Consider the following 144,179-nt stretch of genomic DNA (forward strand, 5'->3'; position numbering starts at 1 on the left):
TGCTGCAGATATCACACCGTAATATAGAAACAAATATATGCACACATTGACACAGTTATTTTGGACTAATGTCCCCAGAAAAACCCAAAGTGGGAAAAACGGTGTAGAAAAGGGAGGATTTTATTATTTAGCAATTTTCTTGTACAACAAGGTGCCAAACTGCCTTACCCACAGATAGACAAACTTCTAGCACTTTTCTAAACCCAGCGTAGGCCCTACTGACCTCTGCTATAGCCTGAAACCCTCTGCGTCAGCCTGAAACCCTCTGCGTTAGCCTGAAGCCCTCTGCGCCTACCTACTAAGGCTTTGCGCAGCCAATCTGGGCTTCTGCGTCACTCCTACAGCCTCTGCATGGATGACGCATGCCCTTCTGTCTCTGTGCAGTCTCTACTGCCTCTGCATGGATTCCTCTGGCTCTGCGTCTGCTTCTTCTGCGCTGATCTACCGCCTCCCTGTTCCGTACTTGCTGCCTCCTGACTACTCTCCAGACCACTGGTTCAATTTCTCAGCAAACCCCGCTCCAGAAACTGAACTGACTAGTCTCCCTCAGTATGTTCTCCAAGTGCCCCTCAAGCCTCCTCTTATACTTTTTCTGTTGACATCTCAACGGCCGAGATTAAGTCCCTAATCAACAACTAAGATTAGATCTGGCTTGATCCATGTCTTTTGGACCATTCTAACACAGATTCATATTAATACACATTAATATTTTATTTTCCCTAATTTTAGACTTAGGGACTCCATTAAAAATACTAATTATTTTGATATCTCCTGATCTGTTTAGAATTTGCCCAAACCCTTTCTGGGTATTGGAGATCTTATGTGCCCCAACCTCTCACCAAATTTCGTGGCTAGAGCACATCCGATGCTACCCCAAATCAACACTCCCTCTTAGCGAGGACTGTGCTCTAGCAATACTCCTCACTAAGTATTACTCAGATCATCTGACATCGGTACTTATGCTGATGTTAGGCCTTCCTACCCAACATACACTGCACTGCTACCCCCTGTACTGCTGCCCATGACTCTGCTACTGCCACTGCTGCATCTATACGACAATTCACTCTGCATCTGTGTTGTTGTTGGTCCTTTCTCCCAACACTGCATTTGCACTGCAACTCCCTCTGCATTTGTGTTGTTGTTGGTCCTTTCTCCCAACACTGCATCTGCACTGCAACTCCCTCTTCATTCGTGTTGCTAACACACTACTTTTGAAAGGGGTTCTTTACCATCCCCATCTTTTCCCTAAAGTAGTCAAATTTTGACTTTCCAAGGGCCTTGGTGAGGATATCTGCCACTTGTTCCCCTATAGGAGTGTAGCTCAACTGTACAGCTCCTCATTGGACACAATCTCTGACAAAGTGACACTGGATATCAATATGCTTTGACCTATCATGAAATACTGGATTCTCAGAGAGTTTGATGCAACTCTGATTATCACACATGATCCTGGTCGCCTCCATATTTCTTCTAAATAGGTTTACCAACAATTTTCTGAGCCATATGGCCTCACACAAAGTTGTGCTTCCTGCCATATATTCTGCCACAGACGAGCTCAGAGCCACAGACTTCTATTCCTACTGCACTAGGAGGTTCTTCTTGATCCAATGTTGAAACAATACCCAGAGGTACTTCTCCGATCCACTGAAATTCTTGCCCAATCTGCATCAGTAAATCCACTCAACCTGATTTCCTTCCCCTTGTTGTATAAGAGCCCATAATCAATTGTTCCTGATTTTCTTCGGGTATGCGACAATATGCAAAACTCCCAAATACCCTGAAATGACTGACTTCAGGTGTCTTCCCAGTGAAGACTTTCTCTGGAGTAATATTTCCCAATGCTCGATGAGGAGTCATGTTCTGAATGTAGACAACTGTGTTGCATGCTTCTTCCCACAGGAATTTTGCCATATCCTGATCATACAACATGGCCCTAGCTGCTTCTACAATACTCCTGTTTTTCCTTTCTGCCACCCCATTCTGCTCTGAATTGTAGGGAGCTGTTCACTCTCTTCTGATGCCCTCCTTAGCGCAATAATCAGTGAAGTCCTTATCGATATATTATCCACCATTATCTGAGTGCAAGACTTTTATTTTCTTACCTGTCAAAATCTCCACTAGAGCCTTGAACTCCTTGAATCGACAGAAAACCTCATCCTTGGTTTTCAGAAAATAGATCCAAGTTTTCCTTGAGTGGTCATCAATGAAGGTAAGGAAATACCTGGCACCGCTGAGAGCTTTGATGGACATAGGTCCGCAGATGTCTGAGCGTATCAATCCTAGTATTCTCTTGGCCCTGTGGTTGCTCCTAGGAAATGTCGCCTTGGCATATTTTCCTAGAGCGCATCCCCTGCATACATCATCTCGTTCCGTAATTAGATCTGGAACTCCTGTTACAGTGCTCCTGAGAATTCTCAGAACTCCATGGTGCAAGTGACCCATCCTTCTGTGCCATAGTTCATTCAAGTCTTTGTCCCCATGACTACCTATTAGTGCCATTGGAGATTCTAGTTGCAATCTATAGAACCGATTGCTTTTGATCCCGATCTGCACTTTCTTTTTCCATCTCGGGTGTTTGACGTATACCTTTTCCTTGATGAAGTAGACGTCGTAGCCCTTTCCTTGTAGTTGTGACGCGGAAAGTAAGTTCATCCCCAATCCCGACACATGCAGCACATTTGTGGCACGGAACCGCTCTCCCGATTCTGTCTGAAAAACTATGGTACCCTTTCCTACTGGAGTACACTTTGCCTTGTTCCCCATGGTGATCTGAAAGTTCATCTTCTCTTCTCGATATTCTGAGAAACACTCTTGATTCCCGTCATATGCCACGAGGTTCCACTGTCTATATACCATACTTCTGATGATGCATCACTAGTCATGCATGCCACTTCTTCTTCCAACCTGGAAGCCAACATAGAGAAATCGAAATCTCTCTCTCTTGTGCAATCTTCTGAAAATCTGCGTGAGTCCCTGAGGTGGATGCCTTTGCATCGTGGTCTCGACCCATAATTGATTTTCCCTTTTTGTCTCTGATTACTTGCTTTGATACCATGTGAAATTTCTATCACTACAACAACTGATTTACTTTTCCTACTTATATCATAAGTTATTCATGAAATTACTTCAACAAACATTAAAATAAATACTGCTGTAGATATCACACCGTAATACAGAAACAAATATATGCACACATTGACACAGTCATTTTGGACTAATGTCCCCGAAAAAACCCAATGTGGGAAAAATGGTGCAACAAGGGAGGATTTTATTATTTAGCAATTTTCTTGTACAACAGGGTGCCAAATTGGCTTACCCACAGATAGACAAATTTCCAGCACTTTTCTAAACCCAGCATAGGCCCTACTCATGTCTGCTATAGCCTGAAACCCTCTGCGTCTGCCTACTAAGGCTCTGCGCAGCCTCTCTAGGCTTCTGCGTCACTCCTGCAGCCTCTCCGTGGATGACGCAAACGCATCTGGCTCTGCGCAGTCTCTGCTGCCTATACGTGGCTTCCTCTGGCTCTGCGTATGCTTCTTCTGCATTGATCTATCGTCTCTCTGTTCCGTACTTGCTGCCTCTTGACTGCTCTCCAGACCACTGGTTCAATTTCTCAGCAAACCCTGCTCCAGAAATTGAACTGATTGGTCTCCCTCAGTATGTTCTCCAAGTGCCCCTCAAGCCTCCTCTTATACTTTTTTTTGTTGACATCTCAATGGCTGAGATTAAGTCCCTAATCAATGGCTAAGATTAGATCTAGCTTGATCCATGCCTTTTGGACCATTCTAACACAGATTCATATTAATACACATTAATATTTTATTTTCCCTAAGTTTAGACTTAGGGACTCCATTAAAAATATTAATTATTTTAATATCTCTTGATCTGTTTTAGAATAAAATGTCACTTCCTAGTAGCACAACGTTGTGACTTAAAGGGGAGCCAAGGGGGCCAAAGGGGGATGTAGAAATGGAGCCCACGCAGACACATGGAGAGACTGCGCAAGAGGGAAGGAACACGTGGCAAGAGGGGAACCACGCAGGAAGAGGTGAGCCTTGGGATTGAGAGAGGTGAAGGTTATAAAAGAGAGAGGAGTCCCCTCATTGTGATCATTCAGTTATGTTCATTTTGAGCTAGTCATTTCGACTTCTAAGCACGCTAGCTGTTTAGCTAGTCTGCAGCACTGTTTAGTGCATTGAGTGTCTCCGTTCAGAGATCTCACCCTTAGCCCCGGGGGACTTTGAGTGCCTGCTTGGGCAAGGTATTTCCTTTGGCATTTCAGCAGTCGTTTTATCAGCATTCCAGCAGCAGTTTCAGCAGTGTTTTGGAGGACTGTGCAGCACTGGGAGAGGGACGCAGTTCTTTCTAGCAGTAGTGTGGATTGGGGTTTTTGCAGGAGGATTTATGCTGGGTGATTGAGCGGGGGACTAGCCCTTGCATCTTGGAGGATTTTTGGCAGAGTTTCAGGCAGATTTCTGGAGGGGTTTCTTCAGTGGCAGCGCAGAGCATTGAGGGATTGCGCAGATCCCAAAGGGGGTGATTTTCAGGGGTCGGTTATTCCAGGAAAGCTTTCTGGGTTTTTCTGGGTTTCTTGAGTAGAGCCCGATTCCAGAGTTTCAGCATTTTCTGAGGAGGGGAGCAGCTCCAAATCATTATTTGTTTTCTAGCAGCGGCAGCAGCACAACAGTTCTCCAGCAGCATCCACGCAGAGAGGCCATTCCTTGTTATTCTGAGAGCTTTTCTTCACTTGCCTTGTGCAAGTCGAGGTGCCATATGTCTGATCACCTCTTGTACTCATTTTATTGCTCAGTATAATAAAATGGCTGAGCATTTCTCGCTGCATTTCTTGAGTATCTGCTTATATTTCCTGTTTACACTATTATATGTTGTACCACTGTTATTTTGTCATTTTTGGGTTATTATATCATTTGCATGTATTTGGTTGGAGTTTTTGCTGGAGTTTTTGCTGGAGTTTGAGGAATATTGCGGGTTAGGGATATTACAGAGATCTTATGTGCCCCAACCTCTCCACCAAATTCTGTGGCTAGAGCACATCCGATGTGACCCCAAATCAACACTAGAAGCACTATTAGGTTACCTTGGCCCATTGGACAGAGAGAGATAGAACTACCTAGTCAGATTTTATGTATTGACTAGGATTGCGAGATGAGACGACCGAATTTGCATAGGGTGCAACAATTGCATGCTGGGGTTGTTCTATGTTTGGGTCCCGGGAGTTCGTGCTTTCGATCCTTCTCTTGGGATTGGGTGGCAAGAGATTATGATTTCGTACCTGATGGAGTGGGCTAAGGAGATGGTAGTGGACCCAGGTGGAGTTCAGTAGGAGCTTCTAGGCACTGGGGATGCTGGAAGCCCCGAATGGCATTGGGATCTAGGAGGGACCACCTATCATTTCCCAGGTATACTGGTTGACTACAACCTAGAGGGCATAGTTGACCTAGCAGTTGAGTGTGCACATCCGCTAGGAGAGTTTCAGTCAACACCAATGGCCAACCAGTTTATGGACAGGCTTCTTAGGTTGACTTGGTACGATGTTTTTACACAGGATCACGGGGTGATCAACACACTCTAGCAGGAGTTTATCAGAGGTGGTGGCATTGGCAGGCCACCAAATGGGGCCTTGTCTGGAGTTGTGGATTCTTCACTTTTGTGTGGGTCATAGAGGACGCAGTGGAGTAACGCAGGGGTAGCATCACTACTGACACATAGGGAGATTCACTTCTCAAATCCCTTAGGGAGGATTTGGAGTGAAGATCCATTCACCGGAGGGTATGATGATGCGGCGATGGAGGTGATGATACCGATCAGGTGAGGGACAACGCATAGGGACACAACTTTAGGCCATTTCATTTAGGGATGGGTAGGAGCATCTAGCGTGGAGCATTGGTCTGCAGATGGGCATGGAGACGCATGGCGGAGTGCCTCACATCACATTGAGTACATGCGGGAAATGATCGGTGCAGTGACACAGGCGGGACACAGGACAATACAGCCATAGCTGGGGGTATCTAGTGGTGTACAAGTACAGGTCGCGGCATATAGTGGCATGTCGAGGAATGCTAGTCATTTTTAGTTAATCACTTAAGATTTCTTATTTTTGGTAGTATTTCACTTGGAAAAACTACGGCGAGTAACTTTTTCAATCACCTAGTCACTAATTTCATCATGTTCTACTAGTGAAAGGACTGTGAAGAATGACCTTGGGAATGGAGAGAAGGAAGCTGAACTTGTGATTGACCGGGCTTCATGAAATTAGTTTGATGTTGATGGTTTAGTGGTTGAACTTGTTGATGTTGAAGGGGCGGTGCACATGGAGGTAGAGGTAGCAACATTTGCATAGAAGGTTGTATAGATTGTGTGATAGGAGACAGAGAAGTAAGTCTCTGTGATTGTTGCCTTTGTGAGAAATAAATGTTGCTCGATGATGGTGTCACAGGCGACAACAATTCGAAGCTCGGGGATCAAAGGTAAGGGAAGATCCATACTTTTCCCGAAATTTTGGTACCATTCCAATGAAATTTATGTACCTACTGACCTAGATTAAATTACTGAAGCTGCAAGGTGACTGGCAGAATGAGTTAAATTGAATGAATATGCCGAGACAGAACTCGAATTGTTGTGGCCCGGAACAAAAACTTTAAGTGTTCTCAGCCTTGATTGTGAAGTTGGGCTATGATTTTGATGTGTCAGGTGAGGAGGCCAACCCATTTCATGTCGATGTCCTAATGCACCTTGATTACCTTGCAGCGAAGACGATGTCTCAATGGAAATATCTCTAATATTCCAAGGCACAATACCTTATTTCTTTGTTGTCTTAGTGGATGTATATCTGATATTTCAAGACACAATACTTGATTGCAAAAGAGAAGATGGCTAGCGCTATTCAGACTCCTACATTAATAAAAGTATCATTCTATCAGACATCCTTCATCTTTACATGCTAAGGAAATCACCAAAAAGGGAAAAAAGGAAATGGGGAATAATTTTTCATCGAACTAATTAGATCAAAAAAGACAGCAGGGAGAAAATAAGGCTATCCTTCTAGAAGGTTGTCTCTCTGTCTCACTCATAAGTCTATCCATATGAGACAAGGGTCCATGCATCTTCCAATCACTGTCGGGAAGAACAGGTTCTAAACAAAATGGCTCTTCCTAACAGGCAGATGCAACGTAAACCACCACACTCTTGGTTGTTGCACTAAGTGATTATGTATCATCATGATGTCGATTGGGCGCTACCAAAACCTCCACAAGGGTCACATAGAATGATCACATTGTAGACTCAAGCTTATTCATAATCTCAAAGTCTAGGAGATCATGTGACTTCCTTTTAATTTACTAGGTTTGAGATGTTTCACCTGCACTTACAGAACCTCCAATGTCAACCTCTGATGCATCTGCATGTCGCCCAAGCTGACCAAAACACATTCTTGAAATCCCTTTGATACCGTCCCTTGTTCTATGGCGATGAAGTCCTGTTTGTATAACAGAAAGATATTCAGCTTCAATGGACCAAGGAGAAGCAAGACCATTCCTCATAGACATTTGGTTAACATACCAAACAACTGAAACTGTGTTATTGTCACTCCCAGCTTCTATACCTCCTGCATTTGGTGCCAAATTTCTAGTTGCAGGTCCTTGTTCAGTCTCTTTCTTCACATCTACTTTTGAATCACTAACAAGAGATATTTGGTAGACCATTTCTTTGTACACCTTCCCTAAATCCTTCAGTGTATCTGCATCCCTAAAACCAATTTTAGGCATCATTGTTGTTGTGCTTTTCAGCAGATGCTTTGAAAAGGATAAAACACCATCTAGACTTGAAAGGCATCTCAAAATTCTCATGTGTTGTGCTACCTCAATATCTTCTAGCTTTTTTCCAACCAACAAATCCATGAATTCAATTACAATTTTCGTGTGTTCTCTCCATGTAGTACAAACAACCCTTGTGAGAGGAGATGAATGTTGCAGTGAAAAATCCTTAATTATAACAACAATATTCTGATCACTTGCAAATGAAAATGGTAAGAGGGATAAATCAAACCACTGCAACACAATCTCTATACCCCTTTTATAAAAAACACCCCACATGTATCTGTATTATGCATAATATTCTCTAAGAGATGTGTATCATTTCTTATCAAATATGGGAGAATGGATTCCATGTTTGAAGACAATTTTTCAGCAAAAGCATCAACCCCCAGCTCATATGTTTCCCTCAATGTTTCATCTCCATCCACTAAACTAATTTTTTTTGTTCTAAATTAATCTCAATGGGAAGAGGCATAGAAGAGATGGCAGATTCTTGCAACATGAAAGACACTTCAATGCCAGATCCAGGTTTTGCAATAGTGTTTAAGATTTCAATCAATACATCCACCCCAGGCCCCCTCAAAGAAGTAGCATGTCACATCATCTCATCCAAGGCAGATGATAAAGAGCCAAGAGTGTCACTTGCCAAAACCCATAAGTATGTTTTTGACATAAAAGAGAAAATCACAAAACATCTTAGAGCACCCCGATCATTAATAGCTTGAAGACAAAAGTTATTAAGCACATAGCATCCAAGCATTGTGGTATACATGCTACTGCATATGTAGAAGGGAGGACACCAACCATGATGGCATCCAAAAAAGCATTAGACAGGCCAGCAACATTTAGAACATAATAACAAGTTGGATATTTGTGAATAAGATCACTCATGACTATAGCTGCAAGTGAAAAGACACCACCCCCAAAGTCCTTTGATCTTCTGAATATAGTGCAAAAGAAAAATGGTAAAGAAATCTCTTCAGATCCATATTGCCATTCAATATTTCTAGGACCATATGTGCCAAGAGATATAGCCCAAAGCAAACCCTTCATAAGAAGTATTCTATGATAAAGAACCAAAGTGTCAGGTTGATCTATTTGCATTTCCTCTGACCCAACAACATTTTTCTGAGGAGACTTTCCCTTGGAACTTGATTGTGATTCTCCACTCGGCTTCCTTAGTCTCTCATCAAAATGGTAGACTTCAAGGTTCAAGCGTGCTATGGTGTTATCCAAGCCTCCTAAATCCATAAAAAAGGTAGAGCAGGATTACTATAGTCCATAAAAGCCTCAAGAACATGCATAAGAGTTGTTACCAAGTGTATGTATTGTGGATTCAAATATTTGAGAAGAGGGATCAAAGTTGGCATTAAACCCACACCCCCCTTAAAGCAATGCAGCTAGAAGAAGAAGAAACTAGAACTGTTACAAGAGAAAGCAGTGCTTCTAGAAATGATATCAAACAATAGGATGATTCACTGGAAAGGGAAGTTATTTCTTTTTGTATTACACTAGGTAAGATGCCACGACGTCCTCCTGATGTGACGACATTTAAAACCATTGACTGATGAGACCTATCCTAATAGAGGTCCCCCAATGCCAATATTGCCAAAATTCTTCTGGAACCACATCATCAAATCTTACTAATGTTACAAGTTCATTCACACACTCAGGTTCATTGGTGAAAAAATAAGATAAATCATTGGTGTCATTACTTGCTTGCAATAGCACTGTAAAAGCCAGAAGACAAATACAGATGTATTGTTGTCTGGTGTCTAGACATGAAAAAGATCTTGCAATACGTAATTGTGTTAAAGAAAATCTAAGGCCGAAAGACACCTTGTATTCATCTACTGGATGCTTCAAAAGTTGGAGATCACTTTCAGAATTCATACTCAAATCAGGTATAGGAATAACTTGTAGCCCTGGGTCTCATGACAGTTCCACTTCAGAATCTCCCTTCTAAACAAATTCGTTAGCATAAAACTTAAAATGAAGGGCAGAACCTAGCTGATATGAAATAATGCCAGTCCCATGCTTGAGACAAGGAAAAGAGCTTTGCATTAAGCGAAGTATCTCTAATTGAGCATTTTCCCACTGGTTTCTTTACAAATGCATCCAATGTTTGTAGACTAGCAATTACTACATCTGCATCTGAAGAAGAAAGCAAAGTCGAAAGACGCTGCCACATAAAAACAATATATACGAAATCAACAACAAAACATAAATAGCCATGCATCATTTGAAATGCCACAAGTTGGAAAATACACAAAATGAAGGAAACAATTTCACCATGATTACAGAACAAATCATCAAAATAAAATGTGTGCATTACCATGAAAAGTATACAAAACAATACAGAAAAACTAAAAAGTACAAAATTCATAACTAGAATGCTTTTATGGGTAAAGTGAGAGAATTTATATACTTCTTGGGATGAGAATCAAAACAATAGCAAAATTTAGCTATATTGAAATAACAGAAGGTAGAGAGAGAACAAATGTCACCCATAACCTATCATCATCTTATAAGACTTATAGTGGAATTTTAATATATTTGTTAATTTCATAAACCTTCAAAGATTTGTATTGACCAACTACTTGGGAAGCCAGAGAACTTTGGGTAGTAAAAACTTGAAAGTAATGGAAAAAACCATAATGCATATAAAACCTCAGAATAGGAACGTTGATCAATCATAGATGTTAAAAAGAGAAGGGCATCAAAGAGAGAGAAAAAAGGGCTTGCACAGTAGAGACATTTTATGAGGATCTTGAAGTACACTATCATGCAGAATCATAGTCCAATTTTCTAAGGACTGACTAATAGCCTGAAATTTTATGGACCATTAACCTACTAATAAAAAATAATAACTGATAAAAATAACAAGCATTCCCCTCAATAACTTACAGGGTTTGAATTGACCAACAATGTGGAATCAGAGACAAAATGAGGCATATACTTTAGATATTTTGGAGGGTTTGGAAAAATGTAGTCATTTATTCAGATGTGAGGGTATATGCAATTAATCAGTGAAGGATCCAAAGTTTAATTTAATGATTGTGTGAATTAAAGGAAATGTCAAACCTACTTTCTCTAAATTAAGATTGCTGAAGTGTTTTGTCTATGGAGACATTAAGCCATTACAATTAACCCCTTGCATATTCATTGCTCCAACAGCCTACAAGGATCCTACCATACACAATACTTCAGGTTCCTATGGCTGGTTTCTTCTAGTCCTTTTCTTTTACTGTTTGCAGTCCAAGGATAGACAAACAGGGAGAACCTCAAGTCGAGACAAGAGGAACATACCTGCTTGTCATTACATACAATATTTTCTACTTTCTATATGACTGGGCTAATAAACAATGAAGGACATGCCAAACCACAACAATGATGAATGTCATTCCTTCCCTTTACAAGAGAATATGCCAGCCTGTCCACCATTCTTGATGTGGAAACCACACACAAATAAGAAATTAAAATGGAAGATAAATGGATGTTAAATAAGACATCACGAATGTATGTGATATTTGATATTTACAACAAATTTACGCTTTCAAAAGAACCTAGCAAAGCACAAACAAAACAAAGAATTGCAGAGACAACAAAATATCTTGGAAATCATTGCTGAAGAAAGTTGCAAATTATTGGAGTTGTTGAAATGTCCAAATTAGCATTAAAAGCAAAATATTTGCGGAAGAAAGTTGCAAATTATTGGAGTAGTTGAAATGTGCAAATTATCATTAAAAACATGCAACATAGAAAATTACCAATTATCTGAAATCAGTAAACCAGCTTAGATCCATGTTAACTATGGATCTATTACGCAAAAATATGGAACAAAAAAAGAAGTGAGATGCAAATATCTTGATTCTTGAAAGATCCAAATTTAAAATTGATCACATTGGTGTGCTTCTCACCTTTGATATTGTGGGTTGATTAAAAAAAACACATCTAAAATGATGACACAAAATTGTCTCAGATTCCTCTCCTTCCAATATCTGATATGATTTTGTTATTAGTGTTAATTTTATATTATAGCCGACGCTAAATTTCTTCTACTATATATTTTATTTTGTATAATATATTCTATTCGCAAAACATATGTTAACATCAATGTTACAAACAGAAAGATGGGAAGGGCATTAGACTCTCTTCAATACTGGGCTATAGAATACACCTTGCTTATCTCAGTGTGATAATGTGGAGGGCAATAACACTATGTACAACATCCAATTCCTAAACCAATAGGGCACAAAGTGAGATACTTGCAATACTTGCAAATCTTTTAAAAGTTTGGTTTATATATAAGGATGCACACTTTTTCTATCCGCATTCAGTTGCAATAAATAGTGAAATGTAGTTCATCCTTTACCAACTTTAGTTACCTATTTGATATTAAAGTACATCTCTTCAAACATTCTAGACAAAAACAATCAGGAAGATCAATCAAACTACTTACAATCATGATGGGAAAATGTGGAATTTTCTAGTAAAGACTCTCACTGTGTCCTATGTAAATTGTAGTGTTATGAAATCACAAAGAAAAATAAAATACTACACAATTGCACATGCAAGTCTTGCAGCTGAAAATAGTTATTAAAAAAACATCAAATGCTCAAACAACTGCAAGTCATTGCATCTTCTAGAATAGAAGCGGTGTATATGCTTTTATAGGTAAGAAGTGTAGGAAGTACTTTTATAGGTAGGCACTCTGCACAACCTAGAGGGAACCAGGTTTGTACGTAACCAACTAAACTAGCCAGTTCGGACCAAAGCCATCCCAAATTGGTCATTTCAGACAAGTTCAGTACAAGAATGGTCCCTAAAAGGGTTTGAAGGCCAATTTGATGGCTGGTGAGGTCTGGCCAATGAAACTAACCTGTTTAGTTCTATTTAATCAGTTTTAAAACACTGGAATTAGCTAGTCTAGCCTCTATTTTCTCCTAGAATATTTGTTGCCATAGATTTAGAAATTTGAGTTCAGTGTAGAATTAAAGTGTACTTTTTTATTTTATTTTAGAATAAGATTTATTTTCAATCTCTGAGCTCCTTTTCCAGTTTAGACAAAGTGTTTTTCACCTCTAAATTAGGCACCCCTTGGATGAGGAATTCTATACTATGACGAGGGTGAAGATTTGAAGAGATGAACTTGGCTTTATTAGTTGTCCTACTCTAGTTGAGGCATATTTCTCCTAGGTAGTTATTTCATGCAGGACTGGGTGAGAGTCCCTAAGACGTTTTATGGTTTTTCTTTTCTAATCTAAGTGTGCACTGTGAGGGGATATTTTTTGTATCTTACCTAACTTCTCAGTCTATAAGAAAACAAGCACAGTGGTGAGTGATTCATTCATTCAGTTATCATGCTCTAAGTAAGCAGTTTTCTGGGTTTCCTGTAGCAAATTTCTTTTCTAGAACTAATGAAAAAGAAATGGCAAGCTTGGTAGTCCATTTATCTTTTTCTCTACATACTTTTTAATGTGATGTGTTTCATTTTTTGAGTATAGATTGGATTAGGCAGTTGTGAGAGTAGGTTAAAGCTTTTCATTTGTAGTTGTTAGGGTTTTAGCCTATGTGCATTACTGAATAAACAGAAAATGTAAATCCCTTTTTAAGAATCTACTATTTAACCCAGTGATTATGTTAGAGAAAATCAAGATCTATTATTAGCTATTATTCCAAAACTGAGACCTAAAAAAATTCCCTGACCTTAATTCCAACTTAAAAAAGAGGCAGTACATTTTGCACCTTTGAAACATATCTCTCTATGTAATACCAGGTAAAAAATTGTCGCTAAAGTCATTGCTACAATATTGAAACCCCTGTTAAGAGCTCTGAGACCACTTTGTAAGAGCATATTTGATCACTGGAGGAAGGCTGGAAAGACTGACACTAACACACTCATGGCACATTAATCGTCTGGCTGGAAAGACTGATCATCTGGCGTACCCCTCCAAGCGACCCTCAGGATACCTTTACTGTTGACGATTCAACGGCCGAGATTAAGTCCGTAATTAATGGCTAAGATTAGATCTGGCTAGATCAATGTCTTTTGGACAACTCTAACACAGATTCATATTAATACACATTAATATTTTATTTTCCCTAAGTTTAGACTTAGGGACTCCATTAAAAATATTAATTATTTTAATATCTCCTGATCTGTTTAGAATTTGTCCAAACCCTTTCTTGGAATTGCAGATCTCATGTGCCCCAACCTCTCCACCAAATTTTGTGGCTAGAGCACATCCGATGCTACCCCAAATCAACCTAGATGTCATTCATAAGACACCTATAGTTTAAGGCTATGTGCCACACTAGTGTTAAAGGGTACCCACTAACAATAATGTGGTCCATAGCCTTAAACTAACGGTGTCTAATGAATGACATCCAAAGGTCATTGCATCCCTACATTTAGTTTAGCCAACATTTCTCCTTGGACACAAACTAGCATGCATGACTTCCCCGAAACACCTAGAATGCATGTTAGTCCCCAACTAGACCCTGGATTATTCAAGTGGGTCCTTGGATCACTATGCTCTAAGAGCTTTTATAATGTAAAATAAGAAAATCTCCTAGAGGACTTCGATGATATAAGTGAGAAATTAATGTTGGACTTGCCGGTATTCATGCTAGTTTGGTGTGCACCCTTTGAAGTGGCTACAAGTGGCTTACTGTGATGCCTCACTAGACCAAATTTTCTAGTTATGGTTTGTTGTTGATGGTGGATATCCTAGCTAGGGTTTGGAAGCATTCCAAGTGTCCACAGTGTTCTTATTCTTTCAACAATCTGTCATCTTCGAGTTGGAGCTTCGACACCATTGGGTAATAGCTTGGCGAAATCCACGTACACATCTGGTACCATTAACATACTAAGGTGCCAAACCGTAGGAACCTCCAACCTATAGGCTCACGCCCCCAATCAACCTGCACCCAAGAATGCACACCCTTCTCTGCACTTGCGATCCCTCAACCTATGCCACTACCTCGAGGGCATCTTACTCAACCGGAAAGAGACGTTCTAAGAATCCTGCGGCTCAAAGACTTGTTGCTGCTCTTTGAGCTTGCCAAGTATTCTCCAAGTCCTTATATCAAACACCTGAATCCTCCAACCTCCTGGTTCACATCCCCCATCAACCTGCACATAGGCCATGTACACCCTTTTCCGCATCTAAGGTTCGTCAGGCTATGTATGTGGGGAATCAAGGGTGGACTTGTAGGTATTCATGCGAGTTCGTTGTTCACTCTTTGAAGTGGCTACAAGTATCTTAGTGTGATGCCTTGCTAGGCCATCTTCACTAGTTATGGTTTCTTGTTGATGGTCGATGACCTAGCTAATGTTTGGAAACATTTGAAGTGTCCTATCCTATGACAAGCATGAACGACATGTACCAACTTTTCTTAGGATAATTGGCATGTACTTCTAACTTTATTGTTTGCAGAAATGAAGTACATTGCTATAAACAATTTCTGTAGTTGAGGATCTAATTTTTACCATATATTCACATAGAGATTAGAGTAGTTTAGGGTGTTGCTCATATATGCTAATTTAGCATCTTGTGCCCATCATTATAAATTGAATATAGCAGTCAACAAATAATTGTGTTTCCTTAATGAGACTATATTAGAGTCGTTATAATTGTATTGATGTGAGGGTTGAAGGAGCTAGGGTTTGTGACAACCAAAGTCTAGAGAAGACATGATCTACTAGAGTCTGATAGATTTGGGTGAAAAGGAACTAGGATATGTGGCAAAGAGATAAGTGAGAAATTAATGGTGGGCTTGGTGGTATTCATGCTAGTTTGTTGGGCACCCTTTGAAGTGGCTACAAGTCGCTTAGTGAGATGCCTTCCTCTACCATGTTTGGTAGTTATTGTTTGTTGTTGATGTTGGATACGCTATCTAGGATTTAGAAGCATTCCAAGTGTCCTAGTATTTTTCAAGTTTAATGGACATGTTGTGGCAACTTTTGATAGGCTAGTTTGTATGTAGTTGGTATGTACAAGGATCCTTTCTATGAGAAGTGCTTGACATTTGGAACCCATGCTTGGAGAGTCCAACACTTGAGGATTGATCTCTTGACATGTGTACACCTTGGAGAGTGAGAGTCTGACCCTTTCTCTTGTATATTGCAATGGCCCTTGGATATCATTCATTAGACACCCTTAGTTTAAGGCTATGGACCAGACTATTGTTAGTGGGTGCCCACTAACAATAATCTGGTCCATATCCTTAAACTAAGGGTGTCTAATGAATGACATCCACGGGTCGTTGCATCCCTACGTCAAGCTTTGCCAATATTTCTCCAAAAGGTAATAAGGTGGCAACAATTAGCATATCTCCATTAGGATCATATGTTAGGCAGAGCTACCAACTCAACAACATCCACCTTAAGAATTCCCTGGCAACAAAAATAAGAAATCACCAACACATCCACAACATTCCCCTTTAACATTTTCGTGGGGAATCAAATATGGAATTTTGGCCTAAAGGATATTTGACCTCGCCCACTAACAATAATGTGGTCCATAGCCTTAAACTAAGGGTGTCTAATGAATGACATCCAAGGGTCGTTGCATCCCTACGTCAAGCTTTGTCAATATTTCTCCAAAAGGTAATAAGGTGGCAACAATTAGCATATCTCCATTAGGATCATATGTTAGGCAGAGCTGCCAACTCAACAACATCCACCTTAAGAATTCCCTGGCAACAAAAATAAGAAATCACCAACACATCCACAACATTCCCCTTTAACATTTTCGTGGGGAATCAAATATGGAATTTTGGCCTAAAGGATATTTAACCAAGTAAATATTATATCGCATTGGAGCATATGCATTGAGTAAGAGTATCTTTCCACTATATGTTCAGCTTGGACAACAAGAATCCTCATCATGTGAATTGTCTAACACTTCAAGCCCATCAATGTAGAGAGCATCACTGGAGGATTTATCTCTTTACATATGTACAAGTTGGAAGTTAACACTTGAATTCGATAGCTTATATTGTAGATTAGGCACATGATTCAAGAAATTAAAGAAAATTCAGAAAATTTGGCAAACATTTCGATTGTTTTACTCCTCTAATCAAATCTTCTTCTAAAGAAGTTTTGTAACTGTATTTAGACATACGGGCCTCCCCTTTGTCGCTCTGTTTCACTAAAAGATAACTTCTTTTACTATTTGACGTTCCTTATTTCACATTGGACACAAACTAACTTGCATGACTTGCCCAAAACACCTAGAACGCATGTTAGTCCCAAATTAGGCCTGGATTATTCACGTGGATCCTCAGATCACTATGCTGGAAGAACTTTTATAATGTAAACTTACAAAATCTCCTAGAGGACTTGGATGATATAAGTGAGAAATTAATGATGGACTTGGTGGTATTCATGCTAGTTTGGTGTGCACCCCTTAACGTGGCTACAAGTGGCTTACTGTGATGCCTCGCTAGACCACGTTTTCTAGTTATGTTTTATTGTTGATGGTGGATACCCTAGCTAGGGTTTGGAAGCATTCTAGGTGTCCACATTGTTCTTTTTCTTTCAACAATAGGTCATCCTCGAGTTGGGGATTCGACACCATTGGGTAATAACTCAGCCAAATCCGTGTAAACATCTGGTACCATTAACATACTAAGGTGCCAAACCGTAGAAACCTCCAACCTATAGGCTCACACCCCCAATCAACCTGCACCCAAGAATGCACACCCTTCTCTGCACTTGCGATCCCTCAACCTATGCCACTACCTCCAGGGCATCTTACTCAACCGGAAAGAGACGTTCTCAAAATTCTGCGGCTCGAAGAGTTGTTGCTGCTCTTTGACCTTGCCAAGTATGCTCCATGTCCTTGATCAAACCCTTGAATCCTCCAACCTCCTGGTTCACATCCCCCATCAACCTGCATATAAGCAATGTACGCCCTTTTCTGCACCTAAGGTTCGTCGGGCTATTCATGTGGGGAATCAAGGGTGGACTTGTAGGTATCCATGCGAGTTTGTTGTTCACTCTTTGAAATGGCTACAGGTATCTTAGTGTGATGCCTTGCTAGGCCATTTTCACTAGTTATGGTTTCTTGTTGCTGTTGGATGCACTAGCTAGTGTATGGAAACATTTGAAGTGTCCTATCCTATGACAAGCATGAACGACATGTACCAACTTGTCATAGGCTAATTGGCATGTACTTCTAGCTTTATTGTTTGTAGAAATGAAGTACATTGCTATCCACAATTTCTGTAGCTGAGGATCTAATTTTTACCATATATTCACATAGAGATTAGAGTAGTTTATGGTGTTGCGTTTAGAGGAGTCAACAAATAATTGTGTTTCGTTAATGAGACTATATTAGAGTCATTATAATTATATTTATGTGAGGGTTGAAGGAGCTAGGGTTTGTGACAACCAAAATATAGAGAAGACGTGATCTACTAGTGTTTGATGTATTTGGGTGACAAGGAACTAGGATATGTGGCGAAGAGGTAAGTGAGAAATTAATGGTCGGCTTGGTGGTATTCATGCTAGTTTGTTGGGCACCCTTTGAAGTGGCTACAAGTGGCTTAGTGAGATGCCTTCCTATACCATGTTTGCTAGTTATTGTTTGTTGTTGATGGTGGACACCCTATCTAGGATTTAGAAGCATTCCAAGTGTCCTAGTATTTTTCAAGCTTAATGGACATGTTGTGCCAAATTTTGATAAGCTAGTTGGTATTTACTTGTAACTTCATTTGTTTTATAACGAAAGTACCCTGATGTCCACACATTTTATACATGTAGATCTCACTTTTAAAGTATATTCCCATGGAAATTAAGAAGTTTCTAATGTTGGGTACAAATGCTAATTTAATATAATAGTGAGTAGAATTTGCTGAGTAAGATGATTGGACGATTGGATGCTTGAATCAGACAACAAGGATCCTTTCTATGAGAAGTGCTTGACATTTGGAACCCATGCTTGGAGAGTCCAACACTTGAGGATTGATCTCTTGACATGTGTACACCTTGGAGAGTGAGAGCCTGACTCTTTCTCTTGTATATTGCAATGGCCCTTGGATGTCATTCATTACACACCCTTAGTTTAAGGCTATGGGCCACATTAGTGTTAGTGGGCGCCCACTAACAATAATGTGGTCCATAGCCTTAAACTAAGGGTGTTTAATGAATGACATCCGAGGGTCGTTGCATCCCTACGTCAAGATTTGCCAATATTTCTCCAAAAGGTAATAAGGTGGGAACAATTAGCATATCTCCATTAGGATCATATGTTAGGCAGAGCAGCGAACTCAACAGCATCCACCTTAAGAATTCCTTGGCAACAAAAATAAGAAATCGCCAACACATCCACAACATCCCGCTTTAACATTCTTGTGGGGAATCAAATATGGAATTTTGGCCTAAAGGATATTTCACCAAGTAAATATTATATCGCATTGGAGCATATGCGTTGAGGAAGAGCATCCGTGGACTATATGTTCAGCCTGGACAACAAGAATCCTCATCATGTGAATTGTCTAACACTTCAATCCCATTAATGTAGAGAGCATCACTGGAGGATTTATCTCTTTACATGTGTACAAGTTGGAAAGTGTACACTTGAATTCGATATCTTATCTTGTACATTAGGGACATGATTCAAGAAATTAAAGAAAATTCAAAAAATTTGGCAAACATTTCGATTGTTTTACTCGTTTAATCAAATCTACTTGTAACGAAGTTTTGTAACTGTATTTAGACATATGAGACTCCCCTTTGTAGCTCTGCTTCACTAAAAGATAGCTTCTTGTACTAATTGAGGTTCCTTATTTCACATTGGACACAAACTAGCTTGCATGACTTGCCCTAAACACCTAGAATGCATCTTAGCCCCCAATTAGGCCCTGGATTATTCACGTGGATCCTTGGATCACTCTGCTGGAAGAGCTTTTATAATGTAAACTTAGAAAATCTCCTAGAGGACTTGGATGATATAAGTGAGAAATTAATGATGGACTTGGTGGTGTTCATGCTAGTTTGGTGTGCACCCTTTGACGTAGCTACAAGTGGCTTAGTGTGATGCCTCGCTAGACCACGTTTTCTAGTTATGGTTTGTTGTTGATGTTGGATACCCTAGCTAGGGTTTGGAAGCATTCCAGGTGTCCACATTGTTCTTTTTCTTTCAACAATGGGTCATCCCCGAGTTGGGGCTTCGACACCATTGGGTAATAACTCAGCCAAATCCGCGTACACATCTAGTACCATTAACATACTAAGCTTCCAAACCATAGGAACCTCCAACCTATAGGCTCACACCCCCAATCAACCTGCACCCAAGAATGCACACCCTTCCCTGCACTTGCAATCCCTCAACCTATGCCACTACCTCCAGGGCATCTTACTCAACCGTAAAGAGACGTTCTCAGACTCCTGCAGCTCGAAGAGTTCTTGCTGCTCTTTGACCTTGCCAAGTATGCTCCAAGTCCTTATATCAGACCCTTGAATCCTCCAACCTCCTGGTTCACATCCCCCATCAATCTGCACATAGGCAATGTACACCCTTTTCTGGACCTAAGGTTTGTCGGGCTATGCATGTGGGGAATCAAGGGTGCACTTGTAGGTATTCATGTGAGTTTGTTGTTCACTCTTTGAAGTGGCTACAAGTATCTTACTGTGATGCCTTGCTAGGCCATTTTCACTAGTTATGGTTTCTTGTTGATGGTGGATGCCCTAGCTAGTGTTTGGAAACATTTGAAGTGTCCTATCCTATGACAAGCATGAACGACATGTACCAACTTTTCATAGGCTAATTGGCCTGTACTTCTAACTTTATTGTTTGTAGAAATGAAGTACATTGCTATCCACAATTTCTGTAGTTGAGGATCTAATTTTTACCATATATTCACATAGAGACTAGAGCAGTTTATGGGTGTTGCTCATATATGCTAATTTAGCATCTTGTGCCCATAATTGTAAATTGAATATAGGAGTCAACAAATAATTGTGTTTCGTTAATGAGACTATATTAGATTCGTTACAATTGTATTGATGTGAAGGTTGAAGGAGCTAGGGTTTGTGACAACCAAAATCTAGAGAAGACATGATCTACTAGGGTTTGATATATTTGGGTGACAAGGAACTAGGATATGTGGCGAAGAGATAAGTGAGAAATTAATGGTCAGCTTGGTGGTATTCATGCTAGTTTGTTGGGTACCCTTTGAAGTGGCTACAAGTGACTCAGTGAGATGCCTTCCTATACCATGTTTGCTAGTTATTGTTTGTTGTTCATGGTGGATACCTTATCTAGGATTTAGAAGCATTCCAAGGGTTTTTTCAAGCTTAATGGACATGTTGTGCCAACTTTTGATAAGCTAGTTGGTATGTACTCGTAACTTCATTTGTTGTATAACGAAAGTACCCTGATGTCCACACATTTTATACATGTAGATCTGACTTTTAGAGTATATTCCCATGGAAATTAAGAAGTTTCTAATGTTGGGTACAAATGCTAATTTAATATAATAGTGACTAGAATTTGTTGAGTAAGATGATTGGACGATTGGATGCTTGAATCAGACAACAAGGATCCTTTTTATGAGAAGTGGTTGACATTTGGAACCCATGCTTGGAGAGTCTAACACTTGAGGATTGATCTCTTGACATGTGTACACCTTGGAGAGTGAGAGCCTGACTCTTTCTCTTGTATATTGCAATGGCCCTTGGATGTCATTCATTACACACCCTTAGTTTAAGGCTATGGGCCACATTAGTGTTAGTGGGCGCCCACTAACAATAATGTGGCCCATAGCCTTAAACTAAGGGTGTCTAATGAATGACGTCCAAGGGTCGTTGCATCCCTACGTCAAGCTTTGCCAATATTTCTCAAAAAGGTAATAAGGTGGCAACAATTAGCATATCTCCATTAGGATCATATGTTAGGCAAAGCAGCCAACTCAATAACATCCACCTTAAGAATTCCTTGGTAACAAAAATAAGAAATCGCCAACACATCCACAACATTCCCCTTTAACATTCTTGTCGGGAATCAAATATGGAATTTTGGCCTAAAGGATATTTGACCAAGTAAATATTATATCACATTGGAGCATATGCGTTGAGTAAGAGCATCCGTGCACTATATGTTCAGCTTGGACAACAAGAATCCTCATCATGTGAATTGTCTAACACTTCAAGCCCATTAATGTAGAGAGAATGACTGGAGGATTTATCTCTTTGTCTACAAGTTGGAAAGTGAACGCTTGAATTCGATACCTTATCTTGTAGATTAGGCACATGATTCAAGAAATTAAAAAAAATTCAGAAAATTTGGCAAACATTTCGATTGTTTTACTCCTCTAATCAAATCTACTTGTAACGAAATTTTGTAACTGTATTTAGACATACGGGCCTCCCCTTTGTAGCTCTGCTTCACTAAAAGATAACTTCTTCTACTAATTGAGGTTCCTTATTTCACATTGGACACAAACTAGCTTGCATGACTTGCCCTAAAAACCTAGAATGCATCTTAGCCCCCAATTAGGCCCTGGATTATTCACGTGGATCCTTGGATCACTATGCTGGAAGAGATTTTATAATGTAAACTTAGAAAATCTCCGAGAGGAATTGGATGATATAAGTGAGAAATTAATGTTGGACTTGGTGGTATTCATGCTAGTTTGGTGTGCACCCTTTGACGTGGCTACAAGTGGCTTAGTGTGATGCCTTGCTGGACCATGTTTTCTAGTTATGGTTTGGTGTTGATGGTGGATACCCTACCTAGGGTTTGGAAGCATTCCAGGTGTCCACATTGTTCTTTTTCTTTCAACAATGGGTCATCCCCGAGTTGGGGCTTCGACACCATTGGGTAATAACTCAACCAAATCCACGTACACATCTGGTACCATTAACATACTAAGGTGCCAAACCGTAAGAACCTCCAACCTATAGGCTCACACCCCTAATCAACCTGCACCCAAGAATACACACTTTTCTCTGCACTTGTGATCCCTCAACCTATGCCACTACCTTCAGGGCATCTTACTCAATCGTAAAGAGACGTTCTCGAAATCATGCGGCTCGAAGAGTTCTTGCTACTCTTTGACCTTGCCAAGTATGCTCCAAGTCCTTATATCAAACCCTTGAATCCTCCAACCTCCTGGTTCACATCCCCCATCAACCTGCACATAGGCAATGTACACCCTTTTCTGCACCTAAGGTTCGTCGGGCTATGCATGTGGGGAATCAAGGGGTACTTGTAGGTATTCATGCGAGTTTGTTGTTCACTCTTTGAAGTGGCTACAAGTATCTTAGTGTGAAGCCTTGCTAGGCCATCTTCACTAGTTATGGTTTCTTGTTGATGGTGGATGCCCTAACTAGTGTTTGGAAACATTTGAAGTGTCCTATCCCACGACAAGCATGAACGACATGTACCAACTTGTCATAGGATAATTGGCATGTACTTCTAACTTTATTGTTTGTATAAATGAAGTACATTGCTATCCACAATTTCTGTAGTTAAGGATCTAATTTTTACCATATATTCACATAGAGATTAGAGTAGTTTATGGTGTTGCTCATATATGCTAATTTAGCATCGTGTGCCCATCATTGTAAATTGAATATAGGAGTCAACAAATAACTGTGTTTCGTTAATGAGACTATATTAGAGGTTTTATAATTGTATTGATGTGAGGGTTGAAGGAGCTAGGTTTTGTGACAACCAAAATCTAGAGAAGACATGATCTACTAGGTTTTGATATATTTGGGTGACAAGGAACTAGGATATGTGGCGAAGAGATAAGTGAGAAACTAATGGTCGGCTTGGTGGTATTCATGCTAGTTTGTTGGGCAAACTTTGAAGTGGCTACAAGTGGCTTAGTGCGATGCCTTCCTATACCATGTTTGCTAGTTATTGTTTGTCGTTGATGTGGATACCCTATCTAGGATTTAGAAGCATTCCAAGTGTCCTAGTATTTTTCAAGCTTAATGGAAATGTTGTGCCAACTTTTGATAAGCTAGTTGGTATCTACTTGTAACTTCATTTGTTGTATAACAAAAGTACCCTCATGTCCACACATTTTATACATGTAGATCTGACTTTTAGAGTATATTCCCATGGAAATTAAGAAGTTTCTAATGTTGGTTACAAATGCTAATATAATATAATAGTGAGTAGAATTTGTTGAGTAAGATGATTGGACAATTGGATGCTTGAATCAGACAACAAGGATCCTTTCTATAAGAAGTGTTGCACATTTGGAACCCATGCTTGGAGAGTCCAACACTTGAGGATTGATCTCTTGACATGTATACACCTTGGAGAGTGAGAGCCTGACTCTTTCTCTTGTCTATTGAAATGGCCCTTGGATGTCATTCATTAGACACCCTTAGTTTAAGGCTATGGGCCACATTAGTGTTAGTGGGCGCCCACTAACAATAATGTGGTCCATAGCGTTAAACTAAGGGTGTCTAATGAATGACATCCAAGGGTCGTTGCATCCCTAAGTCAAGCTTTGCCAATATTTCTCCAAAGGGTAATAAGGTGGCAAAAATTAGCATATCTCCATTAGGATCATATGTTTGACAGAGCAGCCAACTCAACTACATCCACCTTAAGAATTCCTTGGCAACAAAAATAAGAAATCGCCAACACATCCACAACATTCCCCTTCATCATTCTTGTGGGGAATCAAATATGGAATTTTGGCCTAAAGGATATTTGACCAAGTAAATATTATATCGCATTGGAGCATATGTGTTGAGTAAAAGCATCCGTGCACTATATGTTCAGCTTCAACAACAAGAATCCTCATCATGTGAATTGTCTAACACTTCAAGCCCATTAATGTAGAGAGCGTCACTGGAGGATTTATCTCTTTACATGTGTACAAGTTGGAAAGTGAACGCTTGAATTCGATACCTTATCTTGTAGATTAGGCACATGATTCAAGAAATTAAAGAAAATTCAGAAAATTTGGCAAACATTTCGACTGTTTTACTCCTCTAATCAAATCTACTAGTAACGAAGTTTTGTAACTGTATATAGACATACGGGCCTCCCCTTTGTAGCTCTACATCTCTAAAAGATAACTTCTTCTACTAATTGAGGTTCCTTATTTCACATTGGACACAAACTAGCTTGCATGACTTGCCCTAAACACCTAGAATGCATCTTAGCCCCCAATTAGGCCCTGGATTATTCACATGGATCCTTGGATCACTATGCTGGAAGAGCTTTTATAATGTAAACTTAGAAAATCTCCTAGAGGACTTGGATGATATAAGTGAGAAATTAATGATCGACTTGGTGGTATTCATGCTAGTTTGGTGTGCACCCTTTGACATGGCTACAAGTGGCTTAGTGTGATGCCTCGCTAGACCACGTTCTCTAGTTATGGTTTGTTGTTGATGGTGGATACCCTAGCTAGGGTTTGGAACCATTCCAGGTGTCCACATTGTTCTTTTTTTTTCAACAATGGGTCATCCCCGAGTTGGGGCTTCAACAACATTGGGTAATAACTCAGCCAAATCCGCGTACACATCTACTACCATTAACATACTAAGGTGCCAAACCGTAGGAACCTCCAACCTATAGGCTCAAACCCCTAATCAACCTACACCCATGAATGCACATCCTTCTCTGCACTTGCGATCCCTCAACCTATGCCACTACCTCCAGGGCATCTTACTCAACCGTAAAGAGACGTTCTCAGACTCCTGCAACTCGAAGAGTTCTTGCTGCTATTTGACCTTGCCAAGTATGCTCCAAGTCCTTATATCAAACCCTTGAATCCTCCAACCCCCTGGTTCACATCCCCCATCAACCTGCACATACGCAATGTACACCCTTTTCTACACCTAAGGTTCGTCGGGCTATGCATGTGGGGAATCAAGGGTGGACTTGTAGGTATTCATGCGAGTTTGTTGTTCACTCTTTGAAGTGGATACAAGGATCTTAGTGTGATGCCTTGCTAGGCCATCTTGACTAGATATGGTTTCTTGTTGATGGTGGATGCCCTAGCTAGTGTTTAGAAACATTTGAAGTGTCCTATCCTATGACAAGCATGAACAACATGTACCAACTTGTTATAGGGTAATTGGCCTGTACAAGTAACTTTATTGATTGTAGAAATGAAGTACATTGCTATCCACAATTTCTGCAGTTAAGGATCTAATTTTTACCATATATTCACATAGAGATTAGAGTAGTTTATGGTGTTGCTCATATATGCTAATTTAGCATCTTGTGCCCATCATTGTAAATTGAATATAGGAGTCAACAAATAATTGTGTTTCGTAATGAGACTATATTAGAGTCGTTATAATTGTATTTATGTGAGGGTTGAAGGAGCTAGGGTTTGTGACAACCAAAATCTAGAAAAGACATGATCTACTAGGGTTTGATATATTTTGGTGACAAGGAACTAGGATATGTGGTGAACAGATAAGTGAGAAATTAATGGTCGGCTTGGTGTTATTCATGCTAGTTTGTTGGCCACCCTTTGAAGTGGCTAAAAGTGGCTTAGTGAGATGCCTTCCTATACCATGTTTGCTAGTTATTGTTTGTTGTTGATGGTGGATACCCTATCTAGGAGTTAGAAGCATTCCAAGTGTCCTAGTATTTTTCAAGCTTAGTGGGCATGTTGTGACAACTTTTGATAAGCTAGTTGGTATGTACTCGTAACTTCATTTGTTGTATAACGAAAGTACCCTGATGTCCACACATTTTATACATGTAGATCTAACTTTTAGAGTATATTCCCATGGAAATTAAGAAGTTTCTAATGTTGGGTACAAATGCTAATTTAATATAATAGTGACTAGAATTTGTTGAGTAAGATGATTGGACGATTAGATGCTTGAATCAGACAACAAGGATCCTTTCTATGAGAAGTGGTTGACATTTGGAACCCATGCTTGAAGAGTCCAACACTTGAGGATTGATCTCTTAACATGTGTACACCTTGGAGAGTGAGAGCCTGACTCTTTCTCTTGTATATTGCAATGGCCTTTGGATGTCATTCATTAGACACCCTTAGTTTAAGGCTATGGACCACATTATTGTTAGTGGGCGCCCTCTAACAATAATGTGGTCCATAGCCTTAAACTAAGGGTGTCTAATGAATGACATCCAAGGGTCGTTGCATCCCTACATCAAGCTTTGCCAATATTTCTCCAAAAGGTAATAAGGTGGCAACAATTAGCATATCTCCATTAGGATCATATGTTAGGCAGAGCAACCAACTCAATAGCATCCACCTTAAGAATTCCTTGGCAACAAAAATAAGAAGTCGCCAACACATCCACAACATTCCCCTTTAACATTCTCGTGGGGAATCAAATATGGAATTTTGGCCTAAATGATATTTGACCAAGTAAATATTATATCGTATTGGAGCATATGTGTTGAGTATGAGTATCCGTGCACTATATGTTCAGCTCGGACAACAAGAATCCTCATCATGTGAATTGTCTAACACTTCAAGCCCATTAATGTAGAGAGCATCACTGGAGGATTTATCTCTTTACATGTGTACAAGTTGGAAAGTGAACGCTTGAATTTGATACCTTATCGTGTAGATTAGGCACATGATTCATGAAATTAAAGAAAATTCAGAAAATTTGGCAAACATTTCGATTGTTTTACTCCTCTAATCAAATCTACTTGTAACGAAGTTTTGTAACAGTATTTAGACAAACGGGCCTCCCCTTTGCAGCTCTGCTTCACTAAAAGATAACTTCTTGTACTAATTGAGGTTCCTTATTTCACATTGGACGCAAACTAGCTTGCATGACTTGCCCTAAACACCTAGAATGCATCTTAGTCCCCAATTAGGCCCTCGATTATTCACGTGGATCCTTGTATCACTATGTTGGAAGAGCTTTTATAATGTAAACTTAGAAAATCTCCTAAAGGACTTGGATGATATAAGTGAGAAATTAATGATCGACTTGGTGGTATTCATGCTAGTTTAGTGTGCACCCTTTGACGTGGCTCAAGTGGCTTAGTGTGATGCCTCGCTAGACCACGTTCTCTAGTTATGGTTTGTTGTTGATGGTGGATACCCTAGCTAGGGTTTGGAACCATTCCAGGTGTCCACATTGTTCTTTTTCTTTCAACAATGGGTCATCCCCGAGTTGGGGATTCGACACCCTTGGGTAATAACTCAGCCAAATCCACGTACACATCTGGTACCATTAACATACTAAGGTGCCAAACCGTAAGAACCTCCAACCTATAGGCTCACACCCACAATCAACCTGCACCCAAGAATGCACACCCTTCTCTGCACTTGTGATCCCTCAACCTATGCCACTACCTCTAGGGCATCTTACTCAACCGGAAAGAGACGTTCTTAGAATCCTGCGGCTCGAAGAGTTGTTGTTGCTCTTTGACCTTGCCAAGTATGCTCCAAGTCCTTATATCAAACCCTTGAATCCTCCAACCTCCTGGTTGACATCCCCCATCAACCTACACATAGGCAATGTACACCCTTTTCTGCACCTAAGGTTTGTCGGGCTATGCATGTGGGGAATCAACGGTGCACGTGTAGATATTCATGCGAGTTTGTTGTTCACTCTTTGAAGTGGGTACAAGTATCTTAGTGTGATGCCTTGCTAGGTCATCTTCACTAGTTATGGTTTCTTGTTGATGGTGGATGCCCTAGCTAGTGTTTGGAAACATTTGAAGTGTCTTATCCTATGACAAGCATGAATGACATGTACCAACTTGTCATAGGTTAATTGGCCTGTACTTCTAACTTTATTGTTTGTAGAAATGAAGTACATTACTATCCACAATTTCTATAGTTGAGGATCTAATTTTTACCATATATTCACATAGAGATTAGAGTAGTTTAGGGTGTTGCTCATATATGCTAATTTAGCATCTTGTGTCCATCATTGTAAATTGAATATAGGAGTCAAAAAATAATTGTGTTTCGTTAATGATACTATATTAGAGTCGTTATAATTGTATTGATGTGAGGGTTGAAGGAGCTAGGGTTTGTGACAACCAAAATCTAGAGAAGACATGATCTACTAGGGTTTGATATATTTGGTTGACAAGGAACTAGGATATGTGGCGAAGAGATAAGTGAGAAATTAATGGTCGGCTTGGTGGTATTCATGCTAGTTTGTTGAGCACCCTTTGAAGTGGCTACAAGTGGCTTAGTGAGATGCCTTCTATTCTTTGTTGTTAATGGTGGATACCGTATCTAGGATTTATAAGAATTCGAAGTTCCCTAGTATTTTTCAAGCTTAATGGACATGTTGTTCAAACTTTTGATAAGCTAGTTGGTATGTTCTTGTAGCTTCATTTGTTGTATAACGAAAGTACCATGATGTCCACACATTTTATACATGAAAATCTGACTTTTAGAGTATATTCCCATGGAAATTAAGTAGTTTCCAATGTTGGGTACAAATGCTAATTTAATATAATAGTGAGTAGAATTTGTTGAGTAAGATGATTGGACGATTGGAGGCTTGAATCGGACAACAAGGATCCCTTCTATGAGAAGTACTTGACACTTGGAACCCATGCTTGGAGAGTCCAACACTTGAGGATTGATCCCTTGACATGTGTACACCTTGGAGAGTGAGAACCTGACTCTTTCTCTTGTATATTGCAATGGCCCTTGGATGTCATTCATTAGACACTCAGAGTTTAAGGCAATGGGCCACATTAGTGTTAATGGGTGCCCACTAACAATAATGTGGTCCATAGCCTTAAACTAAGGGTGTCTAATGAATGACATCCAAGGGTCGTTGCATCCCTACGTCAAGCTTTGTCAATATTTCTCCAAAAGGTAATAAGGTGGCAACAATTAGCATATCTCCATTAGGATCATATGTTAGGCAGAGCAGCCAACTCAACTACATCCACCTTAAGAATTCCTTGGCAACAAAAAAAAGAAATCGCCAACACATCCACAACATTCCCCTTTAACATTCTCGTGGGAAATCAAATACGGAATTTTGGCCTAAAGGATATTTGACCAAGTAAATATTATATCGCATTGGAGCATATGCGTTGAGTAAGAGTATCCGTGCACTATATGTTCAGCTTGGACAACAAGAATCCTCATCGTGTGAATTGTCTAACACTTGGTTACGTACAAACCTGGTTCCCTCTAGGTTGTGCAGAGTGCCTACCTATAAAAGTACTTCCTACACTTCTTACCTATAAAAGCATATACACCGCTTCTATTCTAGAAGATGCAATGACTTGCAGTTGTTTGAGCATTTGATGTTTTTTTAATAACTATTTTCAGCTGCAAGACTTGCATGTGCAATTGTGTAGTATTTTATTTTTCTTTTTGATTTCATAACACTACAATTTACATAGGACACAGTCAGAGTCTTTACTAGAAAATTCCACATTTTCCCATCATGATTGTAAATAGTTTGATTGATCTTCCTGATTGTTTTTGTCTAGAATGTTTGAAGAGATGTACTTTAATATCAAATAGGTAACTAAAGTTGGTAAAGGATGAACTACATTTCACTATTTATTGCAACTGAATGCGGATAGAAAAAGTGTGCATCCTTATATATAAACCAAACTTTTAAAAGATTTGCAAGTATTGCAAGTATCTCACTTTGTGCCCTATTGGTTTAGGAATTGGATGTTGTACATAGTGTTATTGCCCTCCACATTATCACACTGAGATAAGCAAGGTGTATTCTATAGCCCAGTATTGAAGAGAGTCTAATGCCCTTACAACCTTCACCTTACCTCCCATTAGGGAAAAGATTGAAATTCCCTTCATCCCGATATCTATGTATCGATATATGCCTAACCTATCAAGAATGACGAAAAGACAAAACCTTAATTGGGGTTTGATAAATATCTAACAAGCTTACCGGGGGTGAGATGGCCTAAGCCAAACACCCTAAACCACTCTAAGTTTCTGTTTCTAGCCACACCTTCACTACTATAAACACCCCCAAGAAGCGTTTGGAGAGCTGGAGTCACTCACCCGATGTTAGCAGGTCTTGTGGTTCAGGTACTACATCCCGCCCGACTATCTAGCTAGAGAGACATATATCGATGTATAGCATGGGTGGATTTATAGCTATTCTTGCCTAGAGTACTGGAGCTTTGTCTTGGGTTGGGATGGGAGCGCAATCTTAATCAGGTGAAAACCATCTGTCCTGGTTACTTCGATACGCCCCGAGCCGCACTAATCGGGCTAAAGCCCCTACCTATGCTAAGCTTCACGCCCCTTCTTTTTCCACATATTGATCTCTGGCATACACGAAACCTTGCCCCAGCCACATTGGACCAAAAGGACAAGCCACCTAGGTCTGGACACTAGCTAACTGCCTTCTAGCCATCGTTCACCTTATCCTCGTTTGGATATAGTAGGAGCCCATTTTAGTATCTGTTTTAGTAGTGCCTGCCCCTGTTTGTTGCCCCTTCTAACGGCCTATGCCTTTCCTCCTGCTGCCTTATACGCCTTAGATGCTGGTGAATCTACTCGCTATGAATCCACAACTGACGAATCTGGAACAGGATATGCTGCTAGCGGAAATGCTGGTCGAAGTGATGGCAGGAAAGCTGGAACTGGCACATCAAAGTAATCAAAGTGAATCATGTTATAAACGATGCAAGCTTTTTTCATAGATCATCTGCTGCTGGATTAACAAGGTGCGAAGCCGCTTGTCCCTCCGGGGGCAAGGACCCGGAGGGGGCTCGACTCATAAGGAGAGGAATTTATTGCTTGCTTGACGTTAGGAAAGCAAGGACCGGTAGGGGCTTGCTTGACGTTAGGAAAGCAAGGTAAACTAAGCGCTCTGCTCCTCCACCACTCCACTGCTATTATTACTTAATGGGTTGGTAACTCAAGACTCCCTCTCCTAGGTTTCAGGCAGTAGCAAGGTAAGGATGAGGTTGTTGATCCCGTCCTGATACCAATCGAAGGTATAATCTAATAGATGCCCCAGACCTCCTTCCTAAGATTCCTGCACGCGTGATAAACGAAGCATATCCTGGCTGGACAGAATCTCCTATAATATGAAGCTCGTCCCCATCATCTCAGAGGTTGCTCTGATAGACCATAATTGCAAGCCATGGTTAAGGGGATACCACACTCTCTCCTAGGGTGAAGGCATTAATTAAGGGAAGGTTGGCCGATCTAATCCCGACCCAATAATCGAAGGTCTAAGCAGTACCTACCTCCTAAGCGCTTCATTAATCCAAGTGGTCTAGGGATAAGCAGGTCTAGTTCTATCTTCAGGTGGTTAACTAGAAGGTGGAGGCATGAAAAGAAAGGCTGGTGGTTCTAATCATTCCTAGCAATGCAGTGGGTTCTAATTGATGAATCATATTGGGGCTCCTTGGCGAGAACAAAAGGTAAGAGTGTACCCTACCCAGAAGAAGTCATCAGGGGTCATAGGGGTAAAGGGTGAATATCCTAGTGCTGACCCTCGTCTTCCTGGCTTAAGCGATAGGTGAGAAGTAAGGTTGGGTAAGAGTCTATTGGTGGGTAGGTAGCAGGGACAAATGAAAGGCGGGTAGGTCTGTCTATTCCTGGCGATCGAGTGGGTTCTAATTGATGAATCGTATCGTCAAGGCTCGGCTGGAACCAATAGGTAATAGGTGGTACCCATAATCATTTATCAAGTGTAATGGTAAGGCTGGTGAATGCGGTATGTCCACTCGTCAAACAAGGCTCTCTCTTCTCTAATTGACAATTCTCCTCCATTCATGTTTCTCTCTGGGTGGGAGAGAGAATAAGTACGCAGTTATATTATAATAGAATGACTGAGGTGTTTATCCACGAACCCTAGAGAGTCACTCACTATTCATATGGTGAGGGTCCTCTCCTCTCCTTATCAGTCGACTTACGCATCCTTATTATAAACTAGTGTATCATTTAACAAATGAATGTCGGGTGGTTCTATTATAAAGAGTCCCATGGTTCTATTATGTAAGTCAAATGCAGCGTGTTTGAATTAGGATCGCTTCGTAGCGAAAAAGGGCCCCTTTCGAAAGATGTTGGCCATAAATCACTATCCGGGCAACACCCACCTCCCTTACTGGCGCTGCCTTCCTAGCGTGAATGAAACTAGCTGACCTGCATGAATGGCTCAACCTAGCCTCTTTCGCTGAAGGCTCTATCTACCTGCCCTCCCCTCTCTGAATATCTCCATGTGTCTGGCATATGATCCTCATCAACAGGTGCATCGTAAGTAATGCCTCGTTCATGTCATCCAATCTAGGTAGGAAGGCGAAGCCTCCCTCCATATCGTTCAGTGTTATGTGGGCAGGTAGGAACCATTGGGAATATTTGGACTAGTGGGTACGCGAACTATAGGTTACGGGGAACTTGGCATGAACACCTCCAGGGCACAGGGTATGGAGAACAGGTCACGTACAACTGGTAACTGAGTATAGGTTCCCATGAGTAGAGATTAATGCTGACCTTCTAGCTCTGCTGATTGCCAACTTGAAATGACTAGCATTGAAGCCTGGATCGCCCCCTGGCATCGACTCTTGGATCGACTAGCGGCTATCAAAAATGACCTCCTGTCGACTGGCTCTGGGCGACACCTCATTATCGGGACACCACTGTCTATCGGCAACCACCTTCCTATCAATGAGACTGGGTATCGTCGACCTCCTGGCGCAACCTCCTGGCTATCGTGTACCATTGGCTTTAGGCTGACCTACCTTCTGGCATCGACTAGCGGATCGACTCCTTTTACTATCGGCATTGACAACCCTACTGGCGACTATGACTCTTGGCATCTAATAGCGGATGACTACTTGTCACGTACCACTAACTGGGCATGGTGGATTGAAAACTGATCACGTACAACAGGTGGGAACGACTTATTGGGCACGAACTAGAGCTTAATGCACTGAGTATAGCATCCAAAGAGTAGAGATTCAAAGAGAGTATAGCTACATTCATGCACTGACATACAAGAGTTCTAGCCGCACTGTGACTAGAGCTTCATTCATGCACTGGGTAGACCTTCCCGAGAGTAGAGCCTTCACGAATAGACCTTCCCAAGAGTAGAACTTCTTTCAAGCACTGACTAAAAAGAGCTTCTAGGCACTAACCGTATCCAACCTGGGAGCGCTGATAGTCCATTCGAATAGCGTAGCAGCCACGGTAGATTAGCCAAGTCGAGTAGTGCAGCAGCCACAGTGAAATATCCCAGCCAAGCAGCTCATGTTTCCAACTGAATATCCCAACTGATAAACCGATCTCGGTATCCAAGCCAAGTCGATTAGCCAAGCAGCCGAGTATCCCAGCCCATCTATGACTGGCATTTCCTCCTGGGATCACCACCTGTCATCGAGTGATCGCCTCTTGGCTCGACTAGTGGAAAAGAATCCTGGCATTGAGTGTATCGAAACCTGTCATCGAGTGATCGACTCTTGGCATTGAGTGATTGAAACCTGTCATTTCCACTTGAAATGTAGGTAGTACCGGCATCTAGTGGCTCTACACCTCACTGGATCGAGTAGCGGGAAAGAGTCCTGGCATAGGCAGCACAGTGTTTTTTAATGAGGCGTATGACCCAAAACAGGTGCATCATAAGTAATGCATCATCAATAAATTCGAGAGCATATCGATGGCGGCCTTTTAGTCGAGAGTTCGCTTTCATTTTACTTATTGGGTGGGGGGGTCATAGGTCGAGAGTTCGACAGGCTCACCCTCACCCTGCCGGGGGCACGATGGCGGCCTTCTTCAAATCTCTTTAGGTTGAAACTGACCCAAATTAACTTATAAGGAGGGGGTTTGATTCCTTTCCCTTATGGTCAAGCGGCCTTACGGCACCTTATAAACTATACCTTTTTATAACGTTTCTCTTGGATAACCAGTATTTTGCCAAGCGTCATAGTACTCGCCTTATGAATCCAATACCCATAGCCCACGTTGTTGAGGTGAGGCAGGCCAATGGGGGAAAATAGTCCACGTTGTTTTGAGGTGAGGCGGGTCACCCCTATTAGGAAAGGAGTCTTTGTTTGATGATCAGTTCTGGTTTTTACCTACCAAAGTAGGCATTCTGTAACTAAAAAGCAGCCATTGTAGTGTGAGGTGAGGCGTTAACATCCGCATGAGTTCCGGGGGAGAAGGTGGGTTAGTTAGAGGCGTTCACATCCAGCATGAGTTAGTCCGTGGGAGATACATTGGTAACCTACAGCATTAGTCTCTTGGATAGCCGTTGGTTGGTTACACTTTGAGTCCGTGGGAGATCCATCAGTACACTTGAAAGATTGCCTTCTTGTTGCTGGTGCGTGGTTGATACTATCGCTTGCCTCAAGGAAGGGGAATGATCCAGAGCGCCGGGGATCCAGAGCACCCTCGACGGACGCTACCGCGGATGATACCCGTCCTTCCCTCTTAGCACTTACCGTTGCAGATCCTTGTTTCTTCTCCTCCCCCCTAGCCATCGGCCTGAACGTTGTGAAATGCCATGATTCAAAAAGAAAAAAGTAACTGAAACCAGAGGGTTGGGCAAGTAATAGTGTTACCCAGAAGGTACGTGTGGTACCTAGCAGATTCATTCAGTAGGTGTGATTCTAGTGAATGCGGCGGTCTGGAAGGCGGTGGAAGCGAGTGCAAGGCTTGGGGGGCATGTCAAAAGCTAAGTTGTAAGGTCAGATGGGTAGTTGTGAATTGTATTATAAAGGTAAAGGTAAAGGTATATAGGTGAATAGCAAGAGTGCCTAGCAAGGTATTACTGACTGAATAGGTGATAAGTAGAGTAAGTTCTCCAGGTGGATGGGTATAGGGGTAGGAGGTAATCAAAAAGTCAAGGCTGCTATTAGGGCTCTTACTAGGAATACGGTTGTTTATAGTTTATAAACCGTATCCTGGGCTCGGCCGGGAAAAGATTCATGGTGGTACCCAGCCCAAGAGATTCATTAAGTAAGTGTCATGTAAGCTGGTAAATCCAGCTGGTGAATGTGCTGTCTGAAGCCCGTGACTAATGCTTTTATATTAAGTTAATGGATCCGTTCAATTCTATAAAGGTTGTTAATACGCCAACCCAGAGGATGCACATAAGTAAAGGCGAGTAGGGATCTCAAGTTATAACAACCGGTCTAAGTGTCGTACCCCATCAAATATCATAAGTTCTGGGAGTATTTCCTAAATTCAAGAAGGCAGTTTTGAGGATCCCATCCCATGCACCCACCACGGTTGTTCCTGTGCGAGAAACTGAAATGAATACAATGCTAGTAAGTAGAAAGTAAATCAAAATGAAGTGCTCACCCAGGTAGACTTATATACTTCAAGGAGAGGTTGTGTAATGGCCATTAAGGCTGGCTTTTAGGCTGGCTTTCCTGTACAGTCATTCTCGTCAATACGCTCGTCAAAAGGATGGAGCTCGTCAATGTGCGGAAAGGGCGGAAAAGAGAAGAAAAGAAATTCCGGTTATTGATTTGGTTTGAGGGGAATTTTGTCAGGGCCTGAAATACATCATAGGGCGTTAGCGAAGAAGATTGCTTGTCTCTTACTGCGACCCCGTTTGTGTTATCACGTTATAAAGACTTACCTTCCATAATGCGCTTTGGCCGGTTACAAACGATCAGTTCATGATTACAACTGACTAGACTCAAGAGATATCTTACAAATCTACTCTCTTAGGAACAATAGAAATAATAAGCTTATCTCCATTAGTCTTATAGGGTTAATAAGCTTTAGGAATCTTAGGAGCAATCTGAGACTTGACTAATACTGAACTTAGACTAGACTTAGGAACACTAAACTCTAATCACTTTAACTAAACTTAGCTCCTCTCACTAAACTTCATCAATATAACTAAACTTGGCTAACTCCAACTAAACTTAGCTCAAGCAACAGGAATCTATCTCAAGGAACAACAACAACAACAATGACTATCATCTCATAAAAACAAACGATCATCACTAAGACAAATCAACGAGAACATAAGCCTGGCGACATCACACACGTGGATAGCCAACAACACGGCTTAAACTGAGGGTTTGACCAAGACAACTACCCAGACTAGACTTTTCATTTACTTTGAGATATTTTCTTTCATTGTTTAAGAAAATGAGACTATTGTTTCATAACCATGATATTAGTCCTCTTAGTATGACCCGATACTCCTGGCAAATCAACTGCCAACAGCAGGTCGTCGTGGATATTATGTAATCTCCACTGGTGGTTTACCTTGTTATTGACCAGGAACCTATTGACCTAGTGAAAGCAGTAACAAAGCAAGAAGCATATCCTGTTCCAGTGGACTCAGTTGATTCAGTAGTTCCAAGAGCAGCAGCAACCATTGAACCAGTGAATGTGCTAGTAAGGGTCAAGCCCGTTGATCGCCCATCATAAGAGGGAATAGCAAAGCCAGTGAAGGCCGCAGGGGAAGCAGGGGCAGGAATCAGCCGAGGGAAAACACATAGGCGAAAGGCACATAGCAGGGGGCGATACACATTACAGGGGGAAAACACTACAGTCACTTACACCTACAGCTTACGAAGAACCGACACGAACGCATTGCACATCATATAATTCATCAAATCAATAACATGCCCATCCAGCAGGCATAAGAACCGATGGAAAAACGAGCTACAGGTTTGTATAGGGCACATGGTCTGTTGTTTCATCTTTAGAATATATATATCAATATATAGTTATTATAGGTGTCCAGCTTCCGTCATTCCCTGCCTAGCTTGCATTGCCCTCTTAGTTAGATATTGAATCTAAGAAGAAGAACCAGCACTCGTAGTTTCAGATCCTTCAGTCCCAGCATCAGATTCAACAGCAGCTGAGTAAGCTGCAAAGGTAGATGGAACAAAGCAAGTTAGAGCGGAGCCAGTTCCAATTGCAATTGACAAAATTCGTAGTTGAACCCGTTGTTTATCCTGTCGAAGAGCTCTATCGCACTGGAAAAGATGCCGGCTCCTTTACTGTTGCTTAGTCAGCTGCATCTCGAACTGCATCCGCCTCTGCGGGATCATTTACTGATTCAAGGTCCACTCGACCTGTTACCTCTGCTTCTAGATTTGGATCTGTTGCTGGCTCTCGAGCTGCTACTAGTTGTGCTAGATCAACTCGATCAAATGCCTTTGCCCATGATGCCTCTGCGGCGCGCTGGTTACCCTGGTTATGCTGCTACCTATGCTACCCATGCCTATGCTTATGTGGATTCTCCAACATGAAGGTATAAGTGGAGATTTTATCTACACTGATGCTGCTTCCTGTACTCTTGGTTCTTAGTTCCAAAAGTCAACTGCCTTTGCCTTGACTTCTTTCATTGATGCTTGCGAGGTAATGGCTTTGCCTCTGATGATGGGTTTGAGTAAGCAAGGTAAACGTTAGGATCTGTTACTAGGACTGGAGAAGCTTCAACGAGTGTTTCTTCAACGGACTCTACATCTGGACCTGGGCCTAGAGTTGCTCCTGCTCCTGGAACTGCTTCATATACAGCTACATCAAGGACTGCTGCTGGGTATAGGTATGCTGTTGCTAGATATGCTACTGATGGATATGCTTCTAGTTCTGCTGCTGGTTAAGATGCTTACCTTGCCATTGGTTCTGCTCCGGCTACCCTTGCTTCTGTGTCTGGGTATGGAACTGCTCGTCTTGGAACTACTGCTTTCTCTGTTTATGCTACTTAATATGGGACTGGTGGTGTAGGATAAGCTGCTACTGGCTCTACCTCTGAATCTGTACCCTGTGCCTTCGCTTATGGCTTTGCTGGTGGTACCGGTGGATAAAGGTAAACAACTGGGTCTGCTACGTATGGCTTTGTAGCTACCTTTGCTTTTCAGTCTCGATTAACGGCTTAAACTAGTGCTTAATATACTACTGAAGCTACTAGTGCTGCTAGTCTAGCTTTTGGTCTTCTATATAAGATGTTGTCTACTATGATGCTTATGGATACGGAACTGCTACTTTCACTCCAACTAGGTATTATGGATATGAAACTGCTTACTCAACCGACTCAACCTAGTCAACTGCTGCTGGACCTTTGCCATTTGGAGGGAGGATCCCAAGGCTTGACCTTTCGGGACCTTAGGTGGGAAACAGGCAGGTCCTTCTCTTCCATTATATATGAGTTTATTTTGCATAATTCGAAATCTGGCTGGTATGGAATAGGGACACGAATTTAGTCATTCGTCGTCGAAAGCGTATAAGTGAGGTGAGGTTGCAGAAGCCCGCCTCCTCAGAAGAGCCTGCCCCTCACAGCGGATGAACAACATAAACCAGCAAATCAATGGTAAAGGTCAGATCCTATCAGACCCCATCTACCCCCCCTATAAGGCCTTACCCGCAGCGTGACTCAAGGCCTGTGGTAAGGTGAACAAGAATCTGACCTAAGGAACATGCTGAAGCGTGACTACAAGCAGCCAGTTATTTCTCTCTTTACTGAAGGTGCTACTTCTGGTTGAAGCCTAGCTTGCCCACTTCGTTGGATCCTGTTAGCTATCTCTCTAACATGCTTGTCAAACCAAAGTAAGACCTTACCTAAATCACCTACCCTCAAAGCCCAGTATATCTTCGGTACTTTCGCTACAAATTGGCTATGAAACTACCGAATCATATACATCTTCGGTACTTCCCCTCTCCTTTTAGTCGAGCCTGCTTGCGCACCCTATGACGCCCAGAACCTACGCTACTGGAGCAATCGAACCTACAAGCAAATCCTATCGCAATGCTCACTTGCTACGAAAATCTATCCATGGTACCAACCAAACACTAAGTTCACGTCATTCACACCTCGTTCCAAATAGCACCAATCATACACATTGGGAGAAACACGAAAGTCGTAAACACACATAGAGAGACAGAGGGAAGCACATATTGACAACGGGGGGAAGTACAACCGAATGGACACCCCTAAGCAACCAAACATCATCTGGAGCACATATCAGTCGAGAGGAGCAGATCAATCGGTGAACACAGGTAAGGAAGAGCATACAGATCCATGCAGGGACATAGATCCATCAGAAGAAGCACACATAACATCGGTGGAGCTACGCATCCTCAGTCAGGAGTATAAATTGATTGTAGGAGCAAAATGTGCAAAGACTTATTTCAAAAACACTTGGTAATTGCAATTAGTTATTTCAATATTATCTCAAGCTTGGTAATTGCAACATGTATCTATTATTTTGATTTAGCAAATTGTTCTTTTCATAGCCCATCAAGAAAAGTCGTTAGGCGAATACTTCTAAACATAAGGCAAGGCCCTTACATGTTACAGGAAGGCATTGCAAGGCCATTCTGGTAAGGTCATCACTTATAGCTCAGGTAAGGTATAACCTTCTAGCTAGCGATTTGAGGGGAAGAAATCAAGGGCCAGGATACTCTTATATAAATCGCTAGCTATTTTTGGTAAGACCAGGATACTATTTTCTTCCCTCAATCTAGCTAGCGAAGGTAGAAGGGAAGGCACTATGGATCGATCGTAGTTGCCGTAACAAATTCACAAATCTGCTCTGCACCCGGGATAACAGAAAGAATTTGTGTAGGCTAGATCTAGAGTGACAGAATTTTCATTCTGGCCTCCACAAATGAAATTCGGTCAAGTCATTCCCGGGATATAAATCCTTAACCCCCTCATCAGATTGGGGAACACACGAAACAAGGATATGAACTGGGTAAATGGAAATGGAAGAGAGATGTTTCCAATTCCGATTCGTTTTCCAAATCAGACGCTTTTTCAACATCCATATGATCTACTAGAGTATATTGGTATTGCCCGTATGATGGAATAATATTTTGGCTCATGGAGTCCCGAGAAGGTATAAACTCCGACCATATATTGCCCGGTGCTTTCTCGGTCAAATACAATATACAAGTGGGACCTGCACTATGAGCAAGCTGCGCGGAGAACCAACCTTGCTTCTCCTTTCTATTCATTAGTTCGTCGTCGTCGGTTCTGCAACTTGGTCGAAATAGGGTTCTACCGAGAAACCATGGATTTTTGGGTTTTCGCCATTGGTTACTGGTCGAGCCACTGGAATGGAATGAGATAAGAATCTCTGGAGATCTCTTCCCGATGTCCTGGGTTTTCCTTTGTAGAATACTTCTCCCGAATGGCATAATTGTCCAATTTTTCCTTCCCCCGATCTCCTTTTTGGGCTCCTCCTTCTCCCTCCTTCGGGATCATCGTTGGCTTATTCACTGGCTGGAAGGTTCGCAAGGTTAGACCCTCCCCTCGCTACTTACTATAGGGGAGGGGGGACCAATAGGTATAACCTTCCTCGCCATCCTTCCTCACCTTCCGTTGTCAGGTGAGCCATCCTTCATTTTACTTATTGGGTGGGCCCCTCTCAAATAAGTAACTAAAGGTTGGTCGAGCGGCCTTACGGCACCTCTTCCTCACCCTCCGTTGTCGGCAATTCTTCGGGGATTGGGGTGGGTGGGTAAATAGTTAGCAATAGAGCAGCCTTACTAACCTCACCCCACTTATATTTGCTTGCTCAATCATGCATGATGGCGCGCAATGCTTCTTCCCCTGCCTGAACGAACAAATAGGGCGGGTTCTGCAGCCGATCATTTTAGGTCAAATCAATCTCAGGTCGCCATATCTATCATGCATGGCCTGACCCTACAATTCATTCCCCCCTCTACACATGCTATTGCCTGCAGCACCCGAACGAACCATTTTGGGGTTTATATATTGCTCAAGGCTGTGCACGATTATTGATTTAGAAAGTGAGCGGACCTCTCTCTAAGCTCTGCGCCCCCCCCCTATGAAATGAAGAAATAAGATGAGCTCGGTCCGATGAATGAGATCTTCTTAACCCTTCGGAGTCCCCAACCAACCAATAAGTAGTTGTTGGGATGACCGCTTGGTTGGTACGGGCGCTAACAAAGGATTGGGATCTGGACCCAGCGAATTGTACATTCTATGCTACTATTATATATAATAAGGGGGTTTCGGAACAGCGAGTGAACTAGGTTTTGGCATCCCATCCTCGAGCTTCCATTTCTTCCGTTAAGGGAGATTCGGGAAAGGATGGAATAGGAAGATGTGTTTCCAAAACGAGCAAGATACGGGTTGGAAAGAGGAAGTTAGCAAAGTTGAAAAAGATTGGAATGAGCATAGGAACATGTATCGATGTACCAGATTGGCTAATGCTCCCAGGTTGATGCGATGTATTCCACCGGTTGACGGGGGACTTAATTATTGGTATATTTATCGGTCCAACACGGATTGAAATAGGAGCCGGTTCGACAGGAAGCTTTTGGGAACGCGATGCACCCGGGTAAATAAGAGACGAGATGAATACAGGGGTTAAACGAGCATCCCACACCCGAAAGGTGCCCCACATAGGTTTCCCCCGAAACCCTCCAGTTACTGAGGTCAACAATGTGGAGAAAGCACCTATTTCTGTACCGGTTCCGGGAGAGCGGGGAAAAAGGGGATGTTTTGTTAATGAGAGCAAGAAACTGCTGATAGCCACTGCAATATGAACAGGTATACTCATCCGAGCTGCAGGAACATGTACATGGGTGATTCGATGATTTTCACCTTGTTGAGAATCTGATGGTGCCACCCGAATACTCAAATGAATAGCCATCGCTGTTAAGAACCACCGGAATCCAATGGGGATTTGCGCGTAGCTTCTGGTCTTTGACATAAAGAAAGAAGGTTGTAATAACGTGACGAACATGTTAGAATTTCATCCTAGCTAGTGGAACGAAAGATACATGCATGTATATGGAATACATAATCTATCTAAGGTTATACCGCAAGGTTATACTCGACTGACTATAGGGGGGGGGGAGGTATAACCGATAGGATTCCGCATGGGATACGTACATATAATGATTCGATCCTAGCGCTTTGTTCCTCGCTCCGCTCGTGGCACTCCTTGCTTGCGGAGCGGCATACCGAAAAAAGAGAGAGAAGGTTATCCCCTTTCTTTCCCGTAGCTCAGGTCAGGTTATCTTCCTGAGCAGAGCTAAGGTAAGTGACCTTACCTTCATGCTCAGGTAAGGTTCTCCCTTACCTTCGGCTCTTGAGGGGAAGAAAGAAAAGGCCAGGATCTTACCGCCCACACCGACACAGGACACTTCTATTTATTCCCCTCAAAGACTTTAGGTTAAGGCCCAGGACTGTCTGCCCTCTAGAGCCTTATCTTCGAAGTCTTTCTTTACTTACTTTCATCTTATTAAAGTAAGGTATAACCTTGGCCTGGAAACCAACCTTATTAATGAAATAAGGAAAATGAAAAGAGTTATGTGTTTATCTCCTTGGCTTTATACTCATCTCCCTGGCTCTCGTTACCGACATCAAGGAAGGATACGAGCTCGCGGCCAAGTGAAGGCGTATCCAATTGAATTGAGGAATTGATTGCTTGCCCGCACTGATAAGATAAGAAAAGGCAAGGGTGAGGGTGAGGGACGGACCGCTCTAAAGACCCCCACTAACCAATAAGTAATTAAGAGGGCGAGGACCGGCAGGGTGCGTAGCACGCTCGACTAATAAGGCCGCCATCGGCTCGACTGCTAAGGATGCGTAAGCAGGCTCGACTGTTAAGGCCGCCATCACCTTTAGGTGCTCGACCATAAGGACCTTTAGGTGCTCGATCATAGGGAGAGGATGCGTAAGCAGCCTCGACTGTTAAGGCCGCCATCACCTTTAGGTTCTCGACTGATAAGGACCCTTTAGGGGGCTCGACTGATAAGGATGCGTAAGCAGGCTCGACTGTTAAGGACCCTTTAGGGGGCTCGACTGATAAGGATGTGTAAGCAGGCTCGACTGTTAAGGAGAGGACCCTTTAGGGGGCTCAACCATTAGGGAGAGGAGAGGAGAGGACCTTTAGGTGCTCGACCATAAGGACCTTTAGGTGCTCGACCATAGGGAGAGGATGCGTAAGCAGGCTCGACTGTTAAGGCCGCCATCACCTTTAGGTGCTCGACTGTTAAGGACCCTTTAGGGGGCTCGACTGATAAGGATGCATAAGCAGGCTCGACTGTTAAGGCCGCCATCACCTTTAGGTGCTCGACCATAAGGGAGAGGAGAGGAGAGGATCCGTAAGCAGGCTCGACTGGCCGCCATCACCTTTAGCTACTCGACCATAGGACCTTTAGGTACTCGACTATTAAGGATGTGTAAGCAGGCTCGACTGTTAAGGAGAGGACCTTTAGGTACTCGACCCTTTTTTACTTATTTGTGGGGGCCAATAAGTAAACCCAAGAGGGAGAGGAGAGGATGCGTAAGCACGCTCAACTGGCCGCCATCACCTTTAGGCGCTCGACTGTTAAGGACCCTTTAGGGGGCTCGACTAATAAGGATGCGTAAGCAGGCTCGACTGTTAAGGCCGCCATCACCTTTAGGTGCTCGACCATAAGGGAGAGGAGAGGAGAGGGAGAGGAGAGCCCCCCCACCCAATAAGTAAATTGAGAGAAAGATGTTCAAACCTCCGCCATCTTATCGGTCAATAATGACATATATAATAGATCTTTTTTCTAATGATATTATATACGCTACATGGCATAAGGCCTTTCAATCTCTCTCTGATTCCTAGCTACGACCCATGAAGTGAGGGAGCTCTAAGCTATCTAATATATCCCCCGCTCCGTTGTTGACCCCGCTTACGCTTTCCTGAGGGTTCTTTCCTGAGGCCGCTATCAATTCAATAGGTGGTTCCTGGGCGCCCTGGGTAGGGTGACAACGTCTTGAATGTAGGTCATCATGGTGAAACTCCTTGCTTGTGTAGGATATGTATCTTTCCTACTCATTTCTCTCTGTTCTAAGGGTTAGGTAGGTAGGGCCCACTATAGTTTCAAGGTTCTTCCTCCGGTTCCCTATATATGGTGAGAAGGGTGTTTAGGTTTAGGTTTCACCTGTGAAATAGAACCCTTCCCCCGTTGCCCTACTCTATGGCCCTGGTTAGTGAATAGCTCCTACTGTCAGCTCTAGTGAGAAAAGAAGACCAAGAGTTCTCAAGAGTATCATTATAGAGGCCAGTCTCTAGTAGTCAAGTCCTTATAGTGGTAGTCTAGTTGTAGGAATTCCTTGTTGTTGGTATCATCGTGCTGCTGGATGTTGGTAGGAGTCATAGTCATGGTGGAGAATTGTCATGAATGTCGGTGGTGAATTGTTTGGTGAATCGATGTTGGTGCTGGTTCGATGGGAAGGCAGGCGGGAAGATAGATCAATCACATCAGGTAGGTAGAACTGAGGGCTGTAGGGACTGGGCGTGAAGAGAACTGGATGTGTATGGCCGTAAGGAGAAAAGCAAGGCTCAACTGGGTAAGCACAAGTAAGTATGCTCTAAGCGATGTGATTGGTGTAGGGTAGGCGGTGTAGGTAGGGTAGGTGGTTGGAGTAGTAGTTTGGAGTTAGGGAGTAGGGGAGTTGGTCTTTTTCTGCGGATGTCACCTCGTATTGGGACGTGAGATGGGGATTTGATTGTTACTCTCTATTTGGAATGAGTGTCAATCAGCTATGGACCCAATGGTGACTCACTCACTCGGCCCCGTACCGTGTAGGGTGTAGTTCTTAGAGTTCGTAGGGTCTATTTCGAGGTCTATTCCGAGGGCCACAGTTGGGTCTAGTTGAGGGTCGAGGTCTCCTGTCTCTTCTTATTGGAATGATGTTCTCTGTCTCAAGGCAATAACTTCTAGCTGCACCAACCATAGCTTCATCATGCTGCTGCCCCCTAATTATAGTAGGCTAGCTGCACCGACAAGAGCTAATTGTTGCACTGAAAAGAGCTTCATTCTTTCATTCACGGGCAGACCAGAGCTTCATTCATGTTGACCAGAGGTTCACGCACTTAACTGAGTGTCCAATGAGTCTTTCCATGGACTAGACCTAATTCCTGATTGACAAGAACTTAATGCACTGCCTAGCTGCATCTACCTTCTAGCTAATACTTCCAACGGTAACTACGACTAGGTACTATCGGCAATGGATAAAAGCCAATTACTAGGGACAATGACTGGTGGGCATTGAGTGATTGACTCTTGGATCTACTACCGGCTATTATATATACTCTGTGACTAACTAACTCGGCCCCGCACCGTCCTGTAGCTTATTCCCTTGCCGTACCGTCCCGTGGCTTATTCCCGCCCGTGTTAGGTGATTCACGTTGTGGGGGATTCTTTTTGCGGTAACATCATGGCCTAATCCTCTTGGCCGGTGGTGAAGCTTTCATTCATCCGTGGGAACGCCTATTTGTAAAGATGTGGGCTATCAAATCAATCAATCAATTCATCGGGATCGATCAGCCTTGGTGAAAAGCCCTCGGCTTCCCCCATTTAAGGCGAGCGGGTTCGTACCTTGCCTCCTTTCCTTGGGCCCTAGGTCTTCCTCCTTCTTTCAAAGGACACAACAAGAAGCAGCTTCTTTGCTAGAGCTCTTATCATATTTTAGGCTTCTTTTTCTTCTCTTTCTTTTGAACAAGAATGGACAGTTGTTATTATTTATTTCTTTTTTCAATGGCCACCAGAAACCCATGGAGAGCTAGCTAGAGATGTAGAGCTTTCTTTTAGATGGGATTTATTTCACATCGGACTAATTGGCAAGGACGTAGATATGCGAGTCTCAGCTCATGGGGTCACTTCTCCCTCTCGGCTATAGAAGTGGGCCTTTGAAGGGTGAAAGGGCCATCCAGAAACATGGTGTGAAAGGGCCTCCTATTAAGGACACCTCTCTCGGCCGACTGGCATATACCGGTGGTGAATTAGGTTCTCTCTCTCGGCATCCTATCAGTTACATTTGTGAATTAGTGACAATCGGCTCTGAACCTCCTGGCAGTGCCTTACTCGGTCTCGTACTTTGAGCCTTCTACCCACCTGCTTCACCAACCTTACTCCTTTAGTAAGACTTATCATTAACATATCACTCACTACATTTCTATTTTATCAATAATACACTTTCTTTGTCAAGCCGGAGCTTGTCTCTGAACACTAGGACGGGCTAATCCTGCCCAGAAGGAATGGGATGAATCACTGACTTACTCGTGCAGCCTGAGCTCCTATTCCTCAGATAGAACCCTGATTCCTTCCACCCGCCCGGCCTTCATTCGGCGAACAAGGAAAGATTACAAGCTGAGCACCCCTGCCTGACTGTCATCCAAATGAAGATGACTTATCCTCTTTACTTCATGTGTTATGATTAACACTCTCTCTAACGACCCCTGGACCTTCTTTCTAAGGGTCACTCTCCCCAAAGGTATAGTTCGGGCGAGAACAGCTGCCCACCTAGACAACTATCACGATTCTTGCTTGCTGCACATACTGCAGACATATCCTATTACTGTTTCCACCCACCCTTCATTCAGTCACCCGGCCTTCATTCACTGTCTGTGCGAAAAGGTCCGCCGCTCCGAACTCTTTCTTTGCCATGGACTTGGATATGCCAAGCAAGTGAAACCGCGCTCTTGTCTCACCCCTCCCTCATCAATGTCATCTCATGTTATATATGAGACCAACTGGATCAGTGTGGTTTTCGTGGTATCTCGTACTTACCGCTTGATGCAGCTAGGAAAGAGAGAGGATAAGCGTCTCAGTCCACCAGCTACAGGCCCACCAGCTTACCTTCTTATGCCCAACAGCCAGCCATCCCAGCGATGCCATCCATCCCATCCAGCCATACCAGCAAGCAAGACCAGCCGGCCGTACCACGCCTTGAGATATGGGAAATTCACTACTAAAAGGTGGCGTATCCAGCTACTCTGAGTTGACGGGATCTCTGCTAAAGGGTTATGCCTGTCAATTAGGACCCCTACTTTCTTAAGCCAACATCAGGTTCAGGCGAGTTGTGATCCCTGAGACGATTGCCCAGTGGGTGGTGGCAGAAGCAATTGGATTAAGGGAGAATGCCTTTTGTGGCTCATTTGTTCCAGATTGTTCCCTTGTTCTTGATTCCGAGGTTCTTGTTGATTTACCATGCTTTTGAATCCCCTAATTGTTGTTGTGTTTCGCTAACCATGCTTGAAGCTTCGGTGTTGCTTGCTTGATGGTGGGACACAGTACTAAGAAGGGACTTTTGGTGTAAGACAGTACTAAGAAGCAATGCACTATTACCTCCTAACGGCCTAGAAGACAGAAGATCACTTTGGTTGGTTCAAGATAAGCACTATGGAAATAACCAGATGGAAAGAAAGAGGTGTCGTTAGGCCGCTCGACCATAGGGAGAGGAAGAAGAGCTTTCCTTTGATCCCTAAGGCCGGACAAGAAGAATCGTGTCAGAATGCTGACCTTGCTTATGGATAGGAAGAAAGAAAAAGAAGAATCAAACTAGAGCTGCCCTTCGGGGGCTCTACCCTGGTTGGGTTGAAACAGAATAAGAATGGGATTGTCAGCCAGAGCATTTCACCGTTATCTATATCACCCTCATCTCTATCACCACCGAAAGCCAGCCAGCCTGAGGAAGCATTCATCTATCTCTGGTCTCAGCCAACACAACTCTACCATATGGAGCAGCTAGTTATGCTCCACAGAGGAGTTACACACCTTCAGCATTCAGCTATCTCATCATCTCACCGTCATCCCGTCTATCTATCAACGTCATTTATCTCCACGGAGGACAGCCTGAAAAAGCATTTCTCTCTATCACTGTCTAACCATCATACCGTAGGGGATTTGAGATCTATTCTATTTCACGAAGGTCTTCGTGCTTGGATGGCGGCTCAACATCAAACTCATGAAACCCTTATATCCCTGAGGAGAACCCTAATGCAAATATTGAGCTCGTAGCAAAAAAGACTTCTACTTTTGGCTGCTAATTCGATTGGGGCTGGCTCATGCCGGATTCAGTGTCTTCTGGGGTTAGAGACAGATTGGTTCTTTATATGAGATGAGATGAGCGGAGATCTCATTAGGCGTTAGATTAGGTTTGGTTTGGTTAGCTAGTTGAGCAAGTTGCTTACCTTATTGACCCAGAACCCGCGGTTGTATTTGAACCATTTTCATAATCAATTTGGCCGATGCAAGCATCTTTTCCCGTTCGAGAGCCTATTGTCCGGCCGGAATCACCAATATCTAAGGCGGAATTAGTTCGAGTGAGCCCTTGCCCTTACAACCTTCACCTTACCTCCCATTAGGGAAAAGATTGAAATTCCCTTCATCCCGATATCTATGTATCGATATATGCCTAACCTATCAAGAATGACGAAAAGACAAAACCTTAATTGGGGTTTGATAAATATCTAACAAGCTTACCGGGGGTGAGATGGCCTAAGCCAAACACCCTAAACCACTCTAAGTTTCTGTTTCTGGCCACACCTTCACTACTATAAACACCCCCAAGAAGCGTCTGGAGAGCTGGAGTCACTCACCCGATGTTAGCAGGTCTTGTGGTTCAGGTACTACATCCCGCCCGACTATCTAGCTAGAGAGACATATATCGATGTATAGCATGGGTGGATTTATAGCTATTCTTGCCTAGAGTACTGGAGCTTTGTCTTGGGTTGGGATGGGAGCGCAATCTTAATCAGGTGAAAACCATCTGTCCTGGTTACTTCGATACGCCCCGAGCCGCACTAATCGGGCTAAAGCCCCTACCTATGCTAAGCTTCACGCCCCTTCTTTTTCCACATATTGATCTCTGGCATACACGAAACCTTGCCCTAGCCACATTGGACCAAAAGGACAAGCCACCTAGGTCTGAACACTAGCTAACTGCCTTCTAGCCATCGTTCACCTTATCCTCGTTTGGATATAGTAGGAGCCCATTTTAGTATCTGTTTTAGTAGTGCCTGCCCCTGTTTGTTGCCCCTTCTAACGGCCTATGCCTTTCCTCCTGCTGCCTTATACGCCTTAGATGCTGGTGAATCTACTCGCTATGAATCCACAACTGACGAATCTGGAACAGGATATGCTGCTAGCGGAAATGCTGGTCGAAGTGATGGCAGGAAAGCTGGAACTGGCACATCAAAGTAATCAAAGTGAATCATGTTATAAACGATGCAAGCTTTTTTCATAGATCATCTGCTGCTGGATTAACAAGGTGCGAAGCCGCTTGTCCCTCCGGGGGCAAGGACCCGGAGGGGGCTCGACTGATAAGGAGAGGAATTTATTGCTTGCTTGACGTTAGGAAAGCAAGGACCGGTAGGGGCTTGCTTGACGTTAGGAAAGCAAGGTAAACTAAGCGCTCTGCTCCTCCACCACTCCACTGTTATTATTACTTAATGGGTTGGTAAGTCAAGACTCCCTCTCCTAGGTTTCAGGCAGTAGCAAGGTAAGGATGAGGTTGTTGATCCCGTCCTGATACCAGTCGAAGGTATAATCTAATAGATGCCCCAGACCTCCTTCCTAAGATTCCTGCACGCGTGATAAATGAAGCATATCCTAGCTGGACAGAATCTCCTATAATATGAAGCTCGTCCCCATCATCTCAGAGGTTGCTCTGATAGACCATAATTGCAAGCCATGGTTAAGGGGATACCACACTCTCTCCTAGGGTGAAGGCATTAATTAAGGGAAGGTTGGCCGATCTAATCCCGACCCAATAATCGAAGGTCTAAGAAGTACCTACCTCCTAAGCGCTTCATTAATCCAAGTGGTCTAGGGATAAGCAGGTCTAGTTCTATCTTCAGGTGGTTAACTAGAAGGTGGAGGCATGAAAAGAAAGGCAGGTGGTTCTAATCATTCCTAGCAATGTAGTGGGTTCTAATTGATGAATCATATTGGGGCTCTTTGGCGAGAACAAAAGGTAAGAGTGTACCCTACCCAGAAGAAGTCATCAGGGGTCATAGGGGTAAAGGGTGAATATCCTAGTGCTGACCCTCGTCTTCCTGGCTTAAGCGATAGGTGAGAAGTAAGGTTGGGTAAGAGTCTATTGGTGGGTAGGTAGCAGGGACAAATGAAAGGCGGGTAGGTCTGTCTATTCCTGGCAATGGAGTGGGTTCTAATTGATGAATCGTATCGTCAAGGCTCGGCTGGAACCAATAGGTAATAGGTGGTACCCATAATCATTTATCAAGTGTAATGGTAAGGCTGGTGAATGCGGTATGTCCACCCGTCAAACAAGGCTCTCTCTTCTCTAATTGACAATTCTCCTCCATTCATGTTTCTCTCTGGGTGGGAGAGAGAATAAGTACGCATTTATATTATAATAGAATGACTGAGGTGTTTATCCACGAACCCTAGAGAGTCACTCACTATTCATATGGTGAGGGTCCTCTCCTCTCCTTATCAGTCGACTTACGCATCCTTATTATAAACTAGTGTATCATTTAACAAAGTAAAGTCGATGTTTCTTAAATTTGAATGTATGTGTTCAAACCTTGTTTTTTTAAATTAGATCGTTTTTATTTCTTTTTTTAAATTACACTTAATTGGTCTAATTGACCACTTTTTCCAACGTATAACAAATGAGGAAACATAGGAGACCAGGAAAAAAATCTTAGTGAAAACGACGGACGGACATCACATAAGTGGATATTTTATTCATGTTCTGATGTCTACCCATCAATATAAACCCTAATCATTTTTGGGAGATTTCGAGATTTCCAAGTATCCTTTGTTTCCTTGAACTTTCCTTGAGCATCGATGAACTCCATAAGTGTTTTGAAGAGATTCTTTAATTCTATGAAAATGTGCTTCAACAATGAATTCCATAAGTGTTTTGAAGAGATTCTTTACTTCTATGAAAATGTGCTTCACCGATGAACTCCATAAGTGTTTTGAAGAGATTCTTTAATTCTATGAAAATGTGCTTAAGTGAAAAAGTAATTGTTGTAAATTGAAATGCCTATGAGTATCAAGCCATTTGCTCTCCACTCCACATCTCCATGTTGCTTTAGCATGGAAAGAAAATGTCTATCGGTGTAGAGTGAAATGCCTATGGGTATTAAGCCATTTGCTCTCCACTCCACATCTCCATGTTGCTTTAGTATGCGGATGAAAAAACATTTTGTTTTGTAATGTTCCGAGTTGAATTAATCTTGCTAAGATGAATTTCTATTTTTGCAATTGGGTGTTGGAAAATATTTTGGCATGTAAACTTAGGAAAAGTGGGTGGAGGGAGTCCCCACTTAATTTTTGGAGAGATGGAGGCCACCAAAATTAGAGAAACGAAAGATTAAATTGATAGTGGAATAAGGGGTCCACATAAAGTACGCACTTGGGGAACAAGGAATTCAATGAATTTCTATTTTTGCAATTGGGTGTTGGAAAATATTTTGGCATGTAAACTTAGGAAAAGTGGGTGGAGGAAGTCCCCACTTAATTTTTAGAGAGATGGAGGCCACCAAAATTAGAGAAAATGGAAGATTAAATTGATAGTGGAATAAGAGGCCCACATAAAGTACGCACTTGGGGAACAAGGAATTTGAATTCCTTCAGGAAAATCGAATTAGTGGAGGGACCCACAAGGAATGCATGGCCAACAATTATAAAAGGAGGGAATGAGGGAGCAATAGGGGTCTTTTGTCTATTTGAAAATCGAATTTGCCTTAGTTGTTCAGTTGAGCCAATATTGTGTTTTTTGGCACACGAGTGTCTCCGAGCCGAAATCTCAACCCTTGATTCAGTGGACTTCGAGTGGCAGCCCTAGGAGGGAGTTTTATTGCGTTCCACGTCGTACCAGCAGCAATGAGTCAAGTTGAAACAACAGTAAGTCGAGTTACAACAATAGGAGAAGTAACAGCAAGGGGGGCGAGTTACAGCCACAGGGAAAGGAGCAGCAGGAGGGCCGAGTTAAAGCAACAGGAAAATAGTAGGAGGATCGAGTTACAACAACAGGAAAATAGCAGCAAGGAGGTTGAGTTCCAACAGCAGGGAGAGTAGCAGTAGCACAGAGCAGGGAGAGTAACAACAACGCATAGCAGGGAGAGTAACAGCAGTGCAGGGACTGCGCAGTCATTGGAGTGAGATTTGTTGGGGCAACATTATCCCGTCGATTGAGTTGGGGAGCTGGGAGATCATTTGGAGGGCCATTTGTGGAGGATTGTTGGAGTTGGGAGTGCATAGATTGACAGGATCAGTCACAGCAACAGAATTCGTATTTGGAGGAGGGCCAAGCTGTGAAGGGTTAAATTTTGAAGGTTGGAACCAAGGGAAACCCTTTTAGGGTTTTTTAGGTTTCGGGCAACGATCACAATCCCAAATTCCTAGAATTTTATGGGCTCTCTCTGGTCTATCTCGGTGAAATCTTCAATGGATGAGATGACCAATAGGGTAACACTGATTTTAGGCTAGTAAACTGATCAAAAAGGTCGATTTGGGGTTTTTAGGGTTTTTGGTGGCAAATTGAGGGGATGGCAATTTTGGGTGCGGGGATTGGACACAGTTTCTGCAGGGGGTTCTTTGGGGCGAGGTAGGAGACAGTATTGATGCCTTTGATTGAGGTGGATGGTCAGGAATGACAGGTGAGGAGCTAAGGAGAGCAAAAAATAACTTTGAATTCTCCTTAAACAGTAGAAAACATTGAAATTAAACAAACTTAAAAGCAGAGCATGACAGTCATGAATTCTTACTTTAACACTTTGTTTGTTTAATGTGCAGAAGGAAAAGAAAGGAAATGATTCACATAACACACTTACAGGTACATAGAGAAACACACCATCAATACATGTAACCACAAGAATCCCAAAAAGGACTGCAAAACCCTGGTCTTCCTTAGCCAAAAATTGCAGAGATACAGTGAATAATACAATGATAGCTTCTCCCTCAAGAGTCCAACCTTCCAACCTCTAAAAATGACTAAGAAAATACATAATATAGGCAAGCTAACACCTTTCCTTGCCTCTAGGGGTCGAGCTCATCCTTCTAGGAGCTGTTTCAACCAATTCTAAACTGAGCACTAAAATCTAGGCAGTCAAAACAACTTGCCTCTATAAGCGAGGAAACCAATTCATTCATTTAATTTTCACCTATTTCATGAATGAATCCTCTAGAAGAGGTACATAAGTGTAAAAGTGTCATAAAAGTACAATAATTACATCAAAAAGCCTAATAATCCACCCCAAAAAGTCAAACAGGGTCAAACTGCGTTTTTCTGAGCTGTACACTGAAATTTGGAAAAGTTTGCCTGACGGGTCGTGCGCCTCTGCCTGACGGGTCGCGCGCCTTTGGGACCACATTTGGGGCACTTCCAGGTGTCCAAATTGAGAAAGAGTAGGCTTGTTGGAAAGGTCTGTGAGTCTAATTTCCAACCCAACTGGAATTTTTAAATTTGGATTTCATTTTCCCTGTCAAAAATCAAATCTCCCAAGACTGGTCAAAAAGTGCCAAATGAGGCAACCTCAAGGAAGAGTGTTGTTGCAGTCAACTTTTGAATGCCTTCCTCAACCCCAAATTTAGCTCATGATAGCTCATTGGAAAGCTCGTTGTGTCTAGTTATCATTTTACCCATCAAGCAAATCATTTGGCCAACCAATATAGGAGAAAACTTGATTTTCCCAAGGTCACTTCAGAGACGTCTTTGATTCTCCTGAGGCAACGATATTCTTGACATTTCTCTCAAACCATGACACCTTTGCAAAAAGTGAAAGAATTTTTTCTTCCTTGGCATGTTTTGGACAGAAACCTCTCTCAGTTTCCCAAAATTCATTTTTGATTTCTCTAAAACATCTTTTGAGTGAAACTTGTCCCGATGTGTGAAACAAGGAATTTTGTCGAAATGAAGCGAAATGAAGGGGATAAGGGGCTTCTAAATTCTTGGGGAAATTTTTGGGAGTGGGGAGGGATGTTAGGAAGCAGGGAAAAGTGGAATCTCAGAGATTGAGCAAGGGGAAGGGGTCCAAAAGGGCAAAACACAGGCCAAACCTAGAAAATTGCCAGGTTGTAGCTAGAAACTAGGGTTTGTGCAAAAATGAGGATTTTGGGGGATCTCAGTGATGGGAAGCATTTGATAAGGTATATGAAGGATAGGGGAAGGTGTATGAACATCTGGATACAAGTTTTGCCGATGATTTGACCGTCCAAGAGAAATTGCCTTCAAAACCCTAGGAGAGGGAAATGACCTTACCTAGGCACAACTGAAGCATGAACAAGGTGTACAATGACTCATTAGACACTGAGATGATAATTACAACCCTATGAATGATGATAGACTCAGCTGAATGATGACATGGACTGACATTTGGACAACTTTAGAAGGAGTGAAAGCAAACCCTAGACCTAATGCCTAGTGACCAAATTTTGCTTGAAGACTCACTGAAATGACAAAATTTGACCTTGACACTCTGAGACCACTTTGTAAGAGCATATTTGATCACTGGAGGAAGGCTGGAAAGACTGACACTAACACACTCATGGCACATTAATCGTCTGTCAAAACTTCCTTCTCTGCCCGTGCTGGCACTGCCTTAGTCTCAAAAGACTCTTCCTTACTCTTTTTCATTGGGCACTGGGTCGCATAATGACCCATCTCCCCACAGTGGAAGCACTTGATCTTGGAGAGATATTTCTTCTTCCGCTTCTCCTGCTTTCCCTCAAATGCTAGGGCCACATCCTCCTCCTCCTCCTTGACCTTGATCCCTTTGCTGCTACTACCTGTCTTCGACTGCCGTCTGATCTCTTCCTGGCGAAGAGTTGCCCACATCTCGTCCCAAGGTAGGATAGTCCCTCTGCCCAAGATGCTCCGAACAAATACTTCCCACTCTTCTGAGACAGCATTCAGGGCTGTCCTCACCACAAGCTCCTGATCCGGAGTCGCTCCTATAGCAGTCAACTGGTCTCGGATCTCATTCAGTTCTCCGAGGAAGGTGTCAATCGATTGACCCTTCTTCATTTGATACGACCTCATCTGGTTCTTGAGCAGCATTCTTCTCTGTACAAAAGTATGCTGGTACAGGTTCTTGAGAGCCTCCCACATCTCAACTATCATTTCCTTCTCGGCTATATGTGGTACCACATGATCCTTGACCCCGTCAAGGATAATGCACTTGGCCCTCGCCGTTGCCTCCTCGTACTTGTCGTTCTCATTTGGGTAGGCTGAGATAGCTATAATCTTCAAGGCGGAGTTCTTGACACGATTCCTGTCAAGCACTGATAAGATTCTGGCCTTCCAGACTGCGAAGTTCGATGCTCCGTCCAGTCTATCCTAGTCTCTTACCCCGTGTAGTGCCATGACGCTCCTCTACTTCCTTCCTGGAAGTTCTCTGTTCGACTCCTCTGAGTCTCTACTTCCCGTCTAGAAGTTCTCTTCCGGACTCCCTCTGAGTCATGATTTCCCTCCTAGAAATTCTCCAGCCGCTTGTCAAGAAATCCCCTACTCTGATCGTCTTGTGCAACTGCACTGCTGATCTAGGTTCGTCAGCTACAAACCCTCGGTAACAACTCCTCTAGCCTTGCTCTGTCAAGTATTGTTCTGACTACAGTACCTCACCAGCTCCACTCTGCAATGTTCCTGCAGCCTTCTAGACCCCAACAACTGCCTCTCTGTGAACTGCGTCAGCCCTTCTCTGCCCCACGCTGGCTCTGCGACAGCCCTGGGATTCCCTGCGTCAGCCCTCTGTCCCTCTGTGTCAACAACGCTTGCTTTTCAGAGGCTCTGTGCAGTTCCCGGCTTCTTCTGCGTGGCTCTGGCTGGCTCTGCGTCATACTTTCTGGCTTCTGCACTGCTAGAAACAACTTATATCACCTCGGGACAGCTGTTTTCTGCTGCTATTGCTCCGCTCAGCTGATGTCCCTTAGTTCTCCTATGATTTGCAATCACACTCTGATACCATGTTGAAGTTTCTAACTTTACTTAAGTTAGAAACCCTCCATGCACTTTATCTGATTTATTCCTACCTACTTGTTATTTTACTTAACAAGTGATTTACAATGGAAATACTAAAAATAAACACTAGTGCATGCTCAACATATTACAAATCAGCAACTAAAAGAAACAGAAACAAATACACCATATGACACCATTATTTTTGGACCAATGTCCCCGGAAACATCCAATGCGGGAAAACCAGTGCAGCTATCTAAGGGTTTTCTTATTAAGCAATATCAAAGTACAATCTGGGAGCCAAAACTGGCCTACCCAACAGAGAATTTCCTTAGCAGTAATACCTCTCTGTTTTAGACAAATCTACTGGCTGAAACCCTGGATAATCCTTCCGGCAGCTACTCAGCACCAATTTGCCCCTAAAACCCCAACATTTGCCCAATCTGGACTGCGTCAGCCTCTCCTAGCCCAGCGTCGGCCCTACGTCAGTCCCAGGGGTCCCTGCATCAACTCTCTGAGCCTCTAAGTCAGCTACGCTGGCCCCTCTGGTGCTTTGCGCAGCACTTAGCTGCCTCTGCGTCGCCCTACGTGAGCATTGGCTGCTCCTGCGTCTCTCTCTCTGGTTGCTCTGCTGTTATCCAGGTACTATCTCTGCTTCTCTGTCTCTCTGTACTCAATGCCCCTCAGCTGCTCTCCCGATCACTGATTCTATCTCTCTTAGCAAACCCCGCTCTAGGGAATAAAATGACTGATCATCTGGTGTACCCCTCCAAGCGACCCCCAGGATACCTTTACTGTTGACGATTCAACGGCCGAGATTAAGTCCTTAATTAATGGCTAAGATTAGATTTGGCTAGATCAATGTCTTTTGGACAACTCTAACACAGATTCATATTAATACACATTAATATTTTATTTTCCCAAAGTTTAGACTTAGGGACTCCATTAAAAATATTAATTATTTTAATATCTCCTGATCTGTTTAGAATTTGTCCAAACCCTTTCTTGGAATTGCAAATCTCATGTTCCCCAACCTCTCCACCAAATTTTGTGGCTAGAGCACATCCGATGCTACCCCAAATCAACCTAGATGTCATTCATAAGACACCTATAGTTTAAGGCTATGTGCCACACTAGTGTTAAAGGGTACCCACTAACAATAATGTGGTCCATAGCCTTAAACTAACGGTGTCTAATGAATGACATCCAAAGGTCATTGCATCCCTACATTTAGTTTAGCCAACATTTCTCCTTGGACACAAACTAGCATGCATGACTTCCTCGAAACACCTAGAATGCATGTTAGTCCCCAACTAGACCCTGGATTATTCAAGTGGGTCCTTGGATCACTATGCTCTAAGAGCTTTTATAATGTAAAATAAGAAAATCTCCTAGAGGACTTCGATGATATAAGTGAGAAATTAATGTTGGACTTGCCGGTATTCATGCTAGTTTGGTGTGCACCCTTTGAAGTGGCTACAAGTGGCTTACTGTGATGCCTCACTAGACCAAATTTTCTAGTTATGGTTTGTTATTGATGGTGGATATCCTAGCTAGGGTTTGGAAGCATTCCAAGTGTCCACAGTGTTCTTATTCTTTCAACAATCTGTCATCTTCGAGTTGGATCTTCGACACCATTGGGTAATAGCTTGGCGAAATCCATGTACACATCTGGTACCATTAACATACTAAGGTGCCAAACCGTAGGAACCTCCAACCTATAGGCTCACGCCCCCAATCAACCTGCACCCAAGAATGCACACCCTTCTCTGCACTTGCGATCCCTCAACCTATGCCACTACCTCGAGGGCATCTTACTCAACCGGAAAGAGACGTTCTAAGAATCCTGCGGCTCAAAGACTTGTTGCTGCTCTTTGAGCTTGCCAAGTATTCTCCAAGTCCTTATATCAAACACTTGAATCCTCCAACCTCCTGGTTCACATCCCCCATCAACCTGCACATAGGCCATGTACACCCTTTTCCGCATCTAAGGTTCGTCAGGCTATGTATGTGGGGAATCAAGGGTGGACTTGTAGGTATTCATGCGAGTTCGTTGTTCACTCTTTGAAGTGGCTACAAGTATCTTAGTGTGATGCCTTGCTAGGCCATCTTCACTAGTTATGGTTTCTTGTTGATGGTCGATGACCTAGCTAATGTTTGGAAACATTTGAAGTGTCCTATCCTATGACAAGCATGAACGACATGTACCAACTTTTCTTAGGATAATTGGCATGTACTTCTAACTTTATTGTTTGCAGAAATGAAGTACATTGCTATCCACAATTTCTGTAGCTGAGGATCTAATTTTTACCATATATTCACATAGAGATTAGAGTAGTTTAGGGTGTTGCTCATATATGCTAATTTAGCATCTTGTGCCCATCATTATAAATTGAATATAGCAGTCAACAAATAATTGTGTTTCCTTAATGAGACTATATTAGAGTCGTTATAATTGTATTGATGTGAGGGTTGAAGGAGCTAGGGTTTGTGACAACCAAAGTCTAGAGAAGACATGATCTACTAGAGTCTGATAGATTTGGGTGAAAAGGAACTAGGATATGTGGCAAAGAGATAAGTGAGAAATTAATGGTGGGCTTGGTGGTATTCATGCTAGTTTGTTGGGCACCCTTTGAAGTGGCTACAAGTGGCTTAGTGAGATGCCTTCCTCTACCATGTTTGCTAGTTATTGTTTGTTGTTGATGTTGGATACGCTATCTAGGATTTAGAAGCATTCCAAGTGTCCTAGTATTTTTCAAGTTTAATGGACATGTTGTGGCAACTTTTGATAGGCTAGTTGGTATGTACTTGTAACTTCATTTGTTGTATAACGAAAGTACCCTGACGTCCACACATTTTATACATGTAGATCTGACTTTTAGAATATATTCCCATGGAAATTAAGAAGTTTCTAATGTTGGGTATAAATGCTAATTTAATATAATAGTAAGTATAATTTGTTGAGTAAGATGACTGGACGATTGGATGCTTGAATCAGACAACAAGGATCCTTTCTATGAGAAGTGCTTGACATTTGGAACCCATGCTTGGAGAGTCCAACACTTGAGGATTGATCTCTTGACATGTGTACACCTTGGAGAGTGAGAGTCTGACCCTTTCTCTTGTATATTGCAATGGCCCTTGGATGTCATTCATTAGACACCCTTAGTTTAAGGCTATGGACCAGACTATTGTTAGTGGGTGCCCACTAACAATAATCTGGTCCATATCCTTAAACTAAGGGTGTCTAATGAATGACATCCAAGGGTCGTTGCATCCCTACGTCAAGCTTTGCCAATATTTCTCCAAAAGGTAATAAGGTGGCAACAATTAGCATATCTCCATTAGGATCATATGTTAGGCAGAGCTACCAACTCAACAACATCCACCTTAAGAATTCCCTGGCAACAAAAATAAGAAATCACCAACACATCCACAACATTCCCCTTTAACATTTTCGTGGGGAATCAAATATGGAATTTTGGCTTAAAGGATATTTGACCTCGCCCACTAACAATAATGTGGTCCATAGCCTTAAACTAAGGGTGTCTAATGAATGACATCCAAGAGTCGTTGCATCCCTACGTCAAGCTTTGTCAATATTTCTCCAAAAGGTAATAAGGTGGCAACAATTAGCATATCTCCATTAGGATCATATGTTAGGCAGAGCTGCCAACTCAACAACATCCACCTTAAGAATTCCCTGGCAACAAAAACAAGAAATCACCAACACATCCACAACATTCCCCTTTAACATTTTCGTGGGGAATCAAATATGGAATTTTGGCCTAAAGGATATTTAACCAAGTAAATATTATATCGCATTGGAGCATATGCGTTGAGTAAGAGTATCTTTCCACTATATGTTCAGCTTGGACAACAAGAATCCTCATCATGTGAATTGTCTAACACTTCAAGCCCATTAATGTAGAGAGCATCACTGGAGGATTTATCTCTTTACATATGTACAAGTTGGAAGTTAACACTTGAATTCGATAGCTTATATTGTAGATTAGGCACATGATTCAAGAAATTAAAGAAAATTCAGAAAATTTGGCAAACATTTCGATTGTTTTACTCCTCTAATCAAATCTTCTTCTAAAGAAGTTTTGTAACTGTATTTAGACATACGGGCCTCCCCTTTGTCGCTCTGTTTCACTAAAAGATAACTTCTTTTACTATTTGACGTTCCTTATTTCACATTGGACACAAACTAACTTGCATGACTTGCCCAAAACACCTAGAATGCATGTTACTCCCAAATTAGGCCTGGATTATTCACGTGGATCCTCAGATCACTATGCTGGAAGAAATTTTATAATGTAAACTTACAAAATCTCCTAGAGGACTTGGATGATATAAGTGAGAAATTAATGATGGACTTGGTGGTATTCATGCTAGTTTGGTGTGCACCCTTTGACGTGGCTACAAGTGGCTTACTGTGATGCCTCGCTAGACCACGTTTTCTAGTTATGGTTTATTGTTGATGGTGGATACCCTAGCTAGGGTTTGGAAGCATTCTAGGTGTCCACATTGTTCTTTTTCTTTCAACAATAGGTCATCCCCGAGTTGGGGATTCGACACCATTGGGTAATAACTCAGCCAAATCCGTGTAAACATCTAGTACCATTAACATACTAAGGTGCCAAACCGTAGAAACCTCCAACCTATAGGCTCACACCCCCAATCAACCTGCACCCAAGAATGCACACCCTTCTCTGCACTTGCGATCCCTCAACCTATGCCACTACCTCCAAGGCATATTACTCAACCGGAAAGAGACGTTCTCAAAATTCTGCGGCTCGAAGAGTTGTTGCTGCTCTTTGACCTTGCCAAGTATGCTCCATGTCCTTGATCAAACCCTTGAATCCTCCAACCTCCTGGTTCACATCCCCCATCAACCTGCATATAAGCAATGTACGCCCTTTTCTGCACCTAAGGTTCATCGGGCTATTCATGTGGGGAATCAAGGGTGGACTTGTAGGTATCCATGCGAGTTTGTTGTTCACTCTTTGAAATGGCTGCAGGTATCTTAGTGTGATGCCTTGCTAGGCCATTTTCACTAGTTATGGTTTCTTGTTGCTGGTGGATGCACTAGCTAGTGTATGGAAACATTTGAAGTGTCCTATCCTATGACAAGCATGAACGACATGTACCAACTTGTCATAGGCTAATTGGCATGTACTTCTAGCTTTATTGTTTGTAGAAATGAAGTACATTGCTATCCACAATTTATGTAGCTGAGGATCTAATTTTTACCATATATTCACATAGAGATTAGAGTAGTTTATGGTGTTGCTCATATATGCTAATTTAGCATCTTCTACCCATCATTGTAAATTGAATATAGGAGTCAACAAATAATTGTGTTTCGTTAATGAGACTATATTACAGTCATTATAATTATATTGATGTGAGGGTTGAAGGAGCTAGGGTTTGTGACAACCAAAATATAGAGAAGACGTGATCTACTAGTGTTTGATGTATTTGGGTGACAAGGAACTAGGATATGTGGTGAAGAGGTAAGTGAGAAATTAATGGTCGGCTTGGTGGTATTCATGCTAGTTTGTTGGGCCCCCTTTGAAGTGCCTACAAGTGGCTTAGTGAGATGCCTTCCTATACCATGTTTGCTAGTTATTGTTTGTTGTTGATGGTGGACACCCTATCTAGGATTTAGAAGCATTCCAAGTGTCCTAGTATTTTTCAAGCTTAATGGACATGTTGTGCCAAATTTTGATAAGCTAGTTGGTATTTACTTGTAACTTCATTTGTTTTATAACGAAAGTACCCTGATGTCCACACATTTTATACATGTAGATCTCACTTTTAAAGTATATTCCCATGGAAATTAAGAAGTTTCTAATGTTGGGTACAAATGCTAATTTAATATAATAGTGAGTAGAATTTGTTGAGTAAGATGATTGGATGCTTGAATCAGACAACAAGGATCCTTTCTATGAGAAGTGCTTGACATTTGGAATCCATGCTTGGAGAGTCCAACACTTGAGGATTGATCTCTTGACATGTGTACACCTTGGAGAGTGAGAGCCTGACTCTTTCTCTTGTATATTGCAATGGCCCTTGGATGTCATTCATTACACACCCTTAGTTTAAGGCTATGGGCCACATTAGTGTTAGTGGGCGCCCACTAACAATAATGTGGTCCATAGCCTTAAACTAAGGGTGTTTAATGAATGACATCCGAGGGTCGTTGCATCCCTACGTCAAGCTTTGCCAATATTTCTCCAAAAGGTAATAAGGTGGGAACAATTAGCATATCTCCATTAGGATCATATGTTAGGCAGAGCAGCGAACTCAACAGCATCCACCTTAAGAATTCCTTGGCAACAAAAATAAGAAATCGCCAACACATCCAAAACATCCCGCTTTAACATTCTTGTGGGGAATCAAATATGGAATTTTGGCCTAAAGGATATTTCACCAAGTAAATATTATATCGCATTGGAGCATATGCGTTGAGGAAGAGCATCCGTTGACTATATGTTCAGCCTGGACAACAAGAATCCTCATCATGTGAATTGTCTAACACTTCAATCCCATTAATGTAGAGAGCATCACTGGAGGATTTATCTCTTTACATGTGTACAAGTTGGAAAGTGTACACTTGAATTCGATATCTTATCTTGTACATTAGGCACATGATTCAAGAAATTAAAGAAAATTCAAAAAATTTGGCAAACATTTCGATTGTTTTACTCGTTTAATCAAATCTACTTGTAACGAAGTTTTGTAACTGTATTTAGACATACGAGACTCCCCTTTGTAGCTCTGCTTCACTAAAAGATAGCTTCTTGTACTAATTGAAGTTCCTTATTTCACATTGGACACAAACTAGCTTGCATGACTTGCCCTAAACACCTAGAATGCATCTTAACCCCCAATTAGGCCCTGGATTATTCACGTGGATCCTTGGATCACTCTGCTGGAAGAGCTTTTATAATTTAAACTTAGAAAATCTCCTAGAGGACTTTGATGATATAAGTGAGAAATTAATGATGGACTTGGTGGTGTTCATGCTAGTTTGGTGTGCACCCTTTGACGTAGCTACAAGTGGCTTAGTGTGATGCCTCGCTAGAGCACGTTTTCTAGTTATGGTTTGTTGTTGATGTTGGATACCCTAGCTAGGGTTTGGAAGCATTCCAGGTGTCCACATTGTTCTTTTTCTTTCAACAATGGGTCATCCCCGAGTTGGGGCTTCGACACCATTGGGTAATAACTCAGCCAAATCCGCGTACACATCTAGTACCATTAACATACTAAGCTTCCAAACCATAGGAACCTCCAACCTATAGGCTCACACCCCCAATCAACCTGCACCCAAGAATGCACACCCTTCCCTGCACTTGCAATCCCTCAACCTATGCCACTACCTCCAGGGCATCTTACTCAACCGTAAAGAGACGTTCTCAGACTCCTGCAGCTCGAAGAGTTCTTGCTGCTCTTTGACCTTGCCAAGTATGCTCCAAGTCCTTATATCAAACCCTTGAATCCTCCAACCTCCTGGTTCACATCCCCCATCAATCTGCACATAGGCAATGTACACCCTTTTCTGGACCTAAGGTTTGTCGGGCTATGCATGTGGGGAATCAAGGGTGCACTTGTAGGTATTCATGTGAGTTTGTTGTTCACTCTTTGAAGTGGCTACAAGTATCTTACTGTGATGCCTTGCTAGGCCATTTTCACTAGTTATGGTTTCTTGTTGATGGTGGATGCCCTAGCTAGTGTTTGGAAACATTTGAAGTGTCCTATCCTATGACAAGCATGAACGACATGTACCAACTTGTCATAGGCTAATTGGCCTGTACTTCTAACTTTATTGTTTGTAGAAATGAAGTACATTGCTATCCACAATTTCTGTAGTTGAGGATCTAATTTTTACCATATATTCACATAGAGACTAGAGCAGTTTATGGGTGTTGCTCATATATGCTAATTTAGCATCTTGTGCCCATAATTGTAAATTGAATATAGGAGTCAACAAATAATTGTGTTTCGTTAATGAGACTATATTAGATTCGTTACAATTGTATTGATGTGAGGGTTGAAGGAGCTAGGGTTTGTGACAACCAAAATCTAGAGAAGACATGATCTACTAGGGTTTGATATATTTGGGTGACAAGGAACTAGGATATGTGGCGAAGAGATAAGTGAGAAATTAATGGTCAGCTTGGTGGTATTCATGCTAATTTGTTGGGTACCCTTTGAAGTGGCTACAAGTGACTTAGTGAGATGCCTTCCTATACCATGTTTGCTAGTTATTGTTTGTTGTTCATGGTGGATACCTTATCTAGGATTTAGAAGCATTCCAAGGGTTTTTTCAAGCTTAATGGACATGTTGTGCCAACTTTTGATAAGCTAGTTGGTATGTACTCGTAACTTCATTTGTTGTATAACGAAAGTACCCTGATGTCCACACATTTTATACATGTAGATCTGACTTTTAAAGTATATTCCCATGGAAATTAAGAAGTTTCTAATGTTGGGTACAAATGCTAATTTAATATAATAGTGACTAGAATTTGTTGAGTAAGATGATTGGACGATTGGATGCTTGAATCAGACAACAAGGATCCTTTTTATGAGAAGTGGTTGACATTTGGAACCCATGCTTGGAGAGTCTAACACTTGAGGATTGATCTCTTGACATGTGTACACCTTGGAGAGTGAGAGCCTGACTCTTTCTCTTGTATATTGCAATGGCCCTTGGATGTCATTCATTACACACCCTTAGTTTAAGGCTATGGGCCACATTAGTGTTAGTGGGTGCCCACTAACAATAATGTGGCCCATAGCCTTAAACTAAGGGTGTCTAATGAATGACGTCCAAGGGTCGTTGCATCCCTACGTCAAGCTTTGCCAATATTTCTCAAAAAGGTAATAAGGTGGCAACAATTAGCATATCTCCATTAGGATCATATGTTAGGCAAAGCAGCCAACTCAATAACATCCACCTTAAGAATTCCTTGGTAACAAAAATAAGAAATCGCCAACACATCCACAACATTCCCCTTTAACATTCTTGTCGGGAATCAAATATGGAATTTTGGCCTAAAGGATATTTGACCAAGTAAATATTATATCACATTGGAGCATATGCGTTGAGTAAGAGCATCCGTGCACTATATGTTCAGCTTGGACAACAAGAATCCTCATCATGTGAATTGTCTAACACTTCAAGCCCATTAATGTAGAGAGAATGACTGGAGGATTTATCTCTTTGTCTACAAGTTGGAAAGTGAACGCTTGAATTCGATACCTTATCTTGTAGATTAGGCACATGATTCAAGAAATTAAAAAAAATTCAGAAAATTTGGCAAACATTTCGATTGTTTTACTCCTCTAATCAAATCTACTTGTAACGAAATTTTGTAACTGTATTTAGACATACGGGCCTCCCCTTTGTAGCTCTGCTTCACTAAAAGATAACTTCTTCTACTAATTGAGGTTCCTTATTTCACATTGGACACAAACTAGCTTGCATGACTTGCCCTAAAAACCTAGAATGCATCTTAGCCCCCAATTAGGCCCTGGATTATTCACGTGGATCCTTGGATCACTATGCTGGAAGAGATTTTATAATGTAAACTTAGAAAATCTCCGAGAGGAATTGGATGATATAAGTGAGAAATTAATGATGGACTTGGTGGTATTCATGCTAGTTTGGTGTGCACCCTTTGACGTGGCTACAAGTGGCTTAGTGTGATGCCTTGCTGGACCATGTTTTCTAGTTATGGTTTGGTGTTGATGGTGGATACCCTACCTAGGGTTTGGAAGCATTCCAGGTGTCCACATTGTTCTTTTTCTTTCAACAATGGGTCATCCCTGAGTTGGGGCTTCGACACCATTGGGTAATAACTCAACCAAATCCACGTACACATCTAGTACCATTAACATACTAAGGTGCCAAACCGTAAGAACCTCCAACCTATAGGCTCACACCCCTAATCAACCTGCACCCAAGAATACACACTTTTCTCTGCACTTGTGATCCCTCAACCTATGCCACTACCTTCAGGGCATCTTACTCAATCGTAAAGAGACGTTCTCGAAATCATGCGGCTCGAAGAGTTCTTGCTACTCTTTGACCTTGCCAAGTATGCTCCAAGTCCTTATATCAAACCCTTGAATCCTCCAACCTCCTGGTTCACATCCCCCATCAACCTGCACATAGGCAATGTACACCCTTTTCTGCACCTAAGGTTCATCGGGCTATGCATGTGGGGAATCAAGGGTGGACTTGTAGGTATTCATGCGAGTTTGTTGTTCACTCTTTGAAGTGGCTACAAGTATCTTAGTGTGATGCCTTGCTAGGCCATCTTCACTAGTTATGGTTTCTTGTTGATGGTGGATGCCCTAACTAGTGTTTGGAAACATTTGAAGTGTCCTATCCCATGACAAGCATGAACGACATGTACCAACTTGTCATAGGATAATTGGCATGTACTTCTAACTTTATTGTTTGTATAAATGAAGTACATTGCTATCCACAATTTCTGTAGTTAAGGATCTAATTTTTACCATATATTCACATAGAGATTAGAGTAGTTTATGGTGTTGCTCATATATGCTAATTTAGCATCGTGTGCCCATCATTGTAAATTGAATATAGGAGTCAACAAATAACTGTGTTTCGTTAATGAGACTATATTAGAGGTTTTATAATTGTATTGATGTGAGGGTTGAAGGAGCTAGGTTTTGTGACAACCAAAATCTAGAGAAGACATGATCTACTAGGTTTTGATATATTTGGGTGACAAGGAACTAGGATATGTGGCGAAGAGATAAGTGAGAAACTAATGGTCGGCTTGGTGGTATTCATGCTAGTTTGTTGGGCAAACTTTGAAGTGGCTACAAGTGGCTTAGTGCGATGCCTTCCTATACCATGTTTGCTAGTTATTGTTTGTCGTTGATGTGGATACCCTATCTAGGATTTAGAAGCATTCCAAGTGTCCTAGTATTTTTCAAGCTTAATGGAAATGTTGTGCCAACTTTTGATAAGCTAGTTGGTATCTACTTGTAACTTCATTTGTTGTATAACAAAAGTACCCTCATGTCCACACATTTTATACATGTAGATTTGACTTTTAGAGTATATTCCCATGGAAATTAAGAAGTTTCTAATGTTGGTTACAAATGCTAATATAATATAATAGTGAGTAGAATTTGTTGAGTAAGATGATTGGACAATTGGATGCTTGAATCAGACAACAAGGATCCTTTCTATAAGAAGTGCTGCACATTTGGAACCCATGCTTGGAGAGTCCAACACTTGAGGATTGATCTCTTGACATGTATACACCTTGGAGAGTGAGAGCCTGACTCTTTCTCTTGTCTATTGAAATGGCCCTTGGATGTCATTCATTAGACACCCTTAGTTTAAGGCTATGGGCCACATTAGTGTTAGTGGGCACCCACTAACAATAATGTGGTCCATAGCGTTAAACTAAGGGTGTCTAATGAATGACATCCAAGGGTCGTTGCATCCCTAAGTCAAGCTTTGCCAATATTTCTCCAAAGGGTAATAAGGTGGCAACAATTAGCATATCTCCATTAGGATCATATGTTTGACAGAGCAGCCAACTCAACAACATCCACCTTAAGAATTCCTTGGCAACAAAAATAAGAAATCGCCAACACATCCACAACATTCCCCTTCATAATTCTTGTGGGGAATCAAATATGGAATTTTGGCCTAAAGGATATTTGACCAAGTAAATATTATATCGCATTGGAGCATATGTGTTGAGTAAAAGCATCCGTGCACTATATGTTCAGCTTCAACAACAAGAATCCTCATCATGTGAATTGTCTAACACTTCAAGCCCATTAATGTAGAGAGCATCACTGGAGGATTTATCTCTTTACATGTGTACAAGTTGGAAAGTGAACACTTGAATTCGATACCTTATCTTGTAGATTAGGCACATGATTCAAGAAATTAAAGAAAATTCAGAAAATTTGGCAAACATTTCGACTGTTTTACTCCTCTAATCAAATCTACTAGTAACGAAGTTTTGTAACTGTATATAGACATACGGGCTTCCCCTTTGTAGCTCTACATCTCTAAAAGATAACTTCTTCTACTAATTGAGGTTCCTTATTTCACATTGGACACAAACTAGCTTGCATGACTTGCCCTAAACACCTAGAATGCATCTTAGCCCCCAATTAGGCCCTGGATTATTCACATGGATCCTTGGATCACTATGCTGGAAGAGCTTTTATAATGTAAACTTAGAAAATCTCCTAGAGGACTTGGATGATATAAGTGAGAAATTAATGATCGACTTGGTGGTATTCATGCTAGTTTGGTGTGCACCCTTTGACATGGCTACAAGTGGCTTAGTGTGATGCCTCGCTAGACCACGTTCTCTAGTTATGGTTTGTTGTTGATGGTGGATACCCTAGCTAGGGTTTGGAACCATTCCAGGTGTCCACATTGTTCTTTTTTTTTCAACAATGGGTCATCCCCGAGTTGGGGCTTCAACAACATTGGGTAATAACTCAGCCAAATCCGCGTACACATCTACTACCATTAACATACTAAGGTGCCAAACCGTAGGAACCTCCAACCTATAGGCTCAAACCCCTAATCAACCTACACCCATGAATGCACATCCTTCTCTGCACTTGCGATCCCTCAACCTATGCCACTACCTCCAGGGCATCTTACTCAACCGTAAAGAGACGTTCTCAGACTCCTGCAACTCGAAGAGTTCTTGCTGCTATTTGACCTTGCCAAGTATGCTCCAAGTCCTTATATCAAACCCTTGAATCCTCCAACCTAAGGTTCGTCGGGCTATGCATGTGGGGAATCAAGGGTGGACTTGTAGGTATTCATGCGAGTTTGTTGTTCACTCTTTGAAGTGGCTACAAGGATCTTAGTGTGATGCCTTGCTAGGCCATCTTAACTAGATATGGTTTCTTGTTGATGGTAGATGCCTTAGCTAGTGTTTAGAAACATTTGAAGTGTCCTATCCTATGACAAGCATGAACAACATGTACCAACTTGTCATAGGGTAATTGGCCTGTACAAGTAACTTTATTGATTGTAGAAATGAAGTACATTGCTATCCACAATTTCTGCAGTTAAGGATCTAATTTTTACCATATATTCACATAGAGATTAGAGTAGTTTATGGTGTTGCTCATATATGCTAATTTAGCATCTTGTGCCCATCATTGTAAATTGAATATAGGAGTCAACAAATAATTGTGTTTCGTAATGAGACTATATTAGAGTCGTTATAATTGTATTGATGTGAGGGTTGAAGGAGCTAGGGTTTGTGACAACCAAAATCTAGAGAAGACATGATCTATTAGGGTTTGATATATTTTGGTGACAAGGAACTAGGATATGTGGTGAACAGATAAGTGAGAAATTAATGGTCGGCTTGGTGTTATTCATGCTAGTTTGTTGGCCACCCTTTGAAGTGTCTACAAGTGGCTTAGTGAGATGCCTTCCTATACCATGTTTGCTAGTTATTGTTTGTTGTTGATGGTGGATACCCTATCTAGGAGTTAGAAGCATTCCAAGTGTCCTAGTATTTTTCAAGCTTAGTGGGCATGTTGTGACAACTTTTGATAAGCTAGTTGGTATGTACTCGTAACTTCATTTGTTGTATAACGAAAGTACCCTGATGTCCACACATTTTATACATGTAAATCTAACTTTTAGAGTATATTCCCATGGAAATTAAGAAGTTTCTAATGTTGGGTACAAATGCTAATTTAATATAATAGTGACTAGAATTTGTTGAGTAAGATGATTGGACGATTAGATGCTTGAATCAGACAACAAGGATCCTTTCTATTAGAAGTGGTTGACATTTGGAACCCATGCTTGGAGAGTCCAACACTTGAGGATTGATCTCTTAACATGTGTACACCTTGGAGAGTGAGAGCCTGACTCTTTCTCTTGTATATTGCAATGGCCCTTGGATGTCATTCATTAGACACCCTTAGTTTAAGGCTATGGACCACATTATTGTTAGTGGGCGCCCTCTAACAATAATGTGGTCCATAGCCTTAAACTAAGGGTGTCTAATGAATGACATCCAAGGGTCGTTGCATCCCTACATCAAGCTTTGCCAATATTTCTCCAAAAGGTAATAAGGTGGCAACAATTAGCATATCTCCATTAGGATCATATGTTAGGCAGAGCAACCAACTCAATAGCATCCACCTTAAGAATTCCTTGGCAACAAAAATAAGAAGTCGCCAACACATCCACAACATTCCCCTTTAACATTCTCGTGGGGAATCAAATATGGAATTTTGGCCTAAATGATATTTGACCAAGTAAATATTATATCGTATTGGAGCATATGTGTTGAGTATGAGTATCCGTGCACTATATGTTCAGCTCGGACAACAAGAATCCTCATCATGTGAATTGTCTAACACTTCAAGCCTCCAATGCGATATAATATTTACTTGGTCAAATATCCTTTAGGCCAAAATTCCGTATTTGATTTCCCACGAGAATGTTAAAGGGGAATGTTGTGGATGTGTTGGCGATTTCTTATTTTTGTTGCCAAGGAATTCTTAAGGTGGATGTAGTTGAGTTGGCTGCTCTGCCTAACATATGATCCTAATGGAAATATGCTAATTGTTGCCACCTTATTACCTTTTGGAGAAATATTGACAAAGCTTGACGTAGGGATGCAACGACCCTTGGATGTCATTCATTAGACACCCTTAGTTTAAGGCTATGGACCACATTATTGTTAGTGGGAACCCATTAACACTAATGTGGCCCATTTCCTTAAACTCCGAGTGTCTAATGAATGACATCCAAAGGCCATTGCAATATACAAGAGAAAGAGTAAGGTTCTCACTCTCCAAGGTGTACACATGTCAAGGGATCAATCCTCAAGTGTTGGACTCTCCAAGCATGGGTTCCAAGTGTCAAGTACTTCTCATAGAAGGGATCCTTGTTGTCTGATTCAAGCCTCCAATCGTCCAATCATCTTACTCAACAAATTCTACTCACTATTATATTAAATTAGCATTTGTACCCAACATTGGAAACTACTTAATTTCCATGGGAATATACTCTAAAAGTCAGATTTTCATGTATAAAATGTGTGGACATCATGGTACTTTCGTTATACAACAAATGAAGCTACAAGAACATACCAACTAGCTTATCAAAAGTTTGAACAACATGTCCATTAAGCTTGAAAAATACTAGGGAACTTCGAATTCTTATAAATCCTAGATACGGTATCCACCATTAACAACAAAGAATAACTAGCAAACATGGTATAGGAAGGCATCTCACTAAGCCACTTGTAGCCACTTCAAAGGGTGCTCAACAAACTAGCATGAATACCACCAAGCCGACCATTAATTTCTCACTTATCTCTTCGCCACATATCCTAGTTCCTTGTCAGCCAAATATATCAAACCCTAGTAGATCATGTCTTCTCTAGATTTTGGTTGTCACAAACCCTAGCTCCTTCAACCCTCACATCAATACAATTATAACGACTCTAATATAGTATCATTAACGAAACACAATTATTTTTTGACTCCTATATTCAATTTACAATGATGGACACAACATGCTAAATTAGCATATATGAGCAACACCCTAAACTACTCTAATCTCTATGTGAATATATGGTAAAAATTAGATCCTCAACTATAGAAATTGTGGATAGCAATGTACTTCATTTCTACAAACAATAAAGTTAGAAGTACAGGCCAATTAACCTATGACAAGTTGGTACATGTCATTCATGCTTGTCATAGGATAAGACACTTCAAATGTTTCCAAACACTAGCTAGGGCATCCACCATCAACAAGAAACCATAACTAGTGAAGATGACCTAGCAAGGCATCACACTAAGATACTTGTACCCACTTCAAAGAGTGAACAACAAACTCGCATGAATATCTACACGTGCACCGTTGATTCCCCACATGCATAGCCCGACAAACCTTAGGTGCAGAAAAGGGTGTACATTGCCTATGTGTAGGTTGATGGGGGATGTCAACCAGGAGGTTGGAGGATTCAAGGGTTTGATATAAGGACTTGGAGCATACTTGGCAAGGTCAAAGAGCAACAACAACTCTTCGAGCCGCAGGATTCTAAGAACGTCTCTTTCCGGTTGAGTAAGATGCCCTAGAGGTAGTGGCATAGGTTGAGGGATCACAAGTGCAGAGAAGGGTGTGCATTCTTGGGTGCAGGTTGATTGTGGGTGTGAGCCTATAGGTTGGAGGTTCTTACGGTTTGGCACCTTAGTATGTTAATGGTACCAAATGTGTACGTGGATTTGGCTGAGTTATTACCCAATGGTGTCGAATCCCCAACTCGGGGATGACCCATTGTTGAAAGAAAAAGAACAATGTGGACACCTGGAATGCTTCCAAACCCTAGCTAGGGTATCCACCATCAACAACAAACCATAACTAGAAAACGTGGTCTAGCGAGGCATCACACTAAGCCACTTGAGCCACGTCAAAGGGTGCACACTAAACTAGCATGAATACCACCAAGTCGATCATTAATTTCTCACTTATATCATCCAAGTCCTTTAGGAGATTTTCTAAGTTTACATTATAAAAGCTCTTCCAACATAGTGATCCAAGGATCCACGTGAATAATCGAGGGCCTAATTGGGGACTAAGATGCATTCTAGGTGTTTAGGGCAAGTCATGCAAGCTAGTTTGCGTCCAATGTGAAATAAGGAACCTCAATTAGTACAAGAAGTTATCTTTTAGTGAAGCAGAGCTGCAAAGGGGAGGCCCGTTTGTCTAAATACTGTTACAAAACTTCGTTACAAGTAGATTTGATTAGAGGAGTAAAACAATCGAAATGTTTGCCAAATTTTCTGAATTTTCTTTAATTTCATGAATCATGTGCCTAATCTACACGATAAGGTATCAAATTCAAGCGTTCACTTTCCAACTTGTACACATGTAAAGAGATAAATCCTCCAGTGATGCTCTCTACATTAATGGGCTTGAAGTGTTAGACAATTCACATGATGAGGATTCTTGTTGTCCGAGCTGAACATATAGTGCACGGATACTCATACTCAACACATATGCTCCAATACGATATAATATTTACTTGGTCAAATATCATTTAGGCCAAAATTCCATATTTGATTCCCCACGAGAATGTTAAAGGGGAATGTTGTGGATGTGTTGGCGACTTCTTATTTTTGTTGCCAAGGAATTCTTAAGGTGGATGCTATTGAGTTGGTTGCTCTGCCTAACATATGATCCTAATGGAGATATGCTAATTGTTGCCACCTTATTACCTTTTGGAGAAATATTGGCAAAGCTTGATGTAGGGATGCAACGACCCTTGGATGTCATTCATTAGACACCCTTAGTTTAAGGCTATGGACCACATTATTGTTAGAGGGCGCCCACTAACAATAATGTGGTCCATAGCCTTAAACTAAGGGTGTCTAATGAATGACATCCAAGGGCCATTGCAATATACAAGAGAAAGAGTCAGGCTCTCACTCTCCAAGGTGTACACATGTTAAGAGATCAATCCTCAAGTGTTGGACTCTCCAAGCATGGGTTCCAAATGTCAACCACTTCTCATAGAAAGGATCCTTGTTGTCTGATTCAAGCATCTAATCGTCCAATCATCTTACTCAACAAATTCTAGTCACTATTATATTAAATTAGCATTTGTACCCAACATTAGAAACTTCTTAATTTCCATGGGAATATACTCTAAAAGTTAGATCTACATGTAAAAAATGTGTGGACATCAGGGTACTTTCGTTATACAACAAATAAAGTTACGAGTACATACCAACTAGCTTATCAAAAGTTGTCACAACATGCTCACTAAGCTTGAAAAATACTAGGACACTTGGAATGCTTCTAACTCCTAGATAGGGTATCCACCATCAACAACAAACAATAACTAGCAAACATGGTATAGGAAGGCATCTCACTAAGCCACTTGTAGCCACTTCAAAGGGTGGCCAACAAACTAGCATGAATAACACCAAGCCGACCATTAATTTCTCACTTATCTGTTCACCACATATCCTAGTTCCTTGTCACCAAAATATATCAAACCCTAGTAGATCATGTCTTTTCTAGATTTTGGTTGTCACAAACCCTAGCTCCTTCAACCCTCACATCAATACAATTATAACGACTCTAATATAGTCTCATTACGAAACACAATTATTTGTTGACTCCTATATTCAATTTACAATGATGGGCACAAGATGCTAAATTAGCATATATGAGCAACACCATAAACTACTCTAATCTCTATGTGAATATATGGTAAAAATTAGATCCTTAACTGCAGAAATTGTGGATAGCAATGTACTTCATTTCTACAATCAATAAAGTTACTTGTACAGGCCAATTACCCTATGACAAGTTGGTACATGTTGTTCATGCTTGTCATAGGATAGGACACTTCAAATGTTTCTAAACACTAGCTAGGGCATCCACCATCAACAAGAAACCATATCTAGTCAAGATGGCCTAGCAAGGCATCACACTAAGATCCTTGTAGCCACTTCAAAGAGTGAACAACAAACTCGCATGAATACCTACAAGTCCACCCTTGATTCCCCACATGCATAGCCCGACGAACCTTAGGTGTAGAAAAGGGTGTACATTGCGTATGTGCAGGTTGATGGGGGATGTGAACCAGGAGGTTGGAGGATTCAAGGGTTTGATATAAGGACTTGGAGCATACTTGGCAAGGTCAAATAGCAGCAAGAACTCTTCGAGTTGCAGGAGTCTGGGAACGTCTCTTTACGGTTGAGTAAGATGCCCTGGAGGTAGTGGCATAGGTTGAGGGATCGCAAGTGCAGAGAAGGATGTGCATTCATGGGTGTAGGTTGATTAGGGGTTTGAGCCTATAGGTTGGAGGTTCCTACGGTTTGGCACCTTAGTATGTTAATGGTAGTAGATGTGTACGCGGATTTGGCTGAGTTATTACCCAATGTTGTTGAAGCCCCAACTCGGGGATGACCCATTGTTGAAAAAAAAAGAACAATGTGGACACCTGGAATGGTTCCAAACCCTAGCTAGGGTATCCACCATCAACAACAAACCATAACTAGAGAACGTGGTTAGCGAGGCATCACACTAAGCCACTTGTAGCCATGTCAAAGGGTGCACACCAAACTAGCATGAATACCACCAAGTCGATCATTAATTTCTCACTTATATCATCCAAGTCCTCTAGGAGATTTTCTAAGTTTACATTATAAAAGCTCTTCCAGCATAGTGATCCAAGGATCCATGTGAATAATCCAAGGCCTAATTGGGGGCTAAGATGCATTCTAGGTGTTTAGGGCAAGTCATGCAAGCTAGTTTGTGTCCAATGTGAAATAAGGAACCTCAATTAGTAGAAGAAGTTATCTTTTAGAGATGTAGAGCTACAAAGGGGAGGCCCGTATGTCTATATACAGTTACAAAACTTCGTTACTAGTAGATTTGATTAGAGGAGTAAAACAGTCGAAATGTTTGCCAAATTTTCTGAATTTTCTTTAATTTCTTGAATCATGTGCCTAATCTACAAAATAAGGTATCGAATTCAAGCGTTCACTTTCCAACTTGTACACATGTAAAGAGATAAATCCTCCAGTGATGCTCTCTACATTAATGGGCTTGAAGTGCTAGACAATTCACATGATGAGGATTCTTGTTGTTGAAGCTGAACATATAATGCACGGATGCTTTTACTCAACACATATGCTCCAATGCGATATAATATTTACTTGGTCAAATATCCTTTAGGCCAAAATTCCATATTTGATTCCCCACAAGAATGATGAAGGGGAATGTTGTGGATGTGTTGGCGATTTCTTATTTTTGTTGCCAAGGAATTCTTAAGGTGGATGTTGTTGAGTTGGCTGCTCTGTCAAACATATGATCCTAAAGGAGATATGCTAATTGTTGCCACCTTATTACCCTTTGGAGAGATATTGGCAAAGCTTGACTTAGGGATGCAACGACCCTTGGATGTCATTCATTAGACACCCTTAGTTTAACGCTATGGACCACATTATTGTTAGTGGGCGCCCACTAACACTAATGTGGCCCATAGCCTTAAACTAAGGGTGTCTAATGAATGACATCCAAGGGCCATTTCAATAGACAAGAGAAAGAGTCAGGCTCTCACTCTCCAAGGTGTATACATGTCAAGAGATCAATCCTCAAGTGTTGGACTCTCCAAGCATGGGTTCCAAATGTGCAACACTTCTTATAGAAAGGATCCTTGTTGTCTGATTCAAGCATCCAATTGTCCAATCATCTTACTCAACAAATTCTACTCACTATTATATTATATTAGCATTTGTAACCAACATTAGAAACTTCTTAATTTCCATGGGAATATACTCTAAAAGTCAGATCTACATGTATAAAATGTGTGGACATGAGGGTACTTTTGTTATACAACAAATGAAGTTACAAGTAGATACCAACTAGCTTATCAAAAGTTGGCACAACATTTCCATTAAGCTTGAAAAATACTAGGACACTTGGAATGCTTCTAAATCCTAGATAGGGTATCCACATCAACGACAAACAATAACTAGCAAACATGGTATAGGAAGGCATCGCACTAAGCCACTTGTAGCCACTTCAAAGTTTGCCCAACAAACTAGCATGAATACCACCAAGCCGACCATTAGTTTGTCACTTATCTCTTCGCCACATATCCTAGTTCCTTGTCACCCAAATATATCAAAACCTAGTAGATCATGTCTTCTCTAGATTTTGGTTGTCACAAAACCTAGCTCCTTCAACCCTCACATCAATACAATTATAAAACCTCTAATATAGTCTCATTAACGAAACACAGTTATTTGTTGACTCCTATATTCAATTTACAATGATGGGCACACGATGCTAAATTAGCATATATGAGCAACACCATAAACTACTCTAATTTCTATGTGAATATATGGTAAAAATTAGATCCTTAACTACAGAAATTGTGGATAGAAATGTACTTCATTTATACAAACAATAAAGTTAGAAGTACATACCAATTATCCTATAACAAGTTGGTACATGTCGTTCATGCTTGTCATGGGATAGGACACTTCAAATGTTTCCAAACACTAGTTAGGGCATCCACCATCAACAAGAAACCATAACTAGTGAAGATGGCCTAGCAAGGCTTCACACTAAGATACTTGTAGCCACTTCAAAGAGTGAACAACAAACTCGCATGAATACCTACAAGTCCACCCTTGATTCCCCACATGCATAGCCCGACGAACCTTAGGTGCAGAAAAGGGTGTACATTGCCTATGTGCAGGTTGATGGGGGATGTGAACCAGGAGGTTGGAGGATTCAAGGGTTTGATATAAGGACTTGGAGCATACTTGGCAAGGTCAAAGAGTAGCAAGAACTCTTCGAGCCGCATGATTTCGAGAACGTCTCTTTACGATTGAGTAAGATGCCCTGAAGGTAGTGGCATAGGTTGAGGGATCACAAGTGCAGAGAAAAGTGTGTATTCTTGGGTGCAGGTTGATTAGGGGTGTGAGCCTATAGGTTGGAGGTTCTTACGGTTTGGCACCTTAGTATGTTAATGGTACCAGATGTGTACGTGGATTTGGTTGAGTTATTACCCAATGGTGTCGAAGCCCCAACTTGGGGATGACCCATTGTTGAAAGAAAAAGAACAATGTGGACACCTGGAATGCTTCCAAACCCTAGGTAGGGTATCCACCATCAACACCAAACCATAACTAGAAAACATGGTCCAGCAAGGCATCACACTAAGCCACTTGTAGCCACGTCAAAGGGTGCACACCAAACTAGCATGAATACCACCAAGTCCATCATTAATTTCTCACTTATATCATCCAATTCCTCTCGGAGATTTTCTAAGTTTACATTATAAAATCTCTTCCAGCATAGTGATCCAAGGATCCACGTGAATAATCCAGGGCCTAATTGGGGGCTAAGATGCATTCTAGGTTTTTAGGGCAAGTCATGCAAGCTAGTTTGTGTCCAATGTGAAATAAGGAACCTCAATTAGTAGAAGAAGTTATCTTTTAGTGAAGCAGAGCTACAAAGGGGAGGCCCGTATGTCTAAATACAGTTACAAAATTTCGTTACAAGTAGATTTGATTAGAGGAGTAAAACAATCGAAATGTTTGCCAAATTTTCTGAATTTTTTTTAATTTCTTGAATCATGTGCCTAATCTACAAGATAAGGTATCGAATTCAAGCGTTCACTTTCCAACTTGTAGACAAAGAGATAAATCCTCCAGTCATTCTCTCTACATTAATGGGCTTGAAGTGTTAGACAATTCACATGATGAGGATTCTTGTTGTCCAAGCTGAACATATAGTGCACGGATGCTCTTACTCAACGCATATGCTCCAATGTGATATAATATTTACTTGGTCAAATATCCTTTAGGCCAAAATTCCATATTTGATTCCCGACAAGAATGTTAAAGGGGAATGTTGTGGATGTGTTGGCGATTTCTTATTTTTGTTACCAAGGAATTCTTAAGGTGGATGTTATTGAGTTGGCTGCTTTGCCTAACATATGATCCTAATGGAGATATGCTAATTGTTGCCACCTTATTACCTTTTTGAGAAATATTGGCAAAGCTTGACGTAGGGATGCAACGACCCTTGGACGTCATTCATTAGACACCCTTAGTTTAAGGCTATGGGCCACATTATTGTTAGTGGGCGCCCACTAACACTAATGTGGCCCATAGCCTTAAACTAAGGGTGTGTAATGAATGACATCCAAGGGCCATTGCAATATACAAGAGAAAGAGTCAGGCTCTCACTCTCCAAGGTGTACACATGTCAAGAGATCAATCCTCAAGTGTTAGACTCTCCAAGCATGGGTTCCAAATGTCAACCACTTCTCATAAAAAGGATCCTTGTTGTCTGATTCAAGCATCCAATCGTCCAATCATCTTACTCAACAAATTCTAGTCACTATTATATTAAATTAGCATTTGTACCCAACATTAGAAACTTCTTAATTTCCATGGGAATATACTCTAAAAGTCAGATCTACATGTATAAAATGTGTGGACATCAGGGTACTTTCGTTATACAACAAATGAAGTTACGAGTACATACCAACTAGCTTATCAAAAGTTGGCACAACATGTCCATTAAGCTTGAAAAAACCCTTGGAATGCTTCTAAATCCTAGATAAGGTATCCACCATGAACAACAAACAATAACTAGCAAACATGGTATAGGAAGGCATCTCACTAAGTCACTTGTAGCCACTTCAAAGGGTACCCAACAAACTAGCATGAATACCACCAAGCTGACCATTAATTTCTCACTTATCTCTTCGCCACATATCCTAGTTCCTTGTCACCCAAATATATCAAACCCTAGTAGATCATGTCTTCTCTAGATTTTGGTTGTCACAAACCCTAGCTCCTTCAACCCTCACATCAATACAATTGTAACGAATCTAATATAGTCTCATTAACGAAACACAATTATTTGTTGACTCCTATATTCAATTTACAATTATGGGCACAAGATGCTAAATTAGCATATATGAGCAACACCCATAAACTGCTCTAGTCTCTATGTGAATATATGGTAAAAATTAGATCCTCAACTACAGAAATTGTGGATAGCAATGTACTTCATTTCTACAAACAATAAAGTTAGAAGTACAGGCCAATTAGCCTATGACAAGTTGGTACATGTCGTTCATGCTTGTCATAGGATAGGACACTTCAAATGTTTCCAAACACTAGCTAGGGCATCCACCATCAACAAGAAACCATAACTAGTGAAAATGGCCTAGCAAGGCATCACAGTAAGATACTTGTAGCCACTTCAAAGAGTGAACAACAAACTCACATGAATACCTACAAGTGCACCCTTGATTCCCCACATGCATAGCCCGACAAACCTTAGGTCCAGAAAAGGGTGTACATTGCCTATGTGCAGATTGATGGGGGATGTGAACCAGGAGGTTGGAGGATTCAAGGGTTTGATATAAGGACTTGGAGCATACTTGGCAAGGTCAAAGAGCAGCAAGAACTCTTCGAGCTGCAGGAGTCTGAGAACGTCTCTTTACGGTTGAGTAAGATGCCCTGGAGGTAGTGGCATAGGTTGAGGGATTGCAAGTGCAGGGAAGGGTGTGCATTCTTGGGTGCAGGTTGATTGGGGGTGTGAGCCTACAGGTTGGAGGTTCCTATGGTTTGGAAGCTTAGTATGTTAATGGTACTAGATGTGTACACGGATTTGGCTGAGTTATTACCCAATGGTGTCGAAGCCCCAACTCGGGGATGACCCATTGTTGAAAGAAAAAGAACAATGTGGACACCTGGAATGCTTCCAAACCCTAGCTAGGGTATCCAACATCAACAACAAACCATAACTAGAAAACGTGGTCTAGCGAGGCATCACACTAAGCCACTTGTAGCTACGTCAAAGGGTGCACACCAAACTAGCATGAACACCACCAAGTCCATCATTAATTTCTCACTTATATCATCCAAGTCCTCTAGGAGATTTTCTAAGTTTACATTATAAAAGCTCTTCCAGCAGAGTGATCCAAGGATCCACGTGAATAATCCAGGGCCTAATTGGGGGCTAAGATGCATTCTAGGTGTTTAGGGCAAGTCATGCAAGCTAGTTTGTGTCCAATGTGAAATAAGGAACCTCAATTAGTACAAGAAGCTATCTTTTAGTGAAGCAGAGCTACAAAGGGGAGTCTCGTATGTCTAAATACAGTTACAAAACTTCGTTACAAGTAGATTTGATTAAACGAGTAAAACAATCGAAATGTTTGCCAAATTTTTTGAATTTTCTTTAATTTCTTGAATCATGTGCCTAATGTACAAGATAAGATATCGAATTCAAGTGTACACTTTCCAACTTGTACACATGTAAAGAGATAAATCCTCCAGTGATGCTCTCTACATTAATGGGATTGAAGTGTTAGACAATTCACATGATGAGGATTCTTGTTGTCCAGGCTGAACATATAGTCCACGGATGCTCTTCCTCAACGCATATGCTCCAATGCGATATAATATTTACTTGGTGAAATATCCTTTAGGCCAAAATTCCATATTTGATTCCCCACAAGAATGTTAAAGCGGGATTTTGTGGATGTGTTGGAGATTTCTTATTTTTGTTGCCAAGGAATTCTTAAGGTGGATGCTGTTGAGTTCGCTGCTCTGCCTAACATATGATCCTAATGGAGATATGCTAATTGTTCCCACCTTTTACCTTTTGGAGAAATATTGGCAAAGCTTGACGTAGGGATGCAACGACCCTCGGATGTCATTCATTAAACACCCTTAGTTTAAGGCTATGGACCACATTATTGTTAGTGGGCGCCCACTAACACTAATGTGGCCCATAGCCTTAAACTAAGGGTGTGTAATGAATGACATCCAAGGGCCATTGCAATATACAAGAGAAAGAGTCAGGCTCTCACTCTCCAAGGTGTACACATGTCAAGAGATCAATCCTCAAGTGTTGGACTCTCCAAGCATGGGTTCCAAATGTCAAGCACTTCTCATAGAAAGGATCCTTGTTGTCTGATTCAAGCATCCAATCGTCCAATCATCTTACTCAGCAAATTCTACTCACTATTATATTAAATTAGCATTTGTACCCAACATTAGAAACTTCTTAATTTCCATGGGAATATACTTTAAAAGTGAGATCTACATGTATAAAATGTGTGGACATCAGGGTACTTTCGTTATAAAACAAATGAAGTTACAAGTAAATACCAACTAGCTTATCAAAATTTGGCACAACATGTCCATTAAGCTTGAAAAATACTAGGACACTTGGAATGCTTCTAAATCCTAGATAGGGTGTCCACCATCAACAACAAACAATAACTAGCAAACATGGTATAGGAAGGCATCTCACTAAGCCACTTGTAGCCACTTCAAAGGGTGCCCAACAAACTAGCATGAATACCACCAAGCCGACCATTAATTTCTCACTTACCTCTTCGCCACATATCCTAGTTCCTTGTCACCCAAATACATCAAACACTAGTAGATCACGTCTTCTCTATATTTTGGTTGTCACAAACCCTAGCTCCTTCAACCCTCACATCAATATAATTATAATGACTCTAATATAGTCTCATTAACGAAACACAATTATTTGTTGACTCCTATATTCAATTTACAATGATGGGCAGAAGATGCTAAATTAGCATATATGAGCAACACCATAAACTACTCTAATCTCTATGTGAATATATGGTAAAAATTAGATCCTCAGCTACAGAAATTGTGGATAGCAATGTACTTCATTTCTACAAACAATAAAGCTAGAAGTACATGCCAATTAGCCTATGACAAGTTGGTACATGTCGTTCATGCTTGTCATAGGATAGGACACTTCAAATGTTTCCATACACTAGCTAGTGCATCCACCAGCAACAAGAAACCATAACTAGTGAAAATGGCCTAGCAAGGCATCACACTAAGATACCTGTAGCCATTTCAAAGAGTGAACAACAAACTCGCATGGATACCTACAAGTCCACCCTTGATTCCCCACATGAATAGCCCGACGAACCTTAGGTGCAGAAAAGGGCGTACATTGCTTATATGCAGGTTGATGGGGGATGTGAACCAGGAGGTTGGAGGATTCAAGGGTTTGATCAAGGACATGGAGCATACTTGGCAAGGTCAAAGAGCAGCAACAACTCTTCGAGCCGCAGAATTTTGAGAACGTCTCTTTCCGGTTGAGTAAGATGCCCTGGAGGTAGTGGCATAGGTTGAGGGATCGCAAGTGCAGAGAAGGGTGTGCATTCTTGGGTGCAGGTTGATTGGGGGTGTGAGCCTATAGGTTGGAGGTTTCTACGGTTTGGCACCTTAGTATGTTAATGGTACCAGATGTTTACACGGATTTGGCTGAGTTATTACCCAATGGTGTCGAATCCCCAACTCGGGGATGACCTATTGTTGAAAGAAAAAGAACAATGTGGACACCTAGAATGCTTCCAAACCCTAGCTAGGGTATCCACCATCAACAATAAACCATAACTAGAAAACGTGGTCTAGCGAGGCATCACAGTAAGCCACTTGTAGCCACGTCAAAGGGTGCACACCAAACTAGCATGAATACCACCAAGTCCATCATTAATTTCTCACTTATATCATCCAAGTCCTCTAGGAGATTTTGTAAGTTTACATTATAAAAGTTCTTCCAGCATAGTGATCTGAGGATCCACGTGAATAATCCGGGCCTAATTTGGGACTAACATGCATTCTAGGTGTTTTGGGCAAGTCATGCAAGTTAGTTTGTGTCCAATGTGAAATAAGGAACGTCAAATAGTAAAAGAAGTTATCTTTTAGTGAAACAGAGCGACAAAGGGGAGGCCCGTATGTCTAAATACAGTTACAAAACTTCTTTAGAAGAAGATTTGATTAGAGGAGTAAAACAATCGAAATGTTTGCCAAATTTTCTGAATTTTCTTTAATTTCTTGAATCATGTGCCTAATCTACAATATAAGCTATCGAATTCAAGTGTTAACTTCCAACTTGTACATATGTAAAGAGATAAATCCTCCAGTGATGCTCTCTACATTGATGGGCTTGAAGTGTTAGACAATTCACATGATGAGGATTCTTGTTGTCCAAGCTGAACATATAGTGGAAAGATACTCTTACTCAACGCATATGCTCCAATGCGATATAATATTTACTTGGTTAAATATCCTTTAGGCCAAAATTCCATATTTGATTCCCCACGAAAATGTTAAAGGGGAATGTTGTGGATGTGTTGGTGATTTCTTATTTTTGTTGCCAGGGAATTCTTAAGGTGGATGTTGTTGAGTTGGCAGCTCTGCCTAACATATGATCCTAATGGAGATATGCTAATTGTTGCCACCTTATTACCTTTTGGAGAAATATTGACAAAGCTTGACGTAGGGATGCAACGACCCTTGGATGTCATTCATTAGACACCCTTAGTTTAAGGCTATGGACCACATTATTGTTAGTGGGCGAGGTCAAATATCCTTTAGGCCAAAATTCCATATTTGATTCCCCACGAAAATGTTAAAGGGGAATGTTGTGGATGTGTTGGTGATTTCTTATTTTTGTTGCCAGGGAATTCTTAAGGTGGATGTTGTTGAGTTGGTAGCTCTGCCTAACATATGATCCTAATGGAGATATGCTAATTGTTGCCACCTTATTACCTTTTGGAGAAATATTGGCAAAGCTTGACGTAGGGATGCAACGACCCTTGGATGTCATTCATTAGACACCCTTAGTTTAAGGATATGGACCAGATTATTGTTAGTGGGCACCCACTAACAATAGTCTGGTCCATAGCCTTAAACTAAGGGTGTCTAATGAATGACATCCAAGGGCCATTGCAATATACAAGAGAAAGGGTCAGACTCTCACTCTCCAAGGTGTACACATGTCAAGAGATCAATCCTCAAGTGTTGGACTCTCCAAGCATGGGTTCCAAATGTCAAGCACTTCTCATAGAAAGGATCCTTGTTGTCTGATTCAAGCATCCAATCGTCCAGTCATCTTACTCAACAAATTATACTTACTATTATATTAAATTAGCATTTATACCCAACATTAGAAACTTCTTAATTTCCATGGGAATATACTCTAAAAGTCAGATCTACATGTATAAAATGTGTGGACGTCAGGGTACTTTCGTTATACAACAAATGAAGTTACAAGTACATACCAACTAGCCTATCAAAAGTTGCCACAACATGTCCATTAAACTTGAAAAATACTAGGACACTTGGAATGCTTCTAAATCCTAGATAGCGTATCCAACATCAACAACAAACAATAACTAGCAAACATGGTAGAGGAAGGCATCTCACTAAGCCACTTGTAGCCACTTCAAAGGGTGCCCAACAAACTAGCATGAATACCACCAAGCCCACCATTAATTTCTCACTTATCTCTTTGCCACATATCCTAGTTCCTTTTCACCCAAATCTATCAGACTCTAGTAGATCATGTCTTCTCTAGACTTTGGTTGTCACAAACCCTAGCTCCTTCAACCCTCACATCAATACAATTATAACGACTCTAATATAGTCTCATTAAGGAAACACAATTATTTGTTGACTGCTATATTCAATTTATAATGATGGGCACAAGATGCTAAATTAGCATATATGAGCAACACCCTAAACTACTCTAATCTCTATGTGAATATATGGTAAAAATTAGATCCTCAACTACAGAAATTGTTTATAGCAATGTACTTCATTTCTGCAAACAATAAAGTTAGAAGTACATGCCAATTATCCTAAGAAAAGTTGGTACATGTCGTTCATGCTTGTCATAGGATAGGACACTTCAAATGTTTCCAAACATTAGCTAGGTCATCGACCATCAACAAGAAACCATAACTAGTGAAGATGGCCTAGCAAGGCATCACACTAAGATACTTGTAGCCACTTCAAAGAGTGAACAACGAACTCGCATGAATACCTACAAGTCCACCCTTGATTCCCCACATACATAGCCTGACGAACCTTAGATGCGGAAAAGGGTGTACATGGCCTATGTGCAGGTTGATGGGGGATGTGAACCAGGAGGTTGGAGGATTCAAGTGTTTGATATAAGGACTTGGAGAATACTTGGCAAGCTCAAAGAGCAGCAACAAGTCTTTGAGCCGCAGGATTCTTAGAACGTCTCTTTCCGGTTGAGTAAGATGCCCTCGAGGTAGTGGCATAGGTTGAGGGATCGCAAGTGCAGAGAAGGGTGTGCATTCTTGGGTGCAGGTTGATTGGGGGCGTGAGCCTATAGGTTGGAGGTTCCTACGGTTTGGCACCTTAGTATGTTAATGGTACCAGATGTGTACGTGGATTTCGCCAAGCTATTACCCAATGGTGTCGAAGCTCCAACTCGAAGATGACAGATTGTTGAAAGAATAAGAACACTGTGGACACTTGGAATGCTTCCAAACCCTAGCTAGGATATCCACCATCAACAACAAACCATAACTAGAAAATTTGGTCTAGTGAGGCATCACAGTAAGCCACTTGTAGCCACTTCAAAGGGTGCACACCAAACTAGCATGAATACCGGCAAGTCCAACATTAATTTCTCACTTATATCATCGAAGTCCTCTAGGAGATTTTCTTATTTTACATTATAAAAGCTCTTAGAGCATAGTGATCCAAGGACCCACTTGAATAATCCAGGGTCTAGTTGGGGACTAACATGCATTCTAGGTGTTTCGGGGAAGTCATGCATGCTAGTTTGTGTCCAAGGAGAAATGTTGGCTAAACTAAATGTAGGGATGCAATGACCTTTGGATGTCATTCATTAGACACCGTTAGTTTAAGGCTATGGACCACATTATTGTTAGTGGGTACCCTTTAACACTAGTGTGGCACATAGCCTTAAACTATAGGTGTCTTATGAATGACATCTAGGTTGATTTGGGGTAGCATCGGATGTGCTCTAGCCACAAAATTTGGTGGAGAGGTTGGGGCACATGAGATCTGCAATTCCAAGAAAGGGTTTGGACAAATTCTAAACAGATCAGGAGATATTAAAATAATTAATATTTTTAATGGAGTCCCTAAGTCTAAACTTTGGGAAAATAAAATATTAATGTGTATTAATATGAATCTGTGTTAGAGTTGTCCAAAAGACATTGATCTAGCCAGATCTAATCTTAGCCATTAATTAAGGACTTAATCTCGGCCGTTGAATCGTCAACAGTAAAGGTATCCTGAGGGTCGCTTGGAGGGGTACGCCAGATGATCAGTCTTTCCAGCCAGACGATTAATGTGCCATGAGTGTGTTAGTGTCAGTCTTTCCAGCCTTCCTCCAGTGATCAAATATGCTCTTACAAAGTGGTCTCAGAGCTCTTAACAGGGGTTTCAATATTGTAGCAATGACTTTAGCGACAATTTTTTACCTGGTATTACATAGAGAGATATGTTTCAAAGGTGCAAAATGTACTGCCTCTTTTTTTAGTTGGAATTAAGGTCAGGGAATTTTTTTAGGTCTCAGTTTTGGAATAATAGCTAATAATAGATCTTGATTTTCTCTAACATAATCACTGGGTTAAATAGTAGATTCTTAAAAAGGGATTTACATTTTCTGTTTATTCAGTAATGCACATAGGCTAAAACCCTAACAACTACAAATGAAAAGCTTTAACCTACTCTCACAACTGCCTAATCCAATCTATACTCAAAAAATGAAACACATCACATTAAAAAGTATGTAGAGAAAAAGATAAATGGACTACCAAGCTTGCCATTTCTTTTTCATTAGTTCTAGAAAAGAAATTTGCTACAGGAAACCCAGAAAACTGCTTACTTAGAGCATGATAACTGAATGAATGAATCACTCAACACTGTGCTTGTTTTCTTATAGACTGAGAAGTTAGGTAAGATACAAAAAATATCCCCTCACAGTGCACACTTAGATTAGAAAAGAAAAACCATAAAACGTCACAGTGCACAAGAAGCAGCTTCTTTGCTAGAGCTCTTATCATATTTTAGGCTTCTTTTTCTTCTCTTTCTTTTGAACAAGAATGGACAGTTGTTATTATTTATTTATTTTTTCAATGGCACCAGAAACCCATGGAGAGCTAGCTAGAGATGTAGAGATTTCTTTTAGATGGGATTTATTTCACATCGGACTAATTGGCAAGGACGTAGATATGCGAGTCTCAGCTCATGGGGTCACTTCTCCCTCTCGGCTATAGAAGTGGGCCTTTGAAGGGTGAAAGGGCCATCCAGAAACATGGTGTGAAAGGGCCTCCTATTAAGGACACCTCTCTCGGCCGACTGGCATATACCGGTGGTGAATTAGGTTCTCTCTCTCGGCATCCTATCAGTTACATTTGTGAATTAGTGACAATCGGCTCTGAACCTCCTGGCAGTGCCTTACTCGGTCTCGTACTTTGAGCCTTCTACCCACCTGCTTCACCAACCTTACTCCTTTAGTAAGACTTATCATTAACATATCACTCACTACATTTCTATTTTATCAATAATACACTTTCTTTGTCAAGCCGGAGCTTGTCTCTGAACACTAGGCCGGGCTAAGCCTGCCCAGAAGGAATGGGATGAATCACTGACTTACTCGTGCAGCCTGAGCTCCTATTCCTCAGATAGAACCCTGATTCCTTCCACCCGCCCGGCCTTCATTCGGCGAACAAGGAAAGATTACAAGCTGAGCACCCCTGCCTGACTGTCATCCAAATGAAGATGACTTATCCTCTTTACTTCATGTGTTATGATTAACACTCTCTCTAACGACCCCTGGACCTTCTTTCTAAGGGTCACTCTCCCCAAAGGTATAGTTCGGGCGAGAACAGCTGCCCACCTAGACAACTATCACGATTCTTGCTTGCTCCACATACTGCAGACATATCCTATTACTGTTTCCACCCACCCTTCATTCAGTCACCCGGCCTTCATTCGCTGTCTGTGCGAAAAGGTCCGCCGCTCCGAACTCTTTCTTTGCCATGGACTTGGATATGCCAAGCAAGTGAAACCGCGCTCTTGTCTCACCCCTCCCTCATCAATGTCATCTCATGTTATATATGAGACCAACAGGATCAGTGTGGTTTTCGTGGTATCTCGTACTTACCGCTTGATGCGGCTAGGAAAGAGAGAGGATAAGCGTCTCAGTCCACCAGCTACAGGCCCACCAGCTTATGGTTTTTCTTTTCTAATCTAAGTGTGCACTGTGAGGGGATATTTTTTGTATCTTACCTAACTTCTCAGTCTATAAGAAAACAAGCACAGTGGTGAGTGATTCATTCATTCAGTTATCATGCTCTAAGTAAGCAGTTTTCTGGGTTTCCTGTAGCAAATTTCTTTTCTAGAACTAATGAAAAAGAAATGGCAAGCTTGGTAGTCCATTTATCTTTTTCTCTACATACTTTTTAATGTGATGTGTTTCATTTTTTGAGTATAGATTGGATTAGGCAGTTGTGAGAGTAGGTTAAAGCTTTTCATTTGTAGTTGTTAGGGTTTTAGCCTATGTGCATTACTGAATAAACAGAAAATGTAAATCCCTTTTTAAGAATCTACTATTTAACCCAGTGATTATGTTAGAGAAAATCAAGATCTATTATTAGCTATTATTCCAAAACTGAGACCTAAAAAAATTCCCTGACCTTAATTCCAACTAAAAAAAGAGGCAGTACATTTTGCACCTTTGAAACATATCTCTCTATGTAATACCAGGTAAAAAATTGTCGCTAAAGTCATTGCTACAATATTGAAACCCCTGTTAAGAGCTCTGAGACCACTTTGTAAGAGCATATTTGATCACTGGAGGAAGGCTGGAAAGACTGACACTAACACACTCATGGCACATTAATCGTCTGGCTGGAAAGACTGATCATCTGGCGTACCCCTCCAAGCGACCCTCAGGATACCTTTACTGTTGACGATTCAACGGCCGAGATTAAGTCCTTAATTAATGGCTAAGATTAGATCTGGCTAGATCAATGTCTTTTGGACAACTCTAACACAGATTCATATTAATACACATTAATATTTTATTTTCCCTAAGTTTAGACTTAGGGACTCCATTAAAAATATTAATTATTTTAATATCTCCTGATCTGTTTAGAATTTGTCCAAACCCTTTCTTGGAATTGCAGATCTCATGTGCCCCAACCTCTCCACCAAATTTTGTGGCTAGAGCACATCCGATGCTACCCCAAATCAACCTAGATGTCATTCATAAGACACCTATAGTTTAAGGCTATGTGCCACACTAGTGTTAAAGGGTACCCACTAACAATAATGTGGTCCATAGCCTTAAACTAACGGTGTCTAATGAATGACATCCAAAGGTCATTGCATCCCTACATTTAGTTTAGCCAACATTTCTCCTTGGACACAAACTAGCATGCATGACTTCCCCGAAACACCTAGAATGCATGTTAGTCCCCAACTAGACCCTGGATTATTCAAGTGGGTCCTTGGATCACTATGCTCTAAGAGCTTTTATAATGTAAAATAAGAAAATCTCCTAGAGGACTTCGATGATATAAGTGAGAAATTAATGTTGGACTTGCCGGTATTCATGCTAGTTTGGTGTGCACCCTTTGAAGTGGCTACAAGTGGCTTACTGTGATGCCTCACTAGACCAAATTTTCTAGTTATGGTTTGTTGTTGATGGTGGATATCCTAGCTAGGGTTTGGAAGCATTCCAAGTGTCCACAGTGTTCTTATTCTTTCAACAATCTGTCATCTTCGAGTTGGAGCTTCGACACCATTGGGTAATAGCTTGGCGAAATCCACGTACACATCTGGTACCATTAACATACTAAGGTGCCAAACCGTAGGAACCTCCAACCTATAGGCTCACGTCCCCAATCAACCGGAACCCAAGAATGCACACCCTTCTCTGCACTTGCGATCCCTCAACCTATGCCACTACCTCGATGGCATCTTACTCAACCGGAAAGAGACGTTCTAAGAATCCTGCGGCTCAAAGACTTGTTGCTGCTCTTTGAGCTTGCCAAGTATTCTCCAAGTCCTTATATCAAACACTTGAATCCTCCAACCTCCTGGTTCACATCCCCCATCAACCTGCACATAGGCCATGTACACCCTTTTCCGCATCTAAGGTTCGTCAGGCTATGTATGTGGGGAATCAAGGGTGGACTTGTAGGTATTCATGCGAGTTCGTTGTTCACTCTTTGAAGTGGCTACAAGTATCTTAGTGTGATGCCTTGCTAGGCCATCTTCACTAGTTATGGTTTCTTGTTGATGGTCGATGACCTAGCTAATGTTTGGAAACATTTGAAGTGTCCTATCCTATGACAAGCATGAAGGACATGTACCAACTTTTCTTAGGATAATTGGCCTGTACTTCTAACTTTATTGTTTGCAGAAATGAAGTACATTGCTATAAACAATTTCTGTAGTTGAGGATCTAATTTTTACCATATATTCACATAGAGATTAGAGTAGTTTAGGGTGTTGCTCATATATGCTAATTTAGCATCTTGTGCCCATCATTATAAATTGAATATAGCAGTCAACAAATAATTGTGTTTCCTTAATGAGACTATATTAGAGTCGTTATAATTGTATTGATGTGAGGGTTGAAGGAGCTAGGGTTTGTGACAACCAAAGTCTAGAGAAGACATGATCTACTAGAGTCTGATAGATTTGGGTGAAAAGGAACTAGGATATGTGGCAAAGAGATAAGTGAGAAATTAATGGTGGGCTTGGTGGTATTCATGCTAGTTTGTTGGGCACCCTTTGAAGTGGCTACAAGTGGCTTAGTGAGATGCCTTCCTCTACCATGTTTGCTAGTTATTGTTTGTTGTTGATGTTGGATACGCTATCTAGGATTTAGAAGCATTCCAAGTGTCCTAGTATTTTTCAAGTTTAATGGACATGTTGTGGCAACTTTTGATAGGCTAGTTGGTATGTACTTGTAACTTCATTTGTTTATAACGAAAGTACCCTGACGTCCACACATTTTATACATGTAGATCTGACTTTTAGAGTATATTCCCATGGAAATTAAGAAGTTTCTAATGTTGGGTATAAATGCTAATTTAATATAATAGTAAGTATAATTTGTTGAGTAAGATGACTGGACGATTGGATGCTTGAATCAGACAACAAGGATCCTTTCTATGAGAAGTGCTTGACATTTGGAACCCATGCTTGGAGAGTCCAACACTTGAGGATTGATCTCTTGACATGTGTACACCTTGGAGAGTGAGAGTCTGACCCTTTCTCTTGTATATTGCAATGGCCCTTGGATGTCATTCATTAGACACCCTTAGTTTAAGGCTATGGACCAGACTATTGTTAGTGGGTGCCCACTAACAATAATCTGGTCCATATCCTTAAACTAAGGGTGTCTAATGAATGACATCCAAGGGTCGTTGCATCCCTACGTCAAGCTTTGCCAATATTTCTCCAAAAGGTAATAAGGTGGCAACAATTAGCATATCTCCATTAGGATCATATGTTAGGCAGAGCTACCAACTCAACAACATCCACCTTAAGAATTCCCTGGCAACAAAAATAAGAAATCACCAACACATCCACAACATTCCCCTTTAACATTTTCGTGGGGAATCAAATATGGAATTTTGGCCTAAAGGATATTTGACCTCGCCCACTAACAATAATGTGGTCCATAGCCTTAAACTAAGGGTGTCTAATGAATGACATCCAAGGGTCGTTGCATCCCTACGTCAAGCTTTGTCAATATTTCTCCAAAAGGTAATAAGGTGGCAACAATTAGCATATCTCCATTAGGATCATATGTTAGGCAGAGCTGCCAACTCAACAACATCCACCTTAAGAATTCCCTGGCAACAAAAATAAGAAATCACCAACACATCCACAACATTCCCCTTTAACATTTTCGTGGGGAATCAAATATGGAATTTTGGCCTAAAGGATATTTAACCAAGTAAATATTATATCGCATTGGAGCATATGCGTTGAGTAAGAGTATCTTTCCACTATATGTTCAGCTTGGACAACAAGAATCCTCATCATGTGAATTGTCTAACACTTCAAGCCCATCAATGTAGAGAGCATCACTGGAGGATTTATCTCTTTACATATGTACAAGTTGGAAGTTAACACTTGAATTCGATAGCTTATATTGTAGATTAGGCACATGATTCAAGAAATTAAAGAAAATTCAGAAAATTTGGCAAACATTTCGATTGTTTTACTCCTCTAATCAAATCTTCTTCTAAAGAAGTTTTGTAACTGTATTTAGACATACGGGCCTCCCCTTTGTCGCTCTGTTTCACTAAAAGATAACTTCTTTTACTATTTGACGTTCCTTATTTCACATTGGACACAAACTAACTTGCATGACTTGCCCAAAACACCTAGAATGCATGTTAGTCCCAAATTAGGCCCGGATTATTCACGTGGATCCTCAAATCACTATGCTGGAAGAACTTTTATAATGTAAACTTACAAAATCTCCTAGAGGACTTGGATGATATAAGTGAGAAATTAATGATGGACTTGGTGGTATTCATGCTAGTTTGGTGTGCACCCTTTGACGTGGCTACAAGTGGCTTACTGTGATGCCTCGCTAGACCACGTTTTCTAGTTATGGTTTATTGTTGATGGTGGATACCCTAGCTAGGGTTTGGAAGCATTCTAGGTGTCCACATTGTTCTTTTTCTTTCAACAATAGGTCATCCCCGAGTTGGGGATTCGACACCATTGGGTAATAACTCAGCCAAATCCGTGTAAACATCTGGTACCATTAACATACTAAGGTGCCAAACCGTAGAAACCTCCAACCTATAGGCTCACACCCCCAATCAACCTGCACCCAAGAATGCACACCCTTCTCTGCACTTGCGATCCCTCAACCTATGCCACTACCTCCAGGGCATCTTACTCAACCGGAAAGAGACGTTCTCAAAATTCTGCGGCTCGAAGAGTTGTTGCTGCTCTTTGACCTTGCCAAGTATGCTCCATGTCCTTGATCAAACCCTTGAATCCTCCAACCTCCTGGTTCACATCCCCCATCAACCTGCATATAAGCAATGTACGCCCTTTTCTGCACCTAAGGTTCGTCGGGCTATTCATGTGGGGAATCAAGGGTGGACTTGTAGGTATCCATGCGAGTTTGTTGTTCACTCTTTGAAATGGCTACAGGTATCTTAGTGTGATGCCTTGCTAGGCCATTTTCACTAGTTATGGTTTCTTGTTGCTGGTGGATGCACTAGCTAGTGTATGGAAACATTTGAAGTGTCCTATCCTATGACAAGCATGAACGACATGTACCAACTTGTCATAGGCTAATTGGCATGTACTTCTAGCTTTATTGTTTGTAGAAATGAAGTACATTGCTATCCACAATTTCTGTAGCTGAGGATCTAATTTTTACCATATATTCACATAGAGATTAGAGTAGTTTATGGTGTTGCTCATATATGCTAATTTAGCATCTTCTGCCCATCATTGTAAATTGAATATAGGAGTCAACAAATAATTGTGTTTCGTTAATGAGACTATATTAGAGTCATTATAATTATATTGATGTGAGGGTTGAAGGAGCTAGGGTTTGTGACAACCAAAATATAGAGAAGACGTGATCTACTAGTGTTTGATGTATTTGGGTGACAAGGAACTAGGATATGTGGCGAAGAGGTAAGTGAGAAATTAATGGTCGGCTTGGTGGTATTCATGCTAGTTTGTTGGGCACCCTTTGAAGTGGCTACAAGTGGCTTAGTGAGATGCCTTCCTATACCATGTTTGCTAGTTATTGTTTGTTGTTGATGGTGGACACCCTATCTAGGATTTAGAAGCATTCCAAGTGTCCTAGTATTTTTCAAGCTTAATGGACATGTTGTGCCAAATTTTGATAAGCTAGTTGGTATTTACTTGTAACTTCATTTGTTTTATAACGAAAGTACCCTGATGTCCACACATTTTATACATGTAGATCTCACTTTTAAAGTATATTCCCATGGAAATTAAGAAGTTTCTAATGTTGGGTACAAATGCTAATTTAATATAATAGTGAGTAGAATTTGCTGAGTAAGATGATTGGACGATTGGATGCTTGAATCAGACAACAAGGATCCTTTCTATGAGAAGTGCTTGACATTTGGAACCCATGCTTGGAGAGTCCAACACTTGAGGATTGATCTCTTGACATGTGTACACCTTGGAGAGTGAGAGCCTGACTCTTTCTCTTGTATATTGCAATGGCCCTTGGATGTCATTCATTACACACCCTTAGTTTAAGGCTATGGGCCACATTAGTGTTAGTGGGCGCCCACTAACAATAATGTGGTCCATAGCCTTAAACTAAGGGTGTTTAATGAATGACATCCGAGGGTCGTTGCATCCCTACGTCAAGCTTTGCCAATATTTCTCCAAAAGGTAATAAGGTGGGAACAATTAGCATATCTCCATTAGGATCATATGTTAGGCAGAGCAGCGAACTCAACAGCATCCACCTTAAGAATTCCTTGGCAACAAAAATAAGAAATCGCCAACACATCCACAACATCCCGCTTTAACATTCTTGTGGGGAATCAAATATGGAATTTTGGCCTAAAGGATATTTCACCAAGTAAATATTATATCGCATTGGAGCATATGCGTTGAGGAAGAGCATCCGTGGACTATATGTTCAGCCTGGACAACAAGAATCCTCATCATGTGAATTGTCTAACACTTCAATCCCATTAATGTAGAGAGCATCACTGGAGGATTTATCTCTTTACATGTGTACAAGTTGGAAAGTGTACACTTGAATTCGATATCTTATCTTGTACATTAGGCACATGATTCAAGAAATTAAAGAAAATTCAAAAAATTTGGCAAACATTTCGATTGTTTTACTCGTTTAATCAAATCTACTTGTAACGAAGTTTTGTAACTGTATTTAGACATACGAGACTCCCCTTTGTAGCTCTGCTTCACTAAAAGATAGCTTCTTGTACTAATTGAGGTTCCTTATTTCACATTGGACACAAACTAGCTTGCATGACTTGCCCTAAACACCTAGAATGCATCTTAGCCCCCAATTAGGCCCTGGATTATTCACGTGGATCCTTGGATCACTCTGCTGGAAGAGCTTTTATAATGTAAACTTAGAAAATCTCCTAGAGGACTTGGATGATATAAGTGAGAAATTAATGATGGACTTGGTGGTGTTCATGCTAGTTTGGTGTGCACCCTTTGACGTAGCTACAAGTGGCTTAGTGTGATGCCTCGCTAGACCACGTTTTCTAGTTATGGTTTGTTGTTGATGTTGGATACCCTAGCTAGGGTTTGGAAGCATTCCAGGTGTCCACATTGTTCTTTTTCTTTTAACAATGGGTCATCCCCGAGTTGGGGCTTCGACACCATTGGGTAATAACTCAGCCAAATCCGTGTACACATCTAGTACCATTAACATACTAAGCTTCCAAACCATAGGAACCTCCAACCTATAGGCTCACACCCCCAATCAACCTGCACCCAAGAATGCACACCCTTCCCTGCACTTGCAATCCCTCAACCTATGCCACTACCTCCAGGGCATCTTACTCAACCGTAAAGAGACGTTCTCAGACTCCTGCAGCTCGAAGAGTTCTTGCTGCTCTTTGACCTTGCCAAGTATGCTCCAAGTCCTTATATCAAACCCTTGAATCCTCCAACCTCCTGGTTCACATCCCCCATCAATCTGCACATAGGCAATGTACACCCTTTTCTGGACCTAAGGTTTGTCGGGCTATGCATGTGGGGAATCAAGGGTGCACTTGTAGGTATTCATGTGAGTTTGTTGTTCACTCTTTGAAGTGGCTACAAGTATCTTACTGTGATGCCTTGCTAGGCCATTTTCACTAGTTATGGTTTCTTGTTGATGGTGGATGCCCTAGCTAGTGTTTGGAAACATTTGAAGTGTCCTATCCTATGACAAGCATGAACGACATGTACCAACTTGTCATAGGCTAATTGGCCTGTACTTCTAACTTTATTGTTTGTAGAAATGAAGTACATTGCTATCCACAATTTCTGTAGTTGAGGATCTAATTTTTACCATATATTCACATAGAGACTAGAGCAGTTTATGGGTGTTGCTCATATATGCTAATTTAGCATCTTGTGCCCATAATTGTAAATTGAATATAGGAGTCAACAAATAATTGTGTTTCGTTAATGAGACTATATTAGATTCGTTACAATTGTATTGATGTGAGGGTTGAAGGAGCTAGGGTTTGTGACAACCAAAATCTAGAGAAGACATGATCTACTAGGGTTTGATATATTTGGGTGACAAGGAACTAGGATATGTGGCGAAGAGATAAGTGAGAAATTAATGGTCAGCTTGGTGGTATTCATGCTAGTTTGTTGGGTACCCTTTGAAGTGGCTACAAGTGACTTAGTGAGATGCCTTCCTATACCATGTTTGCTAGTTATTGTTTGTTGTTCATGGTGGATACCTTATCTAGGATTTAGAAGCATTCCAAGTGTTTTTTCAAGCTTAATGGACATGTTGTGCCAACTTTTGATAAGCTAGTTGGTATGTACTCGTAACTTCATTTGTTGTATAACGAAAGTACCCTGATGTCCACACATTTTATACATGTAGATCTGACTTTTAGAGTATATTCCCATGGAAATTAAGAAGTTTCTAATGTTGGGTACAAATGCTAATTTAATATAATAGTGACTAGAATTTGTTGAGTAAGATGATTGGACGATTGGATGCTTGAATCAGACAACAAGGATCCTTTTTATGAGAAGTGGTTGACATTTGGAACCCATGCTTGGAGAGTCTAACACTTGAGGATTGATCTCTTGACATGTGTACACCTTGGAGAGTGAGAGCCTGACTCTTTCTCTTGTATATTGCAATGGCCCTTGGATGTCATTCATTACACACCCTTAGTTTAAGGCTATGGGCCACATTAGTGTTAGTGGGCGCCCACTAACAATAATGTGGCCCATAGCCTTAAACTAAGGGTGTCTAATGAATGACGTCCAAGGGTCGTTGCATCCCTACGTCAAGCTTTGCCAATATTTCTCAAAAAGGTAATAAGGTGGCAACAATTAGCATATCTCCATTAGGATCATATGTTAGGCAAAGCAGCCAACTCAATAACATCCACCTTAAGAATTCCTTGGTAACAAAAATAAGAAATCGCCAACACATCCACAACATTCCCCTTTAACATTCTTGTCGGGAATCAAATATGGAATTTTGGCCTAAAGGATATTTGACCAAGTAAATATTATATCACATTGGAGCATATGCGTTGAGTAAGAGCATCCGTGCACTATATGTTCAGCTTGGACAACAAGAATCCTCATCATGTGAATTGTCTAACACTTCAAGCCCATTAATGTAGAGAGAATGACTGGAGGATTTATCTCTTTGTCTACAAGTTGGAAAGTGAACGCTTGAATTCGATACCTTATCTTGTAGATTAGGCACATGATTCAAGAAATTAAAAAAAATTCAGAAAATTTGGCAAACATTTCGATTGTTTTACTCCTCTAATCAAATCTACTTGTAACGAAATTTTGTAACTGTATTTAGACATACGGGCCTCCCCTTTGTAGCTCTGCTTCACTAAAAGATAACTTCTTCTACTAATTGAGGTTCCTTATTTCACATTGGACACAAACTAGCTTGCATGACTTGCCCTAAAAACCTATAATGCATCTTAGCCCCCAATTAGGCCCTGGATTATTCACGTGGATCCTTGGATCACTATGCTGGAAGAGATTTTATAATGTAAACTTAGAAAATCTCCGAGAGGAATTGGATGATATAAGTGAGAAATTAATGATGGACTTGGTGGTATTCATGCTAGTTTGGTGTGCACCCTTTGACGTGGCTACAAGTGGCTTAGTGTGATGCCTTGCTGGACCATGTTTTCTAGTTATGGTTTGGTGTTGATGGTGGATACCCTACCTAGGGTTTGGAAGCATTCCAGGTGTCCACATTGTTCTTTTTCTTTCAACAATGGGTCATCCCCGAGTTGGGGCTTCGACACCATTGGGTAATAACTCAACCAAATCCACGTACACATCTGGTACCATTAACATACTAAGGTGCCAAACCGTAAGAACCTCCAACCTATAGGCTCACACCCCTAATCAACCTGCACCCAAGAATACACACTTTTCTCTGCACTTGTGATCCCTCAACCTATGCCACTACCTTCAGGGCATCTTACTCAATCGTAAAGAGACGTTCTCGAAATCATGCGGCTCGAAGAGTTCTTGCTACTCTTTGACCTTGCCAAGTATGCTCCAAGTCCTTATATCAAACCCTTGAATCCTCCAACCTCCTGGTTCACATCCCCATCAACCTGCACATAGGCAATGTACACCCTTTTCTGCACCTAAGGTTCGTCGGGCTATGCATGTGGGGAATCAAGGGTGGACTTGTAGGTATTCATGCGAGTTTGTTGTTCACTCTTTGAAGTGGCTACAAGTATCTTAGTGTGAAGCCTTGCTAGGCCATCTTCACTAGTTATGGTTTCTTGTTGATGGTGGATGCCCTAACTAGTGTTTGGAAACATTTGAAGTGTCCTATCCCATGACAAGCATGAACGACATGTACCAACTTGTCATAGGATAATTGGCATGTACTTCTAACTTTATTGTTTGTATAAATGAAGTACATTGCTATCCACAATTTCTGTAGTTAAGGATCTAATTTTTACCATATATTCACATAGAGATTAGAGTAGTTTATGGTGTTGCTCATATATGCTAATTTAGCATCGTGTGCCCATCATTGTAAATTGAATATAGGAGTCAACAAATAACTGTGTTTCGTTAATGAGACTATATTAGAGGTTTTATAATTGTATTGATGTGAGGGTTGAAGGAGCTAGGTTTTGTGACAACCAAAATCTAGAGAAGACATGATCTACTAGGTTTTGATATATTTGGGTGACAAGGAACTAGGATATGTGGCGAAGAGATAAGTGAGAAACTAATGGTCGGCTTGGTGGTATTCATGCTAGTTTGTTGGGCAAACTTTGAAGTGGCTACAAGTGGCTTAGTGCGATGCCTTCCTATACCATGTTTGCTAGTTATTGTTTGTCGTTGATGTGGATACCCTATCTAGGATTTAGAAGCATTCCAAGTGTCCTAGTATTTTTCAAGCTTAATGGAAATGTTGTGCCAACTTTTGATAAGCTAGTTGGTATCTACTTGTAACTTCATTTGTTGTATAACAAAAGTACCCTCATGTCCACACATTTTATACATGTAGATCTGACTTTTAGAGTATATTCCCATGGAAATTAAGAAGTTTCTAATGTTGGTTACAAATGCTAATATAATATAATAGTGAGTAGAATTTGTTGAGTAAGATGATTGGACAATTGGATGCTTGAATCAGACAACAAGGATCCTTTCTATAAGAAGTGCTGCACATTTGGAACCCATGCTTGGAGAGTCCAACACTTGAGGATTGATCTCTTGACATGTATACACCTTGGAGAGTGAGAGCCTGACTCTTTCTCTTGTCTATTGAAATGGCCCTTGGATGTCATTCATTAGACACCCTTAGTTTAAGGCTATGGGCCACATTAGTGTTAGTGGGCGCCCACTAACAATAATGTGGTCCATAGCGTTAAACTAAGGGTGTCTAATGAATGACATCCAAGGGTCGTTGCATCCCTAAGTCAAGCTTTGCCAATATTTCTCCAAAGGGTAATAAGGTGGCAACAATTAGCATATCTCCATTAGGATCATATGTTTGACAGAGCAGCCAACTCAACAACATCCACCTTAAGAATTCCTTGGCAACAAAAATAAGAAATCGCCAACACATCCACAACATTCCCCTTCATCATTCTTGTGGGGAATCAAATATGGAATTTTGGCCTAAAGGATATTTGACCAAGTAAATATTATATCGCATTGGAGCATATGTGTTGAGTAAAAGCATCCGTGCACTATATGTTCAGCTTCAACAACAAGAATCCTCATCATGTGAATTGTCTAACACTTCAAGCCCATTAATGTAGAGAGCATCACTGGAGGATTTATCTCTTTACATGTGTACAAGTTGGAAAGTGAACGCTTGAATTCGATACCTTATCTTGTAGATTAGGCACATGATTCAAGAAATTAAAGAAAATTCAGAAAATTTGGCAAACATTTCGACTGTTTTACTCCTCTAATCAAATCTACTAGTAACGAAGTTTTGTAACTGTATATAGACATACGGGCCTCCCCTTTGTAGCTCTACATCTCTAAAAGATAACTTCTTCTACTAATTGAGGTTCCTTATTTCACATTGGACACAAACTAGCTTGCATGACTTGCCCTAAACACCTAGAATGCATCTTAGCCCCCAATTAGGCCCTGGATTATTCACATGGATCCTTGGATCACTATGCTGGAAGAGCTTTTATAATGTAAACTTAGAAAATCTCCTAGAGGACTTGGATGATATAAGTGAGAAATTAATGATCGACTTGGTGGTATTCATGCTAGTTTGGTGTGCACCCTTTGACATGGCTACAAGTGGCTTAGTGTGATGCCTCGCTAAGACCACGTTCTCTAGTTATGGTTTGTTGTTGATGGTGGATACCCTAGCTAGGGTTTGGAACCATTCCAGGTGTCCACATTGTTCTTTTTTTTTCAACAATGGGTCATCCCCGAGTTGGGGCTTCAACAACATTGGGTAATAACTCAGCCAAATCCGCGTACACATCTACTACCATTAACATACTAAGGTGCCAAACCGTAGGAACCTCCAACCTATAGGCTCAAACCCCTAATCAACCTACACCCATGAATGCACATCCTTCTCTGCACTTGCGATCCCTCAACCTATGCCACTACCTCCAGGGCATCTTACTCAACCGTAAAGAGACGTTCTCAGACTCCTGCAACTCGAAGAGTTCTTGCTGCTATTTGACCTTGCCAAGTATGCTCCAAGTCCTTATATCAAACCCTTGAATCCTCCAACCTCCTGGTTCACATCCCCCATCAACCTGCACATACGCAATGTACACCCTTTTCTACACCTAAGGTTCGTCGGGCTATGCATGTGGGGAATCAAGGGTGGACTTGTAGGTATTCATGCGAGTTTGTTGTTCACTCTTTGAAGTGGCTACAAGGATCTTAGTGTGATGCCTTGCTAGGCCATCTTGACTAGATATGGTTTCTTGTTGATGGTGGATGCCCTAGCTAGTGTTTAGAAACATTTGAAGTGTCCTATCCTATGACAAGCATGAATGACATGTACCAACTTGTCATAGGGTAATTGGCCTGTACAAGTAACTTTATTGATTGTAGAAATGAAGTACATTGCTATCCACAATTTCTGCAGTTAAGGATCTAATTTTTACCATATATTCACATAGAGATTAGAGTAGTTTATGGTGTTGCTCATATATGCTAATTTAGCATCTTGTGCCCATCATTGTAAATTGAATATAGGAGTCAACAAATAATTGTGTTTCGTAATGAGACTATATTAGAGTCGTTATAATTGTATTGATGTGAGGGTTGAAGGAGCTAGGGTTTGTGACAACCAAAATCTAGAGAAGACATGATCTACTAGGGTTTGATATATTTTGGTGACAAGGAACTAGGATATGTGGTGAACAGATAAGTGAGAAATTAATGGTCGGCTTGGTGTTATTCATGCTAGTTTGTTGGCCACCCTTTGAAGTGGCTACAAGTGGCTTAGTGAGATGCCTTCCTATACCATGTTTGCTAGTTATTGTTTGTTGTTGATGGTGGATACCCTATCTAGGAGTTAGAAGCATTCCAAGTGTCCTAGTATTTTTCAAGCTTAGTGGGCATGTTGTGACAACTTTTGATAAGCTAGTTGGTATGTACTCGTAACTTCATTTGTTGTATAACGAAAGTACCCTGATGTCCACACATTTTATACATGTAGATCTAACTTTTAGAGTATATTCCCATGGAAATTAAGAAGTTTCTAATGTTGGGTACAAATGCTAATTTAATATAATAGTGACTAGAATTTGTTGAGTAAGATGATTGGACGATTAGATGCTTGAATCAGACAACAAGGATCCTTTCTATGAGAAGTGGTTGACATTTGGAACCCATGCTTGGAGAGTCCAACACTTGAGGATTGATCTCTTAACATGTGTACACCTTGGAGAGTGAGAGCCTGACTCTTTCTCTTGTATATTGCAATGGCCCTTGGATGTCATTCATTAGACACCCTTAGTTTAAGGCTATGGACCACATTATTGTTAGTGGGCGCCCTCTAACAATAATGTGGTCCATAGCCTTAAACTAAGGGTGTCTAATGAATGACATCCAAGGGTCGTTGCATCCCTACATCAAGCTTTGCCAATATTTCTCCAAAAGGTAATAAGGTGGCAACAATTAGCATATCTCCATTAGGATCATATGTTAGGCAGAGCAACCAACTCAATAGCATCCACCTTAAGAATTCCTTGGCAACAAAAATAAGAAGTCGCCAACACATCCACAACATTCCCCTTTAACATTCTCGTGGGGAATCAAATATGGAATTTTGGCCTAAATGATATTTGACCAAGTAAATATTATATCGTATTGGAGCATATGTGTTGAGTATGAGTATCCGTGCACTATATGTTCAGCTCGGACAACAAGAATCCTCATCATGTGAATTGTCTAACACTTCAAGCCCATTAATGTAGAGAGCATCACTGGAGGATTTATCTCTTTACATGTGTACAAGTTGGAAAGTGAACGCTTGAATTTGATACCTTATCGTGTAGATTAGGCACATGATTCATGAAATTAAAGAAAATTCAGAAAATTTGGCAAACATTTCGATTGTTTTACTCCTCTAATCAAATCTACTTGTAACGAAGTTTTGTAACAGTATTTAGACAAACGGGCCTCCCCTTTGCAGCTCTGCTTCACTAAAAGATAACTTCTTGTACTAATTGAGGTTCCTTATTTCACATTGGACGCAAACTAGCTTGCATGACTTGCCCTAAACACCTAGAATGCATCTTAGTCCCCAATTAGGCCCTCGATTATTCACGTGGATCCTTGGATCACTATGTTGGAAGAGCTTTTATAATGTAAACTTAGAAAATCTCCTAAAGGACTTGGATGATATAAGTGAGAAATTAATGATCGACTTGGTGGTATTCATGCTAGTTTAGTGTGCACCCTTTGACGTGGCTCAAGTGGCTTAGTGTGATGCCTCGCTAGACCACGTTTTCTAGTTATGGTTTGTTGTTGATGGTGGATACCCTAGCTAGGGTTTGGAAGCATTCCAGGTGTCCACATTGTTCTTTTTCTTTCAACAATGGGTCATCCCCGAGTTGGGGATTCGACACCATTGGGTAATAACTCAGCCAAATCCACGTACACATCTGGTACCATTAACATACTAAGGTGCCAAACCGTAAGAACCTCCAACCTATAGGCTCACACCCACAATCAACCTGCACCCAAGAATGCACACCCTTCTCTGCACTTGTGATCCCTCAACCTATGCCACTACCTCTAGGGCATCTTACTCAACCGGAAAGAGACGTTCTTAGAATCCTGCGGCTCGAAGAGTTGTTGTTGCTCTTTGACCTTGCCAAGTATGCTCCAAGTCCTTATATCAAACCCTTGAATCCTCCAACCTCCTGGTTGACATCCCCCATCAACCTACACATAGGCAATGTACACCCTTTTCTGCACCTAAGGTTTGTCGGGCTATGCATGTGGGGAATCAACGGTGCACGTGTAGATATTCATGCGAGTTTGTTGTTCACTCTTTGAAGTGGGTACAAGTATCTTAGTGTGATGCCTTGCTAGGTCATCTTCACTAGTTATGGTTTCTTGTTGATGGTGGATGCCCTAGCTAGTGTTTGGAAACATTTGAAGTGTCTTATCCTATGACAAGCATGAATGACATGTACCAACTTGTCATAGGTTAATTGGCCTGTACTTCTAACTTTATTGTTTGTAGAAATGAAGTACATTGCTATCCACAATTTCTATAGTTGAGGATCTAATTTTTACCATATATTCACATAGAGATTAGAGTAGTTTAGGGTGTTGCTCATATATGTTAATTTAGCATCTTGTGTCCATCATTGTAAATTGAATATAGGAGTCAAAAAATAATTGTGTTTCGTTAATGATACTATATTAGAGTCGTTATAATTGTATTGATGTGAGGGTTGAAGGAGCTAGGGTTTGTGACAACCAAAATCTAGAGAAGACATGATCTACTAGGGTTTGATATATTTGGCTGACAAGGAACTAGGATATGTGGCGAAGAGATAAGTGAGAAATTAATGGTCGGCTTGGTGGTATTCATGCTAGTTTGTTGAGCACCCTTTGAAGTGGCTACAAGTGGCTTAGTGAGATGCCTTCCTATACCATGTTTGCTAGTTATTCTTTGTTGTTAATGGTGGATACCGTATCTAGGATTTATAAGAATTCGAAGTTCCCTAGTATTTTTCAAGCTTAATGGACATGTTGTTCAAACTTTTGATAAGCTAGTTGGTATGTTCTTGTAGCTTCATTGGTTGTATAACGAAAGTACCATGATGTCCACACATTTTATACATGAAAATCTGACTTTTAGAGTATATTCCCATGGAAATTAAGTAGTTTCCAATGTTGGGCACAAATGCTAATTTAATATAATAGTGAGTAGAATTTGTTGAGTAAGATGATTGGACGATTGGAGGCTTGAATCAGACAACAAGGATCCCTTCTATGAGAAGTACTTGACACTTGGAACCCATGCTTGGAGAGTCCAACACTTGAGGATTGATCCCTTGACATGTGTACACCTTGGAGAGTGAGAACCTGACTCTTTCTCTTGTATATTGCAATGGCCCTTGGATGTCATTTATTAGACACTCAGAGTTTAAGGCAATGGGCCACATTAGTGTTAATGGGTGCCCACTAACAATAATGTGGTCCATAGCCTTAAACTAAGGGTGTCTAATGAATGACATCCAAGGGTCGTTGCATCCCTACGTCAAGCTTTGTCAATATTTCTCCAAAAGGTAATAAGGTGGCAACAATTAGCATATCTCCATTAGGATCATATGTTAGGCAGAGCAGCCAACTCAACTACATCCACCTTAAGAATTCCTTGGCAACAAAAATAAGAAATCGCCAACACATCCACAACATTTCCCTTTAACATTCTCGTGGGAAATCAAATACGGAATTTTGGCCTAAAGGATATTTGACCAAGTAAATATTATATCGCATTGGAGCATATGCGTTGAGTAAGAGTATCCGTGCACTATATGTTCAGCTTGGACAACAAGAATCCTCATCGTGTGAATTGTCTAACACTTCAAGCCCATTAATGTAGAGAGCATCACTGGAGGATTTATCTCTTTTCATGTATACAAGTTGGAAAGTGAACACTTGAATTCGATACCTTATCTTGTAGATTAGGCACATGATTCAAGAAATTAAGATAATTCATAAAATTTGGCAAACATTTCGATTGTTTTACTCCTCTAATCAAATCTACTTGTAACGAAGTTTTGTAACTGTATTTAGACATACGGGCCTCCCCTTTGTAGCTCTGCTTCACTAAAAGATATCTTCTTGTACTAATTGAAGTTCCTTATTTCACATTGGACACAAACTAGCTTGCATGACTTGGCCTAAACACCTAGAATGCATCTTAGCCCACAATTAGGCCCTGGATTATTCACGTGGATCCTTGGATCACTATGCTGGAAGAGATTTTATAATGTAAACTTAGAAAATCTCCTAGAGGACTTGGATGATATAAGTGACAAATTAATGATGGACTTGGTGGTATTCATGCTAGTTTGGTGTGCACCCTTTGACGTGGCTACAAGTGGCTTAGTGTGATGCCTTGCTAGACTACGTTTTCTAGTTATGGTTTGGTGTTGATGGTGGATACCCTAATTAGGGTTTGGAAGCATTCCAGGTGTCCAGATTGTTCTTTTTCTTTCAACAATGGGTCATCCCCGAGTTGGGGCTTCGACACCATTGGGTAATAACTCAGCCAAATCCACGTACACATCTGGTACCATTAACATACTAAGGTGCCAAACCATAGGAACCTCCAACCTATAGGCTCACACCCCCAATCAACCTGCACCCAAGAATACACACTTTTCTCTGCACTTGCGATCCCTCAACCTATGCCACTACCTCCACGGCATCTTACTCAACCGTAAAGAGACGTTCTCGAACTCATGCGGCTCGAAGAGTTCTTGCTGCTCTCTGACCTTGCCAAGTATGCTCCAAGTCGTTATATCAAACCCTTGAATCCTCCAACCACCTCGTTCACATCCCCCATCAACCTGCACATAGGCAATGTACACCCTTTTCTGCACCTAAGGTTCGTCAGGCTATGCATGTGGGGAATCAAGGGTGGACTTGTAGGTATTCATGCAAGTTTGTTGTTCACTTTTTGAAGTGGCTACAAGTATCTTAGTGTGATGCCTTGCTAGGCCATCTTCACTAGTTATGGGTTCTTGTTGATGGTGGATGCCCTAGCTAGTGTTTGGAAACATTTGAAGTGTCCTATCCTATGACAAGCATGAACGACATGTACCAACTTGTCATAGGCTAATTGGCTTGTACTTCTAACTTTATTGTTTGTAGAAATGAAGTACATTGCTATCCACAATTTCTGTAGTTGAGGATCTAACTCTTACCATATATTCACATAGAGATTTGAGTAGTTTATGGTGTTGCTCATATATGCTAATTTAGCATCTTGTGCCCATCATTGTAAATTGAATATAGGAGTCAACGAATAATTGTGTTTCTTTAATGAGACTATATCAGAGTCGTTATAATTGTATTGATGTGAGGGTTGAAGGAGCTAGGGTTTGTGACAACCAAAATCTAGAGAAGACATGATCTACTAGGGTTTGATATATTTGGGTGACAAGGAACTAGGATATGTGGCGAAGAGATAAGTGAGAAATTAATGGTCGGCTTAGTGGTATTCATGCTAGTTTGTTGGGCACCCTTTGAAGTGGCTACAAGTGGCTTAGTGAGATGCCTTCCTATACCATGTTTGCTAGTTATTGTTTGTTGTTGATGGTGGATACCCTATGTAGGATTTAGAAGAATTCCAAGTGTCCTAGTATTTTTCAAGCATAGTGGACATATTGTGCCAACTTTTGATAAGCTAGTTGGTATGTACTTGCAACTTCATTTGTTGTATAACGAAAGTACCCGGATGTCCACACATTTTATACATGTAGATCTGACTTTTAGAGTATATTCCCATGGAAATTAAGAAGTTTCTAATGTTGGGTACAAATGCTAATTTAATATAATAGTGACTAGAATTTGTTGAGTAAGATGATTGGACGATTGGATGCTTGAATCAGACAACAAGGATCCTTTCTATGAGAAGTGTTTGACATTTGGAATCCATGCTTGGAGAGTCCAACACGTGATGATTGATCTCTTGACATGTGTACACCTGGGAGAGTGAGAGCCTGACTCTTCTCTTGTATATTGCAATGGCCCTTGGATGTCATTCATTAGACACCCTTAGTTTAAGGCTATGTTCCACATTAGTGTTAGTGGGCACCCACTAACACTAATGTGGCCCATAGCCTTAAACTAAGGTTGTCTAATGAATGACATCCAAGGGTCGTTGCATCCCTACGTCAAGCTTTGCCAATATTTCTCCAAAAGGTAATAAGGTGGCAACAATTAGCATATCTCCATTAGGATCATATGTTAGGCAGAGCAGCCAACTCAACAACATCCACCTTAAGAATTCCTTGGCAACAAAAATAAGAAATCGCCAACACATCCACAACATTCCCCTTTAACATTCTCGTGGGGAATCAAATATGGAATTTTGGCATAAAGGATATTTGACCAAGTAAATATTATATCGCATTAGAGCATATGCGTTGAGTAAGAGCATCCGTGCACTATATGTTCAACTTGGACAACAAGAATCCTCATCATGTGAATTGTCTAACACTTCAAGCCCATTAATGTAGAGAGCATCACTGGAGGATTTATCTCTTTACATGTGTACAAGTTGGAAAGTGAACGCTTGAATTCGATACCTTATCTTGTAGATTAGGCACATGATTCAAGAAATTAAAGAAAATTCAGAAAATTTGGCAAACATTTCGATTGTTTTACTCCTCTAATCAAATCTTCTTGTAACGAAGTTTTGTAACTGTATTTAGACATACGGGCCTCCCCTTTGTAGCTCTGCTTCACTAAAAGATAACTTCTTGTACTAATTAAGGTTGCTTATTTCACATTGGACACAAACTAGCTTGCATGACTTGCCCTAAACGCCTAGAATGCATCTTAGCCCCCAATTAGGCCCTGGATTATTCACGTGGATCCTTGGATCACTATGCTGGAAGAGCTTTTATAATGTCAACTTAGAAAATCTCCTAGAGGACTTAGATGATATAAGTGCGAAATTAATGATGGACTTGGTGGTATTCATGCTAGTTTGGTGTGCACCCTTTGACGTGGCTACAAGTGGCTTAGTGTGATGCCTCACTAGACCACGTTTTCTAGTTATGGTTTGTTGTTGATGGTGGATACCCTAGCTAGGGTATGGAAGCATTCCATGTATCCACATTGTTCTTTTTCTTTCAACAATGGGTCATCCCCGAGTTGGGGCTTCGACACCATTGGGTAATTACTCAGCCAAATCCGCTTACACATCTGGTACCATTAACATACTAAGGTGCCAAACCGTAGGAACCTCCAACCTATGGGCTCACACCCCCAATCAACCTGCACCCAAGAATGCACACCCTTCTCTGCACTTGTGATCCCTCAACATATGCCACTACCTCCAGGGCATCTTAGTCAACCGTAAAGAGATGTTCTCAGACTCATGCGGCTCGAAGAGTTCTTGCTACTCTTTGACCTTGCCAAGTATGCTCCAAGTCCTTATATCAAACCCTTGAATCCTCCAACCTCCTAGTTAACATCCCCCATCAACCTGCACATAGGCAATGTACACCCTTTTCTGCACCTAAGGTTCGTTGGGCTATGCATGTGGGGAATCAAGGGTGGACTTGTAGGTATTCATGCGAGTTTGTTGTTCACTCTTTGAAGTGGCAACAAGTATCTTAGTGTGATGCCTTGCTAGGCCATCTTCACTAGTTATGGTTTCTTGTTGATGGTGGATGCCCTAGCTAGTGTTTAGAAACATTTGAAGTGTCCTATCCTATGACAAGCATGAACGACATGTACCAACTTGTCATAGGCTAATTGGCCTGTACTTCTAACTTTATTGTTTGTAGAATGAAGTATATTGCTATCCACAATTTCTATAGTTGAGGATCTAATTTTTACCATATAGTCACATAGAGATTAGAGTAGTTTATGGTGTTGCTCATATATGCTAATTTAGCATCTTATGCCCATCATTGTAAATTGAGTATAGGAGTCAACAAATAATTGTGTTTCGTTAATAAGACTATATAAGAGTCGTTATAATTGTATTGATGTGAGGGTTGAAGGAGCTAGGGTTTGTGACAACCAAAATCTAGAGAAGACATGATCTACTAGGGTTTGATATCTTTGGGTGACAAGGAACCAGGATATGTGGCGAAGAGACCCCATCGAAGACTTGGATCAGTATGCTTGGAGAGATTGTATCATGTAAGTTTAGATCCAACAACTATAATCAAGCGAGATCAATGACACACGTTGGGCTTCAACTTACTAGTTGTTTATCGACGCAAAGGGCATCTGGTGGATCTAACAGATCGCATTATCTATGTCATGCTTGCTAGTTATGGTTTTTTTGTTGATGGTGGAATGCCTAGCTAGGGTTTGGAGACAAATTGGAGTGTCCTAGCCTTTGACAGGATTATGGTTGGTATGTACTTGTAACTTCATTTGTTCTATAAATGAAGTACATTGCTATCCGCAATTTGTGTACTTGTAAATCTGATTTTAGTGTATCTTTCCCATTGAAATTGAGTAGTTTCTAGTAATGATTATATATGTTAATTTAACAACTTTTGTGCATCATCATAAATTGAGTAGTATTCTAATCAATACGTTTTGTCAATGATCTTATATTAAAGTATTTATAGTTTTTTCAATGCAAGGGTTGAAGGTGCTAGGGTTTGTGACAGGGAAAAACTAGAGAAGACATGATGTGCTAGGGTTTGATGCCCTTGGGTGAGAAGGATCTAGGATTTGTCGCAATGAATCCCTATCAAATATCTGTAGCACTATGCTTGAAGGCCTTGTTTAATGTAAACTTAGAGAATCTCCTAGACGACTTGTATGATGTATGTGGGAAATTAACGGTGGATTTGTAGTCATTCATGCTAGTTTGTTGTTCATCCTTTGAAGTGGCTACAAGTAACTTGGTGTGATGCCTTGCTAGGCCATCTTTGATAGTTATGGTTTGTTGTTCATGGTGGATGCCATAGCTAGTGTTTGGAAACATTTGAAGTGTCCTACCGTATTTTAAGTTTTTGGAACATAACTCTCAATAACTATATACATAACATTTTACAACCATATAAATGGATTTTTTTAAATGTATGTCATATTATTATCATATATAATGTAGTGCTCGTAACCCAAGATTTAGAAATTTTTTTAATTTAAAATTTGCATTAAAAAGAGGAAGAAATGTAAAGGTCAAGTTGTCATTGGTATCCTTAGATTGCTAGTAGAGAAGCCAAACTAATGGATCATACTTTGAACACTAATTTGTCATAGCTTCCTATAAATGAGTTTCCTTTGCTTCAAAAGTCTAGTGCCAAGGAATAGGCATGGAACCATATGTGCTCCAGAACTGAGGTTATCAAAAGTAAAGAAGATCTCAAGTTGATCATGCCACACTTATCTAGAGGATAAAATGGAAAAGGAAAGAGCAATAGAAGACCCCACTAGTCTTGGAGATGTCTATTCATACTTAGGACATGGTTTGCAACCCTCGCGGAGATGATTACAAATGCTTTGATGAGTCTCCTAGGATAACCAAGCTAGAGAAGTTTCCCACTTTAGACCTTATATGCAATGAACATTATGATGACGCCAAACCATCCCTATAGTGTATCTCATCCTCATGATTATTTTCAATGCATGGAAATGTTAATAATCATCACAAATTCTTGCCAAAAAAGTTAATTTCATCCATGCCATGAAACTGTTGAGAGACAATGAAAACATGCATCCATCCCTCATTAATTTAATTATAGAAATTGATATGTCCCAAAAAAAGTTTCACTCAAAAGAAACCCCACTATGTTCTAAATACAATCTATGTTTACCTAAATGTGATTAAGTTCATTAGGGTTTAATGTTAGATAGTTCTCCTCATACAAATGAATCATGCTTATCAGTATTGTCTATACTTAAATAACTTCTTATTTAAGTTTAATATAAAATGGTTCTACTTATATAAATAAATTATATATTTATTTTATAAATATAAATACTTGGTAATTGATACATGACACATTTATTTAACATATTTTAGACCAAAGAAAGTCACTCATTTCCTTTGCTAAAAAAAAAAATCTCGGAAAATGTGACTAAATGGATAAGCTCAGGTGTTTATATCTATCTTAGCTGGAATCATGAAACCTAAACCTTATATATAGATGGAAGCCTACACCTTCCAACTCTATTATATATACACTAAAAGGGGGTTGGACGAATCAAAGCGTAACGTAAATATATGGATCAAATCTTCGCTCCACCTCACCGACTATGATGGTTCCTCTCATTAAATGAATTACAGATTAATTTATTCTATTGGTATAAACACAAGATACTTTTTATTTAACAGATGTGCAAGTCAAGGAACATCATGCATTGGGACCTCCATAATATAGAAACCTCCCGGTTCATCCATTCCAAGGATTGTATAGTTGGTAACCTTTTCTTTATGGGAGGAGCTTCTCCATGATTCCAGCCACGCTGTCGGAGCCAACCTCTGCAGCGCACATATGAATTCATTAAGGCTATCGATTAGGCACTTGAATCTCCACATGCTTCCTATTAGTGGTTCCCCATGTGGGCATAGGTAGTCGAGGCTACCAAAAAAATAAAACCCATCACTCTGGCCACCCCTTCGCTATGACTAGCTCGCTCAGTGCTTCATCCCTCGCTATGCATCCCACCCCTATGTCACGAAGGCAGGCAGATATTGCCCGCCAAGTCTCGTGCATATAGGAGAACTACCATGAAATAGGCAGGGAAAATTGCTAGCATGCCACTGATAGCCCCGCTTCTTTCTTAGGTTCTGCTTGGGCCTTCTTTGTTTTAGAACCATGCAGGGCAGATTCCTAGCGTGCCACTTATAGCCCCACTTTTTTCCTTGGCTCTGCTTGAGCCTTCTTTCATTTAGAACCAAGCATGGCAGATTGCTAGCCTACCACGGATAGTTCTGCTTTTTCCTTGGTTCTGCCTTCTTTCCTTTAGAACCAAGCCAAGCTAGGCTCACTTGGCCTGCCACTGATAGTCCCACTTTTTGAACCAACTATACTAGGATATCTAAAACAGGAGCAAAGTTTGGGAACAGGAGACCGATAAAGACACTGGGATAAGGCTATCGTAATCGACAGACTCGACTAAAACAGCAGAGGTATTGCCTCATTATAGCAGGGAAAAAGTTGGCCTCAGAGTTTTCCCGAGAACCATTTTCCTTAATGATAGACTGTAGATTTTGGGGCTCGTAGACATATGATAAAGCACCCACTAACCTCCTACTCCTAGAACCTAGGCAGAGTGAAGGAGATTTTCTATTGGGATTAAGAATCTCCTCAATAGGATCTTAACCGCCCACCCCTTCTAAGGCCAAGAACAGTGAGGACGAACACGACCTTTTGGGTAACCCTTTTTCTTTGACGTCCCGTGCCTCGTTCTCTCGAATGCCTCGGCCTGTCAAATATTTCTCGAACGACAACCATCATTTAATGCTTCTGAGCATACATTATGTTTCAATTTAACATATATAATAAAACTGATTCATCAACTTAGTAAACCGATTGTAATTATAGCGAATTTTGTAAATAGACTTCTAATTTTAAATACAGAAGTTAAATTGGAACAATTTTTTTCTTTAAATTTTTCAAATGAAGAGGAAGAAATGTAACCTTCCATAAATAACTATGATTTGTCCATTCATAAAATCAGTTGCATGAACAACAAATTTCAATCAATTTCATGAAGAATAAATTTCAATTTCTTCATTGAAAATTTTGTGGTTCTTTTTGTTAAAATAGAAATGAGAATTTCGTACCTGTGCTACCTTGAGGTGAGAAAGATTTTGGAATTCCTCTTATCTCTGTCCTATTTCGATCCAGATTTTCATGACCTAGAAATCATGAACCCTTAACATTTAGAATTAAGTAAAAATTTATTTGAGACACTATCAATAAGCGCGGCATGATTTCTATTACCTTGACACGACATCGATCTAGTGCGCATTTCCAGCCGTAATGATCATCATGGAAAAAATACAGTACACTGCCAAAACACAAAACCTATAGTTCAACAAGCAAAACTAAAAGCCAGACGTTACAAATCAATTCCAGAAAAAAAATACATGACATACATGCAGGCGCGTGAAACAGAAACATATCATACAGGCACGTATTTGAAATATAAAGAAATTCCAAGTAGAGGAGAAAGATCAATCCAATACCGACAATTGAAATATAAAGAAATTCCAATGACAGTAGAATGATCAATCCAATAGCAGTCTATGAGAAGAGGAACATACAGATTTTAAATCAACGGAGCTATGAGTTGGCCTGGCTGAATGAAGGACAGTTGGAGGAAGCGGGGCTGGGTGTGTTTCCAGAGAAATTTAAATGAAATGTAGCCACAGCCTTCTAGAATAGGTGTTTTTTTAAAGAATTTTAAATCAGCCGAGCTGTGAGTAGGCTTGGCTGAACATCATTAACATCATAGGGCGACGCAGATATACCTCTGGACATATCCACCAACTTGCTATGAATATCTCAGATTTCGCTTCTTCAATTGCCGAAGCAATAGCTTCAAATGCAGTTTTTCCATCAATAAACCACTGAACTTCACTGCCATCAGCAGTCAAACCACTTGGTGGGGCAAAGGATCCAAAACGATGAGGATGACACTATCCTTCAGGAGGCCGTAGCCCTGCATCATTAATTGCTGCCACCCAATCACGAGCTTTACCAGATCCCTTTGTCCTTATCTTCACAGTCCTGTTACCACACGTTACTGTATATCCAAAACGCAAAGGATTGCGTTCCTTGGTCAGCTTTGCTAGAAGTATCTGGCCATCTCTGTTTCCATCCGAAGGAGAAAGAACGTCAAAGATAATAATATCCAAAAGAGTGGCATCAAAGGGATCTGCCAAAAATGCCAGGAACCCAGGTTTCAGCACAGCCCATACCTTCTGCCAGTTTTCATTGCAACAACAGCAGAGCCACCAGCAATTGTTACATTTTGTTGACTCCTCTTCTGTGGGGATCTTTGGAAGATGCCTAACCATGACAAACTCCTCTTTAAACTTAGGCCCATACTCCAGCATAAAAAAAAGTTTGGAAACCTCTAAGAACTTGCAAACCTGCTTTTACTTGGATGGGTTTCCTCTTGGTATGAGGATACCAGTTCATCATGTTCATCTTCTTGGTATGAGGATACCAGTTCTTCATCATGTTCATCTTCATCGTGCCCTTCCTCTACTCCAGCTGTGTGCTCTCCAATACCGATACTCTGGAGCCACTCTTTAAATTTTAAGTATGAACATTCTGCAGGTGGGCTGTAGGATACTTCAACAGGAGGTTTGCCATAAGTGTTGCCGAAATCATGTTTCAGGACAAGAATAGAGCAAGAATTGTTGGCAGGATAGTTTATAGGCCTGCTGACTTCAATGTATTCTTCTGGAGAATCATTGAATTTGTGGTTCAGGAGATGTAGATCAACGCTATCTTTTCCATCGCTGAATGGAGATTGAAACAGCAGAAGAAGTATCAGACTAAAGCTGATGCCATTCTTTAACCACTCTGGAGCCACTCTTTAACCTGCTCCTGCTTCTCATGCAGCTCCTCAATACTGCCAATTTAGTCGATTCCAGTTTGATTTGCCACAAGAAATTGTCCAGCAGATGAAAATGCCCACAAAACATATGAGAGCCCTCTTCTAGACTCCAACTTATACAACAAATCAACAACAGCCTACGGGACTCCCTGCAAAATCCATATAACATAGAGAAGTCAATTAAAAATTCCTGCTCACTCTGTTAAATCAGGATATACAATTAGTTCTACTGAAATCTTCTTAACGACACTGACATCGAAAAACATTTTTTAATAAAAGCATACCTTAAATTTCAAAATAAAAGTGGCATACCTTCATCACAAAAAGGGAACATGCCTCCTTCCCATGCATCCTCATCGTGGTCCACTTTCTCCAGATCCCCCTCCTTGCTCTGACGTTCAATGTTACAAGCATCTCCAGCAGCCTCAATCCCATCTTGCGGCAGAATTCCTTCAAGATGGCCACTCACTGCAAGATCCGCACAGCGTGTATGGTCTTCAACCAAGTGCTGGATATTGCCAGTACCAACTCTGCTCCATCCAGGAATATCCATTGGCGATGGTCCTGTGCTTAAATGCTTTTCTGCTTGACAAGTAGACTTCCCATTGAAATCCTGATTATTTACCTTTAAGTTCTTTAAGGATGACTCTAGTGGTGCTACTGCTGCATTCTGAGATAATGTTGGCCTCAGGGTAGAGTTACCATAGGTGGCTGAAGAATCAAAATAAAACACACCCTCCAATTGTTCCTGAGAATCTTCATAACCCTGATGACAGCCATTTGCAACCATTGACGGTGTCCCAGAAAAATGACCAAGAAAACTGCAGCTACTACTGCTGCTTGAACGTTGTATTTGTACGCAATTCAGATTCATACCAATAACTCCATCTTGTGTGTATTCATCTTTAAGTTGATGGATGTGCATAGCTTTCGCACTTGGAATGCTTCCAGGAAAAGGAGCTCTTGCCTCTTGGACTTCTTTAAAATCCTGAAGATGATCAAATACAGGCACCAAATCTTGTGTCCTCACTTCAACAATACGAGTTGGAATTCTTTCAAATTCAATTTCCCCAGATGATGTATCTTTATTTGAATGTTCCGTGTTCATACCATCAGGCATCGTAACTTGGAAATCTATATTTTGGGGTAAACTTTGTGACGAGGAGCAAGTGATGTGTGATGGGACAAATTATTCTGGTGTGAGCATGGACGGCGCTGCAATGAGATTATCCAGGGAGAGACCTACACTTGCAACTGCCCACCTGGATTTATTGGAGAGCATTGTGAACACAGTGGAGCTCCGTGTGGAAATATGTTTTGCTTTCACCAAGCAGAATGTGTAAAAGAAGACAGCCTGTGTGATTGCCCTCCCAATTGGCGAGGAAATGCTAATTGCTCTTTGCCAACTAAAATTGACGTCCTTAATAACACAGCACCAAGCACCGAGGCAATGGAATACACAGATGGAGGAAATGAGTGGCTTGTTCCATTTGTCTCTGTAGTAATTGCAGTGGGAGCTATAGGCATTGCAGTTTCTTTGGGGAAAAAGTTGTTCAAGAAGGGAGGAGCAAGGCCCATGAAGTTCCAGCAACTAAGTCATGTACAAGTGCAAGGATTTTCAGATGATGACGATGATCCACTCGCGCATGAACCTCTTGCTAGGGCCAATGGGACTCATTAGTTTACAGACAAGTCACAGATTGCATGTCCTGTCCATTTATATGGGATAAAAATTATATGAATTTGCCAAAAACACTCACAGAATTTGCCATCTCGGATTTTGCCCATATTGGGGTCCTTGCACATACATCTGCACTTCAGCATTTGAAAGATACCAGCGGCGCTTCTCTTCAGAGACGGTTGCCCGGGGCAATTCCTCGAAAATCCGCTCGCCTTCGTGACGGTTGGAGGAAGCGGGGTTGGAGGACGCGGTGCTGGGTGCTTTGATTTTTCAAATAAATTTAAATGTAGAAGAAAACGGAACAATTATGTTTAATTAGGTAACGTTTGAAGATACAACAATCCAATAGCGCACACAGCAATATCGACTTAAGTCTTTAATTTATTCCATTCCAATGTCTTTACAAGAATGCTACATACATTAACAACCAGATTAAATATATCTCCCCGAAATTAGATTAAATACTCCAGCAATGAAATATTCTAAGATCATAACCAAAAAAATAGAGTTACCCTTCTACATAGGCTTCATTGTCGACTAGCGCAAACATGAAAATCAATGACCCTAATAACGTAAAATATTTTTGACAATACATCTGCGTTGATGTGTAGGGTTTCTATGTTTGCGAATATAAGTCTGTATCTACATATTTCTCAACGAATAACTTCTGCCTCTGCTTCAATTTTGACTCTGGCAATAATTTTTTAGATGTCTATATCTATGGAACGAGCTGCAATAGCGAAAATCGCTCGCCTTCGTGACGGTTGGAGGACGCGGTGCTGGGTGCTTTGATTTTTGAAATAAATTTAAATGTAGCCACAACCTTTTCCAAGATGCGGGTGTTAATTATGGTTATTAAGATGATGAGATGGGGCGATGGCAGGCGGGGCGGTCACATGGCCCTCTGCAACCATCCCAAGATCATCATGAATGACATTCATGGCATCTCGTAGGCGGCATTTAATGCCTACTCAAGTCGAGGCAAGGCCATTACTTGCATAACCATGGAGCCAGAGAACATTCCTGTCATTCTGCCCATGTTTCACTGTGCATGCCCTCCGCAGGCGGGAGAGCCGACTGAACAAACCAGCACTGAGCGCAGATGCTGGATTGTGAGTTGTATTGATTTGCGTAATGGCTTCCACCATTCCCATACAAACCTCTGCAATTCGGCTCACGTCCTCCAGCGCTCAGTAACTTCTGCGCAGAGCTCTTCTGTCAATTCCTCTTTTGCTCCTCCTGACTCTTTACCTGTTCCCATTTCCACCATGGTTCGCCACCGAATGCGTAGCCGACGCGGTGGCACGCGAGCCGGAAGTTCTCGCTCCCCTGCTTTGCATAGCCATAACTCTGCTTCCCTTGCCTCCTCTGCCGAAAATCCCCACCAGCACAGTGTTGCAAGTCAATGTCCGAATACCAGGAGTGGCAGAGGCAGAGCCGGCCTCCACAGCTCAAGACGCGAAACGGCGGTTGTTCCACTGCAACCTTTCCTCTGCCTCCGCATCCGGTAACGCAGTTTCGGTTCCGTAGCTCTTTGAATTGCCTGGTTATTGTAGCCACTGTCTCCATCTCCATCACAGAAGAGACTAAGCAGCACATTCCCATAACCATTTCCACGGAGGAGACGCACAGAGCTGGCCCAAGCAGGGACAGGGGCAACAATGACGAATAGGAAGGTGATGGAGGTCGGAACAGAAGGCATGGTAAAGCCATTGCTCGCAGTTCGCATGTTGAGATGGGCATTCAAAGTGACACACGGGCCGTGGAGAGCCATCTGGCTGACATGTCGAGCCCGCAGGTTGAGGCAGGAAGCAGGGAGGAAGGCCATCAAGCGGTGCGACGTGGCGAGTCGGACAACCCGGATGACTGGGCGTGTCCAATTGTGGAGGAACCTGCTCCGGAAGACTTTGCGACGCGTGTCACGTCTGCCAGGTGGCATTTCTTTTAGTTCTTGGTCTAGTTTTGTCCAGTGTTATGTGTCCTCAGGATAATCTGTTGGTTGGTTGGTCCAGTCAGGATAAACTATTGTTTTTTGGGTGGTTTTTGATGTTGGTTTTGATCGGTTGGTCTCGTCAGGGAAACTGTGGGTTAAATTTGGTTGTATTTTGGACATATTTTCCTCTGAACTGGTTTCCCCTTTGTTGGGGCAGTCTCAGACAACTTTCATGGCTGCGTGTTGATTGAAGCCGGGTCCCTTTACGACCAAGAAACACTGTAACTACTTTTTGTATCATATTAATAGATTAACCTTACTTAAAAAAAAAAAAATAATAATAATAATAATATTTGATAATAATAATTATAATAATAATATTTTGATATTAATATTAAATTTTAAAAAATATATATATTAGGAGTAGTCTACCTAGGCGGTAGAATGGCCCGTTTTCCGTCACCGGCCGGAAAATCGTCCGGCTCCGGCCACCGGGAATGTCTCCGCCCTCCGCCACCCTCCCCTATCTCCGCCACCCTCCTTCTCCGCTTCTAGGTAGACTACTCCTCAGTCAATCAGCTGACATCGCCGGGACCCCTCTCCGTTACCGTCCGCTTAGCTCGCCTCTGTTACCGTCCGCCGCCTGCATTAATGTTATCGCGCTCAATTTCAATTTTGAACTACCGCCACACCCTCCCTCCCCTGCTTGCAACACCTAACAACCTGCATCTCAACATCCCCTGCTTCCACGCGCACACAGAACCACAGAAATCCCCAATTCACCGCACTGAGCATTTCCGGTGATCATCCTCAACTGTGGTCGAGCACCCTGTCCACCACCGAGCATCGACACAGCGAACTCTGCATCTTCAAGAATAGTGCGCTTTTCAGATGACCGGAATCTCCGAAAAGTGGCACTATAGCCTATTCCGTTTTCACTAGCAGAAGCAGCAAGGTGGTCAGTTTTCCACTACAGTACTGCAACTTCCTCATTTTTCCCACCTCCTCAAGCTTATCCTTCTGACTTCAGTTCCCATCCTGTGAATCCACCATCCAAACAGCTCGATGACGACAACCAAATTAGCCCAAGCATTGTTCTGATAATTATAATCCTGACAGTACATTTTTTCTCGCTTTAGTCTTCACGTTTTAATCAGATACTTGGCAAGAGCTCCCAATAGAGACTCCAACAGCTCAGGGGGCATAGGTGCAATTGAAGGGCAACTGCAGCAGCTGTTTCATCTCCATGACGCAGGGGTTGACCAGGCATTCGTTGATGCATTACCAGTCTTTCTATACAAGGCTGTCAAGGGACTCAAAGAAGGTTCGGATTGTGCAATTTGTCTGCATGAGTTTCAAGCAGAATATAAGATACGTTTGCTTCCCAAGTGCAGCCATGCTTTTCATTTAGAATGCATTGAGACCTGGTTGTTATCTCATTCCACTTGCCCATTGTGTAGAGAAAGTCTGCTGCAGTATTTCTCAAATCTCCCCACTGCAGGTCCAGGCTTGAGATTTGAGTCAGGGGATGAAAATAGAGACAGAGAAGCTGAGGAACAATCCCATTTGTAGGACCATTTGGCGTTTTGTGGAGATATACAACAAGTGGGGATTAACCAGTTTCAATCTCAGGCCCCTCAAGGCCCAGAAGAGCCATGTAATCTTCAGGTGCAGGATAACAACGAAAGGGGGAAGGTTATGGTAATGCCTATAAAACTTGGCAAATTTAGGAATACCGTAGATAGTAGAAAGAGTGAAACAGGAAATGTTCGAGGAAGTAGCAGGGACGTTCGGAGATGATACGTAGTCATAGCGGTTGCCCCTTGTAGAAGGCAAACGGCCATTAGACTACTATTGACACCAGGGCATAGACATGCTTTCTCAGAATGCATACCACAATATGCAGAAATGAGCCACAACCAACTGACTCCTTCCCCGGACTTTGTCTCTGAGAGCAGAACATTAATCAAGGTCAATCAGTCGCATACATGGAGAGATGGAGATGCATTTGTGGATATAGATCTGGAAAGTGAGGGTCACAGGACGACTGAGGTAAACGAGAGAAACGTTGAGATCAGCAACAGTAACAGGTGGCGTAAAATGAATACAGGGGAACAACCAGGATCACTGGAGAAGTTGGGTCGTTCGAGGAGAGCTTTCTCTTTCAGATTAGGTGTATTAGGTGATGTCAAACCTAGGCAACCGGGGCCAATAGACGCTCAATGTCTGAGACAGAAGTATTTGCAGGATGGAAGGATGATGCCGGTCTTATAAGGGAGGCCAAGGCCAAGGCCAACTTGAATGTGTGTGAAGTTGTGAACCAATACCTGATAGGGAGAATTCCAGTACAGATTATACAACAAGCACCAGCGAGGTCACTACATCTTTTGGGATGAGGACTATCAATTGGTTAGTGGGTAGACAAAAACGAGCAGTTCCTCCATCTGCATCTGCAACATGGTATGTGGCAGAACAAAAGTGATTTGTATTAAAAACGAACATGTTTTGTGATTTTACTTTTTATCACCAAAAAAAGTTTCCATTCCTGCAACTGTCTCTCTTCTTGAAAGCCTTACTCTCTGTCAAAGCACTATTTATTACATATACTGTACATCAAATTTTCTATTCCAGTTATCTGAAAAATATTAAATATCTTTGTAGCTAATGATTTTAAGAAATTTGTTATATTGCCTTCAAGCACTATTTTTTAAATATATCAATGTATCATACATCAAATTTTCTATTCCAGTTAGCTGAAAAATATTAAATATGTTTGTATGTAATGCTTTAACAATTTTGTTATATTGCTACTACTCACAGTAGTTTAATTTCGATAATCTTTTCATGCTTTGAGGGAATGTTGTTGGCTTGCTTTCATCTCAGAGAGGTCATGGAAATTTCAGGCCTAGAACATGTCATTTTGCTCTGCTTAATATTTTTCTTCTTGTTAGATCTTATTAGTTGTTTCTTTCTTAAATATTCAGTTTATATCACATATCACATTTTGTGAAGACGATGTAAGGTTTAAAATCCGATTGTTATGCAATTCACCTGATGTAGACCCCTATAGAGGTTGAGTTTTTCACTGAATATGGTGAAGAAAATCACTACAAGATTCAGGAGGTTATAGGAAAAGGAAGCTATGGTGTTGTATGCTCTGTAATTGATACTCACATTGGGGAGAAAGTTGCAATCAAGAAAATAAATGACATCTTTGAACATATTTCTGATGCAACCCGGATTTTACTTGACATTAAGCTTTTGAGGCTGTTGCGACATTATGATATTGTTGAAATCAAACACATTATGTTAAGGTGGGAATCCAAAGACATTTACGTGGTATTTGAACATATGGAATTAGATCTACACCGGGTTTTTAAGGCAAATGATGACTCGATGCCGGAACATTATAAATTTTCCTTGTACCAACTTCTACGAGCTTTGAAGTACATACATACTCGTAGCTTTCTTTTGCTAATATTCTTATTTCTAAATAAGTTTAAACTTGGGAAAGGGTTTATGCATTCTCATTGCTGACTATATTTACGTGAGTAGGCAATATTCAGTTACTGTTCTATTAAAATTGTGATTGTTGCTTTTATGCCACAGGGCTTTTGTCTAATTTTCAGCTAGTCTCACTGTTTTTTAATGAATACTTACGGTATGAAAATTAATATGTATATATAACTTATTTCCGTTTTGCCTCCCTTTAGTTTACAATTTTGTTATATTGCGTTGACTTAGATACTAAGTAGTCAGCCATATCATAGCTATTGTTGATTATTGAAGTGTATGCTTTGGTTGTTTAAAACATCTGAAAGTTATCCTCTTGTTTACTGCATGTAAAATTTGTTTACAGCAGGCTGAGGGCAGTGGAACGAGTTATACAAAAACATATATAGTGAGTAACAACCAAAATCCAATTTTCATAACCGTGGTCATTTATTTTTATGCGGTTTTGTACATTATAACAAATCTGCAAGTAAATGATATTAGTTTTTGAATTTAAATGTATGTTACTGTTTGAATTAAAATGAAGCAGGTTGTTTTTCATCATATTAGTGTAAAAAATGATTTTGTAGGGTCGTTTTAAATGAATTTAAATGAATTTGGTAAAAAAGTTGAATGTTGATAAGTCAAGCTATTAAGTTTAGAAGGAGAAATATTTGTTCAATTTATATATGGAAACAAACAAATATTGTATCTCAATATAAGAGTTGGTCTAGTGATAGATTAAAAATGAGATGTCAAAGAAGACGATTTGTTAGATAAACTATTAGTCATTCATGTTTGGGTAAAGAAAAGGTAATAAACAAGTTGTGGCAAAAATAAAGATGAAACATTGTCATATGTATGAGCAAGTAAGATAGAAGCAATTAGTTTAGCATGAAGATTTGAGTTGCTTATGAAACTTGTTGAGTTTGCCAAAACAAAAATGTAGTTATATTAAAGATGTTTTAGAGCATCACCAAAAAGGAGTGTATTGTAGGTTGATAGAACTCTGAGACAAAGCACATCAAAGCTATAAATGTAGATGCGAATTTTTGTAATTCTTTGTCTCAAATATCCTATAAAATACACAAGATCACTCTTGTTGCTACAACACGTCTTGGGCGTTCTCTTATTGTTGTTCTCAAGTTGTTCCTATTGACTTTAGGCAACAACTCTTTAAGGCTAAATTCATAATGACTTGAAATCTCTTTTTGAAGGAGTCACAATTCTTCTTTGATTTCCCTTTTCAACATCTTTGAATTCCTTTGTTCTAAAAGACAATACACCATTTCCCAAGTCCAAATAATGCAAAATGCTTGCCAGTTTATGTTTCAAGAGTTGTAGCACATGATAGAGTACAAAAAATATTACATGTATTGAGGACTCTACACAGATCAAAGTGGAACTAACTTTGAAGGGAGACCTAAGGGTGGGATAGGTAGAACCATTTGGGGAAAATACTACCAACCCCGTCATCTTAGACAAGGTAGATTGAGTAACGGACTTGTTGTTAGCTAGCATTCCCCTTACCACTACTATTGAGGAATATGGAATAATGACACTATCTCAACAAATATAGGCCATATATTCTAGTTAAGGATTTTTTTCATTTTATCTATTGTATTTTTTGTCAATATCTTAGGCATAGGTTAATAGAAAGATGCATGGACCTATTTTGGGACCTTTGTTTCTATATATTTTTGTTTAGATTATTTCCATAATGGCCAAATTGGTGAAACTCGGAGTTGTTGAGTGGTTTGTTTCCTATAGGCTATTATTCCTCACTCTAATGCTTGTACTCTATTTTTGTTTATAATGTGAATGATTAGTACATTATAGTTTAAAAATAAAAAAGACAACAAAATGATATTTATACCAAATCAAAAAAACACTAATTTTTACATTTTTTTCCTGCAAAAAGAAACTCGTTATTTCATTCATATTGAAAAGAAAATACATTTTATATATACACACAAAAAGTGTGCATTCATCAAGGATCTACCCAAATCCTTGTGTGGTTAATCATTTCATTGATTATATTACTAGTGTATATGCTTACATTCTTCCGACAAAAAAGTAAAAAATAAAAATAAATATAGTACAATTAGGGAGAATAAATAATGTATGCATCACCAGTATTCCCCTTCTTTCCCTTCTTCTTTTGGACCACGTGCCAAACCTCGAGCTTGGGATCCACTGGAAACAGGGCCAAAACACCCATCGATGACTCTGGTGGGTTTTCTTTGTCTGATTCTAATCCTTCTGACACATGGGCTTGCTTTATACCCCCTATTTCATCCTCCCTTTGATTCATTTTTTGTTCTAATTTTGTCACCTGTATCGGGATTGCGTATGTCCCACACTGATTATAAGTAGTATCAATATGATCTTGAATGCCCCCTTCCTCTTTTTCTAAATTTTCCATGATTTCTTGTTCTTCTTCCATCTCAAGAGTATATATGTTTGTAAACTACCATCCTCTTAGGTTATTTGCCTTTTTTTGGGGAGTTTTTTTATGTGTGGGCATCTGTTCTTCAAATGTCTTGTTTGGAAATAGTACCTACATTTGAAATTGTGTTCTCGTAGTCCATAAATTAGGACCACTGGATATCTTTGTGTTTCAGAATAATGTGATTTAGCAAGCCTTTTCTTAAATCAATCTCCATGCATATTCTAGCAAAGGTGAAAATGCCTTTCTCAGTTCTGTCACTGTCCCTCTTTTTGAATTTTCCCAAAGTGTTACCTACATCCTCTAGAACCTTATGGTGCAAAACAGAAAGAGGAAGATTTGCGAGCCTACACAAACCGACATTTTTGAGACCACCATGTTTGTTGCATCAAATTCTGAGAACCATGGGGTTATAAAGAGTTCAACATTTCCCCAAAACCAAGGCCCTTCATTTAAAACAAAATCATATTCTTTCTCTGTATCAAAATGTAAAATGAAGAATCCTTTGGAGCATAGGTATAGGTCATAGTTAGTTGTCCATGAGGAGAATATCCATTGATGTAATGCTTTTGGTTTTGGCCAAAACCCATTAAATCAACAAATGGTTGCCTTTTTTGCATGGTAGAGAAGAGGGTATTTGCCTCTGCAAAATCAATTTCCACTATTGGGGGGAGCTCCATTTGTTCAAGGATAGTATTGTCCCGAGATGTTTTGTATTTATTCTATAGAGGTGGAGGGTTTTTTTTTTTAATACCTCTTTAAAAGAGGTGGTTGTTCCTTTTTTTAATACCTCTCATCCCCATATTCAGTATAATAGTGGATTCCCTTTGTATATGATATTCTTTAATACGGCTTAAATTTTCAAGAACCCTCCCCTCAAATTGTATATTTTTTGAAAGGACTGGTATGCCCATTTATTCCCATTACTTTTTTTCATTTTTTAACAATGTCTAAGTTCCTCACCCAAAATATTAAGGTCTTCCCATATAATTTTTTTATAAAAATTTGAAAAGGAACTTGAGCCTACCCGCTTTGACCTTTACTTAGCTCAGATCTAGAAAAATGGAATTCCATAATTTGAGAAGGAAAGACCCAAAAATTTAATGAGAAAAAACTACCAATCATAACCATAAATGTCTAAATAGAGCATATACTAAACATCGAAGAGAGGGTCTGTGAGGACTTACACAGAGACCCATAACAGGCCTTTAGGTCATGCCACTCTTTTGCTCCATATTTTTCATACCCCACACCAACTGTGTAGAAGCACCTGTGGCAAGAAATAAACATACCCCAAAAGCATATAAACCTTGTAACTCCTTCGCATCTAAACTGGAGCAAATGTGCACTACAATACCAATCGAAAACTCCATTTACATAAAAGTTCTAATATTCCTAATGGAAAAATTAACAGTAATACCAAAACATTGTACAAGGAACAACAAAAGAGATAAGGAATCACAACCCAAATCAAAACACAATAAACACCAACAAAAGATTGTGAGCCATTTTATTAATATATTGAGAACAAATACATAAAATGAGTTGAAATGATATAACCTAGGCTTGCTATGAAAGCTAAGAAAAACTAGGAAAGAGCTCAAACCCAAGTGTGGAAGTGTCCTCGAAGTGATCTGCGCACTACCCATAAATAATTTCTTGTTGGCTATTCACTGGAATGATGATCTCAGGGCTGAATACTCTTCAGAATGCTTTGAAATTTTATTCACGAGATGCTCTCACCGAACCCACAAAAACCCAGAAATGGATTGGCTTAAATCTATAACAACCTTACCCCACCTGCCTCGGTGGACCGTTTGTTACACTCTAATCCAACTCTTCTTGTATTGTCAGAAGAATGGGATTATTGTTATTATTATTTCCTTTATTCATTTTAATTATCAATTCTCATTCTAGGATTCGGATGAATCCTCTATGATCCTCAACTCTTCCTTAGAGCCTCTTAACCTCGCATATATATATGTATATATATATTCCTGAGTACCAGTTTTGTGATTCACACCGTAGAAGCTCACAAAGAAATAATCATAGAGAAATTCGCAGAAACTCAATTGCGATTCACACTGATAGAACCTCACAAAGAAACAATCACAGAGAAATTCACAAAAACTCAATTGTGATTCACACCGAAATCCTTCTTTTCTATTATAGAAATATTCTGATCAATTTACAAGTAATTAATACTGAGCCCTTCCTTCCTTTATATAGGAATTTTTAGGGAAGTCTAGTTTCTCTAGATTATTCATTTCAAATCAATCCCAAAAGAAATAATCCAGGTATGTCCTTAAAGACATGCTCATTTCGAATCATATCTAAAACAAATCATCCAGGATTTTCCTTAAAGATATGACTTTCACAAGGTCCTTCTATAGATAAGACTTAAAGCGGACTATGGAAAATTTTACACAATGGAGATTCCTGAGAAGGAACCCACGAAAGAAAGTAAAGAAGATTACAAAAAATTAAACACAGTGGAGATTCCTGAGGAGGAACCCACGAAAGCAAGTAAAGAAGATTACAGAAAAGTAAACATAATGGAGATTCCTGAGGAGGAACCCATGAAATCAAGTAAAGAAGATTACGAAAAAGTAAACATAGTGGAGATTCCTGAGGAGGAACCCACGAAAGCAAGTAAGTTGTGCACCACTCACGAAAGCAAGTAAGTTGTGCACCACTCACGAAAGCAAGCAAACCATGCTACACAGAGGATATTAATCATGGGTGAACCCCTCGAAAGTCGAGAAAGATGAAATGAGAGTCTACCAATCCTATCCTTTCGGACTTCTATCAGAGTCATATTCATAATCAAAATCAGTGGGTACTTCATGATGAGGACCAAGATTTATTCTAGGTATGATTTGAGCGAGCCAAGGTGGCTCATGTCCAAAGCAAGGTGAAAAAGATGAAGATGCTATAAAATTATCAAAATTGGCTGGTAGAATACTGATTTCTAAAAAATAATGGATGTTGATGTTGAAGTGATGGCCTGTCGGAGAGATGTTAGGGGTGATAATTATTGTGGTACCTTGATAAATAAGATCATATCAAAAGATATCATATCTCAGACTGCCTTCTTCCATATCTTTATGAAGAAAAGGTAAAGTCCAATGTGGGCTTACTTTACCAAGATCATATTCCTTGGAACAAATGAATACATCAACAAATCCATCCATTGGCTCCAGTGTCTGAATGGGGAAACAACATCTTCATAGTACATTATAATAAAAATTCTTCCCCAAGCTCTGGCACATTGCAGAATTCCATAATAATCCATCCAAGTTATACTTGGATAAAAGATATAAACAATTTTTGGGTGGTTTTCCCTGGCTTGACCAAAATAGATATGATTATTATTAATGAGGCTCCAGTTGATGTTATAATTGTGTCTCCCATCCTCGGAATTGTACCATTTTTCTAAAATCATTTTCTAGATCTCTAATGGTAATGGCAATTTTTTTGGGAAAAACAATCCCAGTAGAACTGATAATGACATAATGGGCATAAATCGATTTGGGATTGGGGTTTTGAAGAAATTTCTCCTATCTCGATTTTTTTTATGGATATAACCTTTAGATCTCTTGTTCCTTCTCTGGTCATCATGTTAGCGAGATAGTTTTCTTTTCCTGCTTTGTAGATAATATCAAAATCAAATCCTTCGAGCCAGAGTGCCCATCTTAGGACTCGGGAATTCCCTTGTTCCAACATTTTTTTATTTTGTATCATACCTTTCATATGTTTGAGATATGTTTTGACAGTAAAATGCACACTTTTTGGGAAAAGACAAAATCTTTCAATCCCATTCTTAACAGTTAGTATTTATTTATAGGAGGATGGATATTCAATTCAGTTGGCGAAAATGTTCTTGAAGCATAAGCGCAAATCTCATCTCTCTTATGATGCTTTAGCAGAAGAATAGCAACCCAATAAGAGTCAGAAGCATCCGTTTCTAAAATGAAAGGAAAATCCTTAATTTCATCTTTTATGCGCTGAACTGCTATAGTCATTTGTGGTAGCCATACTGAATCCTTTTTTAATCTCTGCTAAAGAATTTTGGTATCCTTATCTTGTTACGGGTAGAATTTCCAAATATAGTTCAAACATCCCAAGAATCTTTGGACAGATTTGATATCAGGAAGTTGGTCTGGAAATCTCAATAGGGATTGCAGAACATGAGATTGTAGTTGAATCTTCCCTTGGGAAATATATAGTCCAGGATATTCGATATTGGTTTGAGAAATGATGAACTTATCCTGAGTGTGAGATAGAACTAAGTTGTGCTTAAAAACAACCTGCTAAAACAATTCCAAATGCTTCTTGTGATGTTTTATGTCTCCGTTGAAAACTAAAAAATCATCAATATAACAATAATAAAATCAAAATTATGGAAAATATCTTCCACGCGTTTCTGAAATTTAGAAGGCGTGTTCTTTAGGCCAAATGTCATAACTGTCCATTGGTATTTCCCTCCTGGAACAACAAAGGCGGTCATATATCTATCCTTAGGATTTATGCCTATCTACCAGAAATCACTTTTCAAATCAAACCTTCTAAACACATTAGCGCCTGAGATTTTTGCAAGAAGAATATCTTTGCTGGGTAGAGGATACTTGATGGGTTCTGATGCTTCATTTAATTCCTTGTAATTGATCACCAACCTCTTTTTTCCTCTTTTATGTTCTGAGTGTTTGTTGACATAGAAGGTTGGGCACACCCACGAACTTTTGCAGGGTTCAATTAATCTTCTATCCAAGAGTTGTTTGATTTCTTGCTGGCACAAATTTTGCTTTGTAGAGCTCATGTGGTTGGCAGATGCTTTTTTGATTTGTGATCAAACCCTTTTCTGAAAGGAAGTGAAAAAAAATACTTTTCTCGGAACCAAAATGCATCAAGATGCTCTTCTGTGCATTATGTTCTAAGATTGTGTGCAATGCCTTTGAGAACTTCTTGCCCATGAAGGTTAGTATGTTTGATAATATTTTTAATGTTTGACAAGTCTTCAATAGTTTCAGTGACTGTATCCACATTATCAAGAGGAATCCTAATAGAGTATATATTTGTCGCAAGGGCAAATACTTTCTCATTTTGGACACTGAATTTGATCTGGTTCTTATCAACAATCATAGGCATGTGTATTTTTACAAAATCTTGGCCAAGAAGGATATCAGATCCAGTATGGTAATTATACAAAGTAACATATACAATTTTTGAAGAAATATATATAGGAAAATCATGAGCTACATAAGAAATCTTCATGAGTTGTTTGTTAATAACTTTGAAATGTACCTTTGTTGGTTTCTAGTAATAAGTTGGGATAGCTTTGTAATTGTAGCAACTACTCATGGCTCTTGTGTCATTTTGGGAATCCAACTGATAGTTTTTGTATCTTGGTATCTTGATGGAAACTGGAATGACCATAATATCTCCAATGCCACTGATTTCTCTTTGTGGTTCTTCTTCTATGCTCAGTCCAATTGGTGTGTGTGTCTTGTCAAATATAGACAATACAAATTTATAATTGAGTTCGTCTTATTGTTAGACCTTTAGTTGAATCTGTTCTACTATGTTGACCAATTGTTGTCTATATTTTCATAAACTTTATTCAAGTTTTATGATGTCTTCATGGACATCATTGTGGTCAGAGTCTCTGTTGGGTTTTGGTGTAGAATCTGTCCTAAACCATTCTTTAGGAACAAAGTCTTCATCAGGCTGGGACTCCATAGTCAGTGCATCAATTTTCTCTTGGCTTCGTCTCCTTGGGATAAATAGGCTTGGATTGAGTGAATCAATCTATCTCTAAAGACTAGTTATCTGTTGTTAAGTCTTATTAAAATAAAACATAAGGCAATCAGAGAGATATGTACAATCGCCTTCACTTGTAGGATCATTTATTACTGAAATTTTTTGAAATGCATTTTCAATGTCACTATCAGAATCAGTATTCACAGAAAAGTATTCAAATTTAGAATTTGAGTCACAGACTAAATCCCAATCAGCTGGATTATGTGAGGAGTTGAACAGTTCCATAACCTTATTCTAGATCCCTCTTTTGTTATTTTCTAGACATTTATTTTCCTAGTGATCTTTTCTCCTGCAAATGAAACATTTTTTATTCTCTAGCTGGTTTTGACCTCTTTCTGAATACATATCTATTCTTGGGGAATTTTCTTCCTTGATGCTCCTTCGTTTAGAATGGTTAGGGAATCAACGTCGTGGGCTGGAGCACTTACACTTTTGTCTTTGGGAGATATGAGAACTCTTACTGGAGAAGTTCTTAAAGCATCCAAAGTGGTAAGTTTCTGAGAAAGAGTTGCAAAGATTAGGACTAAAACTTAGTTGTTTCATGACATTCTTTCAGGTCTTATAAGATGCACACTCGTTCCTAAGAATTTGAAGAATATGTTGTTGTAAAGAAGCTAAGGATAGTGCTTGGTGAACAAGCTCTGGAATTTTTCTTGGCATTGATGCTATATAATGACGTAGATGTGCAATATTTTGGTGGTCTAAGATTTTATAGTACAACTTTTTCATGGTGCAATAGTATTCATCTAACAAATCTAGGTTGCACAACCTTTGACTCGTGAACTTGTGTTCATAATAGTCAGAATATATTGATATATTACCAAGAAACGCATGGGATAATGCCATTAACATTGCTTCAAGTGGATCTTAATTTTATAAGATTGCCATTTGTTCAGAGCTTTTTAATGTTTCCCACCAAAGTCTAGCATTCCCTGTTAGTGCCCATGTCACTTGTATGACTACATCCTTTCTTATAGTCTTGAGGTCAAATTTTCTTTGACTGGCCCATGCATTAATCTGTTGCAGTAATATCAGTGTTTGATCTATGTTTAAACAATCAAAATTAATGAAAAAGGTTGATACGTAGCTGTTAAAAGAGCAGTAGTTTCTTCTCGGGCTTCTGTTGATGACATGTGATGAGCCCATTTAGAAAATGGACTGGTTTGTGACTGAGATCCAATATCAGACCTTGTAGTTCTTGCAGCTTTATGTGAGAAGTTAAGATTCATTTCTCTTATGTTTATAAGACTCACCAGTGTCTTCTTGTCCTTCCATCTTGATTTCATAAGTTTTGAACTTTTCTAACTTGGTTTTAATCAAATCTAGCTTTTCTCTATCTAATCTAGCTCCATCTGTTATTCTTGAAGTATATAAAATTCATCAGAAATAGCTTTCAAAGATAAGGTAGAAGATGACTTAGAATTTTTGAAATAAGAAAAATTCAGGCCTTCAGCTTTGACTTCTTCATAATTTGGAGGAGATCTAGGTCTAGGTAAAGAGTCTTGAAAGCTAGACATTGCCTTATTGATAGCTCCTAATTGATTTATGATTTCTTTTAATTGCTCCTCTTGCACATTCTGATGAGCATACATAGTATCATATGTCTGGTGTATCATTCTAACATGATCTTTGAATTAAAGAATGTCTTTGGCTAAATCATCTAAGTTTTGAGCCAAACATACAGACTGATAATTATTGTAATTGAGAAATTTGACTGGCTTGGTAGGTTCATCTTCTGAAGATGATCTATAATGCAAGAACTGAAGATCACTTTGAACATAACCATTTTTAAATTTTGGAGTATTATTTGTTGGCTCTAAGCTTCTCTCAGGAAGTGTAACTATGTTTCCAGGTCTTTCTCTGGGAAGACAGTACATTTTTATGTCAGATGTGGGAATCATGATACAGTCAAGAAAATCAGAATGTTGACGATGGTGTGGCTGGGAACTTGATGGAGTATCAATAGTCTGGTATTTATGTTTGGGATTTTTGTATTATTTTGACAATACATACAAGACCAAGAAGTGATGGATTTATGCATATGTACATGACTACCAAAACTAGTAGTAGGTATAGTAGAAACTGACAATCTCAGAGGAATAGGAGCTTTTTCAAGTCGTGCTGATAGAATTTGATTTAATGGGTCTGGAGTCTGGAATCTGAGACTAGTTATGCCATCTCCCATGGTACCAATCTCAACTAGTGGGATGTGTTAGCTAATTGGGAATAATTTTGGGAGAGAGGTTGGTACAAACTTGACCATTCTTCAGGAAGAGTTAGCTCACTAAATCCAATCTGGAGTGGAGTTACATTGCCAAGGGCGACTACAACTCCTTCTTTGAGTGCTTGTTTGTGTAGTTTGGAATTTATAGGGGGCATGCTTGATGTGACAAAACGGATACAGACTGTGGTATGAAGTTGAGCTATCTGGGTATTAGGAGCAAAGTTAAACCCATGGAATTGAATAAAGGCTTGCAGAAATTCATTAATGTAACGGTATGTCAATGAGACCTGATAGCGAGGAATCATTGATGACCATGCATCATTAAAATCATTAGCTCTAGAATCAAGGACAGAAGTTAAGCGTGAAGTATTTAGTCTAGGTCACACCAGACGATTGATTCCGAACTTTATAAGCCCAATATGAATGTATTTAAATCCATTTTCAAGACCCAACTCTACATCTTCCTTATGGATCAACGAAACTTGGTATCAGAGCCAAACCAATGTAGAGGTAGAAAGGGTTACCTGTTGTAGGTGAAAGTTGAAGGTCGTACATCTTGATAAGTCCCCGTTGAAGACCAGTTGAGGTTGTGTTTTAGGCATGAAGGCGTTAGACCACGAATTGCAAAGTATTCTTGTGATTTTTCAGGTGTCTCTTACTTTCTCTCTTTGGATTATATGGATTCTAGGAAAAATTATTTGTTTTCTTAATCACGTAAAGAAGCACATGAGAAAAATGGTCTTGGTTGTCTCAGTTATTAAATAAATAAAATAAGGATGTATTGTATAATACACGAGTTATCACTCAAGAATTTGATCCTTAGCCAAACCGGACTCTGCCAGATATTGATGTGGATAAGATATATAATATGTCAGTGTTTAAATTTAGAGGTACTAGTCTCTTTCGATTTTCCTCTGTGAATATTCCTATTTCCTTGTCTGAGCAATTCTACCAAGTTCCTTTGATCCATAAGGAAGATGTAGAGTGGGGCCTTGAAAATGGATTTAAATACATTCATATTGGGCTTATACAGTTCGGAATCAATCCTCTGGTGTGACTTAGACTAAATACTTCATGTTTAACTTGTGTCATCGATTATAGACCTAATGATTTTAATGATGCATTAATAGGAGGCTTCCAAAGTATTTAAATAATGGTCGTGCGTGGTCATCAGTAATTCCTCACTATCTGGTCTCATTGACAAACCCTTACATTAATGAATTCCTGCAAGCCTTTATTCAATTCCATGGGTTTAACTTTTCTCCTAGTACCCATATAGCTCAGCTTCATACCACAATTTGTATCCATTTTGTCACATCAAGCATGCCCCACATAAATTCCAAACTACACAAATGAACACTCAAAGAAGGAGTTATAGTCAGCCCTGGCAATGTAACTCCACTCCAGATTGGATTTAGTGAGCTAACTCTTCCTGAAGAATGGTCAAGTTCGTACTAGCCTCTCTCAAAAAATTATCCCCAATTATCTAACACATCCGACCAGTTGAGAGTGGTACCCATAGGAGATCGTAGAACTAGTCTCAGAGTCCATAATCCAAACCCATTAAATCGAAGTCTATCAGCACGACTTAACAAAACTCCTATTCCTCCAATATTGTCGGTTTCTACTATACCTACTACTAGTTTTGGTAGTCATGTACAGATGCATAAATCCATCACTTCTCAGTCTTGTGTGTATTGTCAAAATAATACAAAAAATCCCAAAAATAAATATCAAACTATTGATACTCCATCCAGTTCCCAACCACACCATGGTCAACATTCTGATTGTCTTGACTGTGTCATGATTCCCACATCTGACTTAAAAATGTACGGTCTTCCCAGAGAAAGACCTAGAAACAGAATCACACTTCTTGAGAGAAGCTTAAAGCCAACAAATACTACTCCAAAATTCAAAAATGGTTATGTTCAAAGTGATCTTCAGTTCTTGCATTATCGATCATCTTTAGAAGCTGAACCTATCAAGCCAGTCAAATTTCTCAATTACAATAATTATCAGTCTATATGGTTGGCTCAAAACTTAGATGATTTAGCCAAATATCATGTCAGAATGATACACCAGACATATGATACTATGTATGCTCATCAAATTGTGCAAGAGGAGCAACTAAAAGAAATCATAACTCAATTAGGATTTATCATTAAGGCAGTGTCTATCTTTCAAGACTCTTTACCTATACCCAAATCTCATCCCAATTATGAAGAAGTCGAAGCTAAATGCCCGAATTTTTCTTATTTCAAAAATTCTAAGTCATCTTCTATCTTATCTTTGAAATCTATTTATGTTGAATTTGTAGATACTAGAAGAATAACAGATGGAGCTAGATTAGCTAGAGAAAAGATAGATCTAATTAAAAGCAAGTTAGAAAAGTTCAAAACTTATGGAATCAAGATGGCAGGACAAGAAGACATTGGTGAGTCTTCTAAACATAAGAGAGATGAATCATTTAATTTCTCACATAAAGCTGCAAGAACTACAGGGTCTGATATTGGATCTTAGTCCCAAACCAATCCATTTTCTAAATGGGCTCATCACATGTCATTAGTAGAAGCCCAAGAAGAAACTACTCCTTTTAACGACCAAGGATCATCCTTTTTCATTAATTTTGATTGTATGAACATAGATCTAACATTGATATTATTGCAACGGATTAATACATGGGCCAGTAAAAGAAAAGCTGACCTCAAGGCTACATGGAAGGATGTAGTCATAAAAGTGACATGGGCACTAACAGGTAATGCTAGACTTTGGTGGGAAACATTAAAAAGATCTGAACAATTGGAAATCTTAGAAAATGAAGATCCACTTGAAGCAATGTCAATGGCATTATCCCATGAGTTTATTGGTACTCTATCAACATATCTTGACCATTATGAACAAATGTTCATGAGTTAAAGGTTGTGAAACTTAGATTTTCTAGATGAATAATATTGCACCATGCAAAAGTTGTACTATAAAATCCCAGACCACCAAAATATTGCATATCTTTATCATTATATAGCATCAATGCTCGACAAAATTCCAGAGCTTGTTCACCAAGCACTATCTTCTCAAAGTATCTCAATAGATACTCTATCCTTAGCTTCTTTACAAAAGCATATTCTTCAAATTATGAGTGCGCAGCTTACAAGATCCGAAAGAATATCAAGAAACAACTAAGTTTCAGTCCTAATATTTGCAACTTTTTCTCAGAAACTTACCACTTTGGATGCTTTAAGAACTCCTCCAGTAAGAGTTCTCATATATCCCAAAGACAAAATTGTGAGTGCTCCAGCCCACGACATAAATTCCCTAACCATTCTAAACGAAAGGAGCATCAAGGAAGCAAATTCCCCAAGAATATATATGTATTCAGAAGGAGATCAAAACCAGCCAGAGAAGAAAATTGTTTCATCTGCGGGAGAAAAGATCATTGGGTAAATAAATGTCCAGAAAAGAACAAAAGAAGGATCCAGAGTAAGGTTATGGAACTATTCAACTCCTCACATAATCCAGCTGACTGGGATTTAGTCTCTGAATCAAATTCTGAATTTGAATACTTTTCTGTGAATATTGATTATGATAGTGACATTGAAAATGCATTTCAAAAAAATTCAATAACAGATGATGCTACAAGTGAAGGCGATTGTACATATCTCTCTGATTGCCTTATGTTTTCTTTTAATAAGACTCAACAACAAATAGCTAGTCTCCAGAGACAGGTGGATTCACTCAATACGAGCCTAGTTATCCCAAGGAGACGAATCCAAGAGAAAATCGATGCACTAACTATGGAGTCCTAACCTGATGAAGACTTTGATCCTACAAAATGGTTTAGGACAGAATCTGCACCAAAACCGAATAGAGACTTCGATCACAATGTTGTCCTTGAAGACATTAGAAAACTTGGAGAAAGTTTACCAAAACATAGACAATAATTGGTCTGCATAGCAGAATAGATTCAATTAAAGGTCTAACAATTAGACAAACTCAAATCTAAATATGTATCATCTATATTTGACAAGAGACACACACACCAATTGGACTGACCACAGAAGAAGAACCAACAAAATAAATCATTGGAATTAGAGATAGGATGGTCATTCCAGTTTCCATCAAGATACCAGGATACAAAAACCATCAGTTGGATGCCCAAATTGACACAGGAGCCATGAGTAGTTGCCGAAAATACAAAACTATCTGAGCTTATTATTGGCAACCAACAAAAGTACATTTCAAAGCTGTTAACAAACAACTCATGAAGATTTCTTATGTAGCTTCTGATTTTCCTATATATATTTCTTCAACAAATGTATATGTTACTTTGGATAATTATGATACTCGATCTGATATTCTTCTTGGCCAAGATTTTGTAAAAAGACACATGCCTATGATTGGTTATAAGGACTAGATCACATTCAGTGTCCAAAATGAGTAAGTATCTGTCCCTGCGACAAATACATACTCTATCAGGATTCCTTCTGATAATGTAGATACAATCATTGAAGCTATTGAATACTTGTCAAAAATTAAAAAGATTATCAAACAAGCTGACCTTCATGGGCAAGAAGTTCTCAAAGGTATTGCACATAAGCTTAGAACAGAATGGAAAAAAGAGCATCCTGATGCATTTTGGTTCCGGGAAAAGTATTTTTTTTTTCACTTCCTTTCAGAAAAGGGTTTGATCACAAACCAAAAAAAGCATATGCCAACCACATGAGCCCTACAGAGAAAAATTTGTTCCAGCAAGAAATCTAACAACTCTCGGATAGAAGATTAATTGAACCCTGCAAAAGTTCATGGGTGTGCCCAACCTTCTATGTCAACAAACACTCAGAACAGAAAAGAGGAAAAAAAAGGTTGGTGATCAATTACAAGGAATTAAATGAAGAATTAAAACCCATCAGGTATCCTCTACCCAGCAAAGATATTCTTCTCTAAAAAATCTTAGGTGCTAATGTATTTAGAAAGTTTGATTTGAAAAGTGATTTCTGGTAGATAGGCATAAATCCTAGGATAGATATAAGACCGCATTGTTCCAGGAGGGCAATACCAATGGACAGTTATGACATTTGGCCTGAAGAATGCGCCTTCTAAATTTCAGAAACAAGTGGAAGATATTTTCCATAATTTTTATTTTATTATTGTTATATTGATGTTTTTTAGTTTTCAGCAGAGACATACAACATCACAAGAAGCATTTGGAATTGTTTTAGCAAGTTTTTTTAAGCACAACTTAGTTCTATCTCCCACTCAGGATAAGTTCATCATTTCTCAAACCAATATCGAATATCTTGGACTATATATTTCCCAAGGGAAGATTCAACTGCAACCTCATGTTCTGCAATCCCTATTGAGATTTCCAGACCAGCTTCCTGATATCAAATCTGTCCAAAGATTCTTGGGATGTTTGAACTATATTCGGAAATTCTACCCATAACAAGCTAATAATACCAGAATCCTTCAACGGAGATTAAAAAATGATTCAGTATGGCTACGATAGATGATTGTAGCAGTTCAGCGCATCAAAGATAAAATTAAGGATTTACAATCTTTGCCCCTTCCTGAACAAGATTTGCCTTTCATTTTAGAAATTGATCTTCTGACTCTTGTTAGGTTGTTATTATTCTACAAAAGCATCATAAGAGAGATGAGATTTGTGCTTATGATTCAGGAACATTTTCTCCAACTAAATTGAAATATCCATCCTCCCATAAAGAAATCCTATATAAAGGAAGGAAGGGCTCAATTTTACTTCTAAATGATCATAATATTTCTATAATAGAAAAGAAGCATTTCGATGTGAATCACAATTGAGTTTCTGTGAATTTCTTTGTGAGGTTCTATCGGTCTGAATCACAATTGACGTTTTGTGATTTTTTTGTGATTGTTTCTTTGTGAGGTTCTATGGTGTGAATCAATGCCTCTACTTTATCAGATTCATGATGAATTTAAATGTATTAGCCCAACCACAAAAAATTTTGGTGCCTTTACCAATGCTTACCCGCACTAGCTACATATCTATATATTCTCGGTGCCTGCAGAACTAAAATAAAAGTAAGTCTTTATGCATACACGCTTTAGGGAAAATCTCGGTCTTCAAAATTATTTAACAAAGTCTTTCTTTTTAATTTAGCCCCGTATACGAGACATAGTTCAATTAATTCAATGCAATACTTAATTTCAACAACCAACATATACTAATGTCTTTAACTAGGGACAGTTCGTCACAAGAGATTTAGCAATATTATATTAAAACTTTGAAAATTCTACACTATTACAGTTTATTAAACTTTAAGATATGTGGATTTAATTGTAATTAGTGCATGCATGTGAATGGAAATTATGCAGAAAGTAGAGAAGGACAAAATAAGCACACACACACACACAAAAGATATGTTCTCTCAGAAACCCTTTCAGGAGAAAACCCAACTGGAAGGTGAGGCTGCTTCGCTCTCTTTCTTTGTCTGGAAATATGGATGCAGGTACAAAGAAGTAATATCTGTGGCCTGTGGGCTGCCACATTGCACAGATCCTCTCTGTGTGCTCTACCTCCTATCTCTCTTGGTTATCTTTTCTCATCTATGGAACAAAATTCCCTTGAAAGAATGGAATTCCTCTTCCTCCTAGTGACTAGTTATAACACAACCTGGTAGCCTACTAGTGGTTAATTTTGACTGAATAAACTCTTAACTAGAGTTACAATATAGACTCTTCTAGAGTCTTTTACATCACAAACACGTGGCTAGACCACTTTTCCATAAAGAATGGGTTTGACCATCATCTTCCCGAACTATAGGTGTGAAAACAAGAAGGCCAACATCTGAGTGGCATAACTTTTGCATACCGACTCTGATTGACGCACTTCTTGCGGCGTTGGAAAGATCTTTGTGTCTAGAATAGCATTAAAAGGTGTTGCATTCATGGAACAAACTTTTACCCCCAAAAAAACATCTTCTGATGCCTCAAAATGCTCCCAGAAGGTTTGAGACCTCATTTCGCCAAACTAGGTCCCACTAGTAAAAATGGTGTCGTGAGCTAATTCCTCCTCTTTTTCCACTCCAAATGGATGGATATGGATGAAAAACAATAGAATGATCCAATTAAGATTAGACCTCCCCATTTTGGGAGAATTTCGGTCCTCAAAAGCTTTTACTGAATGAGGTGAGGAAATTTTTCCTCCACTTTCTCTCTAGTGTACCATTAGCTTTGCATGGAAGTTGTCCCTTCAAACCAATCTGCCAAAGGTCATGTTGCCCCCTATCTTTTAGTTCTTTACCTCTTTTGCAAAACTATATCTTTTGTTAACTCTACCCGAGCATCTGGTGCCAAATCCTCCACAGAAGGGAGGACCTATTCCTCTTCTTGATCTAGCATGGAAGGCTCATAGAGTTTCAAATTCTCTACATTCACAACTGAGTAAATGCGCATATGTGGTGGTAAAGTGAGTCGATAGGCATTATAACCCACGCTTTTCAAGTATCTCAAAGGGAACATGCCTTAGAGCCATTATTTTTTTACCAAGCCCCTGCAACCTCTCCTTGTTCAACTGTAGACATACTCTGTCTCCCACCTTGAATGATTTCTCTGTTCTATGTTGATCATGCCTAGCCTTATACTTCTCCTACGACTTCTGCAATGTTTTTTGTATCTGTAGATGGACTTCCCTGATCTTCTCTATAATTTTTTTAGCCCTAAAATCATCTCCTGTAAGATCTTCCCTCACTCCTCCTTGCTGCCCATATGCAATATCCAAAGGGGAAGGTGGAAAATATCAAAAACAAGTCTCACATGGGGACTTTCATGTAGAAGTGTGTACTGCTCTATTATAAAAATGTTGTACATATACCAGATTTTCATCCCAGGTCTTCAAATACTTTGGTTATATCCCCTCAAAAGTTGCACTAAATTCCTGTTGACTACTTTTATTTGCCCATCTATATATGGATGGAATGTTGTAGATCTCTTTAACTTTGTGTCCATATTCTCCTGCAATGTAGTCCAGAAAGCGCTGAGAAATATTGTGTCCCTATCTAAAATGATGCTCCTTGGTATCCCAAAGTGCACCCAGACCTGTCCAAAGAACAAGTTTGATGCTTCTTTTCCGTTGATGATCTTTTTATAGGGCATTAGAACACACATCTTGCTGACCCTGTCAACTACCACGAACAGGTAGTCATGTCCATTCCCAGTTGTCGGTAAACCTCCCACAAAGTCCATGGAAATGATTTTCGAAGTACGAGTAGGTACAGGTAAGGGATGATATAGACCTTGTTTCCTATTGCTAGGCTTGTTGGTACAACAAAGCATGCATCCTCTTATGAACCTAGCCACCTTCTCTTGCATCTTGGGCCAATACACATACCTATGCAAGTTAGCCATGGTCTTCCGTTGGGTGCTATAAGGTGTCTTTTAAAACTCCTAATTGCCTCACATTAATTATCAACCTGGGTACGTCTTTTTGTTTCAAGTGTGTACACAATATGTGCAAATGATATATATACGGAGAGTAATGATTTAAGATAATTTATGAAATTCAATACAAGAGTAAACGGATCAAATCATAAATCTCAAGCTTCTAACTTCAAGGAGAGTAATCTATCTAAGCATCAAAACTCAATCTTAGTGAATTTATCAATCATCAAAACTCAATCTTAAATAAAACCAAGACTCTATCTTAATTAAGAGATTCTAATTGCAATTACGTCAACCGAGTGCACCATAGCAATAACAGAGTTCTTTCAGTTGAATCTAAACTACTGTATAGAAATAAAGCATTTGATCTAATTAATAACACTCTGTCTTTTAATTAATGAGAGATGATTCTTATTTAATAACTAATTCAATCCACAACATAAATAAATGAAATCAATTGACAAAATTAAGAAGTAATGAAATAAATACATGAAATCCACACCATGAAAGTAAATGAATTGTAAAGTAGAATAATTAAACTTGCAGTAACGGAAAAGTAAAAGTATAAAACAGGGAACAGCAGTGAAATCCACCAGTAACCGGGCCCAAGCTGCTAGCGAATACTGCTTAACTACTTCAGAATATCGCAAGTGAACAACAACTCAAATTATGTATTAATCATCAAGTTCAAATGTCATTACAACACGATGTGTTCTTCAAAATCACACTCGGTATATTAAAATTACAATTGAAGTAAAAAGGCGAGAAGTTCCATCCTTTCTTCATTCATTTCTCCCTTCTTTATAATAAAAGAGAAAAAGAGATAAAAGTGATTCCTCAGGATCAGGGGATCCTGAGGAATTTGCAACTAAATTCTATTATCAAACAATCTTCCAACTTGCGCTGATCCTCTTGATTCATTCCTTGATTTGTCCGCACAAGATGCGCTCTTTCCCCTGTTTAGCCTTTGCTATTCAGCCTTTTGAACAACAACTGTTCCCTTTTCCGATTTCTGCATAAAAAGCAATGAAAGTTAGTTTTGACAGTCAAATCATATCAAAAGCAATTTCATTCATTTCTTATCGAAATTCTATCAACATCTTACTACATCAGGGCACAAATGCATAAAAAGGAGGAAAAATATAGTGTAATCAAGAGTAAACTTATACCTGTTGCACAGCCCAACATCTTCCATACACCAAAGTTTCCTGCAACCTTGGAGGTGTGAGCCTCTTTAATCAGCTACAATTTATCACCTTTAGGAACACATAGCTTATCTAGCTTGTAGAGAAACCCATCTTGGAGATGGTAGTCAACAGTGTTGTCGCCATCGTGCACGTGACTCTAACTCTGCAACTGTTGATACACCTCCTTGAAGTCCTCATTTTTGGAATATGCCTCTTTGTATGCATCATGGGTGAATGGATCTGTGTGCATAATAGTCTCCAAAGCTATAATATTTGATGTGGGCGGCCTTGAAAGCATATCAACCAACTTTTTTGTGTTGCCCTTCTTATACTTGATCACCAAATGAAACTGTTGTTATCACCAAAAAATGATCGCGTGGCCATTTCTAACTAGGCGGATTGAAATACACCATGTATGATTAATTTTACCATAGTAAAATCACTTTCACCGTGAGAATAATTTAGTAAACCAATTTTATTAAATTATTTTCTAATTAAATTTAAAAAAACCATGAGAATAATGGAATAAATCATTATTTATTTAATTTTCTCTAGGAATAATTATTAAATCTTGTTTGATAATTTTTCTTTGTCACATATGACTAAATCGCCTAAGAATAATTAAATAAATCACTATTTATTTATTATTCCTTAATTATATTATTGGAATAATTGTTAAATCACTATTTAATAAGTATTTCAATTTGACACCATTTTAATCCTAGCGAAATAATTATTAGATCATTTTATTTGTTAATAATTTATAAATAAAGATATTTCACCATTTTGAATATCTTTTCACTCTCCAAAAAATATAATAAAGTATTCCTAACGGTTAGATCTTGATTTGATCAATATTATTTTATTATTCTTCATTTTTTAGATTAACTCAATACTTTGTTATAAATATGAGGCTTTGTCATTCATTCTTCACCGCGATCATTATCATCGTCACCATTATCGTCTCTTTTCACTTGAGATCCCATTTGAGTTCTCCACATTGTTTTGGGTTTTTCACACATTGAGAGAGAGAATCGATTACTGAAGCATCAAGTACATCAAAGGACCCATCCCACACAAGGGGATTTGCGGACCGTTTTTGTAGATCTCCTTCACCAGGTGTTATCATTAAACGATTTATTCATTTTAAAAGTCTTTCCATTTTG

The 144,179-nt window shown here is 40.2% G+C and overlaps 1 protein-coding gene and 1 pseudogene across 3 annotated transcripts; one reads left to right on the plus strand and one right to left on the minus strand.

Annotated features, from left to right (window-relative positions):
- Positions 1-9,510: 9,510 nt before the first annotated feature.
- On the minus strand, positions 9,511-116,971 carry LOC149157249 (uncharacterized). Of its 3 annotated transcripts, none has more exons than XM_089435713.1 (5): positions 116,125-116,971; positions 114,509-115,949; positions 114,186-114,252; positions 114,026-114,100; positions 9,511-10,014 (listed from the first exon to the last, which is right to left on the minus strand). In XM_089435713.1, exons 1-2 carry the CDS (start codon positions 116,930-116,932, stop codon positions 115,939-115,941), a joined length of 819 nt encoding a protein of 272 aa, XP_089291839.1. In that variant the 5' UTR covers positions 116,933-116,971; the 3' UTR covers positions 9,511-10,014; positions 114,026-114,100; positions 114,186-114,252; positions 114,509-115,938. The 3 variants fall into 3 exon arrangements, with proteins under 3 accessions (XP_089291839.1, XP_089291838.1, XP_089291837.1); XM_089435712.1 differs by having other exon boundaries at positions 114,716-115,961; XM_089435711.1 differs by having other exon boundaries at positions 114,509-115,961.
- Positions 116,955-117,493, plus strand: LOC149157250 (uncharacterized; annotated as a pseudogene).
- Positions 117,494-144,179: the final 26,686 nt, after the last annotated feature.

Source organism: Pinus tabuliformis, chromosome 5_2 (assembly GCF_031772625.1).
Source record: "Pinus tabuliformis cultivar Carrire ecotype Pingquan chromosome 5_2, CPIR1, whole genome shotgun sequence".
NCBI classification, from domain to species: domain Eukaryota; kingdom Viridiplantae; phylum Streptophyta; class Pinopsida; order Pinales; family Pinaceae; genus Pinus; species Pinus tabuliformis.

Coding starts and splice junctions, on each gene's coding strand:
- LOC149157249 (XM_089435712.1), bottom strand. CDS start 116,932: ATGCCTGATGGTATGAACACGGAACATTCAAATAAAGATACATCATCT. Junction 115,962..116,124: donor GTTCCCTTTTTGTGATGAAG/GTATGCCACTTT, acceptor TGGATTTTGCAG/GGAGTCCCGTAGGCTGTTGT.